The 121,605-nt window shown below is 31.9% G+C and overlaps 4 protein-coding genes and 1 long non-coding RNA gene across 16 annotated transcripts; 2 read left to right on the forward strand and 3 right to left on the reverse strand.

Moving 5' to 3' along the window:
• Positions 1-13,862: 13,862 nt before the first annotated feature.
• On the forward strand, positions 13,863-20,008 carry LOC120357149. Of its 2 annotated transcripts, none has more exons than XM_039446966.1 (2): positions 13,863-14,402; positions 19,881-20,008. In XM_039446966.1, exons 1-2 carry the CDS (start codon positions 14,038-14,040, stop codon positions 19,906-19,908), a joined length of 393 nt encoding a protein of 130 aa, XP_039302900.1. In that variant the 5' UTR covers positions 13,863-14,037; the 3' UTR covers positions 19,909-20,008. The 2 variants fall into 2 exon arrangements, with proteins under 2 accessions (XP_039302900.1, XP_039302901.1); XM_039446967.1 differs by having other exon boundaries at positions 13,863-14,384; positions 19,881-19,997.
• LOC105202160 (facilitated trehalose transporter Tret1) lies at positions 18,730-28,035 on the reverse strand. Its single transcript, XM_039446939.1, has 3 exons — positions 27,279-28,035; positions 20,888-21,767; positions 18,730-20,249 (listed from the first exon to the last, which is right to left on the reverse strand). Exons 1-3 carry the CDS (start codon positions 27,448-27,450, stop codon positions 19,778-19,780), a joined length of 1,524 nt encoding a protein of 507 aa, XP_039302873.1. The 5' UTR covers positions 27,451-28,035; the 3' UTR covers positions 18,730-19,777.
• Positions 28,036-37,005: 8,970 nt separating this feature from the next.
• On the forward strand, positions 37,006-91,569 carry LOC105202902 (tight junction protein ZO-2). Of its 11 annotated transcripts, none has more exons than XM_039446898.1 (17): positions 37,006-37,296; positions 38,323-38,741; positions 64,672-64,841; positions 65,647-65,849; positions 69,806-70,231; positions 71,435-71,501; positions 71,580-71,730; positions 71,920-72,071; positions 72,607-72,901; positions 73,006-73,177; positions 73,382-73,607; positions 73,678-73,852; positions 78,107-78,316; positions 86,598-86,942; positions 87,635-87,870; positions 89,405-89,606; positions 90,724-91,569. In XM_039446898.1, exons 2-17 carry the CDS (start codon positions 38,565-38,567, stop codon positions 91,147-91,149), a joined length of 3,633 nt encoding a protein of 1,210 aa, XP_039302832.1. In that variant the 5' UTR covers positions 37,006-37,296; positions 38,323-38,564; the 3' UTR covers positions 91,150-91,569. The 11 variants fall into 11 exon arrangements, with proteins under 11 accessions (XP_039302832.1, XP_039302833.1, XP_039302834.1 ...); XM_039446899.1 differs by having other exon boundaries at positions 38,357-38,741; XM_039446900.1 differs by having other exon boundaries at positions 38,533-38,741.
• On the reverse strand, positions 81,204-84,137 carry LOC120357156. The gene is made up of 2 exons (XR_005574347.1): positions 83,263-84,137; positions 81,204-82,700 (listed from the first exon to the last, which is right to left on the reverse strand). It is a non-coding gene; the product is annotated as an uncharacterized LOC120357156 (long non-coding RNA).
• Positions 91,570-94,486: 2,917 nt separating the features above from the next.
• LOC105202901 (mitochondrial glutamate carrier 1) lies at positions 94,487-117,845 on the reverse strand. The gene is made up of 8 exons (XM_011171590.3): positions 117,565-117,845; positions 108,427-108,490; positions 106,529-106,663; positions 103,771-103,920; positions 99,748-99,884; positions 98,171-98,356; positions 97,262-97,412; positions 94,487-95,914 (listed from the first exon to the last, which is right to left on the reverse strand). The coding sequence occupies exons 2-8, from the start codon at positions 108,468-108,470 to the stop codon at positions 95,776-95,778; spliced, it is 942 nt and encodes a 313-aa protein (XP_011169892.1). The 5' UTR covers positions 108,471-108,490; positions 117,565-117,845; the 3' UTR covers positions 94,487-95,775.
• Between the last annotated feature and the right edge of the window lie 3,760 nt (positions 117,846-121,605).

Below are 121,605 nucleotides of genomic sequence, written 5' to 3' on the forward strand. Positions count from 1 at the left end.
GTTAAAAATAAAAAAATATGTACTATTTAATGAATATATCTGCAAGTAGCGAATGTAACTTTTGATACATACCAATAAGCAAGTTTGTATGGTAACCTAACCTCACAGACTCGAACAAGAGGAAGGGGAGTCCGGTCTGAGCCGTCATACTGATCGGACGTGTTACTGGAGCTCCTTCCGAAACTTAAGTGTTGCGGTGAAAAGTGGTAAAGCAAAGGCGGTGAGAGAGTGTTAGAACTGAGTGGCCTAACAAGAAAAATATCGTATAGAAAGTAAGAATAGACCATGGAAAGCGTCCCCCGGCCGGACGGGGGAGCAGATTTAAGCCATACACAAAGGATGTAATCAGGGAAGTTGGAAGAAGAGAGAGCAAGAGAACACGATCAACGTCCAAGGATCCTGGCAAGAGCGCAGAGTGCTATACGGACGAGGAATGTTTCTCATTGGAAATCGAAGAGAGTAAAAACGCTGCAATGGAGACTACGAAAAACATTCAGGGGTTAGAGTTAGATATAGAATTAGATAATCCGTTAGAACTAGATATAAATGAGATAGTGGGCATTCCTAGGGAAGCAACGGAAAGTTCCGCTGCGTTCGATGACCAGGGAATCAAGGGGGGAGAAGGACACGGTGAAGTAAACAAGCGGATGGAATGTGAAGATGTCGATCGCGAACAGACAAAGGATAGGTCAAACAATAAAGAAAATGCTAAATCGAATAGTCAGGCTACGAATATAGGTTTTATAGAAAAAGAAAGTACAAATGTTAGCAATTTAAATCAATACAAATATGTTATAATAGAAATAAAACTAATGAATGATGTAGATAAGTCCGTATATGATAATTTAATTAAAAAACTCAATAGCAGAATAGACGAAAATGTTAAGAATGAATGCAATATAAAATGTAGGATTTCACAAGATCATTGTAGTACGAGCAAGGGTAAAAATAGCATAAAGATTTCACTATGGTGTAACCAAAACCGAGTTAGACCGATTAATATAGACATGATAAAATTTAATATGGCAATTTTAACTTTTAAAAATGCAATCGAGGCTAACGCTTGCTTGGATAAACTTGATAAAATAACAAACAAATGGCTTCAAGATTTTGTTGATTTTTCAGCTACTTTCAACAGGGGTGTAATCACCGATTGGCCGTACGACATTCCTGAATTGTGGGAAAATATAATTGATAAACAGCATATAATTAAAATAGAAAAAATGAGGAGGAGGACATGGGACCAAGTTAACAAGAAATTTTTGTGGCAGTATACTAACAAATTATTAATAACAACGAAAGGTAAAACAAGAAAAGACAAGATTATAATCTGTGATAGATTACGTATAGGTCTAAGAGTTAGACCATATGTGGCACCGATTGTTCAATGCTTTAACTGTTTCAAATTTGGGCATTTCAAAGCTCAATGCAGAAATAGGGCCAAATGCATAATATGTGGTGAAAATATGCATGGAGAATGTCTAAAACCAGTGGCGTGCAGTAACTGTGGAGGAGAACATCGACCCACGAAGAAAAACTGTCCTATTGCCTTAAAAAACAAGGATATAAAACCATAATGGCTTATAATAATATTTCATTTCAGGAAGCAGAAAGAATGGTCAGGGACAGCTGTACAAGACAAAAAACGATGATAGATACATCAATCCTAATAAATGGCCCAGCATTGCGTGGAAAAATAATAACAAAGAGACGGAGTTAAGGATAAATGATGAATCAACAATTGAACAAGCCTATCCGATCATATGGTCCAATATTGCGCAAAACAATAAAACTAAGGAGGCTGAGACTGAAATAAAGAAGACTGGCTATACACGAAAGGATTACAACAATATGAGAGGTAACGAGAACAGAACAATTTCAAACTCCCAAGAAACACTCAGGAACACCAGAAGAGATAGAGAAAAAGAAGCAGGGGAAAGACGTAGACAGGAATATGTGAGCTACTACAAACAATTTAACCAAAATATTACAGATATAACTAAGAAAAAAAGAGGGATAGCTCTCCGTCAATCAAATGAAAATGACACTGGAATAAATAAAATAAACAAAACCGGCAACGTCGAAGATGAAATAGTGAATGATTGGTCTGCTAGTTTTGACTGGTCGCTGCAAATTGCAAGGGACAAATGTATTGCATCCCGAGAATTTCGAAAAGATTTTATAGAGCTTCTAAGGAAGCATAGTACTAATATCTCTATCGAGGGAGATCAAAATGAAGAATACATTCAAATGGAGAGTATGATTCATAACCTAAATAAAAGGAAACAGGACTTAGAAAATTACCAAGAAGAAATAGAAAGAGCAAAGCGTGCTAGTATAGAAGTCAGAAGAGATTATTGGATACGGGAGAGAGAGAGAGAGAGAGAGAATAATGATATCATATAACAATGGCGAATATACTTATGTGGAACGCAGGGGGTATAACCAGTAAAAAAGCAGAGTTATCTAAAAACATATTAAAATATGACATTGTTGTTATAACAGAAACTAAACTTAGCTGTAATAAATCATTGTATGTTTCAGGTTTCAAAACATACAAAAGTAATAATTTAAATAATAATGGAGGGGTTGCAATGTTAATCAAAAACAACATTGAGTTCAAGACTATTGAAGATTGGGCTATTAATTCGTATAATATCGACGCAATTGGGATTAAAGTGCAAGGAATTTCTAGGAGCTACAATCTTATAGCAGTTTACAGAAAACCATATGGATGTGAACCAATAACAGTTTGGTACGACTTGCTCAATTTCAAAGGCGCGGATGAAGATTCCATCATTGTAGGAGACTTTAACGCTCACAATAATACATGGAACTGCGTTAACACAGACAGAAATGGAGAAAGGTTATACTCTGCTATGTTTCAAAGGGATTACGTTAACATTAATGACGATACCAAAACAAGGATGGGTTATCATGGACGAGCTGCATCGAACATAGACCTGATTTTTACGAACCAAAACCTAGCAGATAAATTAAGTTACCAACAATTGCCGGACGCTTGGGGGTCTGACCACTATCCGGTGGCCATCTACGTAGAAGTGAAATTCTTACCATACAGGAAACTAATTAACAGAATCACTAATCAGAACACTAGCTGGATATTGTATCAAGATAGAATAAAGGAAGAAATTGAAAAAGCTCAAGTAAATATTAACAGATTAAAAGAAGACACCAATATACAAGAATTATATTCATGGTTTGTAACTCTAATTAAAAATTCAGCTTTGATCGCTACAGGTAAAGATCCCGAAAAAACAAACAAGCTTATAATTAGAAATAATAATAAAAAAAATAGGCAAGAGGTCAGTTGTTGGGACAAGGAGTGTGACGAAGTCAGAAATGATAGAATCAAGAAATTAAAAATATGGAGACGCTCGGAAAGAAATGAGGACTTCATTGCATATAAAAAAAGTCGAGCCATTGCGAGGAAAGTTATAAATAGAAAGAAAAAAGAAAGCTTTACTACGTTTTGTAATAGCATCAACAGATTTACAAGTCTTTCATATGTTTGGAACACTATGAAAACTTTAAAAAACGTTCAAAACAAAATCAATTGGAATACATGGCAACACAAAGACAGAGAAACAGAAATCAGAAACACCATAACAGAATTGGCACCTCCCTGGGTGGAGGTAATGAAAACCAGAGAAAACGTATTAGATAATCAAACTATGAATGAGATGAATGTCATATTTTCCATGGATGAACTCTATCGAGCTATTAGGATGATCAGGAAGGACTCAGCACCTGGAATAGACAACGTAGATTATATGATGTTGAAACACCTACCCCCCAAGGGAAAACAACTATTGTTGGATATATATAATTTAATATGGACCAAGAAATACATTCCAGTAGATTGGAGAAAATACTAGGTCATTTTCATAGATAAGATTGGCAAGGATAAAGTAAGACCTATCGCATTGTCTTCATGCGTTTGCAAGTTAATGGAGAGACTAGTCAATGAGAGACTTATATGGTGGTTGGAAAGCAACAACAAACTGGACCCAATGCAAAATGGATTTAGAAGAGGAAAATCATGTATGGAGAACCTAACTAAGATGGTTGCGGATATTAAATGTGCCAATCTGGATGGTGATTACACTCTTGTTGCATTTCTGGACGTAACTTCCGCTTACGATAACATAAACTTTAGTATCATGATTCAAAAACTCAGAGAAGAGGGTTGTCCTTTAGTATATATAATTTTATCAACAATTGGTTGCAGCATAGAGAAACCTGTTTTGTTATTAATAATCGAACTGTAGAAAATAGGAAGGTATACAAGGGATTACCGAGGGGAGCGGTCCTTAGCCCCATATTGTATTCATTATATACTAACAAAATTACTCAGGGTATGGATAACTCGGTTCGGGTGGTGCAATTTGCGGACGATGTTGCAATTTATGTACAAAATGGGGACAGAATCGAAAATAGGAATAATCTTGAAGCGGCGGTTAATAAAGTTGCGAGTAATCTAGCTACTTTAGATTTAGACTTAGCTCCTCAAAAAACAAAATTGGTAGAATACTCTAAATCTGGTTTCTGCGATAATAATTTATTTATTAATGTGAAGCAATGCAGAGTGTACAACGATCGAGGGGCGAGATTCTTAGGAATTTGGCTTGATAACAAATTAAAATTTGAAAAACATAGTACAGACATTAGAGGTAGAGTAAATAAAGCCAACAACATTATGAAATATCTCTGTGGGATAAATAGAGGCATAGAAGCAAACACTGCCTTAATGTTATACAAAAATATGGTAAGATCAGTGTTGGACTACGGCTTGTTTATATACAGTCCTGACATAAAATCGATACAGCTTAATTTGGAGAGAGCTCAATTTCTGGGAATTCGCACAGCCCTGGGTTATAGGAATAGTACTCCTAACAATGTAATTATAGCAGAATCAAAAGTTGTATTATTAAGGGATAGAGCGTTGATGTTAGCAAAGAATTTTTGTAGCAAAATTTATAAGTATGGTGATAGTTCGATTAGAAATAGCTTAAATAAATTAAGTACTAAAGAGATGATGGCCAATTATAGAAACCCGACGTTTAACAAAAGTGTGTTATGTGAAGCCTGGGAATGTGTGCGACGATATGGCGTTAAACTTGGTAGAAGTGAGAACTATTTTGAAATTTGGAATTTAGATTATAATACGATCACTGATTTAATTAATATAGACTGTGATACCGGCAGAAAAGTCAGGGGACCAAGTCATAAGATAAACAAATGTAACATTAATCACACTCAGGGATATTTACCGGAAGATTTAACATTAATTAATGAAGTCAAGAAAAAACATGACTTAAATGATAGTACACTGATTATGTATACGGATGGTTCTAAATCACTACAGTCAGTCTCAACTGGAGCAAGTGTAATTATAGAAGAAAATGAATACGGTTATTACTTTAGTCTACCCAAAGAATGCTCTGTATTTACAGCAGAAGCTGCAGCAATATTAATTGCACAAAAGATTGCACTTGCAAGAGTTGAGACTTTTGATAATTTAGTAATCTTTTCAGACAGTTTATCAGTATTACAAGCGATTAATAACAACGATATAAATGTATATAGAAATAAATATATTTTAGAGATAATTAGACAACATACGCGATTTAAAAACGAATATAGTAAGAAAATTATATATGTGTGGATTCCGGCCCACGTCGACTTTACTGGAAACGAGTTAGCTGATCAATTCGCCAAAATGGGTGCCGAAGAACCTGCAGACGAAAATATTGAAGTACCTATTAAAGATCTTACAAGTACGTTCAAGGAGGAAGCATGGAGAAAAACTCAAAGTAAAATAGTGAACGAGTACAGGTACAAGGGAGCCTTTTATTTTGATAACTTTTATAATGGTAACAAGAAGCACACATGGTTCAGAGAGTGGAATACGGAGAGATATTACGTGACATTCATCAACAGACTGAGATCCAATCATTACAACCTTAACGTATCGCTGGCTAGAAAGAACTACGTGGAAAGTGAAAGATGTGAGTGTGGGTATGAAACGGAGGATATCGATCACATCGTGTGATAGCGTTGCCATCGATTCGATGAGCAGAGAGTAAAGTTAGGTGAGATATTATGGAGGAATCGGCTTGAGAGAGTTGAGAGTATATACGATATTTTGAAAAGAGAAAATTGGAAGAAATTCAGAATCATCTTCGATTACATCAAAAAAGTAAAAAGAGTCATATAGATTTGGGACTCTTGAGTGCGAGGTCACATTCTGATTCGAGGCACTCAAGATCACCGCCTTTGCGTTGCATAACCACAATAACCGTTTCGGTTAGGTTGAACACGCGTGTCACAGGACACAAAACAAAAAAAAAAACAAGAGGAAGGCGATGACATAAGATCTTCCAAACGTTTTAATAAATTCTCGCTTAACATAATAGGCAAGAATATAAACCAATTATGTAGCGTATGTCAAAACAGAATTTGTGCCTGATCACTTTAATCACTTTCTAGCTTTCAGTAATTGCAACTTGCCGTTCTGACCGTTCTGATCCTTCTTACCGTTGCCACATAGTCACAGTCACAGTCGTTCTCTTGGTTCTCTTCTTCTTAGGTTAATCACGTGATCACGTCCTACTCGCTATACATGCGCGCGCATACATTCATCCCCGATCCTGCCTGGCCCGGTTGTTTCCTGCTTTTAGATACTGCCTGCACTCCCGTGGTTGTTCCACTAATGACTAATGACCAGGGACAAACTGCCTCTTGGAAGAAGAGAAGACGTTTTTCTAGTGCCACCTGCTTCTGTCCCCCCGGAAAAAGCGAACTAAAACAGGTCACGTGACGAAAGTGGGAGAAGTCACGTGAGAGAAACGTGCGTGCTTGCACGTATCTACAGTGTGTAGGTTTCACGTATACGAGGTGTGTTCAAAAAGTATCGCGAATTTTGTGTTTTTTCAAAAATTATTTATTTATTCATGAATATCTATTTTATCCCCTTCAAAGTAATCCCCATGAGATATTATACACTTGTGCCAACGGTTTTTCCAATCTTCGAAGCACTTCAAAAAATCATTTTTTTTTATCTTGTTCAGCTCCTCCTTCGATGCCGTCTTTATCTCGTCAAGCGTAGCGTAACGTCGTCCTTTCATGGGCCTCTTCAGTTTAGGGAACAAGAAAAAGTCACAGGGGGCCAGATCTGGGGAATACGGTGGCTGCGGCATCATTAGTGTGTTGTTTTTGGCCAAAAAGTCGCGCACAAGCAACGATGTGTGAGCAGGGGCGTTATCGTGGTGCAAAAGCCAATTTTTGTTCTTCCACAAATCCGGGCGTTTCTGGCGGATTGCTTCGCGCAAATTGCGCATAACTTGCAGGTAATATTCCTTATTGACCGTTCTACCCTGTGGCAAGAACTCATGATGCACCACGCCCCTGCAATCGAAGAAAACTGTCAGCAAAACTTTCACATTTGACCGAACTTGGCGCGCTTTTTTCGGTCTTGGTTCGTGCGGCAGCTTCCATTGAGATGATTGAGCTTTGGTTTCCACGTCATAACCATAAACCCACGATTCGTCACCAGTTATGACCCTCTGGAGCAAATTTGGGTCGTCGCGGACAGAGTCCAACATCTCATTAGCAATGTTCATGCGATGCTGTTTTTGGTCGCAATTGAGCAATTTTGGTACGAATTTCGCGGCGACCCGTCTCATGCCCAAATCATTGATAAAAATCGAATGGCACGAGCCAATCGATATGTTTAGGTCCTCAGCAACTTCTCTAACGGTGATTCGACGATTGGCCAATACCATTTTCTCCACTTCATTAATTTTTTCGTCTGTTGTTGAAGTGCTCGGGCGTCCGGCACGCTCTTCGTCGTTCACATCTTCTCGGCCTTCTGAGAACATTTTGTACCACCGATAAACGTTGCTTCGGTCCAAGCTTCTCCGTATGCCACAGTCAACATTCGGAATGCATCCGCGCACTTAATTTCGTTTTTCACACAAAATTTGATACAGGTTCTTTGATCCATTTTTTTGAATAGGTAAAAATCGAAGACAATCCAAAACACGTGCAAGCAAAGCAGCTGTCAACAATTAAGTGAACATTCAAAATGGCCGAGCTTGTCGGCATAAGTGAGAGACATGAGTACCAACATAACGCCACAAAAAGATCGAAATTCGAATATACGTAACCCGCGAAAATTCAAAATTCGCGATACTTTTTGAACACACCTCGTATATAAGCGCATTGACACGCACACACGCACGCTTGTGCATAGCGCACACGCACGCACGTGGGCATACAAATATGTACGTTAATATACATTAATGTATATAATTTGATTATATATTTGTATTTCTTTTATTTCCAACTTTTTAAACATTATTTGAGTTTATGAACTATGATTTACAATTTATTCAAATGTAATTAATGTTTTATAAAACACAACTTTTATACATGAAATAAGAAATAGAATGCAACATATTTTCCCGTCCCACTTAACACAGACTTCGGACTGTCGGATATATAAACATCAAATACTTGGTGTGGTTAAAAAATATGTTGCACAGCACATAGATGCTATCAACTTGCAACATATGTAAACACACTAACATTCACACTTTACAATTACATGTACAATAATTAATAATGTAGTAATTATAAATGTTACAATAATCATACATACATACAAAATATACACACGTATAAGATTAAAATTTAATTGATGGATATAACTAAAAAAACATATATGAAATACTATATATCACAATAACAATGTATCACACTGCTACACTTCTTCTCAGATGCAATATGTTTCGCTTTTGCTAAAACTTTGCATCTTTCCTTCGATCTCATCTCCACCCACGTACCACCACACTGCCTGAAGGCATATCTTCGTTAAGAAAACATAACTTCTTCAGGTAGATGACTGATTGAAGTAGAGGGACCTACGTAACTTATTGTTTTTAATCAACTCATTCATTCGTTCACAATAAATGTAACATTCATATAACCACAATTTTTATATAAAGATAAAAAAAAAGAAAACTAATACACATTAAAATATACAAAAACAAAAATTAAAAATGCATACCATTATTTACAAAATTTTTTTCTAACTGAATATTTTATATCATTCTGCAGATTTTTTTTTCTTTTTTAAGCATTATTTTTAAAAATCGCACGCATTCGCTTAATTTCACACACGTTCTTTATTACATCGTTTTGCAACATTTCGACGTCGTTCTGATCAATATTAATTTCATTTTTATGATTGCACCACCATGCAATATTATTAATCGCAATAATACACACTACTATTTTAAACATGTTGGTGTGATGCTCCATACATTCATGCCAATCCATACTTGCATTCCAATTTTCTAAAAAATCTAACAATACTTTTAAAATATTACGACGATGAGCTCTAGTCTTTAATAATTTATTTGTCAAACTTGTGATTTGTTTCATGCAAAATAAAAACGAATTACTTCTCAAACTACTTTCACAATTTGTACAAAAATTTACTTCTTTAAGAATTAAGTTAATAATATCATTGTAACGATCCATAGAAGATGCGGTCATCACTTCTTCGGTAACATTTTTATCCAAAATTAATTCTGCTTCATCATCGTTATACGTTACACTACATTCATTGTCACTAGATTCTAAGTATTTTTCAAATGTACACAAAATGTCAAAACTGTCACTTTCGCAATTACCGCGACGCATCGAAATACAATTCATATTGTTAACCAGTAATGTAAAAAATGATTTTTCGAATTGATGAGGTGTTGGATTAATGTTACGTACCGCGTGACTACGAATTTGGCCAAAATAATTTTCTAAAGGATCCTGATTACAAAATCGCGTATTTAATTTTCTAAAATCATATTTTTTATTTAAAATTTTCCATAAATTTTGAAAACCATTTATTGTTGACAGCCAATTTGTTAAAGTTGGTACCGATTTTACTTTAGAGCGTAAAATTTTGTCGACAAATGACATTTTGTGCAATTGATTTTTCGCACTCACCTAAAACTTATGATGTTTACTGTTTTCCGTTATAGAACAACGTAATTCATTGGCATCCTCTCATCACCATTCACACTGTCGAATAGATCATTAAAAAAGTTCACTACCGTCGCTGTCGCTATTTTTTCTTCGCCTATTTGGATGTCTTTCTGGTTAATAAATATAACGCCTATAAAAAATATTAAAATAATTATTAAACAGAAATAATTTTCAGGCAAACATTTGTATGTACAAGTAAAGATAAAATTACAAAATATATAAATTATGTATATAAATACATGCATTTGTATGATTACATATTTTATATTAAATCTCATATATACATCTTATACATACATACAAATGCATGTTTGTTACTAATGATTTTTTTTTATGTAATTATGTTAATTAGTATAATACTTACATTTTGATGTTGCGAAAGTTTGAACAACACCAGCCATAGTACCACTCATCGCTTGAACAGCGTACTTTACACGCATCTTCTTGATCTTGTCTTCCAGAATATGCTCCGCTGTTATCTTTTTTAAAAGTGGCCGAATGATGTTGATCTTTTTATCCATTATCCAGGCTGTTTTTAATGTGTCCCACGATGCAAATCTATCTTCTTCCTCCGGAGTAGACGAGCGCAGTAATGAATCTTTCGATATCAAATTGTTCCGTATTTCTTTTATAAGATGTGGTGGATCGTATAAATGGATTACGTTTTGATCTCCAACGATGTATGTTTGATCTGTAACGGGATGATTAAAAATAAAATAATACGGACACACATATTTTTATTTCCTTTCTCATTTATTGTATATTTACTTTCTGATGTGTTCTTCAAATTCTTCTTCATTGCTGTAAGTAATAGTAGCTCTTTAATTGCAGCTACATTGCAAGAGCCTTGGTCACACACTGTCGCGACTATGTGGAAGTCTGCTCTTTTTATTTGCAATACATGTTCTTTAATATTACGAATTAATTGAGCGTCATTAGTCTGTTTACTACAAAAACTATATGAAAGTGGCATCTTCCAGCCAGAATGTAATCCGCGCAACATAAAAACTAAAGCGTGATCCGCGATTTTGCCAGTTCGATTATTGCGCCAATCCTCAAGACCACAAATGATATCCTTTCGGACGTCATAAGTGCACTTGGGTTGGATAGATACCTCATCCCACATAAGGATACACACTTTTTCTTTCATTGACATTTTTTGAGATACACTCTCCAAATGTCTCGAGATAAATGGGTTTAATCCAGGATGTACAGGTATTTTATGCAACACCGACTGCAATGTCTGAATGGATGGTATTTGTTTGAAAATGGCTCTTAAAGAATTATAAGCATGCTTCCCTATTGTCTTGTACAGAGTTAGTGAGAAAGCTTTTTGTTGAGCATTAAAACGTTGTCCCTGTTAAACAAAGAATATTAAACAAAATTAATAAATACATAAAGTTAATAATACCTAAAATTAGCAAAAGTGATATTAATTACACAAGTAAATGATAATCTCAAAGAATTTTTTTTATGTTCATTACTTTTTGTTTGTTTATTTTTTTATTTCTAAATATCAAAATCATTTATACTTTAATACAAATATTTTATACAAAATAATTATTACATAGATACATATTTTTATACCTATGATCTTTTTTATTTCATAAATTAATAATGATCGATGTATTAGTAATGCAATTTTATTTGCTTTCTGTCTTTTAAATGTACACAAAAACATGCATATATGTGTGACTGTTTTTGCGTACAATTAATTTTCCCTTTTGATTACATAAAAAAATTTGAAAATGCTTTTTTTAAATATGAGTATATTTCTAAAAAATAAGTTAATAGGGTTATGCACAATAAAAATTAGAAACAGGGGATAAAAAACAAATTTTAATGATTTGTGACACATAATAAATGTATTTATTACAATAACGTCAATACTCAATATATTTCAGAAATACAAAAAGAAGTATATGACAGAAATATAATATGTAATGCAACATACATGTAATGCAAATTAAGTTCTTTTTAAAATATCCATTATGGCTATTGCACACAGGTCGCCTCAACGCGTTACGCTCGGCAAGTAGTCAATCATTCTTTCGTTTCACAGCGAAACGAAAGAATGATTGACTACTTTGCCTCGTTGAAGCATCTTGTGCAACAGGCCTTAGCCTGTAGACTTTTCCATCTGCTTAACAGTCATCTAAGAAAAAAGAAAATTATTATGTAAACAGCGTACAAGATTAAAGTAAATAATAATTCAAATTGTACTAATTACTTACATTTTTTATCATCTTATACAAGTGTTTTGATTATCAGAGTTTGCTTTTTTCTTCCTTTACTCCTCTCTTCTGAATGATCTGTTCCTTTCTTTTTTCCATGTTTATTATACCTATTGCATCCTTTATTTTAACATCTGGTTCCTGTACACGAATACAAAATTAACTGTACAATAAAAATTGTAAATAAAAATAGTATTAATTTTAAATATAAGCTTAGAAACATGCAAGTAAAAGAATTATAAAAATCTTATCTTGCTAAAAATATCCTGTTTACCTCCTCCATACGAGTCGCTTTATAAAATAATTTTGACATGCATATCACAAGTGCAATAGAAAATTTTCAAGCATTAATATAATGCAAAACCACAATAGAAAATCAGGAACCAGATTAATAGTACTTAGAAACAGTGCATCATATAATATTTCAAAAACATATATACATGTGTAATTTACGAAAAAGAAAATTGATCCGTGTATAAAATCAGTTAATGTACATATCATAAAAAATATAAATTAATAGATTAAATTGTATTAAATAAGAAGCTTTATATGTGTAATACCTTTATATTACTTAAAACCTTCAAAAATCGTATTAATAGATTGTTGTGCGTGTTATTAAATAAAAATATCAAATATTTCAAAATAATTGTAATATATTTATCAATACTTTTATTATATTTAATAGCAATATTGATCAACATAGCAAATAATCAACATGAAAACCTCAAAAATGTGTATTAAAATTGCAGAGTAATAAAGTATATGACACAATAAATGTAATCATTGAAAAATTGTTAATGGGCTTTAAAAAAAAAGTAAAAAAGCAATAAGCATTATCATCGATTAATTAGGAAATCCACAGTTTAACTTATGACAGATTATGTTGTATTGTAAATAGTTTTAATTAAGACGCATTTAGAAGTTATACATACCTATAGAAAAAAACGAAGTAAATGAATAATAATTATCTCGTGAGAAATAGCATACCTCCATGACAAACAGTACATATATTAAGAGGGGTACTTACTTTTTTTTTAAACGTTAATAAAAAGTGGAACATTTTAAAAAAATATAAAAAAATTTTCTTAAAATGTATAAAAAAATAGCCTCAAAGTTTTGAAAAGATAAATCTTTTTGTTTTTATTTTAAATAAAGTTAAAAAATTATTTTTTTTTATGTTTTAAAATTGCAACCCCTCTTAATATTAATAAAGTAAAACAACAGATAAATATAAAAAGTATAGAAAAATGGAATAAAAAAATTACCAAGAACACACAATATCAAACAAGACAAATAATCTGTAATGTTGCCAATTTTCTCTCGCGCGGATTAGCTCGCTGGAGCGGTGCGATAGAAAAGGCTCGAACGGGAAGCGAGGAAAGAGTCGTGTTTTATAAATGACGAGTCGGCGGTGTGTGTGATATAACCGATGTGTGTTTATTAATTACGCTCTTACGGAACCGAAAGAATACAATGGTTCGGTGCGCGCGGACGGACAAGATACATGAAAGTAGAACGGCGTGTGGACGAACGGGTCTTTTGAAAACGCGGCTATTTACATGTCGATATGTACATACGGTTCGCGAGGTGTCGCCAGGTGATGGATCGCGAGTGACGTTTAGATGCGGGCGCGTCTTTCCCGTGTATAGCGGTACGTGAGGGGCGGAGCTCCGTGACGCGACGTGGCGAGGTGCGAATCGGCAGGGCGACCGCGGCCGTGTGCGTGCCGATGATGATGGCGGCTGGGATGCCGCGAAACGCGCCGAGTACCTCGGCCGAAACCCCGTATCGGCGATTCCGGTTGCTTGCGTTTCGTGGAGGAGCGGAGGTATTCGCAGTCCGAGAGCTGGTCGGGAATCCTTCCCTCGCCAAGTACCTTGACGAGAGTTGGACGCTCGGGCTCGCGAGGATGCGGAGGATGAGGAGCGGTGCGGAAATTTGCGGAGTACCTCCGCCGTGGCCAAGCAATCTTCGACCACTTTTATTTCCAGGAGTGTCAGACGCAGCGGATCAACGGGTAATGCTGGCTGACGGGAAACAGGTGCCTCTTTCGGAGCGCGTGGCCCTATATACGAGGTGTGATCAAAAAATAAGGTGACTTTTCATTTTTATAAAAAAATATTCATTTATTCATCCAAAATTATGTTATCCCCTTCAAAATAATCCCCCTCTGATACAATGCATTTGTACCAGCGCTTTTTCCAGTCGTCAAAACATTTTTGAAATGCACTTTTGGGTATTGCCTTGAGCTCCTTCAGCGATGCAGCCTTAATCTCCTCAATGGTCGCAAATCTTCGTCCTTTCATAGGCCTTTTCAATTTTGGGAAGAGGAAAAAGTCGCAGGGAGCCAAGTCTGATGAATACGGTGGCTGAGGCATGATGATAGTATTGTTTTTGGCCAAAAAAGTACTCACTAGTAACGACGTGTGCGCAGGTGCATTTTCATGGTGCAGAATCCATGAATTTTTTTTCCACACTTCCGGACGTTTTTTTCTTATTGATTCACGCAAACGCCGCATAACCTCAAGGTAATACTCCTTGTTTACCGTACGACCTTGTGGTAGGAATTCTTGATGCACAACGCCATGGTAATCAAAGAAAACTGTGAGTAAAACCTTCACATTCGAACGAACTTGGCGTGCCTTTTTCGGTCTTGGCTCTCCTGGGCTCTTCCACTGGGATGATTGGGCTTTGGTTTCGACGTCATAACCATATACCCATGTTTCGTCACCAGTTATAACCCTTTTGAGCAGATCAGGATCATCATTGACGTCGTTCAACATGTCTTGGGCGATGTTCATGCGACGCTGCTTCTGATCAAAATTAAGCAGTTTTGGAACGACTTTCGCTGACACACGTGTCACACCCAAAACATCCGTTAAAATTGATTAGCATGAGCCAAACGATATGTTAAGATCATTAGCTATTTCTCTAATCGTGATTCGATGATTTTTCAACACAATTTCTTTCACTTCCTGAACATTTTCGTCGGTTTTTAACGTGCTGGGGCGTCCAGTGCGAGGTTCATCGTTAACATTTTCTCGGCCCTCTTGGAATAACTTATCCCATTTATAAACATTTTTTTTGCTCAAAGTTGACTTACCGTACGCCACTGTCAACATTTCAAGAGTTTTTGAACACTTAATACCATTTTTTACACAAAAATTTATACAAACTCTCTGCTCTATTATTTTCAACAGCAAAAAATCGCCAAGCACGCAAACACGAGTCTAACCTTTATGCCTCTCACATAAAAACAACACATGCTATATAGTCAAAACTGTGAACATATGATCGTGACGAGTGTACCAACACAAAAAAAAAATTTTGAAATTAGAGTGTACAGAGCGCGCGAAATTCAAAAAGTCACCTTACTTTTTGATCACACGTCGTAATTGGAAATTCATATAGTATTTTGTTAATTTATTAATTTTATATAATATATGAGAGGGTCTTGTTTGATCACGTTGTGATTGACCACAGCGTGCTCCCATCACATTGTGAGGGCAGCGTGATACGTTCTTGTGCGCACGGCGAGATTATCACGTTACTCTCACGCCATGAAATGTTTCCATCACGCGTGATTGCACCATGCGACCTTTTACGCGTACACTCCGCGCTGACGCTTGACTGCCGCACACGCAAAGCCGCGCACGTACGTGTTTCTTGGCAGCATGGCGGAGATTGGGGTGCGGGCGGACAGAAGTGGGGAGCGTTTCAATAGCGCATCTTCCTCGCTCGACGCTGGGTCGAGAGAGAAGACACGAATCGACATGCTACCATGGAAAAACTCAAATTGGAGAAATTTAATAACTATAATGTCTCTATCATACTTTAATTAAACTCATGATATGACCAATGTAATGATTTATTTTGCAGTTTACAACTTTATAGTTGCAACTTTTTTTTTTTTTAATTTTACTATTGCTAATAAATATATTGTATTAGAGGTCGTTCATATTGAATATTAGTTCGTTTATGTCTGTCACATGCATGACGAGCTGTCACATGCATGATGTAAAAAACAAGGTGAAACAACGCGCATCGTCGGCGGCTCGATGCGCGGTAAGAGGCGTGACTCGATGTGATGAGCCAATGAAATTTGGGTCCAAATATATCCGCACAATTTAAATATGGAACAATTATATGTAGTCACACGAACTTAAAATGTAGATATTGTTAAAAAAAATAAATATAAAAATGTAAAAATACTTGAAATTTATTATCTTTAACACAAATCACTGTTGCAATAAACACTGTTGTTATAAACATGAAATACAACAATTTAGCCATACACATAAGCTCATTCTTATAACTTTCCAAATTTCTTCTAATCCAAGTTTACAAAATTTGAAATAACAATTATCACAATTTTCATTAATGTACAAAGTCTTAACCTTATCTTCACGTTCTTCTTTTTTTAAGTAGCTTTGAATTTCTTCGATTCACCGATTATCTCCGATTCATGTATAAATACAAGTATAAATACGTCCCAGTACCGGAGCCGTAGCCATATTGAATCTCAAAATTTGGACCCAGTTCTGATTGGTCTAGAGTATGGTCTACTGCGCATTTGGTTACTTGTTTCACCTTTCTTCTTACATCATAGTCACATGATGAAAATATTTACTTAGTGTGCAAAATCTATGATATATATACACAAAATGAAACCTTATTCCCCTAGGGATAACATATGCGAATAATATCGTGCAATTCAAAGTAAGATTGAAAGTGTAGAAAAAAGGATTAGCTTAAATAAAATATTTGTAATTGCAAATCCAGATACAGGACGATGAAAAGAGGAGTCTCGTTGCACGCACGCTTGCACGCACGCATTTTGTAGAAATGTACTTGCGATTTTATTATATGCATTATATTGCATTACAATATTCAAAAATGTATGTAATGAGATACATTTGGGAGAGAAAAAGCGAAAACTCCTAATTGTAAAAAGTGTATACACGAACAGACTTAGATGTCTAGCCAGTCTGGCGATACAGGAACAGTCTTACATGACGATGGCGGCACCATCTATTGCGAGAGTCAGCAACTATTTTTATAGAGAGACTCCTCTTTTATTGTCCTGAATCTGGATTTGCAATTATACAAATTTTATTTGAGCTAATCTTTTTTTCTAGGCTTTCAATCTTATGTGTAGCGCGTGGCATCCAGGATATAATTCACTTTAACTTGGACGTTTGTCGGTAATATCAATATCAAATTTTGCGACATAAAATTTTATTAATTCAATAAGGAAATAACATTGTATACATCATATAAAACGCTCAAAACGTTTTTCTAAAATAACAAAGTATATGTAAAAAATATGGGATCTGACAAAATGACATTTCAAATATTAATTTGATAAAATAATTAATAAATCAAGATTTTTTGCAAAAAGATTTAATATTCATATTTCATTTTTAATACAATTTGTTCTATATGTACACTACCGTATTTTTAAAAATTCTATGTACTATGCATTTCAAAAGTTCCATTATTCAATGTTTTCACTAACAATTTTACTTTTTGTATTGTTTACATAACTTGTTTACATAAAATATGATGAATACCTATATTCTCTTATTTTCGTAAATACCCAGTCAGCAAAGCGTCAGAAATTTGCCTGTAAATTGCTAGCAAATTTAATCAAAAATATTCAGCAAGTTGAAGTCAACTAGGTCCGCATTAAGATTATGTTTTGGCGACAAAACTTGTTGACATAATTCAACGACAAATTGCCATCAAAAACCGAGCACAGCTTATAAATATAACATGGCAACAAATTGTCGGTAAAAAGCGAGCAAAGCTTGCAGAAATATTTTTACAGCAAATTGCTGATAATATCATGTAGGCTACTGTCAATAAAAGAACGATATGTAAGCAATATTTTCATAAAAATCAAGCTTCTAATTAAACACATTTGATCCTTTCCCATTGAAGATCGTGAATGTGGAATATGCAAACTGTAGTTATAAACTAATAAAAATGATATCAATTTTTTTCGACTAATAGGACACGTTCGAGTGTCCTAGCGCGAGTGAAGTGTGTGCCCGTATCGTCGAGTACAACAATATGATGTTTTTTTTATTTGAGAAATTTACTTACAATTTCCATTTATAATTTTTTTTTTTTTTGTATAATTTGCGACTATGTTAAATAGTTTCGTGACAGAAAATAAGAAAATATAGTATAAAGGGGGGAGGAGGGAGTTGTAAAATACTTTGTTTCTTGATGGTTCAGAAAACATTAACGGGATACAATTCTAACTAACGCCAGTTTATTAGTCATAGAGTTCTATCAATCACCCTATAGGTAGAAATTCATTAGGTATATAAAAAGAACGTATTTACAATTTACTGAAGAGAGGAAAAAAGGATGCGTTTGTGGAATAGCAAGGGAATTGTGGAATACTAACAACTTATGTGACGAAAGGCACTTTTATTTGAAAAAACATTAATGATGTTTTGTAGATTTTACACACAAATAAGTGCCATAAGGTTTTGCACACATTTCGTAAAATACGTTTTATTAAAAAAAAAAAGTTCTTTTTTAATAACATTTTATCTTAAAATATTTTTTTAAATAAAACTTTAAAATAATTTCTTCGCTTCTAGTACTTATAATAAACGTCATACAAGGTTTACAAAAATAAGTGTAAAGTCGCAAAAGGGATCCACACGGCGGACGACCGATTCTACAATAACACATAACACGATTTTATTTGACGAATTCATATGCACATAATAATACACATTAAATTCAATAATATTATTTGCATAAGTTTGCATTCAAGGTCTTTAAACTAACGTTAAAAATTAACATGTAGTGTACTTCTCAGAGAGTATACACCTGTATAAATTTCTGTTATCTTCAAAATTTTAATTCGACTTATAAAAACACAACGGACACTTATATTGACCAGTAACGTCCTACAATGTCTAGATTGTAATGAAGTAACTTTAACGGCTGTTCTTAGAATTCAATGCAAACTGTATACAAGATATGACGATATTTCGTTACTCTAGATATATTCCACGACCGCCGTCTTTCTTCTATCATAACTACACATATTGTGTACGAAAAAAGTTGAGATTGTCTCAGCAAAAACTGAACTTGCGTGCTACACTTTCAAGCAATAGTGTATGCGAAATTGTTGAGCAGGTTACATATCTGTATAGTAGCTATTTACACATTTAAAGATTCAATACAATCGTACAATGATTGCGTGTAGAAAAGACAAGGAGCTCTATAAACCAGGTTAACGTTCGATAAATAAGTAATCATGTAAAAAAAAATATATAAAACATTTCTCTCTCTCTCTCTCTCTCTCTCTCTTTCTCTCTCTTGCTCTTTCTTTATCTCTCCCTCATCAGCCAGCCACTTTAGCGTTTCGACCTCCGTCGATCATTCCTTGATCTCGGCGTTGCAACAATGCGACAAGGTGAACGCAGAATGCGTCGGTATTTTCAGATCGGTTCGACCTGATACTCCGTTTTCGACTTTTGCTTTCGTTTAAGCTTGCTTTGTATTTCCTGTAACGTCTTGCCCTTCGTTTCCGGTACTACGAAGTACGCGAAGACTGCGGACGCGGCGGTGAAGCATGAGAACGTCCAGAAGGTCGCGGCCTGGCCCATCCTGTCCTCCATAGTTGGAAACAGCTTGGTGACGGCAAACACCAGACTCCAGTGCACCACAATAGACATACTGCTGGCAACACCCTTAGTTTCCGGCGGAAATATCTCGCTTATTACCGTGAACGGCACGGACCCGTAACCGATCGAGAAGACAATGTTGAAGAGAGCGAGGCTAGTCAGTGGGAGCCAGCCGAAGGTGCTCACGTCACTTCCTCCATCCTTGAGCTTGAAGTAGTAACCCAGGACGCTCAGACAAATGGTCATCAATGTGCCGGATATTATCAGGAGCGGCTTTCTGCCGAATCTAAAAAGAGAAAAGACGATTCATAACTGTTAAATGGCTAATACATTAATTCCAAGATTAATTAATTATTTGAAAAAGTTTGAAAATTAATTACTTTTGTTCGTTAAAAATGGAAGTTTATAGGATTATATTTGTACAGAATGAACTTGGTATTTCACGTTATATAAGAAGAATCTATCGAAAGACTACTTTTTATTTTTAACGCTTACTAACCAACGTAATTTTTTTGTTCCTTACTAGTCAACGTGGGATTATACAATTGTGTAAATATATTGATAAAATAAAATGTTATAAAAAAATAAAAAATTATTTACTTCCAATTTTAGCACCTTCACCAGTCAAGCTGGGATCAGCCATGCACTGTGAATTTCTCACACCGACATAACTATTAAAATAACAGTTAAAAAGCGTTATTGCGACGTCATATTCTTCTATCAATAAAGTTTTCTTTTTTAGGTGGGGTATAGGCGCGTGTAGTACGTACTGTACCGGCGTACGCAATGCGAGAAATTTTGCTCGAACGCAAGTGACCCCACGTTGGCTAGTAAGGGTTAACGTTAATTTCAAGAAATTCAAGAAAGTTATTAAAATTTCTAACCGATTTGTGAGAAATATGTCATATTGAAGTAGACTCTAACCTGTCGATTACGGTAGCGACGAATATTGTCATTACTACTTCGGTAAGTCCAATAACGATGGTCGCCAAGAAAGGATCGATCGTGCTGTTTGCCGCCTGGAAGATGTTGACCGTGTAAAATAGAATCGCGTCTACGCCACATAGTTGCTGAAAGAACATGAGTCCTATGCAGGTGATGGCAGCCTTACGCCCAGCCTTGGTCCCAACGAGATCTTTGAAACCACCCGACGCGTTCGTCATCCTGTCAACGTCGTTCTGGATAACGGTTATCTCCCCCGTAATGTCATAATGCGATCCACGCAAGATCGTCAGCACTTTCGTGGCCTGGACCTTACGGTCTTTCTGCAACAGCCACATTGGTGATTCCGGCATGAACGGCACACCCAGGACGAAAGGCACCAAAATAGCGCAGCAGGCGATGTTGAAGACTACGTAGGAACAGTACGCGCCCGCCACGTACGAGAACATAATTCCCGAAGAGAAGAGCAGAGGAAAGAAGGCGCCCAGAGCACCGCGGATCGACGCCTGGGCGATTTCACCAGCGTAAACTGGCACGAGGACGCAGGCCGCCCCGGCGCCGATGCCACCGATGAATCGAGCGACGTATATACTGATGATGTTCCCAGTCGTGAGCAAGGTGATCCAGCATGTGGCGAATGGCACAGCCGTCAGAAAGATGGTCCATTTCCGACCGATTTGATCGGCGATCTTGCCGGCCGGTACGGCGCCCACGATGGCGCCCAACGCCAGCAGGGATGTTATCCACGAGATCTGATTCTCGGACAATTTCTCCGGGAGAAAGGATTCCGCCGATGTGAGGTATGGCAGAATCGGCGACGTCCAACCGAGCGTTATACCGGCCTGCATACCACCCAGCGCAGCTGTAAACAAACGGCACATTTTCATCAACGCGCGGGAAAGAAATATTTTATTAATTCAAAAAAAGGTTCGTTGCTCAAAACGTAAAATTTTGTCACCTTAAAAGAGAGATAATGTCGAAAATGTTTAAAAATTACTTAAGATCCAAATAGAGGAAATAATAGCGGAAAGTCATAAATACTGGCATGCCACTTTTCAGATAATAAACAAAAGCTAAAAATAAAACTTTAAAACCGCGTGAATACAAAGTAGCAAGTATCTTCTATCAGATGGTATAGCAGTTTTTATATTATTGTTTTTATATTTTGCATTAATTAACATTTTTTCACAACATATGTAGCTTAAAAAGAGTGTCTGGGAAATTGTATTCCAAAATTGGTACAGTAGGCAGTAATAATAAAATTTAGACAGGGTCCCACAAGAAAGGAATTAACTATTAAATCAATTGATAAACTATATCAGTAACACAATATATTTTTATGCATTTTTATTAAATAACAAAGTTTATAAGATTAAAAGGTTAAAAGTGCACATTTTTAAGCACATTTCCATTTTAAACGTATTTTTGGTACCTTATTAATATACAGGGTGATTATTAATGAATGTTCCTACTTTTTACCATTGGAGTACGCATTTGTAATTTCTACTATAATAATACGTTAGAAATACGTATCCGTCGGTAAATCATGCTCCGATGGTAAAAAGTGGGAACATTCATTATGTATACATAGTTTTGTTGCGTCCAACGCTACTTTTTTTATCTTACGATATTTAAAACAATGTAAAAAAGATCATGAATCATCTCTGTTAATATTTTAGATAAAGATTTCATAGTAATTGTTAATTCTCACGGATAGATGTATCGGTTTTTTGTTGCACAGTGATTTTATTTTCCAAATCGCACTACCAGAAAAATATGAGAGGGGAAAATGTAAACAAAACAATTTTAGAAAGCTACAAACATGTAAAATGATCTAATATTATCAATAATATATTTGTTATTTTTTAAACTATGCAATTTGTTAAAGAAAGTTATGCAAATTTTATTCTTGTTTTTCAACAATTTTAGACAATTTTATATTTAAAAAAAAGTAATTCATACATGTATGAATGGATTTTTATTTGTTTATTTATTTAATAAGGAAGTAGTACGAAGTTGACACACGGAAATCGTACAAAATTGACATAAGAATTTTATGAAAAAGAATATTCGCGTCTACACTTATAAAAGTAGATGTTTAATTTTAAGATACTAAAATGTTTTTTTGTCTCTGTTTTTTAAATACTTAATCATGTTTTAGTTTTAATTGTGCGTGTTAAACGCTAAAAAGTGTTTAGTGCGTCTTTTTACAAAATAATTCGATATAGGTATGTAGCGTTGTTTAATTAGGTGAAAACAGAAATTATGGGTTAAATAATAAGTTTATATCAGCAACACTTTTTACCACAAAATCTTTTTCAATGAAATTCTTTAATATATGATACTTTAAAAAAATCATGGCGCTATACATAATGTATATATAAATCATTAAATATAATGTACATTATTTTGATTGCATAAGTATAACAAATTTTTTAATTTTATGCATCTTGTATATATTACATGTTTTTTATATTCTAAATAATATATATTATGTCTTGAATTGAAAACACGTAGGTTAAACATTTTTTAACGTTACAAGTATTAAAACACTTTTAATAAACAGAATGTTTTAAAAACGTTTCACTTTCTTGAATGTTCAATATCAATAAGATGTTTTATTTTTTAACGCGTAAGGAAACTATATGTTTAACTGAAACAATAATACATTTCCTTTTTGTTTAAGAAGAAAGAGTAAAATACTTGTAAACGTTTTCAATAGTTAAAACATCATGGTGTTTAAATTTTCAACAATAAAATAATAAAACGTTTAAAGCTGAAACATCTTTCTTCGCTAAACATTTGTTTTGAAAAATATGTTTTACATATAAGCATTTTTGACACTCCGCTGTTTACAGTGTAAATCTGCTTAAATTCAAACTCATTTGACAGGTCAAATTTTTCGCTAGCCCATTTGAAAGCAAACTCAGAGGGTTGAAAATTAGCATGCGCGTAGTAGATCCACTGTATTGTTAATCTTTCTTATTTTTTATTTTTTTTGTTGGTTGAACAGAATAGATTGTAATGTATGTAAAATACAAACTATATAAATTATTGTTATACATAATGTTTTACCTTTTATACTCGTACAATATATGGACCTACTATGCGTGCGTTAAATTTCAACCCTCTAAGTTTGCCATCATATAGTCTAGCGAAAAATTAGAGCTGTCACATGTGTTTCAGTTTAAGCAAACCTAGACGCGGTTGTTGTTGTTTTTTTTTCCACAAAATTCATGTGTCAATTGTGTGCCAAAAGTTGTTTAATCTTTGTAGATGAAAAACTTAAACTCTCTTGCCGTTATGTTAGTACAAGATAAGTTCATCATATGTATTATGGGCTTGATAAAGTTAAAAATTGCTATATTTTAAGAAAATGAAAGAATCGCTAAAATTAGTTAAATTAATTTTACTGACTGAAAAAATTGAAATCTCATAGTTTAAATTACACGAACTTTATAATATTACAGTTTTATACTACTGTTTGCAAATGTGTAATCGGAGGTAATTATATTTAAAAACAACTTAATATATGTCAACCAGAATGCACTTAAGACCGAAAAATAATTTATAACATCGGTTTTTTTTTCCGACATGTTCCACCAAATTGAAACATTTGAAAAAAATATCGAATATAATATGTCACATGACTTACACACTAAATTTTTTTTAGAAATGGCTAATTTTTTAAATCAAAAGAAATGCGATTTTAGAAATTTTAGATTTTTCTCAAAACAGAATTTTCAGCAAAGAATGACAAAAACTTAAAGCTTATGTGTATGGATCCCTTTTATAATCATGAATTTTTTGTAAAGGTTAATTTAGATTTAGTAAAGAAAAAGAAATATTAATGAAGAATTACAATTCTCGCGATATCTGGAAACTGTGGAGATCTTTTGAAGTGAAACTTGGCACAAATTTTTCTTTTATCTAGGTGGATATTTTGCACTATATAACGATTCATGCGGAAATCACTCTCCTTATCACGCTATATCCTACTCATTAAAACAAAATGTGTCAAAAAGAAAAGCTAAATATTCTTGTGCTAATGGAAAAAATGTACATACATATATTACAATAAAAGACACCGAAGTGTATGATTACTTGATATACATATATGTATATTTAATACGACATAATACTAAGCTGTTATATAAATATTTAAAATTGAGAAGGCGCCAAACGATTCGAGTTGGATGTGAGTGCTTAATATTTCCTTGTGTTAATTTGTATGTATTTCCTAGTTTTCCAAATTGCGCATCAAAATATTTTGAAATTCACTTCTTGAATCTTGAAATTTATTTCTTAAATTGAAAAATAATAATACAATAATATGAAATTATTTTAATAACATTGACGTTGACATTATCTATTATCACCTATATTATATAATTAGATTTAATCTTCCCTCTCCCTAAACACCATAAAGAACTTGTTGCAAAAAATAATATTTTGTGCGTTATATAATAATAATGTTCGTGTAGAAAAAAGAATTAACAATTAACAATCAAATTTTGTCGCAACAGATTTTACGTTTTTACTTATTACAATGAAACAGATTTCACAGGAGTAAGATGACTTAAGAATCACACACAAGTATTAAATGATACACACTCGCGATAAGTGCTCCAGACATAGATAAGTTGCTGATTCAAATGTGTAGGCAGGCAGGTCTGTAGAAATTGATCACTTTAGATAGTATCGATATCACCGCGAGACAACTTGTCGGCTACGTTAAGCATATGTATTGTGTAATATGAGAGAAATAGTGCATTGATCTTGATCAAACGATCAAGATTCTTCGGATATTTCGTATATGAGAAGCTGAAATTCTTTGAAGATTCTCCGCATTGCTTCTAACAACAATTTCTTTCACAGCGTGCACAAAAACGTAGTGAAATTCTATTATATACGTAACTCTATTAAGTAATTTAAATTAATTAAATTTAATTAATTAGATTAACTTGGTTTTTCTTTTGTTTCGTTCCCTTTGACTTATCGAATGCAGTGGTGTGTAATAATTTAGTTCCAAAATAACTTGAAAGACGCCACGTTTATATTTACATATGTATATTTCGAAAATTTTGCAGTTGTCTAAGTTATTTTTACAAATTTCTTTTTGTTTTAGCGTTTTCATAATTTAGCGAGGCAAAGATTAATTATGAAATGTAAACACGCGATACTGAAACACCTGTATAAATCTTTACGACAATGAGCTCATTCATAAGAGTGCTAATTGCAATTAATTAATTTTAAAATAACTTTTAAATTTTTTGAGTAATATTTTTCTTAATATTTTGAGAGTTTAGCGGTTATTTAAGCTATTTTTAAACATTTCTTTTTGGTTGAGTATTTTAATAATTGTACGGGGAAAAGATTAATTATAAAATATAAACACGCGATACTGAAACACCTGTATAAATCTTTACGACAGTGAGTTTATTCATAAGAGTGCTAATTGTATACTCAATTAATTTTAAAATAATTTCTTAACATAAGAGAACGTAATACATAAAAATAATCTCGTTAAATTTGAATTGGAGCCACTCAAAACGGTTGTTCTGTTTCCGATAAGGAAACATTATCTTACACAGCATGGCGTACTGACACTTTAATTACAATATAATATCCGATTAATTGAATATATATTAAATCACACTTTACTTAATAAAAAATGGTACAAGTCAGTTGCGAAAATGAAAAAAGATAAACAAACAGCACGGCTTAATTAATCGAAGATCGTAACGCGAATTTCTCATCATAAATTAGCGTTATCTTCAATTAAATTGAATTCTGGATGTAGTACTTCATGATAAAAATTTAATGAAAATTTATACACCGTCGGCAGAGATAAAGCAACAGTAATTCCCGGATTGTGTAATTTTTATTTTAAGAAGGACATCGAGCTTCAGTAATTGATTTCGCGCACCGCGATATGATTAATCTCCTTTAATAAAACTCTAATTTGACGGCTGAAAATGAACTTAATCGCGAGTATAACGGAGCGCAATCCATATTACTTATAAAAAGGCGGAATTATCTTTACGGACGGCTTTATCATCGTTATTACTCGCAATAGAAGCTCGTGTCCATAATTTAAACTATTTAACTTCTAAGTTTCAGTCGCAGTTCATCTCCCGTAGAACAGAGAAAACAAGGAGGAGAGCGATCAGTTATTCTAGAATATTTTGTCAACGTGATCTTGAGCTTAAGTGCCAAGAACCGAAGTATAATTGCCAAGAATTTGGAAGTGCCAAGAATACATTGTGTTAACGGAATATATGTTCGCGTACCCCGCGAACGATAGTGTGAAGTTTATGGTCGTTTTATGTAGATTTCGTTGGAAAAGCGACGCTCGCCATCTCTTACTCACCGCACAGAGTGACTAGAAACTGAAAGCGCTTCCTTCCTTTGTCGGAAGCCACGGAATTATTCGATTCGACTTGTGACACGTGATGCTGCTTTTCCTTATCCGGCAGGGTAACCAGAAAGGGCTTCGACGTCGCGTCGCTGACGCGCGCCGCCGCCGTCACGGTGGTGCCCATCGTCACCGAGGAACGGAATTGATTCACGAGAGAAACGAAAGGGAGGAGAGATCCTCGGCCGCGGGAGAATCAGTAGTCGCTCGTATTTATCGCGAACGTGCTGGTAAACTGTCGCGAGGTAAACTACAGGCAAAAAGTCGCGCTCCGTACCGCACCGCACCGCGCCGCACGTTCTTTGGCCCGCTCGTTATATCGATGTGCGTGTTATATATCGTGTCGATTTATATCACGAGTGAACGCTTATCGCTGCATCGTCCCCAGAAAAGTGCGCGGTACCGCTCGCGCTTTCGTTGTTGGGGAATGACGCGGAGGCCGCTTTATCTGCCACGCCAGAGCTGCTGGTACTATGACTTAAAACCGCGAGGGATTAGGGATGAGAGGCTGTTAAATAAATCGCGGGGGACCACGTTACTAATTATGTCTGTAATGTCGAATTTTGCTTCTCTCCACACCGTCTTCGTGTATACGGCACTTAATCGTATTTATCCTAGCAAACATATTTATCTTAAGTAGCAGTTATCTTCTGTATGTATTTTATGGCTCCGTTTTGTTGAGCTTAACTCGGAGTAATAATGAAAAAAAAAAAAAGAAGACAAAGATTTTATTTTATATTTCAAGATTATGTACATTCTTATATTTATCGCGTTATTATTTTTGCACGATTATTAAGAAAATGGTCACCTTTTGGCTTGTCTGTACGGATTGTCTTCAAGTTGGGGATATAATCGACAGGAGAGCGATTCTCAATAAAAGAATTAATCGAACCCTAACAGCTCAAGATATCTTATGCATCAAAATTTTATTTATTATACTTCCCTAACAGCACATGATATTTAATGAATATTGTGATATCGTATAAATATACGTACGATATTATGATATTATAGGAATATTCGTACAATATCTAGAATATTCTAGATATTGTACGAATATTCCTATAACATCATAATATCGTATTATCGAATATTCTACAATATTTTACGATATATATCGTATGAATATTCTAGAATATTCTAGATATCGTACGAATATTCCTATATCATAATATCGTACGTATATTTATACGATATCGCAATATTCATTAAATATCATGTGCTGTTAGGGAAGTATGATAAATAAAATTTTGATGCGCAAGATTTTTTTTTTTTTTTTTGAAAAATAATAAAATATGATAAAGTGGATAACTTTGTAACATTTTATTGTGTTTGTAAACTTGAACGATTTTCAATACTGCACGCCAATACGATAGTATTGTTTGCATTTTCATCGAAGCAAGTTATACGTTTGTTCGCACAAAATCGCGTTCGTTGGATTTAATTTTATATGTTGGATTTATCTCGGCAGCAGCTATCCCAAAATAATACATAAAAATACAAAGTTTTATTGAAAAAAATAAATACAACTTTAATAGATAACTGTTTTAGTTACTTAAATTATTTTTAGTTGCGTTAGAATGTTAAATGGAATGTTACATCTTTTAATGTATTGATGATAACTGTTATCATAAAATGAGGTCATTGACTTTAGAACACGTGTAAGGTTATTGCGATCACTACAAAAAAAAACGTAAGGCTAACAATTTTTTTCAATATAAAAATCGAGACTTGTGAAAATGTATAACGGAAAGTAATGCGGCAAATCAAAATTTTTTTTTAAATTCTTTTTTTTTTATAGCAGATTCTCATATAAGAAATTTACTTTGCACTTTTTATTCCATTCATTCGTAAAAAATTGTTTTCTTTTCAGTTATATTAGCATTTTTTGGAATTCTTTGTTAGCAAAAAGTTTTATGTTAATCGGAAATATTTAAAGTTGTAAATACATCTCCGTTTAACCTGTTTTGAGAGTCTTGAGAAAATGTTTGCGAATAGAAGTGAAATTAGTAACATTCCTTACGCACGACGAGAGGTCAAAAGAGAAACATGCGAGTGAAGAACAAATCTTACTTGTGTCTAGAAAGTCACCGTTTAAGAGTTTAAAGAACTCCTTTATTTGTTTCGAGCTGTTCGGTTATTCATAGAGTTTAGAGTTTACGAGAAGGAATATTTATGCACTTTTTGAATTATATTAAACTTTTGTTTGCTGCTATATTGCGATAATTTAATATAATTTTTATTGAAGTGCACAGCTCGAGGCAATAACTATTATCAATTCGAATATTCTTCAAACCGTGAGAATAATGTTCAACACTAAAATAGATTAACTTTTCAATTCGAATTCTTTAAATTTTTATTTTATTTCATGGACCGCATTGTATTATTGTTTTATTTGTTAGTAATTTATTTTTCACCATTTTATTATTTATTATGTATTTATTTACTCATTTATTGGTTTGTTCATCTCGAAAATTTACATTGAAGGCTCAAAATGGGATTTTGTGATTTGCAATGATTAACCAGGTTACCATGAATAACATACTCGTATTTTTAAGTTTTACTGATGAAAGCTCTGTGTAGTAAGAAACGCGTTTGAATGTATACATAACTAATTTTATTCCAGTTTTATAATTGATAATAATTTAACAAATTTTTTCAAATTATATTATTGGGCGAAATAAAAACTGCTCGTTAAAGACTTAATTGTCTATCTTCATTGGATTAACTTTAATCTTGATTTAATTTAATCTTCATCCTTTTCCAATTTTTATATTCTGGAAGAACGTGGAAAATAAATTAAACCGAGATTTTAAATTCTATATTGGTAGAGAGAAGTGGACGTAGCAAAAAATTTATCTAACAAAAATTACATGATATAGAAGAACATGAGAATTATTCTATAGCATTATGATAGATTTTTTTTTCGGTGAAAAAACTTTGAATGTCTGATTCAACTTTGTTTTCTTTTAATGGAATAATATAGTTTTTTTTACATAATATAATTTTTCTGGCATATATAAAGTAGAATTATTAAAAAATCAATAGTTTCTGACATATCTCATATTTAATTTTAGCATATTTTGGTAGTAGATGTTTCGTAAACTTTACTATTCATTTTGTGACAAACTGTACTTTAATAGTTTTACGCACAAAACAACGAGATGAATTACTTGGTGTAAAGAAAACACATAGTGTCGTTTTTTTTTTAAAGATATGTATTTGCAAATTATAGTATGGTTTCGAAGATATTTAAAATTATAATAATAATTGTTTCATCTTTCATATATCACGCAGAATTGATTTGTAAGAAATATAATAGGGACGCATGAAAAAAATAAGCTATTAAATTTATATAAAAAGAATTCAGAATTCTTAATTTTATTTACAAATAAATATATATTATAATGCATTGTTACGAACCGAATGACTATTAATAACCAAATAGTTGTTTAGTTCGTACAGAATTTTTATCTTTATATTTAGAGTGTAAACGCACAAAATGTGCTTGTTATTTTCCCTGTTTAACGCCAGACGAATATATATTACTCACACGGAGGACTAAGCCGAAAGCTAAATATGAAATTAAGACGCAGACATTAGGAATCATAACTTGATTGTCCGCTTTCGCAAGACAAGGCTCTGCTAAAGAAGACAAAGATGTACATTACCGTGGGAGTATTATGTTTTTAAAATATATATATCGTATATTCCACTTTCATGCTTTAATTCAAAGTACAGCAATATTTACGCTTTAATATTTCGTTAAAGAAAGTATGAGATTTAACATGCACTTGACATTTATATTTAATATTTATATCTCAATGGACACATTGTGTAAATATTGTGTAATAATTGTGTCATGAAAGAAAATTTTGCAATAATTGCCCTAAGATGATTCACCATAAGGCAGCAGTTTTATTGGAATAAAATTTTTAGATGTTTATCAAAAATTAGACAAATCTAAATTTTAAGTATAAATATTTTGTAATTATTTAAAAAAACTATTTAAATTATTATTTAAAATATATATCGTGTTGATTATGTGTGTAATACTTTAAATTACAATGTCTCAACATCATAATTTAGAAATAATTACGCATTTTTGTAAACATGTATGTGGATTAATTATATTTCTAAATGTTTTGTACATAATACATTTGAAACATTTCTTTTTACGTATTAAACAATTTCTTTTCAAAATTAATTTTGCAAATATACTATAGAAACGATTCGCATATCGTTGTAGTTTTGCCAAAATGTTACTTTGAAATTAATTGAGCAAATCAATACATCTACATTAATTTTCGTAATTATACTTAATTGAAAATTATAATTTTCATACAGAATTTTGTATTTAATAAACGTTCTATCGAAGTATTATATATACAATTTATATTCGAAAATGCCTCTTTATACTTTAATAAATTAATAACAAAAGCGAATATTAAAAAGTGTCATTTATAAATAGACACGATTTACGCAAGTACCCATTTATTTTTGCAGCAATATTGCACCTCCAACGAAATCCGTCCGTTAATTTTTTTATCTCATTTATTAGCTTCATAATTAATTTTTATTGTACATCTATCCTCGCAATTTTTCTTTATCACATCGCCATTTCGCAAGATTGATGATGAAAGTGCTTAATGTGAGAGAAAAGCTACAAAGTAAGCGTAAATGTGTACGCAACATAAATAAGCCTCTATTTAAGCCAATCTATGTAATGACAAATGTGTCAATATATACTTCTGATGGGCGTTGTCGGCGATGAGATATCGCATCATTATCTCATTACATTATAGCGGTCCATATTTGTCGCCATTGACGCACAGACTGTCGTACGTAAATGATGCAATACCATACTTACATCTCTCGCGCCTTAAAAATAAAAATCGTTATTCAATTATTCTTTGTCCATTCTGTCTCTATATGCAGTGTCCTTGTATTTCTGAGAAACATACGAGCTTGGGGTCGATTGCTTAAATAACAATGTTAAAACATATAGTTTTTGAGCTTTGATGAAGGAAAAAAAAATTTTTTCAACTTGGGTTCTAAAGCAGACGATAGAAATATAATTGCCGTTTAATTTGCAGGAGGTCTACTTTCGATAGCGTTTGAATAGTCAGTTTGAATCCTGATCATTAACATTTTTAGGCCCGGGTTTTCATTATCTGGTTAACTTGTAGTTAAACTTAACCTGATGTTTCAACCAATGAGCTTCACCTATGGCATCATCATGAGTGAGGTTAGGTTTAACCACAAGTTAACCGGATAATGAAAACCCGGGCCTTAATGGGAGTAATTAATGAAACTATACGTGGCTCAACGTTCGACGGGACTTGTGTACTATCCCGTACATTTTCCATTGCATTGTAAACGCTTTTACCTTCAATTCTGCGAAGGCAACGTGTGATAAAGAAGATATGATAGGAGTAAAACGGTACGTTCACCTGTAAAGTCTAATTATAACGCTACACATTCGTTTTTTTTTACGTCATTCTTAAATACATATGTAAAAGTGCGAAAGCACATGCTTTTGTTGCATGTTTTGTATAATGAAAGTTAAAGTGAAGTGTGAAGGCTATACAAACACATCCCGTCTTATCTATATCTTCGAGTTAGTATACTCCACTGCTTACACACAGATCCAGTTGTCTGAAACCACCAAAACACAGACTTTATTGATCTTATTGTTAACGTAAAAGAGCAAAGGTTGAATGATGCAAAGAGAACGATTGCACAAATATGCAATTTGCAGTGTATGACGTAGAGTTTACTAGTAAGTATGAAGTTCATGGTCTTTATTAAGATAAATATAACTATTTAAAGGCAGTTTGTTAATCTATTTAAAAGAAATTTGTTAATTAATTGAAAGAAATTTATTAAGCCATTTAAAAAGAATTCGTTAATCGATAACCGTTGTCAATATTGTCTTTGACAGAAAAAATTACTTATATTATTTATTTTTTCTTAAAATTTAAATCGAACTTTATGGCAATGAAATAAAGGATTATAAAATATACATCTCGTAATATCCACAGTGCACTTATATATGCAATGAAAAGGAATTGATTAAGCCATTTAAGAGGAAATTGTTGTCAATAGTATCTTTGACAGAAAAATCTACTCGTATTATTTCTTTTTCCTTGAAATTTAAATCGAACTTTGTGGCAATAAAAAAAAGAATTATAGAATATAAATCTCCAAATATACACAATACACTTATATATGCAATAAAAAGGAATTGATTAAAATTAAGCCATTTAAAAAGAATTTGTTAATCGATAATTGTTGTCAATAATGTCTTTGACAGAAAAAACTACTTATATTTTTTTCCCTTAAAATTTAAATTGAATTTTATGGCAATGAAGGAAAGGATTATAAAATATAAATCTCGTAATATGCACAATGCACTTACATATGCAATATATATATGTAAAAATATAATTGTAGAGAAAGAGCAAGTAGGAATAATGCTAATAATCATAGAAAATTATTTACTATGATTGGGAAAACGATGGAGTATCAAATATTCTTAATATCAAGTAAGAACAATATCATTAAAAAATTAAGAAAAATATTATAAACTTCTGTGCAAATTTTTTTAGAAAAAACGTAAGCCATAAAACAAAATATTAGGCGTATCGTATAAAACTCTGCAAACATTAATCGTGCGATTGATTAGTAGATCTTAACGTTATCAACAAATGTAGAGTAGGCTATGTGCAGAATGATTAAAATGATACAGTTTACAGATAGTCAACATTCGCGTTCTCATTAGATTACAATGCTGAAGAAGGAAGAAAGATGACGTACATTAATATTAACTCTAATCTGTGATATTTTTACACTTTAAGCCCTTCGATATTAATGTTGCCCGTCCATTTAATTAATTATCTAGCAAGAATTTATGGCAAAAAATTTTCAATATTGTCCATACATAATATTCATGTGTTATTCGTCTGACTTGATCGTTAATTAAATAATCAAATCTTTTATAAAAATTGTGACAATATGCCAAGAATGAATCTGTGAAGTTATTTAGAACGCTTATTTAGAGCAGCGAACCGCATCTTTCGAAGTTGAACGGACAGAGAAACAAAGCTAAAATCGGGCGCTAAGTTGACGTTTTCGGTAGTTTCAATTCCGGAGGAAGTACTTTGTCTTCATTCCTCGCGCATGCAAAGTTCAATACGCGCGTCCTTTAACAGTGCATCCGGTGTAACCGATATCAATGTGGTGGGAAGTGTGATGACCTCATTAATCAAGAATCAAGGTAAACACGATCTTTTGTCTTACATAAAAGGCCTTCGAAGATACCACTGTGTTGAAGAGAGAGGTAGAAGAAAATAGTTATTTATAGTAAAAAAAAGAATAGTTCGAACTAAAAAATATATAAATTATATATAGAATATACACAAAATGTTTATTTTTTCGTGATACTCCGTGACCTATTTTTTTTTAGTTCAATTTTTTGCATAGTTATTTAACCTTCTTTCTCTGTTCCAAAGAAAAAGATTAAAAATAAAAAAAGATGGATTGTTCAAGAAGTTCAGCTGAGAAGAACAGACCTTAGGTAAATGCAAAATCTTGAACTGTTTAAGAATGTGCGTATGCAGGGGACGCAATTTGCTGTATCTTTTCAAGGAAAGAATGTTTTTGCTAAAGTATCTAAAAATTTAAATAGGTACATAGTTGAAAAATTTGTGTAAAATTTAACACAAATATATTGCACCAAGCGGTCCTCTCAAACTTTTGTTATGCAATTTAACCTAACACAAGATAAAGATGTTAGAAAGTATTTAATACAAATATTACGTACGAAATAATCAAAAAAATATTACACTTTGATAAAATTTGGAAATAATTTTTGGAAGGATATTTTTTTCTGCTGAAATAAATATTTATAATATAACGACACGTTGCATTTATTTATTTATCTTAAAACGAAACTACATTTCGAAACTACATTATTTTCATGTTATTTGTTTGTTCACTGATAAATAGTGTTTGACACTAAAAATGTTGAATATCAATTTAACACAAAATATTTAAATAATATAATCACATTACGTAAAATTAACACACTTGAAACTTCAATATGAAACATTTAAACATCGTTCTTAACTTAAATATATATTTTCTCCAATGTACATACAGATTTGAAAATTATTAAAATTATCCAAACAATTGAAACGCTCAAATCTGATGATAGTGCTATTAAAATTTAAACATTTTAACAACTAGTTTGAACGTCCGTATAGTTTTTTTGATGGTTCAACAAGAATATTTCTATCTTTGCACACACACATACACTGTTGGAAAATTTGTATATTTTGTGAAAAAAATCTGCTAGTTAAAGATTTTGTGTTAAATAATGAACATATTCATGCGTAAATTTAACACATGTCTGCTATGTCAATTGAGATTAACAGATATTGAATATAGAAATGTGAAAGTGATTTAAAAAATATGTCAATGTAACGCATGCATTTTAAATACGTGCAGATTGTGTTACTTTAACATGTTTTTTAAATCATTCTTATAATTTTAGATTTTGTACCTGTGAAAATTTACAGAACAAGAGTGTTGATGTTATACTATAACAGAAGTGGGGATAATTGTGCCATACTTTTTTACTATTCTTCTATTAATTTTATCATGAAAATTATTTTAGTTGTACACACAAATAGCTTCAAATTACGATCAAGATTACATTTCTTTTTTGTTGAAATATTAACATTAATGTTATCGTTTAACGCAAAATTTTGAGTGGACCGTTTGGGACATGTGATTAAATTTAAAATAATTGTTCCAACTGCATAGTATAAAACATTTTATATTTATATTTTGATCCTTGTTGAAATTTTCAAGCCTATTTAAGTTATTCGAATGTTAATTTAACATAATGCACTCTTGAAATATTTTGTATTAATTTGATACTCAAATTTCTTTGTGTTAAAGTAAAAATAATATAGTTTTAAAATGTAAATTCTAATAAATGACCAAAACGTACATGTTAATTTAATATCTAACAAACGTTAATTAATATCAAAAAAATAATATTAATTAATATTATAGTTGTATTATATCATATTATAAGTGTTAATGTTACTGAAGTGATGTGCTTCCAAATTGTGCCAGTATTACATTTGTCGTGTTAATTTTTTACATATGACACTCGTGTTACTTTTTAACACATTCACCTTGTGTTAAATTAATACCAACAATTTTTTGGAGTGAATTGTTTTCGTGACTCGCGTTACACACACACACACACACACATACACACACACGCACACACGCACGCACGCACGCACGCACACGCACACACACGCACGCACACAAACACACACACGCGCGCGTCCGCGCGCGTATGTGTGTGTGTAAAATTTAACACACAAGTTTTTCAACTGCGTAGTTAAATTTTCATATACTTGAGCAAAACTATTCTTTTCGTGTTGATAGCAAGAAATCACTGAAATAATATCCGCCGCGGAATATCACGCGGGAATTGAGAAACGTTGCACGTCGAGAAGCGAGCGAGGAGCCAGAGAGATTATCCGGCCGCGCAACTTAATTTGCCAGCCGGCGGCGCGGGCTAACGCTGAGTGTATTCGTGCTCAACTCTTTCCGCGTTACGGAAGCGCGGCGGCGGACGTGCGGAGCTTCGATCGATCGAACGTCATCCGCGACCAAGTTTGCGATGGAAATCACGGGGGGATTCCGGAGACTCACTACTAATCTGGTGCCGGAATGCTGCGTGTCGACGATAAGCCATGAGCCGCCCCCGTCGCACATGGCGCATCGCGATGAGTAATGCTTTCGTGTAAACGCGACGACGGCTACGGTTTAGTGATTTGTCGTGCTTCGTTCGAGTGCATCGAGCACTCTCGATTCCCGCGTTTTCAGTTTTTACGCGAATTTGCATCAATCTCATTCTCGATTTCGAAGCGAATCAGCATCTCAGGTAGGATGCAAAGTCATAATAAGATCAAAAGAAGTCATTTCAGGACAGATCATTATGATCATTATTATTTTACTTGATCATTTGACGAGTTAGTATAGTTTTGTGATGAATTCTCGATACAGCAATAATTTTTTATTTTTTGCAACAAATTCTTTCAGAAGGGAAGGGATTCTCACATTTTGATGCATTGCTTGCTAGCATCATACTATTATTAAATTGATTTTCAATTTAATATCGTGGTATTACTAATTCTTGCTCAACTTGGAATTGTGTTTTAAAACCGGAAAGTTATTCGGCGCGCAGTTTCGTGAATTTGAAAAAAATTATATATTATAGAATCACTCAATAAATATCAGTATTTAGATCTAGCTACGAACTATAAGGTTTTTCGTTTATTATTTAATAATTTTTTAGTTACAAAGTCATTTTTAAATAATTGTCATATCAAGAATTCACAAAATCATCATCAAAGGTGTGTCGAGTAAGGTCATGATTTTATTTAAACGACTTCTACTTGATGTTATCTTGATTTTATTGTGATTTTGTGATTCTAACTGCACAATTGGAAAACTTGTGTTAAATTTATCATAAATCACATGTCCCAAATTTTTTGTTAATTTAACATAATCTGGATGTGTCAAATGATAACATCAATGCGTTAATATTTCAACAAAAAAAAAGTGTAATCTTGATCGCAATTTGAAATTACTTGAGTGTGTAATTAACATTATTTTTATGATGAAATTAACAGAAGAATAGTAAAAAAGTATAACACAGTTACAGTGTAACATCAACACTTTCTTTTTTATAAATTTTAACAGATACAAAATGTAAAATTATAAAAATGATTCAAAAAATATGTTAAAGTAACACAATCTGCATGTATTTGAAATACATTGACATATTTTTTAAATCACTTTCACATTTCTACATTTTATATCTGTCGAGTTTAGTTAACGTAGCAGACATGTGTTAAATTTACACATGAATACGTTCATTACTTAAAACAAGAATTTTAACCATCAGATTTCTTCACGAAAGTACACAAATTTTCCAACAGCGCGGGATAACTTTCACGCGAACTGTCATCAATCATCTTCGATCGCAAGGCGTAGAATTCGCTTAGAATTTCCCGGCCAACTGAATCTTACGTAATCAGTCACGCGCGTCGTTATTTTATAAAAAAACGTAAATAATTGTCCTCGATGGTGATTGCTTCGTCGGCGCTCGAGTAAGGCGGCACCCAGACGGTCTAACGAGTCACCGGGATGAAGATCTTCCGCAAGATCTTTCGAGGTAAAAAGAAGAAGCACGTTGTGAGCAAGAGGACGCGGCGAGCCACGTCAAGAAACTCGAGCAGAACGCGCGACGCGTACTTGCTGAAAGACGATTTCCTCTTCGGCGCCAATACGCGCCGTTCGAAACCGTATCGACGTAAACACAAGGTACGTGCGAAGAAACGAGGACGGAGTCTCTCGATGTGTCAGCGCTTAAGTCAGCGCATACATTGAGAAAAGATGTGTTAACTTGACTATATTTTCCACTCGTTTAAATTTTTATGTATTTCAAATTAGAACTGTGTTTTAAGATCGACAAATGATCGGCGCGCAGTTTGCGTGAAATATATATACGCGGAGGGAATTTTATGAAAAGTTTATCCTGAAAATCGTGATATTTATAGAAACATTATATTTATTAATTAATTTTATGCGATTTTCTCTGATTTATTAATCCGTGCTACACATATTTTATATTTTAGTACAGTAAAATGTAAAATACTTTTGATCGTTTTACCCGTATAGTTAAATTTCAATGATTTTAAAATGACAAATAATTTATGATCTTTTATTGTTTCAAGTGCAATGCAAATGCAAAACTGTAGTAAGCATGTACGTCTCATATAAATTTTACAATGCAGCATAATATTTCAATGTGATTTAGTTGCTCAGGATAATTTTGCAGCCTGGTAATTGATAAGCAGACTGTTTGTAAATTGACAATCTACAACACGTTTATTAATAGCAGAAATGACGTAGCACGTAAGACAGAAAAGACTTGTGAATCAGAAGATCTCGGGTTCTAATTCTACTGCGATAAGCGTGTTTTCCAAAAAGATGATGTGTGTACATATAACGTTAAATACGTAATCATATAAAGGCAGATTTCATTATGATTATATATAATTATTTTTTATGAAATGTTATCTTGATTTATAAAAAATTAATCTTAAATTTTACAATGTTGCATGGTAATTTTTATTAAGCAGTTTATAAAATGTCTTTTGTATATTTTAAAAATTTCTGTCTTTAAACACAAAAATATATATATATGAATTTTAAAGTAAATATTACTTATTTCAAATGTTTCAGAAATTTATAAATTTACAAATTTATCATAAGTTTATCATAAATGCAGCCAACTTATTTAAAATATATTTTAAATTCTAATAATTTATTACTTTAATCAAGAATATTAAGCTAAAACAAAAATTCAATTTGCTTATGTATTCTGACTTTTTTCGATACAATTTTACAATATATAATTTTAAATTATTATATCTTTGAAAGAGTCTAAATTCTTTCGGTTTATAGTAATGTTCTTTTTTAATTTGTATATTTTAATATAATTACCAAGAAAATACTATTCATTAAAGATTAAAAAAAAAAAAAAAATTATAAATTGAGTAACAACTTTCTTTTTAGCAAAAGAATTACATTTTTCTATATGCACTCATAATATTTAATAATAATATTTATTGCAAAGAGAAAGTTGTCCCTTATCATCACGAGAAGAAATTTAACTAAACTCGAAATTTTAACCAAATCGAATTTTAGCCAAGTCAAATTTTAGGCAACTAACAATTTTTTTTCAATAATCTAAATCACTTATCGGTTATAAATTATATTTATCCGGTTTTAAGACACCACGAACCCCTGTGCGACGAGAGAGGGAAAGAGACGCGTTTCCCAGGCGATGAGAGAACGCATTTTTGCTCATACGGGATTCCTAGTCACACGCATCGCTCTCAAAACACGGGGCGTAACGTTCCTCCCGAGAACAGGTGTTGAAACCGCCGCGGTAAAATTCCTCCATATGAATCTATTACATCTCTGCGGTGAACTGAAGAGCGTTCGAGAAACGGTGTGGTTTGCGCGACAACGGCCACGCATCTATGTCGCAATATCGGTACATGCGTGCGTAGCGTTGCGTGAACCGGGGGACTGTCCGACTATTTTCCGGCGTTCCTATTCTTTTCCGTAACTTCCGCTGGATTTGCTGTATTTGCGTAGTCAATGAAGATAACGTGCCTTCTCTATTAATCCGTGTCCATTATTTATAACACGTTTATTAATCGCATTTTTATTACGTCGCGTTCAACCTTTTCTCCAAGTGCACGCTCTATCTAGAGCGTGTTTGCAGCTAAACACGCTAATCTGCCAGTTTCTTAACACGAACGAGGCATTTATCATGAAAACGAGGTGAGGTGAGACTCAGACAGCCGCGTTTGGTGTTAAATGTGCGGCGAAATGCGAGTCGCGCTTTTTCCGCGCTATACGTTGCGCGTGTCAGAGCGAACTCGCGGCTGTAATTTCACGGGAAGTGACCGCATAATCTGGCGCGTGCGCGCGCGCGCACGCACCTACAGTTACACACGCGCACACACGCGCGCACACACACGCGCGCATACACACGCGCGCACACACACGCGCGCGCGCGCGGACGCGCAGGATACTAGACGCGTACTTGTATGTTGAATTGCACGGCAATTATCGTCCGCCGGTTTTATACGCCCTTCCTTTTCACAGAGCGGTCCACAAAACACGTTGTGGGCATATCTTTGCGTAGCGAAGGCAAGAGATCCCAAAAAGAGCACACATATTTAATTACGGCCGTTCTTTTCCGGTATGGAATTCATTACGCAAGTCCGAGCCCAAATAGATGTTTATTTGTTTTAATGCGTCTGCAATCAGAGATATCCGTTTTTATATTGTATGAATATCCTTCTAACGCGTGTTGGGCTCAGATAACTTAAAATTTATCTAAATAAGATAAGATAAAGATAAGATGAATTACGTATAAATGTTTCTTACATAAGATAAAGATGAATTAATTTTCGTTTATCTAGATAAAAGATAAAAAAATTTATAGGTTTATCTAGATAATTTTCAGATAATATCGTTATTAAACAAAAAAACAATTAGGATATAAAATATGTTTATACTTATATTTCTAAACTAATATTTTTAAAAACAAATCTTTTAAATAATTATACTAACAAAAAATATTTCTCATTAAATTTAATCATTATGCAAATAAAAATCAAAATTAAAAATAGAAAAACTATATAAATATAAATCCCATTATATAACAAGTGACAAAAGTTTTTGGAACTTTTCGAATTTACAGTTTTAGAGAAATTTTTATATTGCATTACTGTTGATCTGAACAATGTTTCGATATATATTGCCAGTAAAAATCGAATTATATATCTATAGATTTTCAGTACTGGCAATAAATTTTGCTATCTTGAAAAAATCTGTTAGAATAAATTATAACTTGGAAGCTGAGGCTAAAGACTGTACTTCATTTTCGTTATTTGCAGTATCTCAGATAATTTAGAAAGATATTTCTTTTATCTAAGATAAAGATAAAGATAACGTACAATATAATAATCTAAATAAAGATGCGGCTATTTCTTTATCTACATGATTATCTAGACAATTTTATATAGATAACGCCAAACACTGCTTCTAACACATAAAGATATTCTACTGCTAAAAAAAGCGTATGCAGTGTACGTTTCTTCTTTTAAATAAGAGTTATGTTTAATAAAGAATATTTTCTTGATAATAGTTGTAAAATATATACATCATAAATAGAAAAACTCATTATTATATATTATTAAACACTAAAAAAACACTTTATACTCTTTCAAAAAATATAAAATTTTATCGAAGAAAAATTCGACTAAAAACAAAATGAAAAACTTTTGTTTCAACTTAATATTTCTGATATTAAATTACTAACAATAAGATTCAGAACATATTTTAAAAAAATTTGATACTTATGATAGATTTGCGAATATATGAATTTATACAACACCTGAAAGAATACAAGATTAATATTTGTTTAATTTAAGCAATTTTACAGTACGTATTTTTTGTGTGTAGATATTCAAAATTAACACAAAGGAAATGTCGTATGTCGAATGAGAAGAAGCAATATGAGAACAATAATAGGGTTACCGCGATTTAATAAATACGACATAAGTAAACCTGAATAGAACAGTAGCTCATATTTTGGAGTTTGGATTAATTATGTATAATATTATAAAAATATCCAGAAAGGAAATATACCTAACCTAGTATCGGAATATGCATTCTACATTTCCCAACTTTCCAACGACAGCACAGCAATAATTACCGCGCTTTTACCTTGTTAACACTTTCAACACCGCTTCTTTCCACTATCGGAAATTTGTATACATATAATCGTTAAAAGTAAATAAAAGGTATTCAAATAATCGATGAAATAATTGAAAAATCCATCTCGAATTCTGCATTAAAAAAATTATTATTTTGCAGAAATATTTAAAATTTTAAAATAGCTATTTAAAAACATTTAAAATTTTTAGCTAGGTACAAATTTAAAATTAATTTTGTTAGATCATTAAAATAATTACATGTACGACACGTTCAAGCATAATGATAATGTTGCAAAAAATTTTTTGGCAACCGGTCTGAGTGTCCTACATATGGTAATTATTTTAATGGGGTCGGAGTCCAACAAAATTATTTTCAGATCTACCTAAGTTTTTAGATTATTTCAACAAAACAGTTTTTCCATGTGTAACAGTTGTAAGCAAAGTATTGCTCACAATTAAATAATTACTACACAGATTTTTGTGCCTATGAAGGAGCTTTGATTAATTCTGCTTGCACTCCTTTTTACGCACGGAAGTTCTAAAAGAAATCGAAATAATGTAAAAAATATCGAAAACGGAGTATGGAGGAAGAGGAAACTGTTGGCGTGTCATTCCTACTTACCTGCACAATGATCGCGACTGTGTTGGCTAGCACATGCGCTACCAATCGCATTAAATGTGCAGGTAAACGAACGGGCAAGTGAAAATGCGGGGAGGTCAGAGTGACATGTATACAATGTGTCCCGGTATCTTCGAACGTGAGGAAAAATTCCGTCTAAAAGGAAGCAAGAAAATAATGCAGAGATTTAAATGCCATGTTATACCGTTAATAGAATAACCGGATTTTAACTTGAAACTAGCTAGATCTTTTTGAGATATTATACGGTTATTTCATAAGCTGGATGAAATTTCAAGATTTCTTAAAACTAGATTTTCGATTTTAAGTATAATATAAAATTATAATGTAAATATCTTTCTCTCTTTCTGCATTTTATTATTTCTTTTAGGGAGTGTCGCACTAGGACAACTTAAAATTATCTAGATAAGGATAAGATAAATCACAAATGTAAATGTATCTTAAACATAAAGATGATTTAATCTTAACTTAGATAGAAGATAAAATTACGTATGGACTTATAGATAATTTTTAAATAATATCGTAATTAAGTAAAAAAAACAATTTTGGATATAAAAACGATATGTTCATATTTTTATTTATAAATATTTATTAAAAACAAAAGTTCTTCAAATAATTTTATCTGAAAAAGAGTATCTTGCTTTATATTTGAATTAATACGCAATGTCAAATTAACTTTAGAACCGATGTATCTTTTTTTTGCCTTCTAACCGAAAATTGGGGTATAATTAAAAGTACCCCATTCTTTATTAAAATGTAAAATGCTTTATGTGTGTTATAAAGATTTAATAATAGGTTAATCCTTTCGTTTTTTAATATAGTAAAAAATGACGTCAATTTTATTAACTAAAAGTCGGAAAAAACGATTTAAAAAGTATCAAAGAAAGTGTCAAAAAAAAAAATGCAAAAATGATTTTTTCCATACTAAAATAGCCAAGTTTTTCCCAATGAACCAATTTCCAAATTTCAAACATGGTTTTAAAGAAGACATATTGGGCTCTAAGAAGAAAAGGAATATATTATATAACTCACATAATAGGGCTGACAAATTCCTTGTGAAAATTTTCGAATTTTGGAACAATTTTTATAATGCACTATTACAGATCTATGTGATTTGGGCTGCATTTTGATTTACACAACCAACTAAAAATTTATAGTTGACGTTACGTATACTATAGATTTTTAATATTGACAATAAATTTTGCAATGTAACCTTGTTGCCACTTTGAAGAATTCTCTTGTCAGGATAAATGTTAACTTAGAGATTAAAGCTAAGGACAATACTTTATTCTCATTATATACGTTATCTTAGATAAAAAAGATAACATTTCTTTTATCTAGCACATGTATTTTATCCAAGATAAAGATAAATAATATACATTATTAGATTCTAGATAAAGTTAAGATGAAACTATTTCTATATCTAGATGATTATCTAGGTAATTTAATGTAGATAACAGAAAACACTGCTTCCAGAAAATGAAATGAAGAACAACGCAACACTAATGCATACGGAATAAATATTTTTCATAATTTTATTTTAAAAAAACGTTTACATTTTATATAAAAAGAACCTATCGTCTATTTATACGTAAATTTATATATAAAATTTTAAAATTGTATAAAAATTACATAATAAATAAATTATACATATTATTAGTTCGATACTTTGAGTCGAACATGGCAATTGGATTAATTTAATTTCAAAATTTATTTCAGCACTATATAAAATTTTCCAAGATTTTTCCTTAATAATTTTAAGGACATCTAATAAGCTTGAATGTTCCTTCAAACTATATGTTTTTTTTTTATAGAGAGGGTAAGTTTACATAATTCGCGCTTAGATTATTCCAATCTAACATAGTAAAACTTCAATGTACGCGAACGTAGGCGCGAAATTGCGGACGTAAGGCGAGAAATTGCGCGTCTAATTACGAGCCGAGGCGCAATTGGCGGCTCATTATTTCCTCACGTTCCTTCGCAGCGCGCTGGGATCCGGTAGGAGCTGGGCACCCGGTATAGGACGAGAGATCTTCAAATACGCACCACGCCCTCGTGTCGCCTTATCTTTCGTCCGGCCGCTAAGGCTGAGGCAGCAACTACCTGCCGCAGGCGGCAGGTACCTAGCTCTCTACCTGGGTCGCGCGCATTCCACAGGAAGGAAATGTCCTCAGGATTGGTCGGAGGCCGAAGTTGGCAATAGATTTTTTGCCCGTAGAAGTTGACGAAAGATTTTCTTTCTTGCTCTCTGCGAGTGACGTTGCACACCTCGGCAAATCGAGCGTGCCCGGTCGTCGTCGTCGCCGTTGTGACTTTCATCGCTTCTTGCATCTCACGCGCTCTCTCGCGCGCGCGCGCGCTCGCTCATTCGCTCGCGAATGTCGCGGCGGATTAAACGCCGCACGATTGTCGCCATGATTTTTGAATTACAACGCTGCGTCGCGTTTTTACATCGGGGAGGAGCAAGGTTTGCCGCGACGTTCGCATTTAACGATTTAATTGCGCGCCCACGCGACCCGCCGCTGATCCGCGAGACGTTGACGCAACCGATTATTCTAAACTGATCAGTAACGATTCTGGGATCCGGTTCTCCTTCTGCGGCACGACGCGCGGCGCAGAATTTTTCTGGATGCTTGAATCATGCGCTGGTCGTGTACGTATTCACGAACGTTTTACATTCCTAAACATTTGCTCGCCGCGACTGCAAGGTTGCTGCCTGCAACATGTTTAAGTGCACTTTATATTTAATCCCGTAATTGAAGGCCTGTGCTCGCGTTTACCTATTTAAATCTTCACTGTCTAGATAATTACGTTATATCGCGATTTTATGCAGAACAGTCTACTTATCTCGATCGTTTTCGGAGAGGAAAATTTCTTTGTCAAGTCCTGCAAAATTTCTTGATTCTACATAATTTTCTTTTGCCAAGGGAGATTAGTTTGAAGAATTAATTAGTGATAAGAGAGAAAAGTGGAGAAGGATAGGATGATAAATTGGGTACAGTTATAAAGGAAATATACTGCGGAAGCTATGGAATAAGAGAGGAGGAGAAAAGACAAAGTAGGAAGGAAGACTGTAGTTTAGAGAATGTAAGGAAAGAGAATAAAATGTATGAAGTTTTATTATGCCAAAGAATGAATGATTACAATTTTCTTTTTTTTAATCACACTTGCTTTTCATTTCTTGTAAACCGCAAGAAATCTGGTAATTATTATCAAGCCCAGATGATTATTAAAGTTTTGATGAAATAACTTCAATTAATACATCAAAACCAACTGAATCCTAATTTTACTTCCCTAATTATCACTAGACAATTGGTTGCTATTATTATTACATACTCAGTAGAGAAGAATTTGGGAACAATCAAGAACTAGTAATAAATAGAAAGATAAATGACTAGACACAGACTGTTAAGTCGGATAGAAATCGAGAAAAAAAATATTGTATGCGCAATAACATTTGTAGATTAACATTAGATTTTAGTTAGTTAAATAATTACGATACTTTTTTTAAAAAAAGACAGTTCAGGGAAAATTGTTATCTGTAGAAATTTAAATCTAAGAGGAAAGAAAATTCTTTTCTAAAGAGATGAACTTTTAACTGTATTAATAGGCTGATGAAGGCTAAGTAAAGCCGAAACGTTCCAATCATTAGCGACTATATTAATGTAATTGTAAATCCTGAATTAAATCAATTTGGCTCGTTAAATTGACCGTTTTAACGTTAAATAATTACATTGAAAAATAGGTCTGACAAACATATTTTGTTTAGTGTACCGATGCAATATTTAAATAAATATTACTAAATATAATAACTGTGATCAAATTGTTTGATAATAATTCGAAAAGTAAAAGTAGGGTTTAGTTCTGGTTATATTAACTAAACATTTGATTGAAGTGAATTTGCTAAAGTTTAACCGTCATTTAGGCTAAATGTTATTAAACCTTTTTTTTCAATATATAAGAAATGGAAAGCATGCGTAGTTAAGAAAAATTGTAAATCAAATCCGTTCTTGACACAAAAGTAGCTAGTAAATTCTAGCTTTTCTTCTACATGCTTCTACTTTGAATAGATATGCATTTGGGAGACCATGACATTTGGCAAGGAAAATATTTGTCGTTTTATCGGCATTCTTTTGAACGATTCGATTCGCAACCAAAACTCACGTAAAGACGAGTAACGTCTTCGCATTCCTCGCTTCGTGCGGCGCGATTCATATTCTCGTCGTCGACACGCTCGAAAAGTGAGTACGGGCGGACCCTAGTCGGATTTTCCCTTTCAAATCCGTTATTCGCCCGTGCAGATACAACGCGATGGTTAATCAGATTCATACGTAATGAGGTACGCACTGTGGGAAGCGAGCGCGATTTTTCTCATCGGTATAAAGCGCGCGAGTGTAATCTACACCGATCTTTGCGACGGAACGATCTACACCGCCGCGATTTGTTTCAGTAGGCTCGATCTCGCTGAGAGCGCTCTGTTACGAGTTTATGAAACTTTATGAATCATTAGTCAGGCCAGCCGTCGTTTCCGATCGCGCCAAATGCGGGCTACGTTGGAACGACTTTCTTTCTCGAAGCACACGCCGGAACCTGCAGCTCCGTACGTTCCGCGGAGAACGAGAGTAAATTCAAGATATAATGTTTATTACGAGTTTACGCACACGCGCACACACTCACAGGCATACGTACGCGCAAACGTGATTAGCTCTGTATTCGACTTGTAAATGGAAATGTTACGAGCGTCGAATTGATCGGTATCTTTATCGCATAGTAAAAAGTTTATGTTAAGTTTAACACATTTCACATGTCTGAAACGATCCGTCCAATTCTTTATGCTAATTTAATATGAATATGTAGAAAGTAGAACAGAATAGAATAGAATTTTATTGATTCCCCTTGGGGAATACAATTCCAAACCGCTCTTTGCGTATGCACATAGTTGCAGCTTATAATCATAACATCAAACAAAACCGCCTCAATCTAACAATAAGTTGTAGTCCTACAGCTATTCTTATATCCTAAACTTAAATTTATCCTAGATTTATCTTAGCCTTCGCACACGTATTATTAAGCCTTACTAGCTAACGTGGGGTCACTCGCGTTCGAGCAAAATTCTTCGTATTGTATACGCCAGTATGTGCTACATGCGCCTATACATCGACTAAAAAAACTTCATTGGTAGGGGAATACGGTGCTGCAGTAGCGTTTTTTAACTGCTATTATTTCAATAGTCATGTCGGTGTGAAAAATTCACAGCGCACTACTGACCCCAGCTTGGCTGGTGAAGGTGCTAAAATTGGAATAAATAATTTTTTACTTTTTATAATATTTTATTTTATATTCACACAATATTTGTAGCTTTTAACTTTTTATTAATAAAAGTATTTGATTTTTATGTTACAGAAGTATTGCATTACATGTTTATACATATATAGTTTTAAAAAATATATAAATATAAAGATGTAATTTTTACTTTTCAACACTACATTCGTATTAAAATTCATTAAACCCACAGAATTGAAGCTACATTTATTGAAAATCTCATATTATCCGCTAATTCTATATCATAAAGTAAGCATTTCTCATGTTGCAAAATTAACATTAAATTATTATCCAAACCAACAAAACATTTTTCTTTAATAAAAATATGATCCTTTAGCTTTAATTCCTTTTGTGAATCAGTTCTTTATGATGACTTTTAAGAAAGTTATAATTTTTCAAAAATTACCCTGCATTTATCGTAACTTTGTTCACATATTTACCAAAATTATATGGTTTCATCAATTGTTATTGCTATTTCACTTTTTAATCGTATACTAGAAGGTTGAAACTAAGTAAAATTACAGTTATAAATCATCTCATTACAGTGTATTCTTTAATAGAAGCGTGAAACGCGAGTAACCCCACGTTGGCTAGTGAGGAATAAAAAATTATGTTGGCTAGTAAGGATTAAGTAACAAATGTGTAAGAAATGAATACAAAATATGTAACACTGACATAATTTAAAAGTAAATGATCGAAGCATATTTCTTTAGCAAAATTAACACATTTATATTAAAATGTTACAAATTATGTGTTGCAAATTAATTAATTAATTAATTTTAACAATAAACGTTAAATTAACACGTACATTTCATTTACTTCATTTTATTTATTTCTAATAGTCCCTTCTTCTTCATGTGTAGATTACTCCAAATTTATATTTTCTTGTTTACATCTTTGAATTAAACCAACGGAGACTTGTATGATTAAAAATATCTGGATCCGTTTTTCTCTCCAATTTTTCATCACAACAGATATAGAAATTAGTCGCAGTGGAAAGAACTTAAAATAATTTTTGGATATTAACAATCATCGCACGGTGATACAACTTTCTTTTTCGAATACCTGTCTCCGACTCTGACATTATTTTTATGTATTTTATATTTGCTCGCGCTACTTATAAATTGTAAATCATTTACAAAAGTGTGAAAAGAATTTAGTTGTTTTGAGATCGCGACGGTTTTATCAGCCTTTATAATTTCTTATGCAGATAATGTATCGTAAGAAAGTAAATAATAAAACGTGAGTTTCGATCTCTCTCACGCGGTAAGGAAATATCGTTATTAATCTTGTAAATCCATCGATCTCTCTCTGTGCTTAGTAGCTTGCACTGGCCGGTCTTTGAACCAGCCATATGGCGTCAGAACACACATTTCTTCCATCATACGTTTTTCTAAACGTTCAAGGTCAACTTTCATTCCGTTTATGGATTCATAAGGTCTACTCTTTTCAGTTGCACCTTAGGCTTTCTATATTTAATGAAGCGGCTAACTATTCAAATACATCCCACAAAAAGAGAAGAAAGAAGAAGAAAAAGAAAAGAGGTAATAGTAAGACATAGAAAGTTTCAAGCAATCTCTTATAAATTACCGCTCTAGTTTAATATATAGATATTCGTTAGATAATGCTTTAAAACAGTGATGCGCAAACCGCATGCGGCCCGCCTCTGAATTTTTTGCGGCCCGTTGACTCATAGTCGAAAATATAAAATTACATATTTCCTATTTTATGCAAACTATAAAAATAGAGTAACATAATGTGATTTGCAAGTTTTAGTCATTTTGAAAATAATGCAATTTTGTTTTCATTGATATAAATAAATGTTCACTGTTTTGTGGATTTATTTTTGCATTTTTAAGTATTTCTTTAAAAGTTTTTTGAAAATGTAGTTTAAATAAATAAATAAATAATATGTTTGTACAATATTTAATTTTTATAAGTTATTTGGATATTTTTTTATTTCCTTATTGATATTAAGATACATTGCACACACTGTGCGTATGTGTGTGTGCGTGCGTGCGTGTGTGTGTGTGTGTGCGTGCGTGCGCGCGTGTGCGTGCGTGCGTGCGTGCGTGCGTGCGTGTCGTGCGTGCGGTGTGCGTGCGTGTGTGCGTGCGTGTGTGCGTGCGTGTGTGCGTGCGTGCGTGTGTGCGTGCGTGCGTGCGTGCGTGTGTGTGTGTTTGTGTATTTATGAAGTCTTAAAGATTTTTGCTTATTTCTGAAAATGGCCCCCAATTTAAAAAAGATTGCGCATCACTGCTGTAAAAGAATAATTTCGATGATGTATAAAATAACGTTTCAAAAGTAAAAGTACAATTGCTTTTTGTAGCATTAATTAAATCAGTTAAATGCATTTTTATTACAATGAATTTTAATTAGTGATCGCTTGAGGCGAGATTTTCTCGAGTATCTCAATATCGCGTTCTAATTTCTCGAGTGCTAATATTTTTACGCGTTTGATCCGCCTATTATCGGGTTAGAGATTTCGATGGAGCGCCACGGGGTCCGTCGGTCTTTTTCAGCCGAGTTTCTCGTTCCACTTCGGCGCTCATTCTCCATCTTCCGCCAAATCTCGAATGTGTACGTGTCAGTTTTAATTGAAGCGCGGAAAGTGCAATTAAATGCGACTGCAACGTGACGGCGTGACGACGGCGGCGGCGGGTCTCATATCGCGCGCTGGAACTGCAAACTCCGCGCCGTGATTTCGCCCGGATGATCCCACCCGGTTTTGCGCGGTGCTTCGAGGACAAAGAATAGAGAAACGGAAAGCGGATACCTAGGCCGCGACAAGCAGAATTCCAACTGGTGTAAGGTGTGTCATATTCCAGTTAATGTCTCATAGCTTGTGTCCCGCGTGCGTACACACGTTCGTACACACACGCCTACACACTTATCCACGGGCGCACTACACTTGTGCTCATACAATACCAACAAACACATACACACACACACAAGGGTAAGATGTTGCAGCCGACCTCTACCTGTAGTCTTGCCAACTAAGCGAACCGACCAGGCAAAACCGGTGTCGGCACGCTCTCGAGCCCAACCCTCCTCTCTTCGCCCTTCTCTCCGTTCTCTTTCTACCCTCTCTCTTCCGTCTCCCCCTTTTTCCACTCTCTTTCTCTTTCCATCTCTCGCGCCGCTCTTGTGTATTAAACACCGCCATCTCTCCTCCGTCACCGCTCCGTCCTTCTACCGTCCCTGCAGTCCTCGGCCGATTCTACCTCGGCCAGTCGACCTGGCGATAGAGAAACTGAACGCGTTCGTCGCCAGGACTATCTCTCTTTCTTTTTCGCGTCCGTAGCAAAGGGACCCTCGTGTCCATCGGTATCGCTTTCCGTTTTCGAAATCTCGATCTCAGTTCTTGAACGACAGCGAGGTAAAGAACGATCGTCTTGGGGAGGGTTCGCGAAGAAGCGGCGAGCTACCGCTTGGTGGATCGGGTGGATACGCACGCGAAGGCCGTGTGCACACGCGCGTGCGGCACGAGACGTGCATCTGCGCTGCATCCTCCCGTGGAACGTGGTGAAACGTGTGTAGGTGCGTGCGTGCGTGCGTGCGTGCGTGCAAACGCCGCGCGGTGTGGATAGTGCCCCGATACATCGGTACACCGTGGACGTGGAGTTTTGTTCAAAAATCGCCGAGCACGTTACGGTTATTACTCGTTACGGTTGATCTGTCGCCGTGTGTAGTTGATTCACAAGAGGAGAGAACGGTCGAGATGCAAACGCGCTGGAGGTGCTGCGAAGCTGATCGCGATCTCGGGAGAGCTTGAACCCGTTGGTCTCGAGGAGTCGAGAGTCTCGCAGCTCCGGGCGGGTTTGGCTCGCATCCTCGAGTGATTCGACACGGAGTGCCGTGATTTTCGGCAAGTTTGTGCGCCGCTGATCGCGGCGGTGATGAACCTCCTCTCTTCCTCTTCTACTTGGCCTTTGGATATCTGGCTTCGGGTGATAAACCCCGAGCGGATCGACGAGCTTAGGCGAAGACGAGCGGCGAGGTCGTCCCGCAGCGGCGATTTAAATTGCGGTCCGATTCAGGCGATTTCGTCTCGGACAACCGTAGCGCGGCGCGCAGCCAGCCGGTCGACCGAGAACCTGTTTTTGTGTCGACGGCCTTCAGCGAGTTTTTGGAAATGCGCTTCCGGTCGACGGCGACGGCGACGGCGGCGGCGGCGTCGCGGGGCGCGGTGTGTGTATTTCTGTGCCGCGTGAGGGAGAAACGAAAGAGAAGTTCCTCGAGAGACGACGGATTCCTCGGGAAAGGGCCGTCGCCGTCGTAATTATATATACGCCGCTCTCGCGTTACCGAGATTATCGGGCTTGGGAATTTCCTCGCGTTACGTATCAACAGTTCGGGATGGATGTTCGCCGCTTTCGTTATTTAGATCGAAGCATCGATTTTTCATCTCCCATTCTCTCTTCCATGCTAAATTATTCTCACCGTATATATTTCATAATATCGGCGAGACTCATTAGAAGTAGAGATATGCGATTTACAAAATTATGCATCGCGATTGTGATCTTCCTTGAGAATCGCTGTGAATGAGATATAGTATTGCGATTTTTATCTTCGCATTGTGTGTAATTTTTCTTCTATTATAAACGCATTTGCGAATCACGTGTCACTTTATATCGCAAACATTTTGAATCACATTTTAATTGTACGAAAATACTTAATTATAACAGTTTTTTTTACTTTTGGTTAGTCGATTTGCTTGTATAAAAAGAATTAATATATAATAAATATTTTACTATACAAAGAAATTATATCATAATAATTAATACAAATAAAATTATTGAACTAAATTCTTTTCATTTTTATTATTAAGTTAAATTTGAGGAAAATGAAATATTAAACTATTTATGGACATGTACAAATGTTTCTTCTACATCTTGCTCTGTCCATAATGATTTCAAATTTATATAATTATTTAATGAATAAATATTTTTTCATTAATATTTGCGATTGCGAATGCAATTTTGTAGCGTATTTCAGATTTTAAATAGCATGCAATTTAAATATCCAATTGTACAATATATCGCGTTGCGATTCAAGACGAAAAAATCGTGGTGCTAGCACAATGAGATTGTAAAATCGCAAATCTCTAATCAAAAAACGAGTGGCGGTACGAAGAGAAAGAATTTCGAAATAATATGCAATTATTCGCAGATAAAGATAACGAGACAATTTTCGGCATGACGCGTCGAGTATCTTTTGGTAATTGTGCGAAGTGTATTTAACTGAACAATCATTTGTCGATCGATAGGATTCCTCTTTGAAAAAGAAATTTCTGTGTGACTAAAGAAAGAGGAACGTTATTCTGAATCGTGGGAATAGAAGAGAAATAATTGACTTGAGAAGCGTCCTGCGATTGGAATGTGCATTCAATGACGGTCAATAGTTTTCTTTCTCTTGATCGAGGACAATAATCAATGAAGTACAGGAAAAAAGCATTCTTGGTTCTCAAAGAGCTAGAAGAAGCAACAAGTTGCTGTTGAAATACCGCGCGAAGAAGTAAATTTTTATTAAAATTGTACAAAAAAAGATTTTCTGTCAAATTTAATATATCCGAATTTTTGTTTTAATGTATACAAGATGAACATGTCACAAAGAAAACCACGAACATTATGCAAAAAATTGACATAAAAAATGTAAATGCTTTGAGAGAAATTGTGAAATCATATTTCTTCAGTAAAATTAACATTTATGATATGTTAAACCAACACGTACATTTTATTCAAATATATTAAAACTTGCCTTAAAATTACATTAATTTTAAATTATTCATTCACTTATACCTATAAACTGTTATTTCAACCCGTAAAGGTTACATTTCCAAATAATAATATAACGGTCACATGGGGTCTCTCGTACAAAATCAGACGCCATTTGCCAGTTTTTTGATATTTTGTCGTAAAAATTTTATTGGACTTACCTTGTAGTCTATTTATATCCTCCAATAATTTTTTAAAAATTAGAATTTAACATAATGAAAAAATTTAAATAAAAAAACTGCAAAATTTGACTTTTTTTTACAAAAATATTCAAAAACTTTTTAATTTTCGACATAATTCAATAAAAATTTAAAGTTGTATTCTCAAGGTAGTATACTTTCGGGTAAAAATTAGTTTCATAGAAAGTTATTCGATTTTGAAAGGTCTGTGAATTCTTAAAGTTAGCGTGGGGTCTTTTGGAACGCAGATGACCTTTACGGGTTAATATTAAGAAATGAATATCAATTTAACATCAAATTTAACATCACATAACGTCAAATTAACATGTAGTATTTTAAAAATTTAATACAAGAATTTTAATAAAGATCGCTTTTGAGACAAATACAAAATGCTTTTTTTACTGCGTATCACAAGAAAGACGAACGAAAAAGCTTGAAATTTTCCAAGAAACTGTGGAAGTATTTGAAAAGTGCTTTGCGTGCGGTGTGATCAGTGTTGGGATTCTATGGAACTCTATTGTCCAACTTTTTTTTCCTTTGTTTTATCTCAGAATCGTTCTTCGAACGAGAAATTTATTAATAAAACACATATTTTTCCGAGCTGACTTTGAGCGTGTAATTGCACGCTTTGTTCGTGACCAAGACCAGAGCGAATCAGTGAGAGAAAATCGCAATTTCAGTTCCCGGAAGAGCCAGAAATATCAGTGGGAACGGCAGGAAAATTGGCTTTGAATTTAGCTCGGACACTCTGGAAGCAAATCTCTCGCTTGACGCAAAGCTACCCGAGAGCCTTCGGGAGATCGTTCGAGAGAGCCGCCGGACTCGGGACGATCGGACGTTCGAGAAGACCGCGTGGTCTCCGAATGAAATCGAGCGCTTTACGCTACGTCGCGTCCGAAGCCCGGCGTGCGAGGGAAGAAAAAGAGGCGTGCACATAAACGGGACAACGCTGCCATGTGTTGTCGTGAAGCCGTGGCTGCGTGACCGAGCAAGGCGAACGGGAGCGAGTGTCGAGTCTCGCGCGCCTCGGAGAACGGCGCGCACGAGGAAAGGAAATTCGCGGCGGCCAGAGAGAAAAACGGGTTAGTCGCGAATCTCGGACCGCCGGGTCCGCGAGATTATTCTGATGTTCGCGCGTGAGGCTCCACGAAATTTGCCCTCGTCGCGAAATTCGTCTCCTCGATGGGTGACGCGAATGCGAGGGGGGGAGTGGAGCCACAGTTTCTCCAATTTCTTCGGTCGGAATTGAGGTGATTGTGAATAAAGTCTGAGAAAGAGGAGGAAGACTTGCACGGTATTCGGTGAAATCGCGCAGTATTGACGTGGAAATTGCGGAGTTATTTTCTAAAAATTACATTTGGCTCGAAGCAATACGTACTAATGTCCATTTCTACGGTAGATTAGAATTTTAATTTCGGTTCTATTTACTTTTTATCTTTTTTCAATGCTTATATTAACAGAAGAGATTACTCGATTCAAATTAACATGTTACCAGAGCTATTCAAATAACTTTATCAAGTTTTATTAATTGCATCTCTAAAAGGCTGTAAAATTCCTATTATCCCAACTTTATTCGGACCTTTACGTAATTGGACATAACCTAAAATTTTACGCTCCAACAATGTCAAAAATGCTACCCCTACTAACACTACCAAGCAAATACACAGTTGGAAAATTTGTGTTAAATTTAATATGTATGTATTGCACGTCTCAAACGATTTATTCAAATTTTGGTGTTAATCTAGCACGAAATGAATACGTTAGAAAGTAACATAAATATTATGTAAAAAATTAACAGAAGAAATGTAGCATTTCGACACAGTTTGGAAACGAAATGTGGAAACATTTTTTTCAGTAAAATTAACATTTATAATATGCTGGCACGTACATTTTATCCATTTATTGTCTTTATTTCTTAAAGCTACGTTACTTTTATGTTATTTGTTTATTCGCTCATAAACTATGTGAACACTAAAAAGCGTTAAATATCAATAACTCAAAATGTTCAAATAATATAATCACGTTATGTTAAATTAATACTTGGATATTTTGGGAATTTAACATAAGAACTTTAATAAGGACAGCTTTTAACATAAATATACAGTTGAAAAAAGTGTGTTAAATTTAATATAAATCACAGGTCCCAAACGGTCTACTCAAAACTTTTGTGTTAATTTAACATAATCTGAATGTGATAAATGATAATAGGGATGGGCGATCTCGATTCGATATTTTGAAGAATCGATTCTTTTGTATTCGATTTCCGATTTTTTTAGATCGATCCTACAACTTGGATCAATCGGGAGAATCGATTCTTGAGACCAAAGATTGAATCTATAAAAATATAAAATTTATACAAGGGAGAAGCCTGATAACTGCCATACGATCTACCGCCACGCGCACAATTTAAATGGGACTGGTTTTTGGAAATAAGAACCATTAAAAGTGTATTAATAAATTATAATTATGATGTTTTATATTTACTCAAAAATCTGTTATTATTATAAAAAATTTTGTAATTATTTTTAATAATATTAAAAGATTTTATCAAATTAAATAAAAGGATCGATCTTTGATGGATCGATTCTTTAAACAGCGATTTTTTGTCGAATCAATTCTTAAGTCTGTGACCTGAATCGATTAAAAAAAATCGATTCTTTTGAAAAAAATCGCCGATCCCTAAATGATAACATTAATCCTGCGTTCATATTTCAACAAAAAGAAATGTAATCTTGATCGTAATTGGAAGTTATTTGTGTGTATAATTAACATAATTTTTGTGATAAAATTAACAGAAGAATAGTAAAAAAAGTATGGCACAGTTATCCTGACAGTTATCCTTGTTCTGTAAATTTTAACAACTACAAAATGTAAAATTATAAAAATGATTTTAAAAAATATGTTAAAGAAACACAATTTGCACGTATTTATTAAATTGTGTTACTTTAACATATTTTTAAAATAATTTTTACAATTTTGTACACTGTTGGAAAGTTTGTGTACACATTTATGTTAAATTAATACTTGCGCAGAAAGAAAATTAGTATTAAATCAACAATTCGTTGTTTCATATATAAGCAAGAATACGAATTTTCTTAGAAGAATTTATTATCTTAAACAGACATAATTTGCTTACATTAAGAAAAATTTTTTCTTCGTGTAAGCAAATTATGTCTGTTTAAGATTATAAATTTTTCCAAGAAGATTTTATATTCTTGCTTATGTATAAAACAATAAATGTTTTGTTAATTTAATACTAATTTTTTTTCTGTGTAAATTTGTAAAAAATACAACATAAGGACCGATTTTAACACAAATGCCAATTTTTTTTTTTTTTTTTTTACTGTGTATTGTAGATTAGCTTTAAGCTCATTTTAACTTACAAGTTAAACCGACATTAAAGTTAATCTACGTTGGTAGAAATAGACATAAGGGCGTTTTCTTCTGAGAAATTGGGGCCCGAGACACTGATCATTTGGTTCATACCTTCAAAACGTCTCCCTGATTATTTGCTCTGCGAGTTTTGCGAATTGTTTATAATAAGCGGGATTCTTTCTCTTCGTGCTCCACACGCTCATGAGTAATCTTGTCAATATTACGAAACGGTGCAAATAATCTCTCGCTAAGAAGAGAGGAGGAGGGAAAGTCGGTGAGGCGAGGCTTTTAAATAATATCGAAATCTAGAAGGCGGCGAACATCTGTTTAAATTGTTGACAACCATTAAGTGTTGCGCAACGTTGTAGGAGAACGATAGAAAGGCAACACGCGTAAACCGATCTCTGCAGATTCCGAAGCAACTTCTTCAAGATTACATTGGTGAAAGAGAGGGGGCGTCAGGAGACCCTGCTATCCACGTCGAGCGTTCAAGCGTGTTCTCCGATTCCCAACGGAAAACTCCGACGACGAAAGGACCGTAACGTTGATGATCGAACGATCGTCGCGCTATTCCGTTTTTCCGTTTAACGGCACGAAGGACGGCGACGCTTCGGATCGCCTCTGCGCCGAGGCACCGTGCCAGCTGTCGATCGGCGATCGTTCGTGCAACGATGCGATCGTGTTGGAGCTGCCTGCGACGTGAAACCGATCCGTCGATCCCACGTGGTTCCACGTGAAAGCGCGGCCGGAGGGAGGAGATGCTCGAGGAATCGCGGACGATCGGCGGAAGTGCGCGAGGGAGCGGCCCGTGAGAAAAGAATCGTCAAGAGAATAGTGGTGGATCACGCGCACGGGAGGATAAGGAGCGTCTTCTTCGTGGCAAGAGGATGGACAGGGGCGATAACAACGTCGTCGGAGTTGGCAGCGGCGGTGGCGGCGGCGGCGGCAGTGGCGGTGGCGGTGGCGGCGGCGGCGGCGGCAGCGGCAGCGGCGGTGGTGGTGGCGGTGGCGGTGGCGGTGGCGGTGGGGGCGGAAGTGGTGGAAATGGTGGCAGTGGCGGCGGCAGCGGCGGTGGCGGCATCGGCGGCATTGGCATCAGCGTGGGCTGTCACGTGGGAAATTCCGGATCCCCGCCGAACTCCACCTCGTCGACCCACGGCACGATGCATAACTCCTCCGGCGGGTTCGACGGCCAGGTAGCGCATCTCCCGAGAGATCTCTAAGTCCGATACGGAAGGACTGTGTAAATATTTGCGCGGTCGTTATCTTGTCCTCGAATAATCTCGGCGAATCCGTATATAGAGATTCCCCAGATCCTGAAGTTCGACCTTATCGCGCTATCCATCTTGTTGCCGCGTTTGTCAAGATTTATTAATTAATGTTTGAGATCGAAATACGAGCGATGAGGGTTCGCGATCTTGCAAGGATCTTTTCAAGATTTGCATCGGTATTACTTCGTAAAACACACACGTACTGCGCGTATGTGTGTGTGTAGATATGAAAGAGGGAATCAAGGTGTGTCTGAAAGTCGTGAATGATCGACGCGACGCGGTTTAGTTTTATTGGTGTCACGACATAACGGGGATATTTATTAAGATTTCTCTGGTGAAAATGTTTAGAATTCTTCGTATCATTTTTCAAAATTTTTTGAAATTTTTGTATAATTGTTTTAGAATATTTTAAAAATTTTTAACAATTTTCTAAATTGTAGAATAAAAAGTCTTGGAAATTGTAAGATATAGAATTTACATGTATAAAGAATTTCAGAAAAGATAAACTTTCTCAGCGCTACTGAAAAATATTGAAGAACTTATAAAATTTGAACAGAGATTTAAGATATTTTTTTCAAAAATCTTTACATAAAAAAGTATTTAAAAAATTCTAGAAAATATTGTAAGGTATTATAAGAGCACTTTTACTAGAAAGCACTTTTACTGTGCACTATATTATATTAATAAAATACATTTTCCGAGCGGAGATTAATGATCTTTAGTGAAAATGTATCTTACTATGAATTGGAATTTTTCATTTAATTTTTTTTTTAAATTCCTTTATATATTTTAAAATTTCTGAGTAATTTTATTTGGAATTTTTTTTCAGATTTTCTGTATAAACTATACTTGTCAAGAATGTAAAGAAAATCTACATTTTTTTTCTATAATTTCTTTTATATATATATATATATATATATATATATATATATATATGAAATATCTTGAAATTTCTAAGACTTTTTATTCCATAATTTCCGAAGAAGAACTTATAAAATCTCAAGAGATTTAAGATATTTTTTTCAGAAATCTTTATTTTAAAATATTAAAAAATTTGTAATACTTTTTAAAATTTCGTAAAATTTCTGTTTAATTTTATAACTTTTTGAATAAATTTTTAGACTTTTTTATACAAATTGAAATACTTCTCAGAAGTGTAGAGAAAATCTATAAATTTTTTTTTTAAATTCTTCATATTTACATATGTATAAATTCTGAGATATTAAAATATTTTTAAGTTTTTTTATTCTATAATTTTCGAGGAAATCTAGTGAGATTTAAAGTGTTTTATCAGAAATCTTCACACATAAATTAAAAATATTTAGAAGATTCTTGAAAATATTATAAAATGAGAGTATTTGGTCAATGATAAATTCAATACATTACTGATAAAATGTGTCTTTTGGGCAAAGATTAATGCGCTCTTTGGTGAAAATGTTTCTTAGAATTTTTTGTATAATTTTTTTAGAATTTCTATAAATTTTAAAATTTCTTTATAATTGTTTTACGATTTTATAACTTTTTAGAATTTTTCAAATTTTTTACAATTGGAATACTTTTTAATAATGCTGATAAATCTATATCTTTTTTGAAATACTTTATCTTGTAAATTCTGAAAAATTTTTAAGTTTTTATCCTATAATTTTTTAATAGTATTAAAAAAAAGTTATAAATTTAAAATATTAAAACTATTCTTATATATAAGATAATGAAAATTTTATTTATTAGATTTTTCTATGAGCTATCACAGTTGTTTGTTACATACAAATAAAATCGATTATTATTAACAACAATATTCAATAGTGAAACTGAAACAACATTCAGTTCGATTGAAGAGGATCCAATAGAAAATTGAAACGTTTGAATGTTGTTGTTAATAATAATCGATTATTTTATTTGTACACAGAGAAAACGATTTCTTCAAACTTAATAAATTTTATTGTATCTAAACAAATTTGTTATTTGGAATGGTCCAAACAAACCAGTGTTTGAATCAATAAGTATGATTATTTGAATTTGAAACAATATATATCTTCGTCTTAAATAAATCATTTATTTGAAACGAAAGATATATTCTCAATATATTTTGCCATTTTCATATAAATAAATTATTTGTTTCATTGCTCGTATACTTATTGTAATCAGATAATATATCATTTGGTTGAAAGATAATTCTTTAAATAATAGTGTTACCTTTTTGTCAGATAATAGAGATTTTTTCAACGAAACAACATTTTTATTCAAACAAATAATGTTTCGTATAAACATATGTTATTTTAATAAAACAAATTTCAGTTAAATAAATAGGAATACTGAATCTTAAGAAACCTTTTTCTCTTCTATGCACAAACAACCGCGGTGGCTCATAAAAAGACTTTATACTTAGAAAAAAAATAGTATCAAATTAACAATTCAATGTTTCATATATAAGCAAGAATATAAAATTTTCCTGATAGAAATTATAATCTTAAACAGACATAATTTGCTTATACGAAGAAAAGAATTTTCTTTATGTAAGCAAAATTATGTCTGTTTAAGATTATAAATTTTTCCGAGAAGATTTTATATTCTTGCTTGTATATGAAACAATAAATTGTTGATTTAATAATAATTTTTTTCTGTGTGTAATTATTTCGTTAATTTCTTTGAGCCGGAGACTCTTTGTACTTTATTAATTTTGCCATTAGGCTTACTCTCTATTTTTCTTATTCTCTTTCTCTTTCTCTCTCCGCTTCTCCATTACCGTTTCCATTCAAGCCTATCCTGTGCAGGATACCGTATCTCGAGTACGGGATTAGAAACAGCTTCGCTCTACGTGTCGCATCCACGAGGGCGATAGCTCTGCCATTTGATACTCGGTATTGCATTATCCGTCGATCACTTTCGCACGCGGGAGATCTCCTGTAACACGTGCTCTCAAATGATTCACAAGTCCGTCGGGGCTAAATTTATCGCGCGGTGAATTGCGGGACTCGAGCGTCGCGTTTTAACGGAGTGCAACAAACACTGCCGCTCGCGCACGGGTCCATTGTTGTTACTGGCTCACCGAAATTAATCTAATTATTGTGCCTCGGTGCTCCATGTCCGGTGATGATTATCGTTAATTTAGCCAGCGCGTATTTCGTCGAAAGCACGCCGCAGAGTTAGGAATACACGCTGACCCGCGGAATGTGTGTAATTACACCATTGTATTCGCTTCCACATGTGTAGGGAATGAGTTATGGCTTTTAATTAGGCGACACTGTCGCCTTCTAACCGCTCTGGTTAAACATACGTCGTCTCGTTGCCCTTGCGCGTAAAAATGAAACGTTAATTTATGTACCATGTTTTGGAATACGATACGGTTGATTCAATTTTACATTTGTATCTCTTATCTTTGTATCGAGACGCGCTCAAGAAGAGCTCGGTGAACGACAAGTCGTAAGTTGTAAAATCCAGCAATTTCATAACTTTTGCTGTTATTCTTTATGGCGTAGAAACGAAAAAATGTTGCGCGAGAGCCTATCCTGGTATTTATACGATATTATCTTAGTTATTTGAATGTACAATTCAAATAACTGCGCTTATCTCTGTTTGGCATTGTTAACGGATGATGAAAGAACGCGGAAGTGTGCCTAGTATTGTTATAATTATTTAATAATAATATGTCAATTAGCCGCAACAATTGTATCATTAGAGGGAAAGAGATTGATTGATTGATTGATTGATTGATTGATTGATTGATTGATTGATTAATTGATTGATTAAGCATTTATTGAAATTCTAAGGCCCCAGCCCTCTAAGAATTTGGAAACGACGAGATAATTCGGTAACAAAATGAGATAACATATATATACAAGAATCAAGAAGAAGAGTTAAGTAACAGTGATACTGACAATGACAGGAATAAGAATAAAAATAAAGATAAGGAAATAATAATAGTAATAACAAAAAAAATAAAAATAAAAGTATAATACATTATATTAGAGAAGCAGAGAGAGATAGATAGAGAGATAGATAGATAGATAGATAGATAGATAGATAGATAGATAGATAGATAGATAGATAGAGAGAGAGAGAGAGAGAGAGAGAGAGAGAGAGAGTTGCTTCTTTAGATTTAATAAATTTTATTTAACCTAAAGAAAGAGGAACTCAAGCATGGGCGCGATTAACTTTTCTCACTTTGAAATATCCAGTTTTTTCACTTTTTGAAAAAAATCCCTTTTCTCACTTTTGTTCGTACTCTAGTCGACTGGACATCAGGTTCTACAATATGTGTTATGTTTCTGTTTTGTTTTCCGGTATTTAAGTTTGTTACTTTTATTTTAAGAGATTAATATTTTCAATGTGCCAGTTTTAAGATAGTGCATAATTTAAATAGTACATAACAGGTGAAGTAACATTTAACTCGTTTTTTTTTTTGCTCACTTTTTTTAGATCGACTCGCTATTCTCACCTTTTCAAGAATAAAGCTCACTTTTCTCATTATTTTTGAGCAGCTGATCCGCACCCATGCTTGAGTAACCTTAAAAATGAAGGTTTTTTTAGCTTACTTTGTGTCTCTCAAAATTTAAATTGTATACCAAACGATTCTATATAATGAGACAATAAATTAACTTGAAAAGTTAATCATAGTTTTGGAAATATGGAAAGTAATTTATTAGTCAAATTTCCAATATTATTTAAGCACAATATACGCAAAAAGAAAATTAAAACTTTTGATAACAGTGCGAATTTGACTAGAATTAGTCAGAGGATAGTTCTCTGAGCATCATAAAAATTTTTTCTAATCTTGTTTAACTTTTTCAAAGGGTTGAAACTGTTTTTTACTAACGTTTTTTTACTAAATTTCTCGAAAACAAATAAGTATACGAAAAAATGTTTAGAAATAGTTGTCTGACTTTGAAATTCTACACAAAAAAGTCCATAATTTTTTTGTTAGACTAACCTTTTGACCGAAAAACACGTCTAAAGAGAGATAATTTCTGAAAGTAACTTTATAATGCGAGCAGTGGGTTCGAATATTTCAGCGAGAAATGACTTATCGAATCGATATCAAAACGATATCAGTTTGATGATTTCGACGTCGAATCAATATCTATTTGACATCAATCCCATTATCATTTTTCACTGAGATGTTGACTTGATGTGGAAAAAAACTGTAAATTGTTATCTTTAAATTGTAAATTATTATCTCTCATGTTCTTATTAAGTTTAATAGGTAAAGAAATATAATAAGGAAGATTTAGAAAAGATTGATTATACTGTCTAAAATCTTTGGAGTGGAATTCCACTCTTTTAGATGAAATTTTAATCCAAAAAATTTAGAGAGTATCCTTTATAATCCTGAAACGGTATTGTTTTTCACGATTGGCAATTTTTTAAATATTACATTTTCTTTTTATTTTAGACTGGTGACAGAGGATGGGAGATTCACCATGTTACGGTGACCAGAGTCCCCGGCTACGGCTTTGGAATAGCTGTGTCAGGAGGTCGCGATAATCCTCATTTTACTAATGGCGATCCAGCGATCGCGATCTCTGATGTGCTCAAAGCCGGCCCGGCTGAAGGAAAATTACAGTATGTATACCAACAGTTCAACGTAGCAATAAAGTTTTTTCATGTATGATAAATGCATACATTTTATCCTATTTTAAATTTCACACGTTAATTTGAAGTTCGTTTACCGCGTTTCTGATTAGTTGTTAATTTTATAATTATTTAATTGTTTAATTAGTATAAACGACTTGTATAATCATTTAACATAATAATTAACAAATTACAACCATTCAGAAACGCGGAATAGCTTCTTTTGTGTTTTCAGGTTGTTGTTGACGAAACTATTTTATTTTTAACATTTCCAATTTAAAAATAGCTTATTCAACGCACCGAATTTAAATACAATTTTTATTAATAAGCGGAAATTTGTCTGTGATGATTCGTCTTAAACGACAAATTTTGCATTCATTCGGCATGGAGAAAAATATTGCGCGCGTTCTAATATATTTGTAATGTTCTAATATATTAAAAAAAAAATACGTTTATTAATATACTTATAATTATTTATTATTTGGACTTTTTAAATATATTTAAAATATACATTGGTTTTTTTCCCTTTTAGCCAAAAATTTAAATTACAATCTCTTATTTTTAGTTTTCTTATAATTTATATTTATTAATATTTACATATTGTAATTATTAATTAAAGCTTTATTTATGTAAAAGCAATTTAGTTACAATTATTAAAATAATTTAGTTTTAATTATGAAATGAAAATAGATTTACTTTAAAGTAACTCAAGAATACGAATCCTTAGTCTTTAAGTTACTTCGGTATTAGGTAACAGAAACCATCATCTGAATGTATATATGTATATTGTTTACAGAGTTAACGACCGTATCATCTCCGCAAATGGAATATCGTTGGAAGGCGCCGATTACGGGGCAGCCGTGCGGGTCCTGCGAGATTCCGGTTCTACCGTTTTATTAGTTGTTAAACGAAGAGCTTCCTCGAATTCACCCGGTTGTTTAGGCAACGGAGTGCCCCAGAGTCATCGGCTCACACTCACGCGAAACAATAAAAAGGATGGTACGTAATTAGACAGCGTTTAACAACCGCGCGATGACTCGCGCTTCTCGAACAACACGTACATCCGGCCGTTAGTATTTCGTTCAACGTCGTAATCCGATTGAAGCAATGCTTAATCTAATTTAATTCTGGAGCTCTATTGTAGATGAATTTTTATCCAACTGCTAATTTAAGTTTAGTACAATTTTTATTATTTTATTGAAATTTTGATAACTTAATGTAATATTTAACAAGATTTTACATTAAACTTTTTTACATTAGACCTTTGTTTACATTAAAATGGTGTTAGTTTAATTATTCTAGTTAATTGCAGTCTAAAATAGGAGTAAAAATTAAAAAATTCTTAATAATGGAAAAAAGTTCTCCATTTTGTAGATAAAGTTTAACCCAGAGTAGTATTACCGGGGTCTCTTTTAAAAGGTCGAAACAAGAGATTTTTTGGTATTTTTTTTTAGCAACACTTTTTTAGCAACACAATTAATAATCAATATATTTGACTTAAAGTATAAAATAAGCACTCGAAAATCGATTAATTTTTCGTCGGATAATTTTTTAATAAAATATGATAATACATAATTTCATAAATGTACAAAATTTTGAAAGCTGTCACAGCTGGAATAAAAATTAATTTGTTCTAAAAAAATAAAAATTGATTACATGAAATGACGAAATCGAACGAACGAACGTTTCGACTCACTTTGGGGTCATCCTCAGCGTATTATTATAATAATGAATTCTTGAAAAATATCTGGCCTTTATCAGTCCGCAAAGCAGGAAACGGTCGAGTCACCAACGGTTTGCCAAATCCGTAGTGGCATCTTTGCACGTCGAAGATGTCGAGGTGACACCAAAAAACGAGAATTACGAAACATCGCAGCCACATTAATTGGAACACGAATAATCATTCTGTCATTACGGAACACAGACGAAAATGTAACCACGATTTCGATTGGGAGAACATAAAAATTTTAGAACGTCTCTTAAGCATGCGATTAATATTTGAAATGCTCTACATTTAATTACAAAACAATAAGTCTCTCAATTTGTAAACAGACACTGAATGCCTGCGTCATGCGTACCTCGCATTATTATTGCAAAAAATAGTAAGAGATTCAATATCTTTTTGAACGATGCACAAAACAATTTACGATTTATTTCAATTTTAATAATTGATTCGTCATCAAATTTATTTATATTTTTATCCGACACGACCTCTTCTTGTTCCGCTCTTTCTCTGTTCTCATTTATGTATTTATTCATTAATTTGACGCATGACTTTCTGTGTTTCGTTAAGTAATATGTTTCGCCACTATAATCAGACTGATTCGATCTAATACAGTCGCTAAATAATTGTACTTGAGACAAGAAGCACGTCTCTTGCGGAGCGAGAATAAATTTTCGAGTGTATACTTTTGACAGGAGAATATTTCCTAATGACAAGCATTATCCAAGTCGCTGGTTTTCATCAGTTTTAATTGGTGAGTCACCTTGCGACAGTCGTAATTAATGAAATTGTTCATCATTTAAAATATAAAATTATGTAGAGAAGTGTCGTCTCTTTCGACACCGTTACGTCTCTTAAAGATGCCACTGCGGATTTGGCAAATCGTTGGTGACTCGACCGTTTCCTGCTTTGTGGACTGATATAGACTAGGTATTTTTCGAGAATTCATTATTAATACGCTGAGGATGAACAAAGTGAGTCGAAACGTTCGTGCGTTTGATTTTGTTATTTTATTTAGGATGAATGAATAGTTATAACATTATTAATTGTATTTACGTACCTGTACCCGCGCTGACTCTCATTAGCTTTATTTTCAATTGTTTATTGTTTAAATTTCGAGAGTCTTGACTTAATTGCATATTATTAGTTTAAAAGTAATTAGGTTATAAAATTGTTAATTTGACTTTTGTGTTGATGAGATAAAAATACATAACTTTAATAATAGAAAGAAATGGAACATAATTTTTACTATTTCAATTTATTTTATAACTTAAAAAAAACGAAGCGTTGTGAAACAGAAATAGAAAAAAAATAAAATCTAATATCTGAATTTTCTATGATTCATTGATTATTGTTTAGATGGCACATAAAACATAGTTTACAATATTTACATTATGTATACGTAATACAAACTATTTATATTTTACGTGTAAACATTCCGATGAAAACTAATTAATACTAAACTTTGCATATTCTTTTACTACTATTTTAACATTATTTAAAATTAAAAAATATTATTTTTTTGTATGTTATACATTGATCACTAACACAACTTAAAAAAAAAAAAAAATGAAATGATAAATGGCTCTTTTGGACATCTAAAGAAAAAAAAAAAACTTTTTTTATTTAAGAGAAATGGCTATCGTTGAAATTTTATTAAAAAAAAGACGCAATTTTTTAAAGTTGAACATAAATCTAATTCTTAACTTATTGTTAGCTTTTTTTGAAATATTACGTTTAAACACTTTGTCAAAATCAATATATCGATTTTTCGCTAAAATGTGCGTTTTTTGGGTCTCAAAAAACGAAGCGTAAAAAAATTCTACGTTACGAATCTTTTTAATATTGAGGAATTCTATAAAATTGTAAGTTGATCGGTTGAATTTTTATAACATAATGGTCATGCGTTTTGAAAACCCACGTTTCGAGAAAAAAACACGTTTAAAGTTTTACCTTCAGTTTATATTACAAAAACATTCAATTTAGTTTATATTACAAAAAGTGAATCATCCACTCTGAGGGTTGTAGAGCATTGTACAGAGGTAAATGCTTTTAAAAAATGTCTTTACTCTTGCCTGCGGCATAATCTCCTTCCTTGTGGTGCTTAACGCGCGCATCTCTGCATAAAGCATGTGATTTTCATCTTCCACAGCGGTATATAAATATAATACGTATACGGACCAATTTTCACTTGCATTGCTTAGAGGATTTGCAGTAATGTGCATCTTTGTTAAATGTACGTGTACATTGAAGAAAATCACTAAGTTTCAATAAACATTTGTTTGTATATTTGCAAGAAAATATTTACTAAATATAAATATATATTTATTTAGTAAAAGGACGACTAATTAAATTTAATTATCAGTTTTCTTTAATTAACTAAACAATTACGTACTGCAAGTAAATCTTTCTTGCAAATATACAAATAAATATTTTATGAAATTTAGTAATTTTTTTTTTAAGTGTAATAAATGTGTTTGGGCTAATTCAACAGTTGTAGTGCCATCGTACATGGTTTCTCGTAGCAATTTTCCATATAGTTTGTATCTATAATTTAATGTTAATTTTACAATATGAAAAATGCTTATTTTTATGATATAAAATTAGCGGATAATGTAGGATTTTCAAAAAAGGTAACTTTGGTTCTGTGAGTTTAATGAATTTTAATATGAATAACATAAAAGTAATAATAATAACATAAAAATCAAATACTTTTATTAATCAAAAATTAAAAGCTGCAAATATTGCGCAAATATATTGATAAAATAAAATATTATAAAAAATAATAAATTATTTACTTTCGATTTTATCACCTTTACCAGCCAAGTTGGGGTCAGTCATGCGCTATGAATTTTTCGCGCCGACATAATTATTGAAATAATAGCAGTTAAGAATTGAAGTTTTTTTTAGGCGGGGTATAAGCGCGTGTAGCACGTACTGTACCGGCGTACGCAATGCGAGAAATTTTGCTCGTACGCGAGTGACCCCACGTTGGCCAGTAAGGATTAAGACATCAAGCTTTAAAAATCTGTGAAAAAAAATTATATATTTTTTTAACCCTTCTAAGTGTATGTACTCCTTTAATTTTTCAAGCTAATATATCTAGTTCGATTTCTGGTTTAATCTTCAAGCTTTTAATTTAGTTCTCCATTGTCATTTTTTTTTATCTTTATTTATCTTCACAATGCGTGTGATTTTTACAAGCGGTGTAACTCGCTCTCTCGATTTCTAGATTTCGGAATTGTGCTGGGATGCCGATTGTACGTAAAGGAGGTTACGCGGGAGAATATCGGAGTGAAAACTGGGGACGTGTTAACCCGAATAGGCAGCGTCGCCGCTGACAATATGAGTCTGAAGGAAGCTAGAAAGCTGATGGACCAGTGCAAAGACAGACTCTCGATCGTAATTACGCGGGATTCGTACTGCCACGTGCATCAGCAAGGTAAAGGGGATAGCGGTGAATACCTGTCGGGTGCGAGTTACAGTAGTCAGAACTTATACGTTCCGCCACCCACGAGGCAGCCCTTGGAGGACAAGAGTAACCTCGTGCCGAGGGGTCGTTCGCGGGGTCCGCTGATGGATGTGTCTCTCAGCCAGCTGGATCTACCAGCGACGCCCACTGTAGATCCACCCAGACCACCTCCGCCGAGACCGGAAGGTATGCGTATTTCGATTGCTTTACATTCGAATAGAGAATAAAGTTTTAATAAGGGCCCATACAATGCAAAAAGATTGCAGCAACGTTGCAGAAGTATTTCATTGCAGGACGCAAACATGTTGCAAAATGTTACTGTAAATATAGTTGCAATATTGCAGCAATGGTAAAATATTTGCCTTTAGAAATACTGCAATGCAATGTTGCAATATCTGTACCTTGGTGCTAAAAGAACCAATGTTCAAAATTGCCAAATTCGAGTTATACAGGGTGTGCAAAAAAAGTGTGGAAACCCCTAAATATTTCCGTTCCCTTGCATTTCACAAGAAAATGTTTCAGACAAAAGTTGTAGTGTTTCGAAAGATCTATTTCCTGATTTTATCAGTTTGACCTTGGATGACGTCGCCAAGGTCAGATCGAAATCACATTAATTTTTTTAAATGGAACACCCTATTTTTGATTCCAGAATCTAATAGCTGATGTCAAGACCTTTCCAAAATACTGTAAGAAAGTTTTATTTTCGTTGAGTACTTTCCGAGTTGTGAGGCTTGAAAGCTACGGTGTAGTGTAACTTTCAAGCGTCATAACTCGGAAAGTCTTTAACGAAAATAAACTTATTTATAGTGTTTTGGAAAGCTCTCGAAATCGACTACAAGAACATGCAATAAAAAATATAGAATGTTAGAGAAGTACTGATACCCTTTAATTAGGGACCTTCCGATACTTTAATATTGTATCTTTTATTGCATATTCTTGTAGCTTATTTCGAGACTTTTCCAAAACACTACAAAAAAATGTATTTTTGTTAAGTACAAACCTATTTTGAAAATGTTCAAAATTTTCAAAGATCAAATTCTTATCTTATGTGAAAAGACTGGAGAACTTCCTTAAATTTGAAGAAATACAGATGTACATACATATTACCAATCTCAAGTTTATTTTTTTGATCGAAAATTTCACTGAATATCTTCAATCTCTCTTTTTCTTTTAAACTTTTAATGTTGTTTTGATAATGTAGTACATAATATCTTAAATTAGGATTTTTTCTGTAATATTTGTTCTACTTAAAATTGCTTAAATAAATAAAATATTTCCAAAATGACGCAATTATTATAATAATAACGCAAATATTATAATAAGAATTATTTTCTTTTTTTTATCAAGGATGAAATCCGGCCAAGTTTCATTCACTTTTTTTTTTTATAGATTATTATAGTACGCGTAGACAATTGTATGATGAAGATTCGGTCTCGCCTCGGACGAAACAGCCCATGTAAGTCAACAAAATTTTATTCAGTTTCTTTACTATCAGTTAATACGTAACGTTTATTTTAATATTATTTGTGTACAGGCCGGATCCCCGATTTATTACATTCCAAAAGGAAGGATCCGTAGGTGTGCGATTAAGCGGCGGCAATGAAACCGGGGTCTTCGTAACTGCAGTTCAAGCGGGAAGTCCTGCGTCGCTTCAGGGTCTTCAGCCAGGAGATAAAATTTTAAAGGTTAGTTACACAACATGTGATAAGTACACCTTACCATTTAGATTTAGATAAGCTAGATCCTTATTCCAAAAATCCAAAACATTACATTATTATGTAGTGTTTTTAAAAGAAATTAAGATTTCGAAATTAAATACATTTCGATATCTGAGCATTGGAAATTTGCAAAGAAATGTAAAATTTTCGCGACAGATAAACGACATGGATATGAAGGAGGTCACAAGGGAGGAAGCCGTACTGTTCCTTCTTAGCCTGCAAGAACAAATCGATCTTATTGTACAACATCGACGTCAGGAATATGACCAAATTGTCGCGTCTGGCAGAGGCGATTCTTTTCACATAAAGTGAGTAACGTTTACAACACAAGTTAACCCCTAAACACATAAGTGGGTCTAGGAGACCTTCCCGAAAAAACTTTACCTTCGTGCCATTTTATTTTAGTTAAGCAATGAAGTTGGTCAATTGTAGCAGTCGATAGAGGAGACTTCAAACTTTTTTCCACTTAGCTCGAATCTTTCTTCTCAATCCGTCTTCACACTGTAAGCGATCGAAAATCTAGGGAAATTTTCAATATGTGTTTAAGGGTTAATAATCCTCTTAATGAAAATGAAAATTATATGTTGCAAGATGTTTAGAATAACTGAACTATTTTAATATGCAAACAAAATCTTATTAAATGTTATTTTAAGCTATCAAAATTTTCATAATCAAAACTATACACTAAACTTGAATTAGTACTTGGGTAAAAAGTCACTCCATAATATCACTCTAGGATTTATATAATCTCAGTTTGAGCTTTAAATTTAATTTCATTGGTTAATGAAAAGCGATTATTAAAAATATATACTGAAGACGTACATATTTTCATAAAATGCATAGAACTCACTTTCACTACGAGCAACCACAAAAAGGTGAGATGAGTTTTCGCAGCGGCGACGTCTTTCACGTGGTGGACACTCTTCATAATGGCGTCGTAGGATCGTGGCAGGTTTTCCGAATTGGACGAAATAATCAAGAGGTACAAAAGGGCATTATTCCCAATAAGGCCCGGGCTGAGGAGCTTGCAACCGCGCAGTTCAACGCGACGAAGAAAGAGATGAGTGCCAGCGAGAGCAGAGGTAGCTTCTTCAGGAGAAGAAGAAACAGTCATAGACGCTCGAAATCGTTGGGAAGGGTATGAATACAACAAACTCTTTTCATCTATATTTTTATAAGGACTAATACTTTACCAATAATGGTTGATTAGATTAATTTTCATGTTCCTTCTATATTTTTTAGGACCACTGGGACGACGTGGTGTTCTCCGACAGCGTCAGCAAATTTCCCGCTTATGAACGTGTGATCTTAAGACATCCTGGATTTGTTAGGCCTGTTGTTCTTTTCGGGCCCGTAGCTGACCTCGCTAGGGAAAAGCTTCTCAAGGATTTCCCTGACAAGTTCACTTCCCCACGTAAGTAACTCATACACATTCAACATTAACCCATTTCTCTTCACTGTCTCATTTATAGGATTTTTCCCTATTTTTCTTCATGTGTAACCAATTATTTTTTTCAAAATACTTCTTAAAACGAAACATCAGTAATTTAATTATAGATTAATTGTTTATTAAAGAAACTATGTATATGCTTTTAAAGTAGAATGATTGGATTTGTAGAAATGGAAAGTCAAATGGAGGATGGCACGGGAAAGAATACCAAAACATCTGGTATTATTCGTCTGAGCGCGATTAGGGAAGTGATGGACAGGGGCAAGCACGCATTGCTCGACATCACTCCCAACGCCGTGGATCGCCTAAATTACGCTCAATTCTATCCAATCGTCATTTTCCTGAAGGCCGAGACGAAGCAAATCATCAAAGAGATGAGAGCTGGCATACCAAAGTAAGAGCGAGAAATGAGCAACATTTATTTCATTATTTGATTAAATTCTACATGCAATGTGTGATTACAGATCAGCGCACAAAAGTAGTAAAAAGCTTTTGGAGCAGTGTCAAAAGCTCGACAAAATCTGGGGACACGTATTCAGCGCGGTGATCACTCTCAATGCACCGGAAGCCTGGTATCGGAAATTGAGAGAACTTATCGACCGCCAGCAACAAGGCTCGCTATGGATGAGTCAAACCAAGGTAAAACTATTCGAGGCAACATGCAAATTTAGGATCGTAACTAGAATACAATTTGACGACTTTGTACGAGCAAATAATAATAATAATAATTAGAGGAAATTTATTATTTGCTCGTATAAAGTCGTTTTAAATTGTATTCTAATTACGTTTGTAAATCAGCGAGCTTGTTCTCTACATTTTAAATTTAGAATATTTGCTATTTGGAAAGATCTGGAAAGCTCGATATTTACAGAAAATTTAATTTTTTGAAAGTCATGAATTTTCATATAATTTTATTGGTATTTAGGGAAATTTTTAGTTTTATTTTTAAATATTTTGTTTTTTTTTTAATTTTCATCATTTTTTGAATATTGTAAAATCGACAATTAGTATGTAATAAGTATAGCTATAGCATATACAACATCGTATAACTTGCGATTTTTAAAAAATCAAGGTAGTGAACAATATTGTAACAGAAAACCAAAAGTACCTGAGCCAAAAAAGGTCCAATTCTTGATGAAGCCTACTTTTGAGTTACATAGAAAACGCATATATCAAACGCGTAATATGATCATTGTTATTTGTATATTATGTGCAAGGTATCAGAGAATTGTTAAAGATTGTCAATATTGCTAATTTTTGAGTTAAAATTGCAAATGGTCAAAAATTTTTCAAAAATTAAAAGATTAATTAAAGACCAAATTAAAAATAATTGCAATGTTTAAGAGCAGAGTAAAAAGATTTTCATTTTTATGATTAATAATTATTTTGAAACTGATTTTATATATTTAGTTTCTTTTTTATGATTTTTAATTTATTTTTGATTCAGGCTTTGTGATATTCATAACCATTTAACAAGGTTTAGTGTTTGAGTTTGAAAAAAAATTGGTTTGTTTATTTACAAACATTGCATAGGAAAGATATATTTTTGTGAATAGTCGAAATAAAGATTGTTTTTTTTTCACTTTGTTTATTTCAATATCCCTAGAAATATAATTTTTAAATAAAAAATGAAATAAATAAAATTGGCCTTATTCTCGGTTCAGGTACCTTACATCAGACAAATGTAGCACTTACTCTGTATTGTGGTCTATAAGGTCTTTGCTATACTGTCCTATGAGTTTCGTAGCTTTAATTGTGGAACAGGATAGATATAGACTAGTATTCATAGTCAATTCTCATTTCAAGACTGTCTTAAATAATGTCTTAAGATGCTAATACGGTTCTCTGATTGATTGATGACATTTTAAGATGGTACTTAAGACAGTCTTAAATATAACAATTCGACTATGAATACCAATCAGAGTTTCATAGAATCTTTGTTCTTCACTACTTTACTGTATAGATTTTTAACTTTGCTTGCGTTCCAATTTATTTCAAAGTTACATTTAAATGTTCTCTAATCTTATTCGTAATTTTGAATAAAAATACTTGGAAAATCTGGAAATTTTTTTATAAGATTTGATCAAACGCTGAAATTATACTGTAGAATGCGCTTGGTTTCTTTCTGTTTTATGTACTTCAAGTATGGAAAATATCAGCATTCGTTTCTACTAAAAAAAAAAGATATCTATCTGGGTGGTTTTTGATTTCTCTTTCTCTTTTTTTGTCCTGTTTTCACTTTTCTCACGAATATCACAATCTTTGTTGCTAGTTAGTATACAGGGTGATTATTAATGAATGACTTTTTATCATAGGAGCATGATTTACCGAGCATGATTTACCCGACTTTTTACCATAGGAGCATGATTTACCGACGGATACGTATTTCTAACATATTATTATATTAGAAATTACAAATAAGTGCTCTTATGATAAAAAGTGGGAACATTCATTAATAATCACCCTGTATATGCTCTATTTACTTTTACGGTGATCTTACAGCGAATTCGATTGGACTCACTAGTGCGCACTGGTGCACACATTAAAACCGCCGTACACTAATCGACGAAAGATATGTACTTATTATAAACATATAAACAGATTAAATTGTGAAATCCTTGATATTTTATTATGCTTTGATAAAAAATATATTTTATCATTCAGGATACTTATATTTTATTTTCAAATGAGATTAGATATCAGTGTACAGCCTCTTTAATATGCACCAGTGCGCACTAATGCAGTCCAATCAAATTCGCTGTTGGGCATAATTTCGAGTCTGTTCATTGTAGCCGATATATAGCCGATACACGGTGTGGGACTTATCGCATCGGTCTATACACGCTCATACTCCACCTCCCATCCTCCCACCTCCCGCACTTCCCGACGATAACGTGTATTACGACGAGAACAAGAATCACGACGTGCTTCTGTCGCACCATCAGTCACCGATATCATCTTTCATGCGAAAATTCCCGCCACTCCCACAACCACCTCTAAATTCAGGCGTCATCCGTGAGCAATTTTTCGGCTATATATAAAACTTGCTTGATTTAACCCTTTAATTAATCAAAAATGTGTTGATAATATATATGTGCAATATTAATATCGTAGAGCTCTTTGTTGAGCTAAGTTGCAGTATTTTATACAAATAACGCGCGACATTTGCTCGTCTGCTACAACAACGACGTAATTAAGAAAATAACGAAATTTCCAATTTGAATGTTTTGAATTAAAGTTTTTAAATATTCTTAAATCTCAGTTTTCAGATATTATTCCGTTTTGATGGTATAATATCTGGAAACTGATTACAGAAGATTAAAACTAAGATTAAATTGTTCAGAAGTATTGAATTCTTATCAGACTCCTTTCTTTTCTTAAATAATTCAAAAAACGATAATCTTTAATTATGTCACTGTTTTAATAAAGAAACGGATATTAATTATTAAGAAAAAGCAAAAGCTGTAAAAGATTAATTATAATCCTAAAGGATATAAAGATATACATATACATTAAAAAATAGCAGTTAAGTTAATTAGATTATTTTAATAATAGCAATAATAGAATCAATTTTCGTACATTCATAACTGTATATTCGCGTATATTCGTTTAAAACAATTAAAGGGTTAACTCTGCATGCTGTGTGTATGCATTTCTCTATTTTGCATGACTGTACCTATCGCAATGATCTACTTTCTTTTCTCACAAAATTTTGTCAACTTGCCGAAACTTCCAATTCCAGTGTTAACTGCTGAAAATTCAAGAAAATAAGATTTCGCAGATTGATTGCAATGTAATTAAAAAAAGGAAAAGTTTAGTATGTATAACTTTATTATATACAGAGTGTCCCAGAATTAGCGAAGATTTTTTTATGAACGAATTCTTTGGAATATCCTGAATCAAAAATCCTAATACGAAAATGTCGAGACTATAATACATTTTGAATTATAAATTATTAAAGCTATCCAATTGTAGCGCCCAGAGTTCGCGCGCTCAGGCATGGCACATAGCACAGTAGTAAGGATGCTCTTGTACACTGGCTAAATTTCTACATATTAACTTAATTTTTCATACAATAATGAGTCACTTTTAAACTTTGCCTTGATCATCACTGGTTATTTAATTTAAATTACTCATGAAGATTAATGTCGACCTAGTGTTACGAAATGTCAAGCCATACATAATTCAAACTATGAAAACTATCTAATAAAGTACGTCAACATACCTCATTTGACAGTTCACTACGGTATTAAATGCCATTCCTGAGCGCTCGAATTGGACGACCTTAATAATTTATAATTAGAAAAATGATATAGCCTCGACATTTTTGTATTAGAATTTTCGACTTAAAATATTTCGAAGACTTTGCTTATAAAAGAACCTCCGCTAATTCTGGAATACTGTGTATATAACTTGAAATACAAATTTATTATACACAATTTAAAGATAAGGTTAAACTATAGTTTCTTTTTTATAATTAACAGAATAAAGGTTAATTATAAAATTATCAAAATTTTTTCTTTTTTTTTCATTTAATTGAAATTGACATTTGCAAATAACTTATTTGCTTATGCACGCTTGTTGAAACACACTACAATTTTTTTTCTACATGTGTCTTGCATGCCTGTGAATGGGCGTTTCATCATGCTATTCATTGGAACGTACGACCGTAGTTGTACGTCCTAAGAACGTATGTAGCTTCTAAGAAAGCATATTACAAAAATTTTAATACAAAGAATATTCCTACAAATGACATGATTCGTTCATCGCACTTCATTGATTGTTAATATATCTGAACAACGTAACTCATTGTGTCGTCTGGTTATTAATCCACGTTACGTACCGTGTGTATCGTTCGCCTAACGTGATGTCCTCTGTGATCTACGCTCGTAGCCGGAAGAAGCCCTCTCGGATGACTTCCTATTCCCGATGACTTCTCGCCTCTCCTACGCTTCCTCTCCGGAGAGCGATCTGGAGCTGAGCCCAGCGCCTGTTATTCCCGGCACTTTGGGCCCACCATCGCGACTAAAGAGCAGCTCCGATCCGAGCATCGCCACTCAGGACGATACTTCTGCACCGCCTCCGTACTCGACGAATTATCAGGTAATATATGTACATTTTGATCCGTTCAGAAATAAAGACTTACCCAGATAGCACGGGTGTGTGAAGTTGGCACCCCTGTGGTACGAAATCATAGTTCTGTTAAAGAATTCTGAATTATTCACAACAAAAGGAAGAGTTCTCGATAGTTTTTACAAATAGTTTTATCTATTATAACAAAAAAAATTAATTTTGAAAAATGGGGGTGCCAACTACACATCCAACACTAGCACCGAATAGTTCTGAATAGCTAATTCGATGTTTTTTAACGAGTACTAGAGTTCTCGATATAAAAAACTGTTTTGTTTCAGACAAAAGATAAAAAAAAATAAAAAAGGTACGTTAAGTCCGAATAGCTCTGAATAGCATATAAGATTCCTTTCGACGAGTTCTAGAGTTTTTTTAGAAATAATTCTAACTAAAAAAATAAAAAAAAATTGGAATTGAATTCTCCTAAGTGGTATAAAAAAATAGTCGAAACTTCAAAAGTTATTAAAATTTTTTATAGAATTTATAGAGGGCTATTTAAAACTCTCAACAGACCTGCGAGAACTCTTAGAAAATTTCTCACGATGTCGACTTTAATTGTTTTAGAGTGCAAAGAATTATTTCAGAGTTCTCGGAGTTTTGTTGAAGGTTTCCAATAGTCTCTGATGAGTTCTATCAAAAAATTTAATGAAAAAATCTATAGAATTAAAGACGAAGAAGTTACGGACAATGGCAAATGTCGACTTTGTATTTTCAAAGTGTGAAAAATTTTTTAAGTGTTCTGGAAGTTCTGTTGAGAGTTTTGGATAGCCCCCAATGAGTGCTATCAAAAATCTTTATGACGAAAATCTGTAGGATTGAAAACGAAAATGTTACGGACGATCCACTGTGGTCTGAAACGCCCGAAAAGCGAGTGTATAAAGTTAGCCGCCCTTTTTTTGAAAATTACTATTTTGAAAGTTGTTCCAGATTGTTCTAACTTTGTTCCACATTGTTCCAAAGCGATATTATTTTATTTCTAACGGTACTTCAACAAAACAAAGAAAAGCTATTTTTCTAGCTGGTCTCCTCTTTTAAAAAAATTACACAATTTCTTATTGCTATAGATTGTTCTAGTTGTTCCAAACATTGTTCGAAAAAGACAATTCTATCAGTGGTACATAAGTCGCGTACAATAAAAAAAATTATTTTTTTTTAGCTGGCCCCTCTTGTTTTGAAAATTACTGTTTTGAAAGATGTTCCAGAATGTTATAACTTTGTTTCACATTGTTCTAAAGCGATATTATATATACATAAAATCTTGATTCACGGACATCAGAGTGAGCCCCGTTGCCAATCGGGCAACTATCCGAAGATGCGCGGGAATCCCGGAACAAAGACATTAAAAACTTTCGGAAAGGCTTTTCCTGAAAATGTTCCAGGAAAAAGAGCATGGAAGTTTTTCACCGGCTCCTGGTATCTTCGGATCCTCTCATTAAAAGCTTGAGCAATATGCAGCTCAAGCAAGGAAAAAGTTTGTCATCTGAGGCCTTACAACTTTTATTACCTCCAGATGATTCTACAAATCAATGTATTCTTGATATAGCTGAGAATTGTGAACCTGCCCTAGACAACGATTCGGACTAAATTTTTTAATACGTATTTACAACTTTTTAAATACAACTTTTTGCAATATTCGAAAATAGAAGCTGTTGCGTTGTTATTGTGAAAACTGTTTTGAATTTCGTTAGTATTATATTCGTATTTCGCGATCCCAAAAATCCTTATATACAAATTTACATTAAAATCTAATAACATTTTATTAAATAAGTCAACTATTTTAGATCCAGAATTTGGAATTTTTGATTTTTGCCCTCAATTTCAAATTTAGCGACCCCAAAAACTTTTATATACATATACAATTTCAATCATATCCGAACCTTTTTCGATCTTTGGCCAGCTTTTCGGACGTTTTAGATCACTGTGCGATCGCAGATTTCGACTTTGTTTTTTTGAAGCACAAAAAATTTTTTAAGAGTTCTCAGAGTTTTTTTGTCAGTTTTAAATAACTCTAGCTGAGTCTGTCAAAAATTTTAATAAAAAATTTCATTAAACTAATATTTATGAAGGTGCAATTATTCTTTTGAGTATCACTTTTGTATATTTACGCCGATTTTTTTTTTACTTTCTAGAGCGGAATTATTGCTAAAATATATCAAGCATTTTTGAACTATGTGCTACATAAAATCTATCTAGATAACACTTTAATATAAACTTTTTTCGGAAACGAGACACGTGATGTTAGCATCCAATGTTTTAATTTGCATTTTTATCTCTTTAATGGCTAGAACTATTTCTTAAAACTATCAGAACTTTAGAACTATCGGAAGTCTACAGAACTCTAAAAAAAATTTTTTTTGAGCTAACTTTGTAAGGATGTCTTTCTAAATTAGCACATTCTTTGCACAACACTGGGTTAAACTGGGCACTGGGCACAACATTGAAATTTTCTGTGTCGTCAATAGTTTCTTGCACATAATCAAATTCTTTTTTAAATAGTATTTCTACGTTAATATATAAAGTGGGAAAATTTCTGTATTGCACGTATTTACAACTAAAATATTTTGTATATCTAATTATATTTAGTATATCTAAAAGTAGTTTTTGCATTAGGCAATCGACGCTGCAAGTAGCGTCGAGAAATTGTACATATCTTGTACTTAAAATTTTACATACATTTGCTTTTTGTAAAATTTCCATGTGAGTTTTACAATCATTTATTGTAATTTTCCCGCGGGTTAAAATGTAATGCGCTAATTTTAACACTGGATATTGAAAATCTTGGATGCAATTTTTATAAAATTTTTTTTGCCTATCGCATGTGCTAATATTTGTACATACCAGAGAATCAAAAGCATATATATTTTTTTACACATACATATTTATTTTTAAATTAAAGGCTCTCGCACATCTTGCCATTTCTTAATATTGGTACATCCATGAATTTATGTGATTGTACAAAATTCCAGTCTGAAAAAGAATTCATATAAGTTGGATGTTCTCTTTTTTTATTTGGTGTAATTTTTTCGCCCCAATTTTTATTTACTTTAAGAGAATTTTTTTACTCTAAATCGAATTCATTTGCATCTTCTAAACTTTTATCATTTATCGCTTTATTTATTTTTAGATTTTCTTCAAACACGTTTATCTTTTCCATACTGACGTCTTGTACATCACTAAAATGGGATTTGCTTACGGCTTCTTGTAAGCTTTTATTTATTGCTTTGCTCATTTTTATATTTGCATCATTTATATTTTCCATATTGACATCTTGTATATCATTACAATCGAATTCGTTCGCTTACTTTTCTAAGTTTTCATAACTTATTGCATTATTTATCTTCATGTTTTCATGAAGTATATATTTTTTTGTATTTTCTCTACTATTATCTTATATCGAAAACCTCAACCTTACTCGACGAAAGATCAACTGAAGAGTTGTTTTGTGATACACTGGTGTTATCATTAATTTTAGTAGTTACATCGATATTCTCGTTCGCAGGTTCCTTTAAAATGGCTTTTATTTTTTTTCTAACTGATTCAGTTTTTGAAAAGGTAGATTTTGCTGAGGCTTCTTTAACGCGATCAATGACGTGACGATAAAATGAATTTATCGACTCTTTGAGGCAATTTTTAAAAGCTCGTATTTTAATATTAGCAAATTCCGTTTCAACGCTGATGGAAGACGTTGCAACGCAATTTCTTATGCCAAATGCCATATCATAATACCAGTACACAGAAGAAGATAGTATATTAAATGTTTTACATTTTCAGCAACTTCAATACGTATTTAATGTTTCGCCATCCATATACATACTATTGCCACTGGAAGACCAGCGTCTCTACAAATATATTATAAGTTACAGGGAGTGTTTCTTTTTGGTTCATTATAATATAATAGCAAGTGTTTATTAATATAATCTTTTACATCAGCTTTCTTTCCACGTGCAATTGCGATAGACATCAACAAAGCCGTACTAAAATTGTAAATAATTATTTTAGAAATCGCGACATTATCACTTAAAATCGTCGAAAGCTGAGTTGTTATTGCAGTTGCAGTATAATCGGCAAATAACATTTGGAAAACAGATACACTTCCTGCAGACAACACGCTCATACATTAATATAAAAATACGTGCATTGATTTTATATGTTTATATCGTATTTTTTTACTATTGGTTCTGTAGCGTCAATTGTCATGAATTGTCATAACTCATCAAATTTCAAGTTTAACTTGTAAAGCAATTTTTGCTCCTTCGTCCAATAATGATAGAAGAATGCCGATGATCCAACTTTTTTATGATTCTTCCTATGTGTGTCGTATTTTCCGTGTCAACTATGTTACTTATTGGTAACAATCCTAAAAATTTTGAATATAAAAAATAAAGAATTATTATTTATATTTAATTATCTCGGTTAAACCACAATAAATTTATTAATTTTATAGATATGGGATGGTATTATTTTGTACAAAATAGCAGATACAATTGAAGAAAATATTTCAAAAAGATAATTTTCTTCTATTTTAAATTAGGACTATAGTTCATGAATTTTTCAAAACTTTTAATTATTAAGTAAATAAAAATTATTTTCACTGAACACTATAATACTAAAATATTAATATTAAAATTAATACACGGTAATTAAATAAGGATTTTAATTTATAGGAAAGGTGATAATATGACATCTATTTTCATTTTATTGAATAACCTTGTTAATAACTAATATTTAATAGCCATAGTACATCTTTTTCTCTATTAATTAAAATATTTATTTACTGTGTAACTCTGTTCATTAACAAAATATATTCCCGCAATTTAATTATTTCTAATAATTTCTTTAGAAATTTTAATTTTTGTATATTACTTATTTATAGTACTTTTTATTAAATATTAGTATTTACGTAAAAGTTAATAAGTTACCTGTGATACTCAAACGTTTTTCTTGCGTTTCACTTTTTGTTTTACGTAGAACATCAGTGTTTGGTAGAATAGGAGGATAAGGATCGCTAAATCGAATTAAAGTTTTTGCTTCATTTCATACATATGTAGGTAATTGCGTCCGTTTTTGTGTCAAAGATTGCCTGCTATATCTAATCTTCGCTTTCCTATCAATTGTCGCCTCGTTGTATGGATAAAATCGGACTTGTAGTCTTTTATTGTTTTTTCTGACAGAATATTTTTGTTTTTAACTGAATAATTTCCAATTAAGCTGATTATTCTTGCACCACACTCTTTACATTTTCCTTTTTAATTTAATGGATGCATTTTTTTCTAATAGATCCTTTAGCATATGTTTTTGTACGTTACCGTACGTGCGTTCATGGAGAACGCCGGTCACAAAACCACGTTGTCCCGCGGAAGGAATGTGTCGCGTTGGGTGCGTGGGCGAGAATGCTGGACTTCTCTAAACTTTCAATTTTACGCACGGAATATTTCTAGTGATTTCGTTAAGATGATGCAGCTCGTGCGAGAGGTGATCGAGTTCTGAAATACATCGCGATGATGCAACGCATGATAAGCGCGGCAAACGCGCCCTGTCGAGCGACTAATGCACTAGATTTTTATCCTTTTAGGGAAAAGAGTATAGCGCGCGCCTTCCTAGAAATTTGGTCGGTACAGTAAGGCTATTATACTAAACAGCATACTTATGTAAATGACCAAACACAAGAAATTCTTAAATTTTCCCAAAGTTTTGTTGCAAACAAGTCTGTCTATTTAGGTTTTAAAATAACATATTTTTTATTATCATTATAAACAGTTTCTTTCGGTTTTATAGAAAGCCATTCTGTTGTCGATGTTATTATATTAAATTTATAGACAAAGTAGTAGTTGAGGTGTTTGGATTAAAGGTTTCGTCAATTGTAGTTTCGTTCGTTAACAGAGTGATTGAAAATGCGTGCAGTGATACTTAAAAGAATAATTGCAACTTATTGCAAAATATTAGTTTGATGAAATTTTTCATTACAATTTTTGATAAAACTTAATTGGAGCTATTTAAAACTGACAAAAGAACTTCTAGAACTTATAAAAAAACTTTTTGTACCTCAAAGAAAAAAAAATGAATTTGAAACCTGCGATTGTCCGTAACATTTTTGTTTGCAATCCTACAGATTTTCATCATAAAGATTTTTGATCTCTAGAACTCATCGGGGACTATCCAAAACTCTCAACAGAATTCCCAGAACTTTTAAAAAAATTTTTTGCACTTTGAAAGTACAAAGTTGACATTTGCGATCGTCCGTAACTTTTTCGTTTTTAATTCTATAGATTTTTTCATTAAGGCTCCTCAGTACTCGCCGCAGTCATATTGAAGTCGTGACGTCAGAAGCGAGAAATTGCGTGAAATGACACGTAATTTTGTCCGACATGCCATTTGTAAATAAAGCCAATTTGGATAAAACAGACTAATTAAATGGCTTTAAAACACTTCTAAATATCGATCGCGACTATCCTTTTTCCACTTAACAGTCAGTAAATAGTCGTAAAAAGCATGTAAAGTGAAGCTATTGAAACAGGAAAACACACGGTGCAATTTCTAAATAAAGCTAATTTGAATAAAACAGACTAATCAGATGGCTTTAAAACATTTCTAAATATCGGTCACGACTATTTTTTTTTCGCCTAGCAATCAGTAAACAGTCGTAAAAAGCACGTAAAAAGTGACCTAATTTAAATAGCTCTTGATGAGTTCTATAAAAAATCTTAATGAAAAAATTATGTAAAATTAATTGGGATTTTAACATTTTTAACTATGACCGCCTCAGGATATTCCATTTCTATCAAATATGAGTGTGCAGTATGAACATAGACGTGGAATATCCTTTTTGAGGTAGCCATAGTTAAAATCCTAATAGTTTTGAAGTTTCGACTATTTCTTTATACTACTTTTGAAAATTTAATTTTTATTTATTTTTTTTACTTTTTTCAGTCAGAGTTATTTCTAAAATGTATCGAGAATTCGTCGAAAGGAATCGTATATGCTATTTAGAATTATTTTGACTTGACGTACACTTTTCTAATTTTTTTAATTTTTTTGTCTTAATCAAAGAAGTTTTTTTTATATCGAGAACTCTAGTACTCGTTAGAAAACATCGAATTTGCTATTCAGAACTATTCGGTGCAGCTATAAAAGTAACTACTAAATTAGTTATTAAAAAAAATTAATTAAAAGAAGGAGGTAAAATTATAAATAGAATAAAAAGAAGTTAAGTTATAACAATTGAAAAAAGTAATTCTAACTGTAACTTTGTTACAAGTAACAATGAGTTTTAATATCCGATAGATCTCTTTTCAGCAATTAAACTTGAATAAAAATAAAAAATTTCAATCTTTTCTTCACACACACACACACACACACAAATACATCATAACTCGTAAACATAAAGATTCTCGAATAAAATTTTTATATAATAAATATGTAATTTTTTTAATTTTAATTTTATATATTTTATTATTCTATTTTTTTCTTTAATTTTGTTTTATTTTATATATTTTAATTCAGTTCTTTTTATTAAAATGTATGACTCGTCTCTGACTCACAAGGGAACCTCTCAGAGTGTCACGCCCTGATTTTAATAAAATTTTACACATATTTAGGTAACATAATTAGATGATTTTAGAAACTATCAGTTGCTGCACATGTTCGATTTTAAGAAGTGAAATCAGTCTTCATGTGTACAGCGATTTTTAGCTTTATCTCGAAAACCATTTAAAATATAAAAAAATGTTTTATACAAAAGTTTCACAATAAAATTATATCTATTTATTTACGTCAATAATATTTTTTAGAATAACTCTTTAAGCAATTATTTAAAAAAAGTTTTTTTAAATTATTTAAAAAAAGTTTTTTAAATAATTATTTTTTAAAACTATTATTAACGTGAATGAATAGAAGTAATTTTATTGTAAATCTTTTGTACGAAACATTTTTTGAATAGTTACCGAGATATAACGAAAAAGCGGAAAATCACTATACACATAACAAATGATTTCACCCCTTGAAACCAAATATACACCGCAACAGATAGTTTCTAAAATCATCTAATTATTAGTTACTTAAATGTGTGTAAACTTCATTAAGTCGGGGTGTGACACTTTGAGAGATTCCCTTAGTAAAAATAAATTTCTAAACGAGATTCAGACAACTTTTTGGAATATCGGTTAAAATTTAGCAAGTTAATTTTACAATTAATTTTTTAAACTAATAAAATCAATTTTAATTATTGCTTACAATTAATGAGTATGTTCTTTTCTAGCAATCGTTTGAGCAGCAGAAGAGAAGATCCCAAGGTGGAATGGGGGACAGCAAGTACGGCTTTTCCTTGTCCGGTCAAAGGAGCAATCAGTCTGGCTCACCAGAATATCTAGGGAGTTCCTTCGAGCCCAGATCTCCCCATCACAGTCCACCGGATCTTCCGCCTCGAGTCGATCGAAACGCAAAACCGATTAATCAAACGCCTCGGGGAACGATAGGGCGATCCGTCCAGGAACGTCTAGGAGTAAATAAAACTGACTCAATTCTAGATATGGGAAATTACATCAATGCGACTCCTCACAAAGCAAACGCCACGTCATCCCTCGAACGGGCGCAGCCAAAAGCGGTAAGCTTCGATATTTCTTCTTCTTTAATGCACATGTTTTAATTTAAAGCTCCGGTTGCCTCAGCCGAGAATTCCGCGTTGACGATAGTGACGTACTGTCACGGACAAAATCAGAACTAATAGGCGCGAAACGTGACAGATTGATGAGGAAATTTTGTTATGCATATCATTTCGTTGTTCATTTTCGTGTTTCATTGTAAAAATGTGATTTGTCTTGTATGTATCAAATTGTATGTATGTATAAAAAAAAAGAATTGCAAGTGAAGTTTCTTTGAATTTTATACACACACATAAAATCATATTTTTCATTTCTTTCAATAGCTATCTGTGTGTTTTCCTTTCTGAATATGCTTTACTTTACGTAGTTTTTACAATTATTTATTGACTATCTCGCATAGCACGTAATATTACAGCAATATTTCAGTAATATTGTTGTTATATTGCAATATTACGTGCTGTACGGGATTAGATGAAAAAAAGGATAGTATAGGTCCATTTTTACAAGTGTTTTAAAACGATTTAGTTATTCTGTTTTATCCAAATTCTCTTTATTTGCAAATGCCACGGCGCAAACTTTTACGTGTGATCTTTCGCTTATGACGTCACGACTTCAATATGGCGGCGAGTAGACAGGAGCCTTAAAATGAAGTACGCTATTTGATCGTAAGTTACATTTATGTTTTCTTACATAGGGAAGTTACGACAGCATGTCTTCGTATGATTCGTACAACAATACCAACGGGAACTCCAACTACGGGGTGACGAATTTGAACACATCGACAGGTCGTTTGGGCCCGAATGTACCTGATGATCTCAAGAGCAGTAACATACCGGCAAGAGCGCATGATCCGTATAGATTCACTAGATCCACAGCTCAGCCCATTTCCACGCATGATGCTCTAACGCGAACCGATTATGCCAAATATAAGTATGTATTTAATGCATCTAACAAACTAAAATACATTTACTGTTATAAATCTTCTTGATCTACAAATTACATTCTGATATATTGATGTTTAAGATTGGAATATTATAGAGGAATTGTCACTCAAGTGTTAAGTTGAAATTTAATACAGTTTTTGTTATTAAAATTTTGATAACTTAAAATAAGAGGGTTATTATGCTTAAAACAAATATTAAAAATATATTTTTTGGGAAAAGTATTAACATGAATTTTATATAGGAGAACAATATTTGTACAAGAAGTTTGCTCATTTTTATAGGTGGTTTTGGGCCATCCGTGTCCAATCATCAATCATATAATTTTGTAGATAATAATGGTATCATTAAAGAAAATAGACTTAGATCCTCAAACTCCTGCCGAAAGTAGTTCTGACCTAATGGTGTTATTTTATCGTATTTTATTTGTTTGATAACTCGTCATCAGAGTTGTCCAATACGTCCATATTACATTCTGCTACAATATAAACATGGTGTTTATTAATTTGAATACAGTCTGGACTTTAAGAAATATTGAATACATACAGAGTGTCCATTTTAACTTTTGCATTAAAATATCTTGTGAAGTATAAAAAAATATGGGAAAATGTTTCAATCAAAAGTTGTAGGGTTTGAAGAGGAACATAAAGTATTGTTGATTTGACTTTGGATGGCGCTGTCAAGCTCAAGTCAAGGTTGCATCGATTTTTTCAAATGGAACTCTGTTTTTGAATACAGAATCTAATATGTCAAGAGTTTTTTAAAACAGTGTAAGTAAATTACTTTTTATTAAGTACTTTCCGAATTATAAAGCTTGAAGGTTACATTATACTATCAAGCCTTATAACTCGGGAGATACTTAATAACAAATAACTTATTTATATTGTTTTGGAAAACTCTTGACACCAGCTATTAGATTCTGGAATCAAAAATAAAATGTTTTATTTAAGAAAATTGATGTGACCTTGATTTGACTTCAGCGGCGGCACCCAAGGTCAAACCAATGACACCTTCTTATGTTCGCCTTTGAACTCTACAACTTTTATTTGAAACATTTTTCCATATCTTTTATATTTTACGAGATATTTCAATGCGAATATTAAAATGGATATTCTCTATATGTCCAATATTTCTTAAAGCTCAAATACAGTTCGGGAATGTTAATAAAACACGTTACCATGTCTACATTGTAACAAAATGTAATATTTGTCGTATTGAACAGCCTGATGATGAACCATCGAACAAATAAAATGACATCATTAGGAGATCAGAACTTCTTTCGGCGGGGGTTTGTGCTTTTAAATCTATTTTTTCTTTAATATTACTATATCACCTACAAAATTATATATGATGATTGGATGCGGATGGCCCAAAATTGACAAACTTCTTTATTTTTATTTATAAATACATACTATTTTTTATTTGTAAACACTATAAACAAAAATTATCTTATAAAATATAAATTTCATAACAATATTTAGAACATACATGAAGACATAAACAAAAATTTTTGTATTACACAGCCGCTCTACTGATTATAAGTCGATACCAATGTCTCAAAATAAACCAATGGGCACATACAAGCCGATTCCGCCTCCAAAACCGAAGAATTATAGACCACCGCAAGCGTCGCTTGGACAAACGGAGAACAACGGGAATGATGGGAGTAATTCGTATCAACACTCGAAGAGTTATTCCATTGCTACGTCGCATGTACATAATGGGGTAATTATTTTTATTATATAAATTATTTATTATATAAATTATTTATTACATAAATTATTTTATTATATAATTATATAAATTATTAGGTAATGATTACTTTTATTTTCCTTGGTGAAAATTTTTCTAAGAATTTATACGATTTTTAGAATTTCAATTTTAGAAAATTTCTCAATTTTTTTATACGAATTGGAACAAAGAAAGTTTAGTAGAAATCTTATATAAAATTTGAGGAAGTTTGAAGTATATTCAACAATTTTTATAAACTTAAAATATAGAATGTTCTTAATAATATTATGAAACATGAGAATTTTTTTTTATCAAAGATGTATGAAGGATTTTAGAAAAAGTATAATCTTTTTTAGCATTTTTAAAAAGTGTTCTAATATTTGTATAACGACATTAAAACATTTTTTTTAATGTTATAAAATTATACAAAAATTATGTAGATACACAGAACTTCTAAAAACTTGTGTGAAGAATTTTAAGAAAAATGTTCACCAGAGATGTAAATAAATTTTGAAATATTCTAAAATTTCTCGTTCCATATTTTCTAAAGAAAACTTGTAAAATTTGTAAAATTGAAAATTTATTATAATATATTTTTCAGAAATTTTTAATAATTCAAAATATAAACAATTCTTAAAAATATCATGATAATCTTTTTCACCAGGTTTACATTATTATTCTTATCATTACCAATCATCTGCAATGATTCACAATTCGACGAATCCCACACTGAGAGAAAAAATTATAGTGGCGGCAACTATAACGGGACGACCATACTAATTTAGTTAATAGAATTATAATTTATAGTTGAGCGAACTATATTATAGTTACTGCAACTAAGTTAGTGATTAAGAGAACTAATAAAAATTAGTTACAATATATTAATATATTAATTACAACTATTTTTTATTAGTTCTCTTAATCACTAACTTAGTTGCAGTAACTATAATATAGTTCGCTCAACTATAAATTATAATTCTATTAACTAAATTGGTATGGTTGTCCCCTTATAGTTGCCGCCACTAAAATTTTTTCTTTCTGTGCATAACGCGATCGTACCGATCAATCACGAGATCTTCGCGATTTTATGCGAACCTTTATCTTCATTCAGGTGGAAAACAACAGTAACGTGCAGCGCAACAGTGGTCAGTATTACTACAACATCCCGCCACCTGGCCGTCACAATGAAGGCAATATCGTGAATTCGCATCACAATCTAAGTCACCTCGCGCAGCCGACGCACAGCCACAGCCTCAGTCACACGCATTCTCACTCCAGCCCGCCGGTGACCACCACGCATTCCCACAGCAACAGCACCGGTCAGATCAGTCTTGGACTGACGCATAACCGGAACAGCACGAATCACAATGGGTATATACACGGTAACAGCCATGCTCCCGCAGGTCCGCTCTATCCCTCCGTTAATCCCGGGCACAATAGGGAACCCAGCGGTCTGGATCTGGCCGGTAGCCGAGAGCAAAGAGGAAGCGCGTTTGAGCTCTATCGAAAGCCGGTTCATCATTACAATATGAGGTGAGTAGAGGCGAAGAATTCGCTCACAAGAAAGAAAAGCTCGGAGGATGCACAACGGTGAGAACGTGAGATCGATCTTGTCCCTTACACACGGGCATTAGTATTTCTCAAAGCACAAAATGGATTTTGGAATGTGGAAAAAATTATCCACTTAATTGAAAATAACAATTAATTATGTAATGTAAATTGTTCCTTTTGTTTTTGCGATATCTCGAGTATACGTCGAATAAGAAAATCTTTTTCTACAATCCCGACGAACGTAGCTCAGTAGGAATGTTATTGTATGTTGCAGTTAATGTGCATCCCGATGCGAGACATATTATATTAGGATGAATTAATGAATCTATCGAAGTACGCAGAATGAATCGTGCAATGTCGTAGACGTAGTTAAAAAAAAAAAAAAAATTACGTTAGTTGAGACATGTTACGTTAGTTGAGACATGATATGGAAAATAGTGTGTCTTCCGTAAAACGACGAAAAAACTTTCGATTTACGTAGGAAAATCCTGAGACGCCCAAACGGATGAAACTTTTTTTTTTACCCTATGAGAGAAGGAATATTTAAGCATTTTATACACTGAGAACAAATTTTGTATTACGAAATAGAGAATTTTATTATTGTAATAAAAAAAAAGGTAATGTTAACGATTATCTTTTTTGATATGTACGATATGTAAGAGATCTTATCATATATTTATGTATCATCTTTAATATGACGATATATAACTGGCGCGTATGTTGATAAGAATAATATGGAACGATTCTTTAAAGACAGATAAAAAGTGCAATGTAACGTAACTCAGTCGTCTATGTGCACCAGGTGAAATTTGTACAGTTTTACTTGTATTAGATATATTTTCGTACTTCAGCCGGAAATACAAATAACGCCAGGGCAAGAAAGAAAAGCAGAATAAACAATTTTACAAACTTGTTGCGAATAATGTTAACATAATAATGTTATAATGAGTATTTAACAGTTCATTTATCGCTTATATTTTAACAGATTATAGAAAAAAGTTTCTAATTTGTATAACTATATCTGATACGATACTGATGTATTATTGACGTATGTGATAACGATTAATAAATAAAATTTTTTTATTGTTATTGAACAAGCGTATGGAGCGTGCCTGATTCTTTTGAGGGAATATTTTTATTGATGAGACTAAAAAGATAATAAATAAGTATATATTATAACGAGTTAATAACAATAATATGCTGTTTAATGTGACATTATTGTATATTATTAAATATTACTTTCATTTTATTATCAATATTATTATAAAAAATATAATTAATAAGCAAAATAAAAAAATAAAAATTTTTATATCTTTGCAAATGTTCAAAAACTATGAAGAAAGGAAAAAAAATATATATGTACACAAATTTCATATATGATGCATATTTACTTCAAAATATTTGATGATAACAGTTCTTTGAGAACTAAAAATAGAGTAAAGGAGAAGAGGGTAATATGGCACCCAGTTTTATTTTATTAAATAACTTTGTTTATAAACAATATTTTCTATTGAAACTTGAATTATGTTTGTCGAAAAGTGTTGTTTGACAAATTCTAGATTCAAAGTAATGAAATAATTATTATTTAGGACGTGATTTATAAAAATCTAATGCATTGCATAATCGATGGAAAAAAGTGGTTGTAATATGGATATCCATAAACATAATTCTAAAAAAATTAGTTTAATTTAAAAGGAATAGTTATAAAATTATATATTTTAAATTTTCCATTGTTTAGAATTTTCTTGCATTCAGAAACTTTAGAAATACCATTAGAAATTTTATTAGAAAAATTACTTTATCCCTGTTTAACATTAAACAACAAGTATAAAATGGTGTGTCTAATGTTTCTAAATACCATTCTCTAGAATCGATTTATCGAAGATATATTTTGATATAAAAATTTTGCTTGAAAAACCATTTTAACAAAATTCCATATTATTATTTTAATTTTATGAATAGCCATATTACAACCATTTTTTTTTCCACCGACTATACAATGCATTAGATTTTTATAAATCACGTTCTAAATAATAAATATCATTACTTTGAATCTAAAATATGTCAAACAACACACGAAACGTGTATAGTCGAATAAAAAATTAAATAACAAGAAAAAAACACTGAGTGTATGTAAATTCATGTGAAAATACACTCAAGTTTAAGAATAATGAGGAAATATATATGTGTAATTAAAGGTTAAAAATATACCTTAAAAACGTTTAGAAGTGCTCAAAAGCAAAAATGCCTTATAATAATTGTCAGTTATTATGTATTAGCATCACTAAAAAATGGCAGGCTACTAAACGAGTAACTCCATAAGCAATTGTTAGAATACTTTACCTAATAACGCAGATAATAGTTGTAGCCATACGACTTAACAATATTGTTGACAATAGCCATAATACTCTCTTCTCCTCTACTCTTCTTTTTCGGCCAGGCATGCCCATGTGATTATAAATCGTATTATTATACGTCATTAGTAGTAAACCAAATGGTCTTTTTAGAACTAGGGTGAGGTAAAGAGCTTATGTTAATTAGCATTGTTAGGTCACAAAAAATAATCTGTGTCATCGTATACCAACATACTCTTATCTTATATCATAAATTAAGGTGTAAACAAATTATATTGTTGTTAATGAAGTACGGCAGAGAGTAACGTTACACACACATACACACTTAAACGAAAGAGAATAGGACAAGTAACTATAAGTAAGTATAATTTGATCACTATTGATGCGATTTATCATTTATTAAATTTAATAAACGAGTATGTAGTCTCTCTCGCGTTACCGTAGCGCGCGAAGCTGTAGGATTTATTGTATGATGACCAATGTGATGATCTGTAAGACAGCTTGCGAGAAACAAAGCGAAATTCGAACAAAAATAAATATTTGAACGCGTGAACACAAAGCTTTTTTTTTATAAACGAATGAACGAGATGAATGCGATAAGACATGTATGATAATTCCTACATGATTAATGAATGTTTGAAGCTTAATAATTTATCTTGATTTATACCTTTTATTTCACACTCCTCATATTTTCCTCAATTTCGAACACACACATTTTACGTCATTACTTTTTAAATCCTTCTTTTTCTAAATATGTAAAATAAAAAGAAAGAATTGTTTTTTATTAAATGTAATATCAAAAATATATATTTCATATTAATTCATTTTAATGTATCTTTATTTATATTAAAAATCGCTATTTTTTTAATTGGTTTCGAAAAAATTGCTGCGGTCTGAAATTAAAGAATAATATCAAAAATTGAGAAAGCAAAGAGATAACAGGGATAGAAGTAAGGAAACACATACAGCTGCATTTGCTTTAAAGATGTCTGTAATATCTCCATTTATTATATATTACATGGCCGTAAAGATTGCTTATTCTTGATGCAAGATAAAAATTAAGAAAACTAGATAACGAATGTGGAGCTTTAACAAAATATTCTATTATGCCAAAATATTCTATTATGCATATTCTATTATAACAAAACTGTTTAAAAAAATATCACGTTAAATCTTTTTAAATGTCTTTAATGTACATGTATAATTGACTATAATTGGCTAGTCTGGCAGATGTAACAATGAAGGGCCCGGCATATGTATATGTAGGTCTTTCAATGACACACGCATATATATTACGTCTTTTACTTCGTGGACAAGATCTCGCATATAATTGATAGAATCTATGAAATACATGGAAGAGATGAAGAGAAGCGTTATTATTATATGGAAAAATGTATGACTTAAAATATTGAAGAATACACGTAATTGGTACAGCTGCGAAATATCTGTGATTTCATTTGTGAAGTTTTTTCTAACGATTCGATGTTTTTTCAACACATCCATCAACGCAGTGATATAATTCTACGTTGCAAGAACACACAATGTGTTAGAGACAAACATACATTGATTCCGTTGTTTTTGATTAATAGTTTTAATGCACTTTGCGGATATGGACATAAAAGATAAAGATATAATTCGATTCAATTATGTATCGAATCCGTTATAATTCGCGACCTGCGAGAATTACGGTAATTTCAATTTCAAATCTCTTATTTATTTTTCTTTTATATACCTATACCTTGGTGCTACAAGGGCCAATGTCCGAATTTTCAAATTATCTGAAATTTTAAATTTATTTTTTATTTTTCTAAAGCAGCAAGTAAATTTATACGTAATTTGTGTTCTTTATATTTTAGTTATTAATGTAATGTTGTTTACTGATGTTTTAACAATGTTAGGTTCCGTTTCAAGTTTTTTTTTTTTACACAAAAATTAAAATGAGATTAGCCTCTATACAATTATTAATTTTCAAAATGTATTCATAGAAGGACATTGGTTCTTTTTACAATAATAGTGGCTTTCATTTAGAGTTCATTAATGTATATAACTTGAATTTGGCAATTTTGGATATTGGTCCTTTTAGCACCAAGGTACAGATATAAGTAATCACGAGATCCTATTCATTCAACAGCAACATCCTTATTGCGATACTGGAGAGCAAAAATTTCAAGCAAATATATTATACAACTACAATCTACAACGATTATTGTCAGTTTCCCAGAGCATTTGAACGGCACGTAATTGGCGATATGGTGATTTCACTTCAGTCCCAGCAGCCACTCAGCCACGCCGAGATAATAAACGGTTTGCGCAATTCCAAACAACGGCGCTATGACTATCATTCGACAAGCGCCACCTTTGAAGAACGCCCTCGGTCCCTCATTTTTAAATGTCTTCCTATAAATCGAAAATAATTAATGTAAAGTATTGCATTGTTTTTTCTGTAACTCGAGATCTAAACGCGCTAAATAAATTCATATACAGAAACAACATTAGTAATAAGTAAAATTAATATGTTTTATTTAACAATCATTATTCTATATAAGCAAACAATTATTTTTTAATATAGAAATTTTCGGAATTGCCATTTTCAAAACATTAAATAATACAGAATATAAATAATGAAAAGGATAATTGATTATTTGTTAAAATTCTTCCTTTATAATTTTGAGAAATGTTGATGTAAAAAATTGAAAAAAATTGTTTATAATAATGAAGTTAAACGTAGTAACAAGTTATGTCGTCACATTTTTATTAGTGTAACATCATATTTAAAGAAAATTGTATAATTTACGAATATGTCACAAAAATAATATGATAAAACTTCATTTTTTAAAATTCCAAATTGTCCTTTAAATGCTATTCCTTCTTATAAATGTATTTTTTCAAAATTCTTATATTTTATTTACGATTAAATTACTTAAAACTTTTTTTCTCATAAAATTCAATCTTATTTTAGAAAGTTATTTTAAAAAATATTACTGTAAAACATAAAAAAAAATTCAGGAATACAATGCCTATACAGGATGAGTTATTTTAATTAGCGCACGCAAATAACTTTTTTAGAATGCATTGTACATAACAATATTTCTTACAAAAGTTATAGGATTTCAAAAGAACTGATTTTATCAGTTTAATCTTAAATAGTGTCGTCAAGGTTAGATTAAAATCATATTAAATTTTTTAAATGGAACACCCTATTTTTGATTCCAGAATCTAATAACTAGTATTAAATGCTTTCCAAAACACTATAAATAAGTTTATTTTCCTTAAGTATTTTTCGAGTTATGAGGCTTGGAAGTACACTGTAGTTTTCAAGCCTTATAACTCGGAAAGTACGTAACAAAAAGTAACTTTTTTATAGTGTTTTGGAAAGTTCTTGACGCCAGCTATTAGATTCTGGAATCAAAAATAGGTATTTTATTTAAAAAAGTTAATGTGATTTTGATGTGACCTTGGCGACGCCATCCAAGGTCCAACTAATAAGATCAGTAAATACATTTTTTGAAATCCTACAACTTTTGTAGGAAACATTTTTATGTACAATGTATTCTAAAAAAGTTATTTGCGTGCGTTGATTAAAAATGACTCACCCTGTATATTAAGCAAACTTATTCACATTTGTCCAATTTCTTATATTATGTACGTGAAAAAATGAAAAAATCTCTTTAAAAGTTAAAAAAGTTGAAATTAAAATTAAAATTTGTAGCTAAATACTCGGATATTTAATTCCAAAGAACTCACAGTATACAGTCTAATACTCCGTTGTACGTTGGATCTCCAGGTGCTTTTTTGATTACTTGCAGTCTAGTTTTGATTACGTCGAACGGATTTACCATTAATGCAGCCGTCGAGCCAGCGGCGCATCCGGCAAGGAATGAACACCAGAATACAGCTAATCAACAAACATATCGTTATCGAATAATATGGATAAAGTCAAGCTCGTGTGAGTGGATAAGAGAAAACCAAAACAATTAGGCCTTTGACAAACGAAATTTATTCCAAATATATTTAGAAATATGATATCTACAATGTAATAAATAAACTTCTACAATATCATAAATTATATAAAGCTAAAAAAAATGTTTTTTAAGTTACGAGTACATTAATCAATCAAACGCGTTTCTTGCTGCACAGAGCTTTCATCAGTAAAATTTTCATTGGGCAAAATTATAAGACTACAGCTACTACAACATTCTTTAACATAATTTATTTTTATTATATTTATTATTTATTTATTACTATTTATTTATTTATTACTTATTTATTTATTTATTTAGTATTTATTTATTTATTTAACTATTTATTCTAATTACGTGTTTATCTCAAAAGTTCGGATTGAAGGCCCATATAGAATTTCTGTGATATATCTATTAATTTATTACAATGTACTTGTTTTAAAATTTCACTGATAAAGACTCTGTGCAGCAAGAAACGCGATCGATTGTTTAATGTACTCGTAAATTTGAAAAATTTTTTTAGCTTTATACAATTTATGATATATATTGTAGAAGTTTATTTATTATATTGTATATGTCATATTTCTAAGTATATTTGAAATAAATATCGCTCGTTAAAGGCCTAATTATTTTTGTTTTCGATCGCTTGATATATCTTCGTTTAGGGTCGGTACAGTGTAATACTGGTACTCACATGAACCATCTTCTCGCTTTGGTCCGAGATCATTCAGTCTAGCGAACAGCGGGAAGTAAATAACGGAAAACGTGACATCTCTGAGTGCTGTGGCGCCGGTTCCTTGGTACAGGCCCAGTATACCTCGCTTCCTAAGCAGATCTACTGTTAACGTCCAAGCGGATATCTTTGGCACTGTTTTACCCGCTGCAACAGTAATGCGTTATGCAATTTATTGCTAAGAACACGAACAAACATAATAATTTTAAAACAGTTGCAGATTCCGCATTTTAGTAGCTTTGTGAGGCCCGAGCGGATCGTAATGATCAATTACTCCTTTTCATTTGTTATTATCGTTATTTGAATATTGGAAAATTAAACTGTTATTTAATCCAAATAATAATTATTATAAATAAAATATTTTAATTGGCAATTATTTAATTTAATCTTATAACTGTACTATAATAATATAGTGGAAAGTAGGTAAATTGTACGCACTTAGGGGAAATTTATCGTAGTGAAGTGATTTTTGAAGTTGAAATCGATACGAGTACAAAAATAGAAACTTTAAACATTTTTTTTATTATTATGTATTGTCATATTGAACAATTTTTCATTTAGTAATGCTATATTCAGCAAAAAGAGGCAAATGGATCAACAAAAAAATTTCTCGCGCCTTGGGTAATTATACGCGCGGTTGGATAAATGTAGGCGGAGGAAAAATGAGGTTATAGTCCATTCTTTTAGTTGCGCTACACTGTACTAGTGGCACTATAGTTGGTTTCACGTGGTTTTACACCTTTCAAGATGGATGCGTAAAATTGTCCACTGCGGACTTGATTTGATATAAAAACAATTATTCAATGACTATTTAATTAAATTTAATAAACAATAGCTCAAAAAACGCACGAAAAAACGTATTTTTGTTAGGTATAACAAGATTAAATGAATAAATTAAAAATACGGACTTATTGCCTTATTTTCTGAACGCCGAAATCACAACAAAAATCATAATTTTACTTTTTCTTATTTTTTCAATTAACTACGTTTATAAGTAATATAACGTATGGTTATATATTTAAAAAATACCTTCAGCTTACAAATATCGTGATATAATCTCTATTCATCGGGAAGATGCCAAACCACGAAGCGTACAGTTACTCAATGCGTACAACAATCCTACTTTCCCTTACAGGGTGTTCATTAATGGTTGTATCCACTTTTTACCGTAGGAGCATGATTTACCGACGGATATGCATTTCTAATATATTATTATATTAGAAATAACAAATGCGTGCTCTTATGATAAAACGTAGGGACAACCATTAATAAACACCCTGTATATTACATTTCTATTCTGATATTGTACGCACATAATATGTAAAAACATGTAGTCGGCCATGGCAATTAGTATAATAAAAAGATGCAATATACAAGAAATGCGCGACTATTGTTCGAAGCTGCAAAGTTATTATTAATGTAATAATAATAAAAAAAATTTAGATAGCTGCGAATAATTTTGCTGCGTTCGATCAGTCGCGAAGGATCATCACGAGAAGATATTGACTGTTTCTTTTTCTTATTTTTTTTTTCGTCACCTTCCTTAGCTGCCATGGCGACTCTGCCAGCATCTTGCATTTGTATTTTAAGCAGTTCCATCGGAGTGGTAACGATTATTTGGCATGCTCCCGCCAAGCCGCCGGCGAGCATTTCACGTTCTATTGGCAATTGTTGTCTGGACAACAGAGATTAAGAGTCTTGGGATCACGGCGTATTGCAGAAAATCTCAATATATAAGACAAGATTGGCACACAATTTACTGGCCTTTGAAAAACTAAGGGAGAAAATAGTTTTGTTTCCAAAAATCGTTTTTCACAATCGATTAGTAAGTTTAGCAAGCAGATAAGCTTTATTGAGACTAAATTTTCCAATTAAAAGCATTGAATTTATTATCACAATCCATTATCTTAAAACCGATTTTTGGTTCTCATTCTGGTTGTTTACCTTTCAATCGTGTACTTCTAACTATCCATGAACCAGGATTGATAACAAAAAATTCAGTTTCTTGATTTTATTAAAGTATTTGAGGACAAAATGATTGAAATTTTAATTGATTTTCATTTTTCTAAAATGATTGTCAGAGAGTGCCAGTCTTGGTACAAAAGAGATCATTCATCGCTAGTGGCATGATAAGCAATATACGTCAAACACCTTAACGGACCGCAGAGCATCAAAATATTGACAAAGAACGTAAACAAAGCAAACTCTTAACTTTATGATCCGCAATTCATTTGTAATTCAAACAGCGTGTGATACGTACTAATGAGAGCCCTTCATGAATAGTTGAAATTATTCGGTATATCAGAAAGCAGCCTTAAACAAATGAAACAAACGAGATGAGCTACGATTTATAATTGTAAGCTAAAATAAAAACATTTGGATGATTATAGTGACACTTAACTAGCTGACACTTAACAGATTCTCTAGCATAACTTTATTATTTCAAAGTGTGCAATTTTTGATGTGTCATCACTATTGAATTGTTTCAAAGAGAATATATTTAAGTAAGGAAGAAAAGGGGAAAGCAAAAATTACCCTGCTCTTGTCGGTTGCTTGCAAGTTGATAAGTTAGTTACGGTTGCTCGCATTGTTTGCCAGGTCATTTAACTCGGAAATTACATTCAAACAGGTAGCGTCAGTTGTCTAAAATTACAGAATAACATATTTCAATATGTTTATGACAATACGAGATTCTGACATAATAGCACGAGCCCAACTTTATTTCTTCTTCTTTAATTCTTAAGATACACAGAACGAGCCGTGTTCATTCTTAAAATTTAATAATACTTCGAATTACAACTAAAGAATTACAATATTACCTGAGGAAAAAACTTTTTATATATAACTATACATATATGACATATATCTACATATAAATATATATAATTTTATATTATATATATAATTATTTATAGTTATATATGATAATATATATGAAAAATCTTTTCCTTGGTAATAAAAATAATGTATAATATTTTTACTAAAAAAATTAATTTACTAAGAAACATATGCACGCAATAATTCTGCAAATTTAATCAGCAAAAACTAAGTACTTTATAAATTCAAAATTCAAACAAAAAAAATATAAGTAAGATGTAATGCCATTTGCTTATTCTTGCATAACAAACAAAGCTTATTTCATATTGAATATTGGCCAACTGTTTCAAATCTCGCTGGATTCATAATAAAACTATTCTTTTATAGTTACTAGTTTTGGTATATTAAACGTGTAATTTATTTGAAAGAGACAGTGTCGGTGTTAAGTGCAAGCAGTTATCGAAACAAATCAATAACAGTGATTAGAGCAACAGGGATAGATATATACTCTAAGGTACTCTAAACAAAATGCTATGATGCTCTGCTGATCAAACGATACAGCACTACATTACTAATTTTTGGGGCTTTCCAATTATGTTTTTCTAGAAAAATTATATAAATTGTTACGTTTTTCGAATTGAGCTATACAATTAAATTTTATAATAACTAATACTTTTAGTGATAGCAATATTTGTTGTTATTAGATAATATTTAAAATCTATTGAAATAATGAAACAGAAATTGACAGAATAATTATAAATTTAATATGTTAAAGAGGAACGATAATGTATGATAGTTAAAGAATGTACATATAAAATTTTATTAACAAAGAAATTAAAAAGATATAACATTTTTAAACATTTATTCCAATACTTTTTGTATGTTATCTATTGCGTGAAACTTGGTCTAGTAATCTACTCTTTGGCTTCTCACTTTGCTATTAACGTAATTTAAACTTGCTATGGCTTCGTAAATACACTCGCTCGTATCTTTTCTTAATTAAAAACATAAGTTTGAAATATTTAATTAAATAAATTAACGCAATATTAATTATAATGTTTGTGACAGTTTGCAAATTTTTGCGTTACAACAATTTAACATGATGATTTAATAAACACTTCTCTTCATTATATAAAATTAACAATAAATTAATTATCAGTTTTATAGATACAAAACTAATTGAAAAGCCCGTTCTACAAATTTTACGTTATTAGTTCAATGGAAGTTTTATCACTCGAAGTATATTTCATGCTGGTCCACTTGCCATAAACTTTGAATAAACTCTTTAAAATACACGAACATTAAATACAATAAAAGAAAATAATTTCTACGGAAAATTAAAGCTTTACATGGAAATGAAAGAAATAGTACATATGAAGAAAAGAGAAGAAATTGTAAACTGTCTAAAAAGTAAAAGAATAGAGGAGAGAAAGGGTTCTTGAGACAGGTAGTGGTGAGATACCATGATATCTTGTTTAATATATTTGCATTGATTTTTACGGACAATCATGAAAATTACTTTGTTACAGTCTAAACATTGTAGGATGGTTATTGGACATTGTACTACATTTTTATAAAAGAATTTTGCAGTTAGATTTGTAAATAGCAAGATCTTTTACAGGTGTAAAAGACCATACATCTTACGTAATTTTGAGAATTGTATTAAATATTAACTTTAGTCTAACATAAAAGACTGAAATGTAAGGTTTTTATGTTAGACTAAAGTTAATATTTAACACAATTTCAAATGTAATTGAATTTAATGCTGGACGTAATGTGTGTAGGAATTTAACATATAAACTTATACAATATATTATTCATGGAAAAGGTTTGCGAGTCATTTACATTATTAATGTTATGACGCTTTTGCAACTTTACAACTTCATAGTGAGTACACAAGCTTATACTTCCTATAATATAAACAAATACATTGGACGTTAAATAATACTAGCAAAGAAATTATTTGAAGAAATTACTTTTTAAGACAAAAAATTCTCGAGAAAAATATTTTTTTTCCAATAAAACATATTTTATAAAATGTTAATAAAATCTTGTTTTGTACCACTCATCAGTGTGTAAGATCTACAAAGAATCATTAAGTAATTTTGTATAATTGACAGTATTAGTTATTAATGGGTTATTACATAAGTTCGGTTCGACGAGTACTGTTTCATTGAAAAAGAAGTAAATAAACCAAATGAACTTATGTAACGACTCACAATCAGTGGTATGTCATAATCTCCCTCCTATCTCACAAAGGTATTTTTTTTTCCTTCTTCTAAGTAAATTTTAAATTACGTTCGTTCTACATACCCGATGAACTTCTATTTATAGAGTGATTGGTAGAAATCTATGGCTCACAAACCATTATTTATAAGAATTATATCGCGTTAATACTGATTTATTTTAAGAAAATAAAATGGTATTCCACCATCCCGTTCTCTCCACTACCATTGTTAAGTATTACACAGGATACAAAAGAGAGATTTAAATCTATTTGAAATTAAATCCATAAAGTTTGAAAAAAATGAACAAACTATCAACGAATACTAGATTATTATGGATACATAATAATGGTCTTTCTAATATTTTAATGTTGTACATAATGTAACTAAACAATTCCCATGCCACCTTTCGGGGATTAGCTTTCGTTCTGGCAATGTTACACACAGAGAGAAGTACACAAGCTTATACCTTTGATAATATTAAAAAATACATAATATGATATATTGTTTGCAACATACCCGGGCCCGAGGGAAAGATAATGTCTAAATGTATCATTGGCAGTAAGTTTGATTGCTTTCTCGGGTGTGATCAGCAATATATTCACAGCGGATCCTTTATACATTCCAAAATAACCCTCTGCTTTGTATGTCTTTTTAAAGCAGTCAAACCTGAAAAAAATTATATTTTAATTACAATAAATCTCTTTTCTTGTGCTTTTTACATTTTATCGTTTTTTGCACTTTTATCGCTTAAAAAGAAATGTGATACTACATTAATTTCAGTTAATCCAGTAAAAACTGCCTAATAAAGTAATGTTAATATACCATCATACCATGACTGCAAAGCGTACCATAACATGACGACGATCTTGATTATCATCTTAACGTTATTTTGACGTTTAATGTTATTAAATAAATAATTATCCTATATAGAAATAAATGCAAAATTAAAGTCTATTTTTACTAACGTAGATCAACATAGATTTAGATTCAAATACATTTTACCCTTTTCTAATTCTTAGAACTAGGGAAAGATTAAAAATAAGTTAACCGATATTAAAATTAATCTACATTGATAAAAGTAAACATTAATTTTGAATTTATTTTTCTACAAGATAAATTTACTTTTTAGACATAAAAGTAAATGGACATATATTACACATTGAAAACGAATACAAATAAAATAAAGACGAAAATACATTATATGATTTGTTATTCATGTACTAAATAAATAAATATATGTATATAAAAATAATAAGTATATAAATATATAAATATAGTATAACATATATACAGTATAATGTAAAATATTTTTAAAAAATTAAAAAATAGAAAGTGTCTAGTAAACTATTGATTTTTCGATATTTCTATTTTAATACTTTTATGTGCAGAATAGCTAGAGGAATCACGTTATGTAAAGAAAGTCATATAATTCTATTTATAAAAATGGAGGTAACCTTCATATCTTTTTGGCGCCTTTATCTACACAAAAAACAAAATAATTAAAATACGTTCCTCTTCAAATCAAACTTTTGTTTAAAGCATTTTTTCTACAATCAAAAATAAAAAACGTCCTCACGGAATATCGAAAAATCCAGATTCGAATCTTGATTAAGATATTATTTTTTTGCAATAAAATTATTTACAGTTTTTCTGGGGAAGAGATAATTTTATAAATGCTTCTGAAGCATTAATATTACACAGAAAAAAAATAGTATTAAATTAACAATTCATTGTTTCATATATGAGCAAGAATATAAAATTTTCTTGGTAGAATTTATAATTTTAAACAAACATAATTTGCTTACACGAAGAAAAGAATTTTCTTTATGTAAGCAAAATTATGTCTGTTTAAGATTATAAATTCTTTCAAGAAGATTTTATATTTTTGCTCATATATGAAACAATGAATTGTTGATTTAATAATAATTATTTCTGTGTACGTATTCTGGCTTCATCACTATTCTTCAAGTTCAATGAACATGCGACACGTAGTTCGATTAACAAGGAAACCTCGCGAAGCGAGAAATTTAGATTTTAATGAAACTTGGCATTAATGTAGAGAAGGTAAATACATAAATTTAAAAATTTTTAGTTGCTGTTAAAAAACTGTTTGAATGGGTAAAACCACCCCTTCAAAGGTGTAAAGACTTTATCCTTTTTTCAATACATCTCACAAACTACACGAAATATCAAAAAATGTTTTATATACCAAAGTTTTACAGAAAAAATATCTCTATTTAACTACGCTATTCATGTTCTGAAAAAAATTTTTTAAAGAGGTTTCATCCCTTCAAACCGTTTATTAGCAGCAACTAAAAATTTTTAAATTCATGTATTTACCCTTTACATTTATGCCAAGTTTTATTAAAATCAGAATTTTTCACTTTGCGAGTTTTTTTTTTAAGTCGGAGATTGTAAATAGTAAAAATTATTATTCAGAGCACTAAGAACTGCTGTGACTGACATAGGACTACTAACTTTATGTTAGATATTTTGTCCAGACTTATTATTGTTTAAAAATAAAATAAAAAGTTATTTTAAAAATAAATAAAAATGGAACACACTATATAATAAAGATGGAAAACAACCAGCCCTAAATGTTTAAAATATTTAGAAATTGCAACACACTACAAAACAATGCCGCGATTTTTCGAAGAAATAACCGAGTAGGCAAAATTGTCTCGTCGAAATCATTTTAATATCAATGTGACATTGATTGAATTTTTCAACAGAACATTAAAATTATCATCTAAACGTTTACTTCTACTTTTTTCTATAAAGTTTCATCGTCAATTTACATGATGTTAATTTTTCAACATACAACTATTTTTAGGATATTTATTGGGATTTTAACTATGGCCGCCTCAATAAGGATATTCTTCGTCTATGTTCATACTACGCTCTTAAATATGAGTGTGTAGTATGAATATGGATGTGGAATGTCCTTGTTAAGGTGGCCATAATTAAAATCCCAATTATTACAACAAACAAAGATTTTGACATCATATTACTTTGACTAAGCAGTGTTTACTGGGAAGTAAAGAAAATGCAAAAAATTAAATAAAGATTGTTTATTAATGCAATAATATGCTTAACAATTCCTTTGCATATAACTTAATTATATTATCAATGGACTAAAAAAAATATAAATACAAATTAATATTTTGAAACCGATTTTTTAAATAACTACAATTTTTAACTCGCGATGCATAATAACCAAATTATTTATTATAAGTTATGTAATAACTACTAATTTTTTTAAATTAATACTTACATTGACTTATACATGCGTTCGCCACTCGGGCCGATAACTTGATTTTGTAATCTTGTTTTAACCAAATCGAGAGGGAATACCACAGATACTCCAATAATTCCAGCAATGCCACCATTTATTATTTTTGGTATAAGTCTGAAAAAGATGGATGCAGTAGTATATTACGTAAACATATGAGTTTTTTCTATATTAAACTAGCGTATTCCTATAAAGAGAAATATATTTATTAATTATTATCTCACATGATCATTTAAAAATTTTAAAATAAAGTAAGTGTACTCTATATGGCGCCTAGTACTCAAAATGACCTACTTGTTGTTTCTAATTGTAAGTATAATAGTTACATGATGAATCGAACAAATAACGCTAATATATTGTATAGCTTGTCAATGTGACTTATTTGTAACAATTAACTATTCAGTTTGTGTATTTTGTTCTTAATAATAAGATAAAAAGTAGAATTTTTTTGATTAGGTTTCTCATGACCTAATATTTCGTGGGAAAGTTACAGTTTTCTGTAACTATTACCTGATGGTAATATCTGCAGCTCATATTATTGTAGCTCTATGTTTATACTTTACAACGCAGTATTTAATTCATATTTTCGTTATAACGTCAGACTTATAACCAAAGAAAGAACTCTTTGTAAGGTAGAACCATTGCAATGGCCTAAATCAATAATGAGTACATACATATCGATTGTAATGTTTTCTTTTGGAATTTGTATTGCTTCAGATCTTAATTTTAATCATTAATTGGCACTATTGCAAAGACTGGCGTTCCCATACAGGAATGCCAATTTTTGCAATAGTGCTAATGCTTGGTCCGATATTTGGTAATCATTGATTAGGCACTAAGCATTCTATACTAGGCCATACCTGGCATGTAAGTGGGTATCATTAATTTATATAACTTGACATACGTTAACCTCATCGTTAATTTTTGATTGTCGTGATTACAGTTTTGTCAAATATGTTACAAAATTATAACATATAAAAAAATACCGGAAAATAAAAAAGATAAAAGTAACTGTAATAATGTCGAAAAAATAGAATAAAAAATAAAACTAAAATGAATAATATTGGTATTACTAATACGAATGTAAATAAAGTTATGCTACTAAATCACAAAAAAAAACAAAAGGTTAATTTGAAAGATAATTATAATAACTTTTATGTTTGTTCTAATGATAAATTAAACATTAATGGCCCGATATTTTTCATCACGTTCGGCCGTATACAATTATCCATCACTAGGCCGAAGTTATCATTCCATAATATTTCTATTAGTGGGTTAGTCATAGTTGTCGTCATTGCGCCAATATCGGTAACCTGGCAACTAATTCTGAGCCAGTATTAAGCCAATAGTAAAATCCTATATGAGATTCTAAACTCCAATTCATAAGCTATGGTTTACTTTGTGCCTAGAATTTGTCAAACAACACTTTGACGAATGTAATCGTTCAAGTTTCAATAGAAAGTATTAATTATAAACAAAGTTATTCAATAAAATGAAAATAGGTGCCATAGTACCCTCTTCTCCTCTACATATGCACCCAATACGTCCTAGAGATGGCGCTTTTTCTAAAAATCTTTACTGCGCCCATGTAAATATTTGAAATTGTTCCATATTTTAAATTAACATTTAGAAATATTTTGTACTTTGACTCGGATTCAATTTTTATTTTTGTACTCAGCAAAAAATTAGAAAAAATCGTAAAGCTTAAGTAGGCCATATAGAGTACACAGTTACCTTATTTAAATTAAAACTGAAACTCTTAAATCAGCATATTTCATTCTTATTGTCGATCGAAGCAACTAGATTCATTGTTTTACAAGATCTGACTAATTTGCAAATAAAATTATATAGAAAAAATTTTAATAGAAGAAAATACATACTTAAATTGCTCCGCGGGTTTTGGAGCTGGACTGTCCTGTGCCATGGTTAATGAAAACTAAGATCCTGTCGAAGAAATGGAATTAATGGTATCAGTTTTACAATATTAATTATAATAACAAATTGAAATTGTCAATAAGATGGAATTTTTTCTGTCGGGTAATAATAATTGTTTTAGTAATTATTTTACAAACATAAATATAAATATGTAAAACTCTTCGAACTTGTTGTGGAACAACCTTGAAGTGTTAAAAAGATATATTTGTCTACAAAATTGATGGTGACGTTGCCAGTGCAGTGTCAGTTAAGATGCGAGCGTTAACTGTGATACTACGAGGTTGCGCTAAAGAGTAATCAAAATATTGTGCCAAAACTCGAAGGTTACTTCATGACATAAAGCACATTTGCAATATGCCTGACTGATAAATTACATTTTCCAGGCAAACATTTATATCCCTGGTGAAAATGTTTCTTAAAATTCGTCATATAATTTTTCAGAATTGTCTATACAAATTTTAGAATTTATTAGAATTTCTGTATAATTTTATAACTTTTTAGAAAATTCTCAGATTTATTATAGGAATTAGAATACTTTTCAAAAGTGCTGAAAAAATTTACATCTTTTCTAAAATTCTTTATTGTATACAATATGTATTTAAATTATGAAATATTTTAAAATTTCTAAGATTTTTTATACTCTCTCTCTCTCTCTCTCTCTCTCTCTCTCTCTCTCTCTCTCTCTTCAAAGAAAATTTATCAATTTGAAGAAATTTAAGCTAACTTTTCAAAAATTTTCACAAATTTAAAATATAAAAAGTTCGTAAAAAATATAAAATATAGTAAAAATTCTCATTAAAGGGGAAGTCCTTTAAGTCGTTTAATAAACATACAAGTCCAATTTAGAACGAGTGTCTCCAATTATCCCTAACTGTTTTATGAAAACTGGCGAGTCACGAGAGAATGTATGCAATATTTATTACTAATCGCCTTAGAAGCAAAAAATGATCAAAGAAATAATTTTGATAGAAAAAAGAGAGATAGAATTTGAATTAAAAAATAAAGTTTCCCCAAAATTTTCTTAAGTAAGTACCAATAAAATCCCATGGAAATCTATGATTTTTAAACATAACAAACAAAATTAATTCTTGGAAAATTCTAGGTTTTCCCGGTTTTTCCTGATAATAAGCACCGATTAGTAAACACTGCTATCATATCACAATATAAATAAATTACTTTATTAAGAATTCTTATATATTTAACCGGAAAAAATTAATTAGATTTATCTGCAGGTAATTTATCAAAGAACCTTGATGCGCCAGTTTTGTAATTAACATTACTGTTTGAATCTATCGGAATTTCATTATGCAATTGGATTTATTTTCCACTGATGAAATAGAGCAAAACCGAAACTTACTTCTTCCCGTATTATCTTAACCTCGCGAGAATGAAAACTGAATATTCTTTTCTCTTGGCACCTGGTGAGAATCAGGTGGTCGATCTGCGTATATTCGCGTTTACATTTCCCTGCGTGACTTCTATTTTCATTTCTTGTTTATTTTCGATATTGGAAGAGTCTCGCGAACGATAATCGTCGTCGACATTCCCGTGAGGAAAACGAGCAGAGTTCTGGCTGCTGCCGCCTGACAGTGACTCATGCCTTTTTCAAAACTCGTTTCCCTTATTTAATTATGTATTTTGATACGTTGCCGTATCACCTTGGAAATCTATTCTCTCGGAAGGACACAATGTCAATTGATTAGAACGCGCGCGGGACCACGAGTTCATGTTTCACGTTTCGTTGCGCCGGACGGGCATTGACATTCTACAATAGCGTAATCAATGTTCGACGTCAGAAATTGCTATCGATTCATCGAAGACGTACAACGCGCGCATACGCGGACGGCGACAATTCGTCAATCTGCCGATTGTGAGCCGCGCAAATTGACTTTTCTCCGCGCTTCTCTATCTGCCACTCTCGATCTCTTACATAACGCTGTTCAGTTGTAGGCCGAGTCGATATCACCCGAGCGAGAGTTATAATTCATTCAGAGCGTCCGAGTTCCATCGAACGAAGAAAGGGAATTTAACTTGCAGGCAATTTCTGTTTACATGTCTTTCGTGCTAAAGTGCGGGTTTCTATGAGAAAGAAGGCCTGAGATAGAGAACCGAAGCACTTCGCGGAAAATTAAGCGCAAAGATCATTATTGCTGTACCAATTTTGTGTAACGTGCGTCGTTTAACATTACTTTCCAGCATTCACTGATTTCACTGTCAATACTGAAGATTTACAGAATACGTTACTATTATACACACATATTGTCGGCATTGGCACATTGAGAAAAAAAATTGTGACAAAATTTTATTTGACGCAAAACAATTTACTTGGTGGATGCTAATAGTTTACGGTAATTGTGCACTATAGGGGACTCAGCTCCAATCATATTGACCTTGACATATGTTATAGAGGCAAAAATACTGAATAACTTTTTCTTATAAATTAATTGGCGCTCTCTTACAGATTTCGAGGTATACTTAGAGAAAGAAAAAAACAGTTTTTCTTAATTATTTCAGAAAATATTCATTTTACAAAAAAATGTGTCAAACAAAAAATGAAGCTTGTGATAAGCACTACAAATAAAGTTTTATATATATTTTATCTAACTCCAATACTTTAGGAGTTATAATCAAAAAACCAATTTAAAAAAACTCTGACAAATTTAAATTTTCACATGTGCAGAGAACGCGTAAGCGGTGGAGGGGCTTCCCCTGCACCCCGCCCCGTATTTTTTCTAATCTAACCCACCCCGTCTCAATCGGTCCATTAATGACCGGTGAGTGCAGGAGAGGGTGGGCCATAATTTCAAATCTAATATTGCAACGTGCTCAATTGGATATCCTTATCTAAATTACAATTAAAATAGGATTAGGTTAGGTTAGAAAACGTACGGGGAAAAGGTGCAGGGGAGGGGTGGAGCTCCTTCCCCGCCCAAGCATCTACATTTCACGCAAAACTACTCAAAGTAAAAAAAAAAATTATTTTAAAACAGTCTTTCTACTATAACAACTACAGTATTGCAGTTAGGTAAAATATGTATATAACCTTTTTTATAGAGCTTATCACGAGCTTCATTTTTTGTTTGATACATTCTTTTATAAAATGAATATTTTCTGAAATAATTAAGAAAAACTATTTCTCCTTTTTCTAAATATATCTCGAAAACTAGACGAAAGTGCCAATTAATTTATAAGAAAAAGTTGTTTGGTATCTTGCCTCTATAACACATGTCAAGGTCAACATAATTGGAGTTGGGTCTCCTAAAGTGCACAATTACCTAGTTTATTTACATACAATCAAGTTAAAAAATTTCTTAATTGAAATATTTGCGTAAATAAATAAAGAAATGATTCTTAATCAAGCATTTTTTTCCTTTTTGTTCTACAAAATATTTACTGTTAGATTATTTTATTATATACGAGATAATCAGATTTTTTAATCTCAGAAAACAATTTAATTAAGCTTAACAATATTATTAGTTTATTTGTCAAATTATTATTTAAATGTAAAAAGTGTAAACATATAAAATTATATATTTAAAATATTATGTATATTTACTAAAGAGTAATATTTTTAGTAAATACATATATTACCTTAAATATATAATTTATATTTTTAGTTAAACAAAACAAAGAAATGCATCAAAATTTATGGTTTAAAAGAAATGTATTTTTTTTATTAAAAAAAAATTTTTTTTTCAGTGCAATGAATATCAGAGCCAATTCTTGCATTTGAGCAAGCGTGGATAAAATACTTTTTATTTTACTTCTGTATACATTGTGTCGTTTTATATAAGAGGAAATTTTCTGTTTTTGTGTGATTTTATCTACTAAGATTTAAAATTTTTAATCTCTATATTTTCACAGAATGCTAAAAAGCAAGAGGATATTGGAAGTTATGAAGATTATTATTATTATTATTACTATATTATCTTATCTTTTTCTGTAGTAGCTTGTTGCAATATATATAGATAATAGTATCGGAAATTCTTGAGTAATTATCAATTTAATTCATTGGACGATGACTGGGAACATATAAAGAGAGTGATAATCGTCACGAAGTAATTTTAAAGATAAAATCGACACACATGCGTCATTAAAACTTAAAAATAAGTTGGGAGGCGTTTATGTGGGGTAATCTATATTATTAATTATATTATATTATCAATTATATTATATTCTTTTTTACAATAATAAAAATGGCTAATTGTATATAATTGCAATTATATAATTAATATTTATATAATTATGTAATTAAATTAGGTATTACTACAACACTAGGCTAATTCAGATCTTGCAAAAACAAAGAAAATTAACTGTAAAATTAATCATTTTAACTTCAGAGTTTATTTTTTGTGTTTTTTTTTTCAATAAGCTCTTCACTTTAACTAATAATGATTGTAATAATTATAATTGAATATTATAATTTAATATAATAAATAATATGCATTTACTTACTAAAACTGATATCGCATAAAATGAAAGATTAATCTGCAACAAAGTCGTGTACAAATAACTAATGGTCAGAAATAAATGTCGCGTCGATAGCATCGTTTAATTAATTTTGAATTGATTTTTACTTCTTATGCTGGAAGTATGAAATATTGTATCGAGTTATATTTGTAAACTAACGAATTCGGAGAGAATCAGATTTTCATTGTTAAAACATAGAGTAAGTATATCCTGTTATTTTAATTATTTGTTTTTTTTATAGCTTGTGAAGCAGATAATCTTTAAAAGGACAGTTTCCAAATGTTTATGAGTAAATCTTTGTGGATTTGGATAGATAAGATTTTTATCATTTTCCACAAAATTTTAAGTAAGATGACAGTTCCAATTATGGTTTATTTAAGGTTAATATCATTTTCATTAATTCGTGTAAATTTAACGATCAAATATTTTTAAAATGTCATTAATATCAATATAAACAATAAAAAAATTTTTAAACATATAAGCATACAATATATTTAATAAACTAATTTGTGAATTTTGAAAAAATATTTAAAAAATGTTTATATACGTCCAAATAATGGGTCAGCATAATTGAATATACATTATTGTATGTTAATGCACGTTTCTAATAAGTTTTATTGTACTACAAATAAAATTTAATAAAATTCTTATAATAAAAGATCTATAATTTTTAACAAAAAATTTATAAAAATAGATTCTATATGCAAACAGGGGAAAAGTTCCTTAAAGGAATAACGACGATTTACCGACCGAATCTTTGCGTACGATATGTAATAATAACATTACATATTTCAACAAATATGCATTGTTAACGCATACATATAAGTGCACAAATCTTTTTCAGACAAAGTTCTTTCTTATATTAAAACTTCTCATTTCTAAAGGTATAGTATTGTTCTTTTATGTAACTTTGATAAAAAGCATGTTTATTTTAAAAGTACAAAGTCTAAAACTTTTATGTGCAGTAAAAGTTGTGCAGTAAACGCGTTGACTGCAGACGTCGCTAACAAAATCATAACTTTTCCATTTTTTTTTTGTTTCTGTTATTTAAAATAGGACACCCTATATATAGTGAATGTGCATGTTGTGTAATGTAATGTATTACGAAAAGGCCTGTTTTTCTGTGCTCGGAAAGAGTAAAATAGATATCGTTTCTTTTAAAATTTGAAGAGACTTGAGATATTTTTCTAAAGACTTACTCATAAATTCATATTTTTTATAAATTTTATAATCTTTTAAAAATTTTTCAGATTTTTTTGTGTGAATTTTACTTTTCAAAAATGATGAATCTTTTTTACTAAAAAATTACAGTCCTTAGTAAAGAAAATTTTCACAATACTTTATAATGTTCTTAAGAATTTTTTAAATTATAAATTTATTAAGATTTTTAAAAAAATATCTTAAATTCCTGTAAATTTTATAAGTTTTCTTTTGAAATTATGGAATACTAAAAGAACTTTTTTTAATATTTTTAAAAAGGGAAATTTGTATAAAAATCTGAAAAATTTTCTAAAAAATTATAAAATTACATAAAAATTAAAAATTTTTTATAACTTTTATACTCTATGAAATTTTATTATAAGGAATATTTTCACCAAGGTTTTGTAAAGAAGGATGTTACGGAAAGGCTTGTCTTTACTGAAGTCGGATAAAATAAAATGTTTTTTTAAAATAAGCAATTCGATGCGGTGGTTAAAATTACGTCATCTGACGGAAATACATAAAAATTGAGTTTAAATGGAGGAAACGCATAGCGTCGTAGTTATTCGTGAGACGAGTTACTACTATGATACATGTATTTTAATGTACACAGTGTGATACTTATATTTTGATATTAAAAGTATAGATATCTTATAAAAATGCTAAATTTAATAGTGAAAATATCAGATGTAACAGAAAGTTTTCGTGCGCCTGCGGCGGTCTACTGGGTGGGAGAATCCATCTCGAACACGTTCGTGCACGATTGTTGCGTGATATTTTCGCTAATAAATATAGCATTTTTATAAGATGTTCTATATCTTTAATGTTAAAACGTGATGCATCACACTATGAATCATCAAATATATATGTATGTATACTGTGACTTATGTCGCGTGCTACCCATTTCTTCGATTTAAACTTAAATTTTGTGTTTTCGTTATGTTACGTAATTTTAACTAGCACCATCGGATTGTTTATCTTCAAAACTATAAAAAAATAATATCTATTTTACTTTTTCCGAATATTGAAAAAAATATCTTTTTGTAACTTTTTTAGTCGATAAAAACTTTAGAATTTTATAGAATTAATATATTTGTCATATGTACATTATTTACTGTTATCTACAATACATAAAATAGATACTCATCAAGATAAAGAAACAGATTTAGCTTATATTTATCCAGATTGTTATTATGTATATTACCTTCATCTTTATCTTAGATAAAAGAAGTGTTATTTTTTAAAATTATCTAAGATAATGTGAATAATAACCAAGAATGAAGTATTGTCCTAACAGTCTCAACTTCTAAGTTATCATTTACCATAACAAGAGAATTTTGTAAAGTGATAGCAACAGGGTTGAGTTCTGAAATTCACTTCCAATACTGAAAACCTATAATATTAATATATAACATAAACTATAGATTTTTCGTATTGGTAGTGTACATCCGAACGCAGCTCAAATTGCACAAGTCATTACTAATGCCAAAATTGCCTCAAAAACTATTTCAAAAAATTTTGTCATTATATAATGTGAATCATATCCTTTTTAATTTTAATTTTATTTGCATATTGATTCCAAAAAGGAATATATTTGTCAGATTAAATTAATTGAAAAACCATTGTTTTTAAAGATTTAGGAATAAACGTATAAATATATTGTTTTTATATCTTAACTTCTTTTGCTCAATAGCAATATTATCTAAAAATTTATTTAAATCAAACTATATATAATTTTATCTCTTACTTACATAATTTAAAATTAAATCATCGTTTTAGCTGATACATTTACTTGTAATTTATTTTATTTTTATTTAGTTTTAAATTATCTAAATGCAACGATGAATATATAATAACATTTTTGACTGCTATGGACCCAACTAAATATGTATTAATGTCGTCAAGCTTTATTTTAGATTTTAATTGAATGGTTCCAGCATATGACATCACTAATCCACTTCAAATCTATTGTAAACAAAAATACAATACATTTAAAAAAATTTCAATTTTTATATAATTTTATAACTTTTTAGAACATTTCTCAAATTTTTTAATACAAATGCCTTGTCAGAAATGGTAAAAAAATTTGTATATATGTAAATTTCTAAAGAAATATTTATATATTCGGAAATACTTGTAATTGAAAAAAAGTAATAAAATCTAAAGAAGTTCAAGATATGCTTTTAGAAATTTTAAAAAGTTGTAATTTAAAAAATTTTTAGGAACATTATGAAATATACTAAAATTTTTTATTAGAGATTATAATTTTCTAATAAAAAACACTCATTATTTTTGAAAAATAAAATTCGCATAAAAATCCGAAAAATTTTCTAAAAATTATACAATTCTGTAGAAATTTTGCAAAATTACTTATAGGTTCTAAAAGAAATTATTATTTAGAGATCGCAAAGATACTTAACGTTGAAGATTGAGATGTTTTTCAGCAATCGATTTCTCGTCGTCGAGAATGTTGAATAATTTATTATTGTCATCAAAATAATTCAGTAATTCACAAATAGCACAATAGTCTTTAATTGAATATAGTAATTGAAATGAATAAAATCATCTAAATGTCCTGACTTTGTTTTGCTTATCACCCTTCGTTTATACATTCTTCTTGCATGCGAGCAGTTGTAAGGCCTTATAATGATCATTGGATATCTGTTCAGATAAGTTTAGCATTAAGATATTAATTGTTTAATCGAAATCGTGATTAACGTAATTTACGATTTATTATGTGATTACATATGTTAATGTAAAGAATCATTCTTAATAAATATTATTAACATCCTTCTCAGATTAATTTAATGTACTTACTCTTTAAATAAGTTTAATATAAAGAGCATATTCGTGAATTAATAGTGTAGTTGTTAGAATAAACGAATAAATTATTTATTTTAGCCTTTTAAATCTTTTTAAAATCGCAACAGAGAAAATTAATAATTTCGACTGAAGACAACTAAAAATCAATGCAATCGACCAGGGCATCGCATGCGCGAAAATCTTACAGGTCTTACAGATAGGTTATGTCGTAAGCCGCGTAAGCGACGATCAGCTGATCGCGCGTAATCGAAGTTCGTGAAATGGTAAGCGCGTTTTTGGCGAAGGAAAAATCGAACGAAATCCCGCGGAGGATTGAAAATAACATGCACATCTACCGCTAATCTATCCGACCGCCAGCGCTGTTGTCAATTCTATTATTATGTTCGGCCTCCGGAGCGCATTCGCAAGTCAAACACTACGCGTTCGATCTTTCCGGAACAGAAACGCAGTCCCCTCTCCCTTATTCGCGCTGACCCTGATTTTTTCGCTCGAATGACAAAAGATCGATCGAATCCTCCGGTATCGCGGAATCGCGATGGCGAGTGAAGTCGCGACTGAGTGAAGGGAAAAATGAATCAAATCTAGCTTACTCAGGCGAATCCGATGTTGTACAGTGGTCGTTCCACCAGTCGATGCTCCAAGACTGACACTGGTGTGCCCGCACCCGGTTACCGACGACGAGCCAAGAGAGAGATGCGAGACCCGGTTAACCGCAGAACACCGGGAGACTCTTTTCATTCGCGTCGGCGGATCTCGTTTTCGCGAGCAGCATCAGCGACGGCACGTCGATGGCGCTTTTGACAGGTGCTCCAAACATCAAAGCGATCTGTCGCCAAACATCTCGCGAAGTACTCACGCTTGGCGCGCACGCGCCGATCTCGCAGGGTCGCATCAGATATGACTCAAAAATCCCTTCGTGCCGGATCTTCAACGTCATCTTCCCTAGAAAGTTTTTATTACCAACGAAGTATCATTGAAGAATTTGAAGATAACAGATGCTGGGCAAATCTTCCCGACTGCTGAATGAGTTTGAGGATAAACGCAGAGTATGGACGTTATCAATTGTTGATACATACTATTCGATTGTCGATATTAGTAAAATGAAATAATTATAAAGGAGGCTACATGAAAATTGCCAAAATCATTTTCGCGCAAAAACCTAACAAAAAATTAATTTCACAGTTTTTTTTTATATGAAAGAGAAAAATAATATTTATAATGCTGGGAAGTGTGGAGAAAATTGCTGATACTAATAAAATGTATAAAATAACACGGTTGGGAAGTAACGCGTTACTTGCAACGCCGTTACCATTTTCGTTACTTTTTTACAGTAACGAGCGTTATTTGTTTATGGCTGTAACAGTAACGGTAACGAATTCAGCCGTTACTTTTGTCGTTACTTTAGTTCCTTATTATCTATTCAATAGATCGTACGCTGATCGCGCATTAGAGTCTTGATTGGATACAAATATTCCGAATGAATATTTCTATGCAAATCAAATAGCAATAAATTTTCAAAATCATAATAAAGTGCAATAATGTACACACAATTGGAAAATGTTGTTAAATATATAGTTACTTATTAAATTAGTTTAAAGTTGATTTTTTGTGTTGATCGATGTTTTATTAATCATCACTCATAATCATAATCAATCACAATCACTCAAATGTGATTATAAATCGCAATAGTAATAAAATTTAGTGAAAGAATCATGTTGTTAAGTGTACATGGAATGTTTTTTTATCACGCAATAAATAGTTTTTTTACTCATTGTTCCATACTAACGACTCCATACGATTTGAATAAAGAAAAACTTCAGTAAATTTTCTTTACTTTTAATATGTTATAATTTTTTGAAGAAAATTTAATTAATTGATAATATTTTTTTTACATAAATCGTACGAGATTCTTTTCAAATTTTACTATGTTGTTGATCAAAAACACCGAATTCCTCCCTTAAGCTGTAAAATGCGTTTTGACACATTTGATATATCTTTTTTGTTGCTTTATTATGTTACACTCACTTTTGAAGAGTAACTGTAGGTGATCCTTTAATTTTGCTGTTGAACACTCACTTAATCTTTGCTGAAGTCAATATTTGAACTTCGTAAAATAAATTGTAAAACGATCTTTCACGGTTTGTTTTAAAGGGCGAAACCTTTTGATTATTTAACTTGATTTTTCTCGAAGAATCTTTTACACTAGGAAATAAAGTAAGAAATTCAAGAAAGATTTTTAAATATTAAAAATTTTTTTAATTTAAACAAATTTAGGAAGTTGCAAATTTTTTGCCATTTAAATTAACATGAAGTCAAAAATTAAAAAAACTTTTTAAAAAGATTTATTAATTAAAAAATAATTCACGATATTTTTGATGTTTTATTGTATTATGAAAAAATTTTTCATTTTGTAAATTTTTGATTTTTAAAAATCTTTCTTGAATTTCTTCCTTCATTTCTTGTTCTCCTTCAGTGTAAAAGAATCTTTGAGAAAAATCAACTTAAATAATCAAAAGGTTTTGCCCTATAAAATGAAGTCTAGAAAATTGTTTTACAATTTTTTTTTACGTTGATCAAATACTGATTTCAGGAAAGATTAAGTGAGTGTTCAACAGCAAAATTAAAGGATCACCTACAGTTACTTTTCAAATTCAAGTATAACATAATAAATCAACAAAAAAGATAAATCAAATGTTTCGAAACGCATTCTACAGCTTAATGTATCTACATACTTTTAACATCGACTTTGAAAACATACTAATTTTTTACGGATAAAAATAAAGATGAGGCAAAATTTGTTGCAAATTTTGCGAGTTTATTCGACGTGAACTAAAAACTGCACACAGTTTACAGTGTTCGAAAGCGCGAATTTTTACTTTAATTTGCATTTTTGTTGAGCGTTGTATAATTTTTATTTACCGAATTATTTAACATTGAAAAAAAAAACATTTTTGCTTCAGTGCTGAATAACTCACAAGGGAACCTTGCGAAGTGTCACACCCCGATTTTAATGAAACTTTACACACATTTAGGTAACATAATTAGATGATTTTAGAAGCTATCAATTGCTGCCCAAATTTGCTTTCAAGGGGTGAAATCATCCCTTATGTGTTTAGCCGTTTTTCAGCTTTTTTCGTTATATCTCGGAAACTATTCAAAAAATGTTTCATACAAAAGATTTACAATAAAATTACTTCTATTCATTCACGTTAATAACATTTTTTAAAAATAATTATTTAAAAAAATGTTTTTTAATAATTATTTAAAAAATTATTTAAAAAAAAATATTATTGACGTAAATAAATAGAGATAATTTTATTATAAAAGTAATAGAGAGAGATATTTTGACCGCTGCTGTATCAACACAAATTGAACAAGAATGCCTACTACGGTCGTAGCTAGGTCTTCGTGCTTGTATTGTCTATGTGATTTTATATACTTTCTTCAAGTGAACTGCGCACCAAATTAATTTTCAGTCATAACACAATTTTAAATTGAACAAGATTAAGTAATATCACGTATTATTAAATATTAACCCTTTTCCTCCCTGAAAAAACTGTAAAGAAATTATTGCGAAAAATACTCTGGCTGAGGTGATAATTTTCTTAGTCTTAAAAGACATACGTATGATATCGGTGTGTTTTATATAAAATCATGTATGAATCTTAAAAGTTATAGTTATAAAATAGTTTATCTTGCAAGTTGGTGCAAAAATCTGACATGAATCGTACACGACGATTAATATCGCAAAAAAAAGATCGATCTTGTCTTACAATTAGCCTTGTAAGAAACTCCTAAGAAATAATAATTGTTTAAATTTACATCGCATATTTGAACAAGGTATCTGCAATCACATCCCAGTAAACGAAATGGAATTATTAGATGAATAAAAACGTGATTAAACATATGAAATCAAAAAGAATTAATTTTTAGCCAAAATAAATTCCTTTACGTCCTATTCAATTCCGTGTTTGTTCATTTAATTTCATTTCGTGAGATCAATTTGTAAAATATCGTATCCTTAGAGGTTCTGTTTTACAAGATTTACAAGAATCGTGTTTGACTTGAAACTGTTCATTTTACAGAATCTTGCATATAAAATGATAAAGACACTTGTATGTCGTGAACAAAATAATTGCAATAATTTTTTCCAATAAATTTTAATATTGCCTTGCACTCATCGAGCGCTGAACGTAATTGCTTAGATCCACAGGTGAGAACCAATTATGTTCAATCATTTGATGAGCAGGTTACATTCAAAAAACCATCGAAAAAAATGTATCGCAACTGTCCCGGTACACAGTCCTTGCCGAAAATGTGCGATTAAAACCGATTAAAACGGAATCCTTTCTAATCGGTTTAAGTTGTTTTAATCGATTCAATCCACGAGTGGATTAAAAAGTAATCGGTTTTAATTCTATACGAATCGTAATTGATTTTAATATCGCTTTTGCGAATTATTTCTAATCCAAAATAATTACATTCTAATCCATACTGTTGTCAATTTAAATAAATTTGAATAATTGAATGGATATATAATCCAATGTAATTCGCTTAATTTCAGGTGAAAAACAAAAGTTTCATTTATTTTATAATATTTTATATTATAATCTTACATATATATATATATA

Source organism: Solenopsis invicta, chromosome 3 (assembly GCF_016802725.1).
Source record: "Solenopsis invicta isolate M01_SB chromosome 3, UNIL_Sinv_3.0, whole genome shotgun sequence".
NCBI lineage: Eukaryota > Metazoa > Arthropoda > Insecta > Hymenoptera > Formicidae > Solenopsis > Solenopsis invicta.

Bases quoted from the DNA above. Each gene is read 5' to 3' on its own strand.
- LOC120357149 (XM_039446966.1), top strand. From the start codon at position 14,038: ATGATGATGGCGGCTGGGATGCCGCGAAACGCGCCGAGTACCTCGGCC. The intron at 14,403-19,880 runs GTGACTTTTCAT...GGTACTACGAAG, and splicing joins AGGTGTGATCAAAAAATAAG to TACGCGAAGACTGCGGACGC.
- LOC105202902 (XM_039446895.1), top strand. From the start codon at position 58,899: ATGGACAGGGGCGATAACAACGTCGTCGGAGTTGGCAGCGGCGGTGGC. The intron at 72,902-73,005 runs GTATGAATACAA...TATATTTTTTAG, and splicing joins GCTCGAAATCGTTGGGAAGG to GACCACTGGGACGACGTGGT. The intron at 87,871-89,404 runs GTATGTATTTAA...TGTATTACACAG, and splicing joins ACCGATTATGCCAAATATAA to CCGCTCTACTGATTATAAGT.
- LOC105202901 (XM_011171590.3), bottom strand. From the start codon at position 108,470: ATGGCACAGGACAGTCCAGCTCCAAAACCCGCGGAGCAATTTAA. The intron at 103,921-106,528 runs GTAAGTATTAAT...AATTTTTTTCAG, and splicing joins GAACGCATGTATAAGTCAAT to GTTTGACTGCTTTAAAAAGA. The intron at 97,413-98,170 runs GTGAGTACCAGT...TTTGTTGATTAG, and splicing joins AAAGCGAGAAGATGGTTCAT to CTGTATTCTGGTGTTCATTC.
- LOC105202160 (XM_039446939.1), bottom strand. From the start codon at position 27,450: ATGGGCACCACCGTGACGGCGGCGGCGCGCGTCAGCGACGCGACGTCG. The intron at 21,768-27,278 runs GTGAGTAAGAGA...GTTTGTTTACAG, and splicing joins GTTTCTAGTCACTCTGTGCG to CTGCGCTGGGTGGTATGCAG. The intron at 20,250-20,887 runs GTTAGAGTCTAC...TTCTCTTTTTAG, and splicing joins GTCGCTACCGTAATCGACAG to ATTCGGCAGAAAGCCGCTCC.